At 46.0% G+C, this 140,832-nt stretch overlaps 7 protein-coding genes across 8 annotated transcripts; 5 read left to right on the top strand and 2 right to left on the bottom strand.

Annotated features, from left to right (window-relative positions):
* The first annotated feature begins 1,919 nt into the window (after positions 1 to 1,919).
* On the top strand, positions 1,920 to 7,602 carry LOC142029340 (lymphocyte antigen 6E-like). The gene is made up of 3 exons (XM_075024069.1): positions 1,920 to 2,020; positions 4,584 to 4,703; positions 5,286 to 7,602. Exons 1-3 carry the CDS (start codon positions 1,969 to 1,971, stop codon positions 5,492 to 5,494), a joined length of 381 nt encoding a protein of 126 aa, XP_074880170.1. The 5' UTR covers positions 1,920 to 1,968; the 3' UTR covers positions 5,495 to 7,602.
* A 1,576-nt stretch (positions 7,603 to 9,178) lies between these two features.
* LOC142029341 (lymphocyte antigen 6E-like) lies at positions 9,179 to 16,925 on the top strand. Its single transcript, XM_075024070.1, has 3 exons — positions 9,179 to 9,391; positions 13,177 to 13,296; positions 15,974 to 16,925. Exons 1-3 carry the CDS (start codon positions 9,340 to 9,342, stop codon positions 16,180 to 16,182), a joined length of 381 nt encoding a protein of 126 aa, XP_074880171.1. The 5' UTR covers positions 9,179 to 9,339; the 3' UTR covers positions 16,183 to 16,925.
* Positions 16,926 to 21,434: 4,509 nt separating this feature from the next.
* On the top strand, positions 21,435 to 27,203 carry LOC142029555 (lymphocyte antigen 6E-like). 2 transcript variants are annotated; one of them, XR_012649957.1, is made up of 4 exons: positions 21,435 to 21,506; positions 25,191 to 25,310; positions 26,102 to 26,659; positions 27,122 to 27,203. XR_012649957.1 is itself a non-coding variant. In XM_075024412.1 (3 exons), the coding sequence occupies exons 1-3, from the start codon at positions 21,455 to 21,457 to the stop codon at positions 26,311 to 26,313; spliced, it is 384 nt and encodes a 127-aa protein (XP_074880513.1). In that variant the 5' UTR covers positions 21,435 to 21,454; the 3' UTR covers positions 26,314 to 27,146. The 2 variants fall into 2 exon arrangements, 1 of the variants encoding a protein (XP_074880513.1); XM_075024412.1 differs by having other exon boundaries at positions 26,102 to 27,146.
* A 9,489-nt stretch (positions 27,204 to 36,692) lies between these two features.
* LOC142029339 (lymphocyte antigen 6E) lies at positions 36,693 to 43,039 on the top strand. Its single transcript, XM_075024068.1, has 3 exons — positions 36,693 to 36,852; positions 40,958 to 41,077; positions 42,216 to 43,039. Exons 1-3 carry the CDS (start codon positions 36,801 to 36,803, stop codon positions 42,422 to 42,424), a joined length of 381 nt encoding a protein of 126 aa, XP_074880169.1. The 5' UTR covers positions 36,693 to 36,800; the 3' UTR covers positions 42,425 to 43,039.
* A 14,947-nt stretch (positions 43,040 to 57,986) lies between these two features.
* On the top strand, positions 57,987 to 63,925 carry LOC142029554 (ly6/PLAUR domain-containing protein 2-like). The gene is made up of 3 exons (XM_075024411.1): positions 57,987 to 58,038; positions 62,711 to 62,830; positions 63,711 to 63,925. Exons 1-3 carry the CDS (start codon positions 57,987 to 57,989, stop codon positions 63,923 to 63,925), a joined length of 387 nt encoding a protein of 128 aa, XP_074880512.1.
* Positions 63,926 to 80,823: 16,898 nt separating this feature from the next.
* On the bottom strand, positions 80,824 to 103,777 carry LOC142029344 (secreted Ly-6/uPAR-related protein 1-like). Its single transcript, XM_075024075.1, has 4 exons — positions 103,558 to 103,777; positions 87,537 to 87,832; positions 84,269 to 84,388; positions 80,824 to 82,983 (listed from the first exon to the last, which is right to left on the bottom strand). The coding sequence occupies exons 2-4, from the start codon at positions 87,586 to 87,588 to the stop codon at positions 82,772 to 82,774; spliced, it is 384 nt and encodes a 127-aa protein (XP_074880176.1). The 5' UTR covers positions 87,589 to 87,832; positions 103,558 to 103,777; the 3' UTR covers positions 80,824 to 82,771.
* A 7,311-nt stretch (positions 103,778 to 111,088) lies between these two features.
* PSCA (prostate stem cell antigen) lies at positions 111,089 to 115,369 on the bottom strand. The gene is made up of 3 exons (XM_075024410.1): positions 115,108 to 115,369; positions 113,107 to 113,211; positions 111,089 to 111,533 (listed from the first exon to the last, which is right to left on the bottom strand). Exons 1-3 carry the CDS (start codon positions 115,157 to 115,159, stop codon positions 111,322 to 111,324), a joined length of 369 nt encoding a protein of 122 aa, XP_074880511.1. The 5' UTR covers positions 115,160 to 115,369; the 3' UTR covers positions 111,089 to 111,321.
* Between the last annotated feature and the right edge of the window lie 25,463 nt (positions 115,370 to 140,832).

Genomic DNA, 140,832 nt, shown 5'->3' with positions numbered 1-140,832 from the left:
CCTTCTCTCTTTCCAGTTCTGGGTGAAATATTAATCCTGTTTATTACTATTAACCTTCCCTCTCTTTAATCTATTTAAATGCTTTCTCACATTTCCACTTCCTACAGCCCATTTCTCACTTGCAGATTTTCTATTCAGCTGCACTTTGCTTTAACAGTGTCATTTATTTACTGTTTATTTATTTTTTTTAATTTTAAAGCCTTTCTTCTTTCTTGTTGTGGCCTGTGTTCATGCATTGCTCCCTTCTTCCTGCTGAGGAGCTGCATTTTTCTGCTCTGTTGGCTCCAAGACGAGCTGAATTCAGTGCAGTAATTCAGTTTCATTTCTGGACTTCTGATGTGGATGGGAGGGAAGGAAGTTTTGTTTCCCATTTCTCCAGCTGGATGAGAGAATCCTGGCTATTATACGTAAAACAAACATGTAGACTAATACCTACTAGACTATTACCTACTATTTCCCCCCCCATGCTCTAGCAGATCATGTTTCCTGCCTGATGTCGTTCATGCATGAATTTATACGAAGTCTTGTTTGGAGAGTGTGGCTTTTTCACAGATTACTTCCAAAGTATAATTGCTACATTAGGTGTCACGTGGGTCTTTCACATCTTTGCTAGAAGCGGAGACAATTAAGGATTCATGGTCAAGGTCAGGGCAAATCCAGAGAACAGAGTGGAAGACTTTGAAAACTGGGTGCTCATCCCCTCCACCCTGCTCTGGGCACAGGCAGAGACAGAAATCGTTGGGGGCTGAAGCTGCTGTAGAAAAGGAAGAACTGGGCAAAGGAAGAATGATTGGAAGCAAAAGACTCATTACAGGGGTTGGGCATGGGGCCATCTGCCCAGGATATTGCAGACAGGTGATCAGAGGAAGAGCCTATGAACCAACTCCTTGGGGAGTAATTTGGGGAAAACAAAGAGCAACTGGATGTTCTGTATTCTGTTTCCACATCATTTGTGACCTTACAAACCTTGACCCTGAGCTCCCCTTGATCATGTCCCTCTCTAAAGATGAAGGGTCCTGGTCTGCTGAGATGTCTTCTTGACCAGGACTTGCTTTATTTCTCAGTTATTTTTGCTCCCATTTGTAGTTTAACTCCTGCAGCTGTTTCCATGCACTTTGTGCCTCTGCTGCGTCCTGAGTCACTTGGCAAGAGGTGATGAAGTGGTTGTGGGAGCAGAAGGAGGGAGCCCAGATAGACTGGCAAGGTCACGAGGGACTGGAAAAACCTGACAGAGTCCAGAGTTGGTCTATAGGTAGCAACAAACATCATCGCTTGGAAACCCTGGATGCTTCTGGAGGACAGAGAAGCAGAGCAAAACAAAAGCATCGGACCCCATCCCTGCCCGGACCATGGGAGCCTCTGAATTACAGTCTTCAGGCACAAATAGTGTCATTGCAGGAATGATACCAGCTGGGTTTCTGCTTAAAGCACTTTCCTTAGTACAAGTGAGGTAATGCTGAATGACCGGGGACAATCCAGCGAAAATCTTTTTTGCCTCCTCTCCCACTTCCCACAGATGTGAAGCTCTCATATCCATGGCAGAGAGAAAGGATGGAGGATGCCAGGTGACACCTACTATCTTGCAAGCGATGAGCCACCCCAGCCTGGCGCGGCTGCCTCTGCTTTGCTCCAGGTTTCGCGGTTCAGCCCAACGGAGTAAGAAGGGACTCCCATGTTTGAATCAGATAAATTGTTCCCCAAATTAGCAATGCAGACATGGTCAGCAGGAGTAGGCCTTGGAAAAAAAGATTGGATCTGAATGATATGTAAAAAAAAAATTGCTACCTGGAGCCTTGTAATAGGTTCCTACGCACAAACACACCCATCACTGATCGCATCTTATGTGCTGTCACTCCCCAAACCTCAAATTACTGTAATCAAAGGAAGTCAAAGTAAACGCGGTCCCAGTATAAAACCCTACCGTAGTGCACCATCCCACATTGTTCAGGCTCTGAGGGTACAACAACCATGAAGGCTTTTCTGATTGCCCTGCTGGCGGTAGTCCTGTGTGCCGAGCAAGGTAAGGAGCTTTGGAGGCTGAAAGCGCCAGATGGAGAGGATGAAAATACCAGCAGGGAAATTAGAGATAACTCAGGGACAAGACAGTTTGGCAGATTTTGTTGCAATTGGTGAGGTCTTGGTAGTGCAGTTTTTCTTTGGCATCAGCTGCGTCAAGCAATATTTAGTGTGGTTGAGTCTTAGCTTCTGGGTGAGTTCTGCTGAGGTACCCATAACCCAAAGAAAACGAGCTCACCGCTCTGGTTTCTCACACCCTCAAGTATCAAGCTCCGACCACTCACATCTGAAGATAGGCATGTGAACTGAAAAATGCTAACAAGAACCAAGCTGGGCTCAAAATTTTGTTTTTGATTTTATTTTTGTTCCTGAATGAAAATTGAAGAGTTGTTGATAAAGGTAATATAGCTGGTATTGGCACCGCATCCTCTGCCAGCGTTTCACTTTATTTCCCACAATAACATTACAATTAAGAAACTAGGTTGCTGGCAGATATTTGAAAGCCTAAGAGCTCTTTGCTTATAGGTTTGAAGAGCTTTTTTAAGTAAGTGTCTGGGAGTGAGGGTGTTTGTAATGGGATCCACAATGCTCTGTGCTCATCCTCTTTCAAAAGGAAGTGCAGCTCTAACTAGATAATTGTGCAGAAATACCTCCTTGAGAAACATTGGCTCTGTGCATGTATTTGCCATCCCGAGGAGCACTGCAAGGCTTTTTGCACCGTTAAGGCGATTTCTGGCTGCATTCACAAAACTAGAGCTAATGGAGGGTGGAGGCCAGACGCAGGCAAGGCTTTATAACAGCTATAATGGTTTAAGCTGTTATTGTTTCCTGACTGAGAGGGATTTTCCTTGCAACAGTCAGTGAATACGAGTGCATTTCAGTTGCTTTCACTCACACGCTGGGGTCTCGGCTCCATCTGCAGCAGGAAGTGGTTTGAACAACTTTGTGAGATTTGGCAGAAAAGCAGATCAGAGAGTGCTACGGGGTCTGTAAAATGCAGTAACGCTTGCTGGGATTGCTCTGGCATGGTCTGCAAAGGGACGTTAGCCCACAGCTCGAGTTGGGGGACCTCTAGAGGAGAGGTGAGAGGCTTGATTTACCCAAGTGATGGAGAACCGGCGAGTGCTGAATAGTGACTTAAAGAGAAGTTAAAACCAGGATGCAGGAAGGATGATTTTATCTGTTGTTGTGGAGAACCCCTGCGCTCACAACACCTGGCACTAAAAAAGAACATCTGGGTAGGTTTCAGAGCAGGACCGTCAGTCATGCTGAGGCAACCAGAGCTGGCTCCAGAGCCTTACCCAAGGCATCTGAGCTCCCCACATCACAGAAGGGAGCCTTTTCTTCTCCTATCTGGGGTAGTTAGGCCCTGAAATGGCTTTTAATTCTCTTTTTAAACTGCTTCTGGAATTGTCTAACCAAGCCTCATGGGCCAGGTTCAGCTTCAGAGATGAATTTGAAACAACAGCAGCTGGGCTTTGGAGAGGCCCTGGGAGGAGTTTCCTTGTTAAAACCAGGTTCAAATTCAATTGAAGGGGGCTATTCTGTGCAGAAAAACGAGCCTTCCAGGGCTGAGAAAGCCAGGAGGAACTGAAACAGGGAAATTTCAGCCTAACGGAGGACCCTCCCTGGTTTGCAACATGGTCACCTTCACCCAAGAGCTCTTCACCACTGGTGACAATGGAACAGGCTGTCCCGAGAGCAGCTTAACTGCCCCGACACCCCTGCTCAGACATGAGGAGCATTTAATGGGACTCTGAACAGGAGGGAAACAGTTTCCACCAGTTGTGAATCGACCTCCAGGGAACGAGACGACACGTGCTGGTGTTTCTAGTATGGCCAGCTGGCCAGCCTGGAATTTTACTCAATTTACTTCAGTTTTGTCAGAAATACCAGTTTTGTCAGAAATACATATCCTACCTCATTCAGGCTTTGTAACAGACCTGGCTCAGCCCTGCTAATAATATCACTGAGAACATGTTGTTCCAGGCACTGGTAGAAATAATCTTTCTATTGTCCAGAGCAACCTCTCCCAGGGAACTCCCTTTAATGGGGCTCTGTGCTCAGTAATTTAGCTCACAGGGGTGTCATAGGCTTTAATTAATTCAGGTCTGTACAGTGTTTTGCAGATGCAATCTGAAAATACTAAAACTAAGCTCTTACCTGAGAACAGTGCCAGTTCATCCTCTGCTTGTCAGAGCTATACCAGACCCCGCTGGGCAGGGCGCGAGCACTTTTTTTGCAGGTTGGCTGTCAACCGGACCAATGCGGACCTTGGGGAGAAAGAAAGGTCACCTGAGAGTGCTGCTCAGGTTGAAAAAAAAATGTGTTTTCAGGTTTAATCACCAAAAAATCTCAAGTAAAGAAAGAAAACTTGGTTTGTTCTGTTTGTTTGCTTTTGCAGCTTCATTAATCAAAATGAAATCCTTATTTCACTTGTCATGAAAACTTGTTTGTAACATACTTGTCACCTTGTATTTTCCAAGAGAGGACATGGCTTTTGACACTTTCTTCCCAGGAGGGCATTGCTGGAAACTACTAATATGTGTCATGTGCACTCTTTTCAGCTTCCTCGCTGTTTTGCTACACATGCGACAATGAACACTCCAACTGGAACTGTCTTAAAACCTATAAGTGTGAAGACCATGAGAAATACTGTCTAACCACATACAGCTCTGCTGGGTTTGGTGAGTACCAGCAACATGTCAAGGCTTTTTTTTTTTTTTTCCTCCAGAGACACTGATGAGCAAGAGTTTTTTTAGGGCAGTAGTTGGTCTTGTCGGAAGGAACTGATCTCTGAGGTTTAAGGATCACAACACATAACGTGTGTGAATCCCTCAGCGGTGCTCTGTGATCCACCACCTGGGGTATGTTCCTCACCACTTTGTGGGAGGGCTGGCTGGAGCACACAGATTTTCATGAGCAGACCCTGTTGCTTGATCTGAGAGCTCACACACACTTCGTGATGGAAGGTGGAAAGGGGTTGGATGTAAGTAATGTGGTTTTAGAAACTGAAAATGCATTGGCAGTGATTTTTAGCTGTCCTACATGAAACACCGTGTGGGTTTCTACCAAGGACTTTCTAGTGTCATGCATTTGATACAGATCGTGTGGACCCTCACCCAGCACTCATCAAATCCACTGATGGCTGTTATCGCTGCATTGCAAATTAAGCATAGTGCTATATACCTCCTCCTACTGTCCTCTGGTCAGCTCTTGCAGAAGAATCTTAAATCACAGCTCTCCTTTCTTGTCTATTCTCCACCCAGGCAAGGACATAGGACACCGCATCACCAAGAAATGTTCCGTAGACTGTCCTGAGACGAACGTGGACTTCGGTATGGCGGCTTATTCCACCAAATGCTGTAGCACCTCCCTGTGCAATTTCAGTGGTGCCAACAGCATAAAAATCAGCTACGCTGTGATGTTCCTGGGAATTGTGGCCAGTTTGATCTGTGTCATCAGGGCAGGAGTGTGATGAGGGGTGGGAGAAGATGTGACAACCCAAGAACCTACAAGGTATTCCCCAGCTGAGAAACCAACACCCTCTGTCAAGTGTCTCCAACAGTGTCTATGCTACCCCGATTTTTTCCAAGACACTGTTTCAGACCCCATCCACAAAATGGCATGGCAGCGTAGCTCCTATCTTTTCCCCTGTATCATTTGTTGTTTTGTACTAATTTTCCCTGGGAAAGCTCTTTTGATAGCATGTGTGTGACAATTGTCAGACAAAATAAAGATTTATGTTATTCTAGAGTGTGTTCGCTATATCCACACTAAGATCAGCCTGAGAAAACAGCTCTGCCAGAAAGGGCTGTAGTCTGAATCTCTACTTCACATTGAATTCCTCTTTTTAGCACCTGAGAATCTTCTCCTGGCCGCCTTTCCCAGTTGACTCAGTTGCATCCCGCAGCTCAAGACAGACACTCCACAGAGCCAGATGTTCTGCCTGATCACTCAGTGCTAACGAATGAAGGTGTCAATCTGGAAAGGTCAAAGATGTTTGTGTTGTTCTCATTGCAAGCAACAACGAGAATTGTCTTGTAACTGCTAACGCACAGGACTGGGGGTTTGCCAGGTATTCGTCATGCCCCTGGCTGTGCTGCAAAATTCTCATGTGATCTCTGCAGGGTGGATGGTTTCAGCTTCTAAAATAGGTAAAGGGCCCACACCAAGATGCTGGAGATGTCCAAGATGAGGATGGTACTGCTGGAATCTGTCCTGATGGAAAGGGGACCTCCATGCCTGCTTGGAGAAGGTGCTGCTGTCTGAGCGATGGCTCATGACAAAATGGGCAGAAAGAGCCCGGCAAAGGCAACGGGTGTCTGATCTGGTGGGGAGGTCTCTGCTCCTTCCCTTTCCTCTGTCGCTGCTCCATTTCCACGTTTGAGGATGGAGGAGATGGAGTGGAGATCTCCTTCAGCTCTCGGAGGAGCAGAACTATAGCTAAGATGGGCAAAAATACATGCACTTTTGGAGGTGGAGGGTGCGTAAGTCCCAGCTGAGCAATTTATAAGTGCAGTGCTGCATTTCAGGAGGGCTTGTATAAAAGTGGTACCTAGAAAAAAGCCCTGACATTTGCAGCCCAGATGAATTTGAGGGGAGTGCTACTCCACCAGGGCTCAAGAAAGGCTGCAAAGTGCATGTGTTTCTGTACAATGGGGAGAAACTGCAGCGCTGGCCGAAGGCTGTGAAGATGGGATTAGGTTTAGTCATCCTATAAAAATGTAATTTCTGAGCAAGGAGGGTGTTCTGGCATTTATTTAGATATGAGATGGGCTAACTGAAGAATGGTAGTGTTGTAGCATTTCTGTGCTGAGGGACTAACTGAAACTTGTTTTTTTGCACTTCTTTTTAACCACTTTTCCCATCGCTTTTCCTATAAGTTAATCACAATAATTTCTGAATTGATTCTCCAAGCTTTTGGCCAACTTGAAAATCCCAATTAGTGAAAACATCTGAGTTTCACAGTTCCTTTTAAATTTTGGCTTTTGTTTCATGACAACTACGCATTTTCACCAAGATAAAGGAATCGTTTGCCCTTCTCACATGACAATTTCAACCAGGTTTAGAACAAGATGAGCAAAACACTCTCCCTTCTCCACTCAGCAACTGTGTCAAGGGAAATAAGTCTTTCCACCCCATCCTCCACCCCCAGTTAAATCCCCTGTTACTCTTTCCAAAATCTTCTTGAAGTTTATAGCTTCCAAATACTTGTAAACTGTGATATTACCTTCTCCATTGCCTTGGTCCCCCTGGTGTCCTAATCATCTGTGTCTTTTCTATCCCCATGGGTTCTTTTCAATCTATCTCACCTGGCACTGGTGAAGGATGAAGATAACATTAATATCAGGGGGACATATGGGACCAGTTGGAAGAGTGCAGGGCCATCTAATGGAAAATCTCGACTGTCAGAAATCCTGCAATAACTCCTTTAAGAAATACAGCCTTGCCATCTCAAAATCTCAGCAGCTTGCAGGAGACAAGAGATATTTTAGTTTTTGCTTGGATGAGACTACAAGGGAGGGGGGGAAAAAAAAAGTGCCTGGCTGAGCTGCTATTTCTGTACCTGTTAATGGATGCTGTTGGCTGAAATAAATCTGAATGTGGGCTGCCTCTGCAGCACAACGTACAGGCTGTAGAATGACATCGCCTTGTGACTAGAGCCCCCCTTTCTGCCATTACCTCAAATAGTCAGCCATAAAAGTTGTTTTACCAATAAAGACTCATGAAATATCTTCTGAACTGGGGAAAATAAAATATTTCACAAGGAATAGAGGGTTGCACTGCCTGGCATGGAGGGTGCCAGCTTCTGTTTTCCTCCTGCCTGGTGTCTTACAAAGGCATTGGTCTTACGAAGCCAAACAACACCCCTCCTTTGAGCTTTCTTGGTTAATTGCCACCTCTGTTCCCACTGAGTTTCATGCTCTGCCTATTGAGAAAGCAGAAATTTCCTCACCTTAGTCATGCAGGTCTCCATACGAACAATATTTATATGTCCAATTTAGAGGTGTTGGAAAGACTTACATCACCTCAAGAACTAGGCATACCTTTTTGGTGAGATAATGACTGTAGGTGGGTCATATTGGAAGCCCAAATATTTAATGGGAGATGGAAATCTGAGCAACTTTGAGGCGAAGAAAAAAGGGAAATAAAACAGATGGAGAGCAGCAAGGGGCAGAGTCGCTGGCAGAAGCTTGGGGCATGCAGGTTGCTCCTGCAGCTCTGAGTGTCATGTGAAAGGGATCCAGCTGGACCATTTCTGGGACTGTGCCTCCATCCCCACGACTAGATGGCAAAAAGACAACGGTGGGAGGAAAAAGCAACAGCACTCAGAAGAAGGTGGGAAAGATTCTCATTTTATACAGGGAGATAGGATGAAACATGATAAAAAAGGAGGAATAAAGAGCACCGTATGGAAATCCAGTGGAGTACTCCGATTTGGCATTTCACATAACTTTTGGCTACAATTTTTTTTTTCCCAAGACTTAATGAGTTGAGGTCCTTGATCAGGCAATCCCTCATTCTCCATGCTTTAACTGTTTTTTTTTTTTTTCTCCCTGACATTTATTTTTTGTGATTTGTGAAAAAAAGTCACAGCTTGTTCAATGTGATGGGAGTGGGTGTTATTTCTATTTTTTAATTTAAGTGGTCATTTTCATTGCCCATTGGAATTTATTTTCTAATAAGATAACATTTTCCCTCATATAAAATATCCAATGTTTTAACAGAAACATTTATGATTTTGAACTGCTGTCTTAAAAAGGCCCACAGAAAATTATGTCTGGTCCCCTATGTAATGCAGTGGAAGGATACTGCTCTTCTGATCTAGCTGTATTGACAATCCTGGGAGACATTTCATAGAAGTTTCAATCCCAATTTCAATTTTAAATTCAATCAATTTCCATATGCACTAAAACAGTGCGCGAGGAGAGGATCTTTAAGGATGCAGCCTGCTCTGAGACCCAAGCTGGCCTGGAAAGGAAAACGTTCCTCTTCTCATGTGGACACTGGTTTGTTTTTGTGATTTGCTTTTCCTCCACTTATCCAGAATTAGAAACTGTTGCATACTTAACACTAGATGAGCAAGCTGCATTGTGAAACAACTAGAAAAAGAAGAAGTGGGGGGAGAATATATGCTTATTGAGATTTCCAGCAAAGCATACTTCCACATACAAGCACTGACACGTTACTCTCAATCATCCATCATCTGACACAGCAACCCTATAGTTATTATCCTAGCATCAAAGCAAACACTGCAGAGGTATAAAACCTGCCCTGGGTGAGTCCCGCTTGTTTTGGAGGCTGTGAGACCTATAAAGGATGAAGACTTCTCTTCTTGTCGTGCTCGTCATAGCCCTGTGCACGGAGAGTGGTGAGTCTCCAAGAATTGCTTTGCGCTACTGAGACCCCCAGAGCTGGGGCATGCCTTTCATATTGCAGGATGACAAGAGGATTTTGCAGCATGAATGGTAAAGCTGAAGGGTCATTAGGCTCTAGACAGTATCCCAGTCCTCAGGATAAGAAGCCAGAGGATGTGTATCCCCATCAGAAGTTGGAACGATGCTGAGGAGCTGAAGTGGGGGATGAGATACCCACCTCACCTGACTCGTGCAGTCCCAGCCCAACCCTTGGAGTGGCTCAGTGCAGGCAGCTGAGAGCCCTTGGTCCAGCTCTGTGAGAGGGGGGTTAGTTGAGGAATATACAGAGCTGGAGAGGGAGAGGGCAATATGTGCAATAAAGCTGAAAATTTTTGACATGTAACTAACTACAGCCTCATTTTTTAATTTTATTTTTTTTCACTTACTTGTTTACTGGTTCAATTACAAACCAGCATTACCTAAATTGGGAGAGATGGTCGTGCCACAAGAAGATGCAATTCTGGCTCCCATCTCTTTCTGGCAGCTTGTTGCTCTGAGGTGCAACTTTTGCCGATGTTGATCCCAGGTCTGGGATGGAGATGCAGAGTCCCGTTCTCATTCTGATAACTGGATTTTTTTGGGAAGGATGCACTGGGAAACTGCACTTTAACTTTGCCTGGTTGGGGTCTGCCAAGGACCGCTGCCTGTGCTTCTGGAGATGCCCTGTTTGCACAGAGGTGGGCTTTGGGTCAGGCAAGGAACAGAGGGTGCAGCCCTGAATATCCTTCTCTGACTATTCCAAGGGAATAGTTGATTCCTTCAGCTCGAGGAGGCTTTTGCTTTATTGCAAACTGAAATTTTCTCAGGCTCTGCCGTAGGGTTTTACTTGCAAATTACTGGCCGTTCTGGTACAGGTCTAGCAGAGCACTTAGGCTCACACTTAATTTGAGGCTGTAAATGTTCTTACTGCAGGACTTCACAGGCTTCAGACTTGGCGTGTGCTAAATCATTGTGCTCAACAGGGTTGAGAAAGTTGAGGGTAATAAAAGGATTCTTTCCTGCAGCTTATCAACTGTAATCGCATTTTTTAAAAAGATCACGTAATGAGACAGCAAACTTACCAAAGGAGTCAGTGAAAATTAACACATACGCAGCACCACTTCGCTGTGCAATCCAGCCAGAAGGCTGGTTGCTGTTCCAATTAATCCTGAACCTGACTGATTTTAACAGTGTAAATCCTGCATCTGCCGGCATTTGCACTTGCTAATGCTTTACACGTGTAAGTTGTTTATCTGGGTGGGTCGAATTATTCCCCTGAAAATCTTCCTTCAGGAATGTTCTTTTTCCGTTAGAGAAGAAGTCTTGCGGGGTGCAGACAGCAGACCTCCAAAGGCAGCCTGGTTTAACCCCAGCTTTGCATCCCAAGTAGGGCATAGTTCAAAAGAAATACCGTTCCCTTCCCCACTCAGCCCTCGTTGCAACAGATTTCTCAACAGATGCAATAAAATAGACGTCTTTTTCCGTAGCACGAGTAAAATTGTCTTACCTGATTTCAGGGTCTTAACTGAGTTACCAGGTTAGGAGCCCATACGGCTCCAGAGTCCTTTACAGTACATGGTGAGTGAGAAAGAAATCTCTTGAGCACAGAGGTTGGCAAAATCATCCCTGCAGGGTACTTGCCCCCTCTCCTGGCTAGGAGGGTTCCAGGGCAACTGGGATCTGAAATTGGCAGCTTTGGGAGGTTGGGATGAAACAGGACTTGGGCATGCAATAAGCTCCACTGTTTCCTCCATAGATTCAGGAAGTTTTTCTTGGAATGGGCTTGATTAGAGAAGCTGCATTAATTAAGGAATAAAATGAGCTACATGTCTGGAAATCCCAGTTTGGGGACTCGGCTCTAGTCTACACTTATTCTGGGAGGAAAGGGTGGTTCCCAGTGGGGTGGAGCAGAAACGTGCCTGTATGGGGTTTGCACAATAAAGAATGAAGCCACACCACTTCGCAGGCAGATGGTCTAAAGGAGGGTCCTAGAATTAGAAAGAAAAAAAAAAAAAATTATCCTGCAGTGTCAGGACAATACTGACTGCAAGAGCCACACAGGACAGCTGAGAGGTTCTGCAGTTGGAAATGACCAAGGTAGGAAGCAAATTGCAATAGTCTCGGTATCAAGTCAGAGCGAGCCGGGTGCCAGGTCTAAGGCTTTTGAAATAAGGGTGTTGAACATGGGAACAGAGGGAGATGGGATCTGAGCCGCCACGAGCCCAGTCGCCTGGCGTCTGTGTCCTCTGCTAGCTGCTCTTCAGCGAGAGACAACAGAGGGAGAGCAGGAACTGTGAGGACTATGGACCACAAGAAGGTCAGTGCTGGGTGGCCATGGAAAGGGAAAAGGGGCTGCTAGCTGGTGTGGGGAGAGAATACAGTTTCCACAGAGACAGAGAAGGATGAATAGTGCCCTAAAAGGCATTTTTGTGGCTTCCTGTGAAATATAGTGATGGTGGTCACCTGGGGTCACGGTCTGAGCTGGGACCAGGTCTGGGCTAGTACGACGCTAAGGAGCACAGACCCTGTTTGGGCCAGATGAGCTTGTCTAAGGTTGGACAAGGGCAGCAATGAGGTTGGGGCATTGCTGGCAAAGGCAGTAACAATGGCAAAGAAGCTCGGGCAAGGGAGAAGAGCAAGGGAGACAAAGAGGAAGGAAGGCAAAGCTAAAGGACAGTGCTGATACAAGAATAAGAGGGGTATTAACTGGCCATGGATAGGAATACCCTGGAAATGAGAAGAATGAGTCTAATCCCTGGTGGGTGACATTACTGCAGGAGTGTTTGCTCCAGATAAACAGATGAGTAGGAAATTCCCCTTATCATGCAGAGAAACCTTCCCCAAGGATCTCTTTGCTATGAATGACTGCTTTAGCTTACTTGAGTGCAAGCTGTTTTCATTCATTCATACTAGCGCAGCGCTTTGCAGATGCACAGTGTTACAGATGTACACATTTTGTAGTGTTAAGCAATCATCACCCACAGACGGCTGTAAAAAGGAATCTGCTGCAGCCAAGGGGGTGGTTTGCTGAGTCCTGTCTTCTACAGGTCCAAGATTGCCTCCCCACACAGGAGAGCTCTGAAAATGAACCATCCATCTTCCCAGCAAATGCTGAGAAGCAGATCTAGGTCACTTTTCCCTCATTTGAGATACATTGTGGGGGCATGCAGTAAAATATTCATGCCTAGTATGGCCAGAGGGGGTTACTCTTAGGTCTGTGTCTCCCTTTTCTGTATTCAAAAAAGGTTTTTAAAGTAATTCACTGTTGGTCTGTGTGCTCTGAGAGAGGATGTTTAGGCCAGGACTCTTCAGATGACTTGAAAAGGATGCGAAAGAGTGTGGACAGGAATCCACTGTTCTCTTCCTATACAGGAAATAGTGGCCACCAACCAAGGCTTGGAGGAGCCAGGTTGGAAGGAATCCACAAGAGCTTCATGGTGCAAGTGGTAATAGACTGGGGTACTCTTCCCAAAAGCACACTGGGGATGCCAGATGTTGAAATGGGAGACCCAAGTAAGTATCCAGAAGGAAGATCCTTTGAGGGTTACTAAATGAGCAAACCACATCAGTGTCAGGAATCTGAGCTTAGAGTAATTTGCATCCAGGAGAGTCGCTGGGGCCAAGTTTCACGGACCCAGGAGGTTGTCTGCCTGTGGCCACTGGGATTGACAGATCCTCCATCTGGACCAGCACCACCAGTTTTGTGCTCCTACGGGTATTTCTAGGGGGGATTGATGGGTGTTGTGTGCTTCTTTTGCAGCTTTCTCCTTGACATGTTTCACATGCAAAGATGCAACTTCCAATTTACATTGTCTCAGTACAACCACATGCTCCGACCATGAGAAGTACTGTCTCACAACCTATTCTACCACAGGACTCGGTAAGTGTGAAGCTTTTCTAAGGCTCTGATGACAAAATGGGGTTCAGGTTAGGCTGACTGCAAAGCCTCCTCCCACCATGAGTTGTGATGGAACAAATAATTACGATCGTAGCACACAGAGAGCAAACCTTGCAGCAGGTGGGAGCTCACCATAGCCTGTCTCTGTTGCAATATATCGTAACAATACTGCACTGCTTATTAAACACACTCAGGAAAGGGAGTGTCATGGTTTAATCCCAGCCGGCAACTAAGCCCCGCACAGCCATTCGCTCACTCCCTCCCTGGTGGGATGGGGGAGACAATCAGAAGGGTAAAAGTGAGAAAACTCATGGGTTGAGATAAAGACGGTTTAACAAGTAAAGCAAAAGCTGCACGTTCAAGGAAAATAAGGAATTCATTCACTACTTCCAGGTGTTCAGGCAGGTGTTCAGGTGTTCAGCCGTCTCCAGGAAAGCAGGGCTCCACCATGCATAATGGTTACTTGGGAAGACAGACACCATCACTCCGAATATCCCCCGCTTCCTTCTTCTTCCCCCAGCTTTATATGCTGAGTATGACGTCATATGGTCTGGAATATCCCTTTGGCCAGTTTGGGTCAGCTGTCCCGGCTGTGTCCCCTCCCAACTTCTTGTGCCCCCCCAGACTCCTCGCTAGTGGGGTGGGGTGAGAAGCAGAAAAGCCCTTGGCTCTGTGTAAGCACTGCTCAGCAGTAACTAAAACATCCCTGTGTTATCAACACTGTTTTCAGCACAGATCCAAAATGTAGCCCCATACTAGCTACTATGAAGAAAATTAACCCTATCCCAGCCAAAACCAGCATATTCTCCACCCCTTATTCCATACCATTTACATCACGCTCAGGTCCCATGCTATCCAATGCATCCTCATTTCCCACCACTCCCCTTACCATCCTTTGATGTAATACACAGATATCATTCCCGTCGTCCATAGACCACCCTCGTAAAATGTCCACAAAAAGTCCAGAAATGTCCACAAAATGTCCATTGAGTTAATTTAGTCCATGACTTTGGCCTCCATCTCTTATGGTGGTCACTCAGGACAGGAGAGGTGGTGTGTTGTGTGGAGTTATTGGGCACCAAAGCCAGCTCAGGTTGGGCCACTGCTGCATTTGCACTGCTTCTTGTAGGGCTTGTCCTCTATTGGTTCAGGTGGTTCCTGCTATAGTAATTCCTAAAACATGCAACACAAATCATGGGTTACAACAATTTAAAAGTATTTCCACTACAATCTCCACCCCTGGTCCCTTTGGACCAGACCGTGGGGTTTAAAATTGCAATGAACTCCTCCCCTTTCCCCTGCTCTGGCTTGGACTTATGTATAGACTGCAGTCCCTTAGGGGAGTACCTGCTCCACCTTTCTATGAGCCATAGTCTCTCCAGGGGTATACATGCTGCAGCATAGACTTATCCACAGCCACAGTTGCTTTCAGGTGTACCTGTTCCAGCGTGGACTTATCCACAGATACTACAAGGTGTACCTTCTCCAGCATGGATTTATCCTTGGGCCACAATCCCTTCAGAGGTATACCTGCTGTGGCACAGACATAACCACAGACACAGACACTTTTGAGATGTACCTGGTCTGGCACGGGCTTACCCACGGCCACAGACACTTCAGGGTGTCCTGCTCCTGCGTGGACTGCTCCATAGGTCACAGTCCCTTCAACTTGAGTTCACACTGGTGTTCCAGCCTGACCGGTACAGCAGCACAGAAACAGCAGCGATGCCCTGGCCATCTGCCAGCCCAGGCGCGTTGCCATTGCTGTTATCAAAATGTTCCCAGGCACGGCAGAGTAAGATGATAAGCAGTATAGCAAGCAGTGAAAGCAAAAAGCAGCCACTAACGAGCTCTAGACTCTAATATACAGTAAGGCAAGTAAGCCCCACGGCAAGCACAGGAGCCTGCCAATTAAAAGCTAAACAGCAATAACAGCTACAAATTCGATCTAGCACATTCCAAGCAAACCCGTCATTATCTCAAACCCTTTGAGCCCTATGTTGGGCATCAGAAAGGACTGTCATGGTTTAACCCCAGCCGGCAGCTCAGCCCCACGCAGCCACTCGCTCACTGCCCCCGGTGGGATGGGGGAAAGAATCGGAAGGGTAAAAGTGAGAAAATTTGTCAGTTGAGATAAAGATGTTTTCAGCACAAATTCATAACATAGCCCCATAGTAACTACTGTGAAGAATATTAATTCCATGCCAGCCAAAACTAGCACAGAGAGATACTGGAAGAGAGAGTATTTCTCTGCACAAACCCCGTGTCTCATCTCCAAGCTCAAATATATGCTCATGAGGTGGTGGGATTGGAAAGGGCCAGGTCCTGTGGAAGGAGCAATCCCAAGGCATGGTGAGGATGATGTCTTGCAATCTTGCACCGTACAAATGCATTAGATCTCCGAATTCTTGCCCTAGGTTGCACTCAGCTGGCCCTGAAAACAGCAGAGTCGTAAGGCCTGGAGATCGTCTCCATAGGTCGCACACACACAAATAATGATGCAGTGCAATGAAACCCAAGGGAAAACCAACAGGATTGAGTACAGAACAATGTATTCCCCACTGCATAGTGCACAGCCAGTCTATCATTGAAGTCTGTAAAAAATATACAAGACAAAAAACTTGACTTTTCTCCCTGTTTTCTCTCTTTCCCACTTCAGGCAATGACCGTAACCAGCGTATTAGCAAGAAATGTTCTGCATTTTGCCCAACAATTGACCTGAATATTGGCATAGCTGGGGTCGCTACCAGCTGCTGTGAGACCTCCCTGTGCAACATCAGCGGTGCCAGCAGTGTGAAAACCAGCTACACTATGATAGCTCTGGGTGTCTTGGCCAGTCTCGCCTGCATCCTCCGCCTGGGTTTTTAAAGGGGCTGGGAAGGGGGAAAGGAGCTGCCTGGCCTTGCATTGCAAGGGATCAAACCCTCACCTGTACAGTGCGAATGCTGCCCTGTTTCTCCTACCTGGCAGGTCACATCCCATCAGCAAATATTTTTGCTCTTTCTGTGCTCTGATGGCAATGCGCAAGAGCACAGCCCTACCTCAGAATGGTGTTTGGGAGAGAAAGGCGTGATGTGGAGCCCTGCACATGCAGAAGGGCACCATATAGTCACCATCTCTCCTACTATTGGCCTTTATAACTCCATGCGTTTTTCCCCCTCATTTTGTCCCTGCCATTCTCTCGTGCCATTTTTCCCTTTATACCATTTTCTGCCCTGTATCATTTTGCTCTGAGGAAGCCTTTAATATTATAGTTGTTAAACAGAAGCTGGGCACAATAAAGTGTTATTTTATTCTATTGTGTGACTGTGTGGTATGGTACATCGGGCGTAGCAGCTGGATGCATCCACGTTAGCAGCAATAAAAGCGGAGGCGTTAGTCTGCAAGTCGAATTGAAATAATGCTGAAATATATTGCAATTCCTTTGCATTCACTTCAGGAAGCCTCTCCCCAGATTTTTTCTTTTTTTTCTGCATCGGCAAAAGTGTCATTTTGTGACTCCATTTCAAAGTAAACTGTATTCTATTTAACTTGCTTTCAGTTTCTCTTCTGGGTCAGCCAGCTGAAAGGAAATGGCTGTTGAGCTCTCCAGCAGGCAAACAGAGGGGACAAGGCGGGACCCAGCAAGAAGGGATCTTGAGCATTAAGTTTTCTTTAAACTGATTTAAGATCTTCCAGTGGAAATTGCTTTATAAGCATTACGGATTATTTTGAAAGGGGAGAAGAGTATCTTGCATGGTGCTTAAAGGAAAATCATCGGAAAAGACAGACCGTTTCTACCGTGTGTCTGCTGAGTCTGGAAATTTCAGCTTCATCTATAACAAATTATTAACTTTGAAAATAAATCTTTTATGTTTGCTGGTCAAGTTTCCTATCGGGGTTAAAGTTGAAGGAACTCATTCCTCTGCACTGACCTTCCTTATGGATAATCTTAGCTAGCAATGAGAGATTTGCTCACTCAAACCCTTCTGAAGTGAGTCACAGGAGGCTGAAATGCTTTCTCCTGAGCTGAAGAAGCTCTCTACGAGGATTACCCCAACAAGATCTCCCAGGATAATTAGTTGGGTGCAGCTCACCCAGCTGGTTTTCTCTCTGTGGACTCATTGCACAGGGAGAGCAGCTACACACTTTGCTCGGTCTGCTGGGTATTTTACTGATAGCAGAGGAACAACAACACTCAGAAACAGCTGGATATTTATAAGAGGTTTGCAAAGGAAATGTGGTCTCATGGCTCCAGCTCATCCCAACCTGCTCCCATCCCTTCTTGTCCACCCTCCCTCCTATTCACATCTGACCCCCAGCTGTCCACTCCCTGGCTGTTTTCTCTCTCAGCCTTTCCTGTTGGATTCTTCATCCAGTCTTAGTCTGGGCTTTACCTCCAACCTCTATTTTCTTGCTAGAGCCTCAGCTCATTTTTTTCTCCTTGGTGCAAATGCAAGATTGGCCAAGGATACTCCAGCTTTAGCCATGAGACTCTCCGTTGTCCTCATGGTTTCTATTGCACTGCCATCCCCCAGCTGAGCTGGCTCCAGTCTTTTGTCCAATCTACTCTCTTCACTTTTCTTCCCCTCCTGCCAGATTTAGAGATATTCAAGCGGCACACACATTTGAACGCCTCAAATGAGCCGAGAACTGTTCTGTGGCCTTGGATGGCCGTCCTCTGCCCCACACCCAGATCATAAGGTGGTAACAACCGAACTATTTGAAGTAGTCTTCAGCCTTTGCTATCCACAGGTTTAGGATTTCTTAGGGACAACGCTGGTTGGCACAGGCAAAGGCCAAGCTGGGGCTAGTACTGCCCCAGGTCTTGTTCTGCTGTCCTTATGAATACAGACCTGCTCTTGGCATCCAGGTTTAAAATAAAGTCATGTCTTATGCTGCCTGAACTTGGTAGGTGCCTCTGTTTTGGGCTGGGAGGGAACCTGGCACGTGAAGGAAGGTGTAAAAATGTGTGGGCAAAGGGGGCAAAGGCACGTGGTTGAGTCTGCTTCTGCCATGGAGGCTTTCATGGTCTGGTTATGGCTGTTGCATGGAGAAGTTATGATCAGGATTAGGAAACCAGGAGTCCCATTCCTAAGGGAGCAGCTCCATCCACGGGCCCCAGCCTGCCTCCCTCTTGTCTGGTTTCTCCCATAGGTTTTGCATTCCCTGCTGCCCAGCAACACAACTCATGCACATGGGCCAAAAAATTGACCCACATCTCAGGTTACGTAAAAGGGTCCTTATCTGGAGGTGGGAGCAGCAATTGCCCTGCGGTACAGGAGGTCCTAAAACCATGAAAGCTCCCTTTAGTGAACCCTCCCTTGGCAACGGGTGTTGTGTAAAAGGAGACTCCTCTCTGCCAGCCTCCCTGAGAAATCCCGATGTGACATCACCCACGCAGATGCTGCTGCCTAATTCCACATCCCTCCGCCCGGCGTTTCTTATTTGCTGGCTCCCATGGTTGCATACTCCTTGCGTGAGAGTGGCGAGCTGCCCTGCAGAGACATCTGGGATGCCTGGAGGGCTCTCAGGAAGAAGATGGGCATCTCATCCAAATCGTTGGGATTGTTCCTGGGAGGTAGCTGTCTCTCTCTGCCCGGATTATGGAAGAGCTCAGTTTTCGGTTCACAAGTCACTGTGCCAGGACCTGAATCAGCCAAGGGGGCCTTGCCCTGGCTGAATTAGGCACCTGGAGGAGGTGGTTTAACTTTGGTCCTTCTTTTCCCTCACTCAGGGCTCTATCCCCACTGATTCTGAAGGACCTGTGCTGCCTTCTGCTCTCCTTAAATAATTTGGCTGTCTTTTCCCTCACAACATGAAATTTCTTCCCTTTCGCTCCGTTTATTTGCCCAGATCCGATTAACACCCAATGAATCAATGGCAAAGTGGAAGACAAGATGGATGCAAAAGATCAAAGCAAGGTCTCCGCTGGGTTTAAAAAGCTTCTGGAAGCCATGGAAAGAGACAAAGGCATCCCTTTTTCAAAATCAGCTGCTGCTCTCTTGTCATATAGCCAACTCATGGCTCCATTTTGAGGTCCATTTTAGTTTTCCTGAATGGTTAGTGATGAGATATTACTCTACAGAGGTGATTCAGCTTCCTTGAGTTTTTTGCGGTCTTCCTCAATCTTACTTCTCACTTGATGTCCCTGGCTTGCCAGCTCCAGGCCCTCCTCCAGGCTGAAGGCTGTGATGCTGGGCAGCAGGAGACATCCTCCCCACGCTGGCTGCTTAAGTGTTGCCTCTAACCTCGTTGAGTTTCGTAATCTGTCCTCTTGAGCAAGAAGGAATCATCACGACCCAGTCACTGTGCTGCAAAATTACTGCTCTCCAGACCCTGAGAAGAGGGCACGCTCCAGCATAGCAGTATGCCTAGGTGCTAACGAAGATGTTAATGTCCTGGGGACAGGTCCCAGATAACCGTTTGACATAGAAGACCTTGTTTCCTACTCAAATTTCTCTCCTTAGTACATGTTTTCTGGCAGTGCTGGGGATGTTTTAGCCTCACCACTCTCTTTCAAAGCTGACTTGCACTGAGCCAACGCGCGCATGAGCATGAAGGTTCACGCAGAAAAAAATGGATGTTGGCAAAGTCAACATGAGGGGGCATATGGCAGCAATTAGAGCACCGTTTCATTCACGGAGGAAGGGAAAAGGCATATATGTAACAGAAGTCTGTGGGATAATTAATAGGACCGAAAAAAGGAAAAAAAATGGTTGCTTCCTTTTACCCTCACTGCAAAATACCAGCAGGAAGACACACCCACTAATTATGAAGAACAACCTGTTTATAATGCACTTAAGCAGTAAACTGAGTTCCCCTCTGCAAAGCAGAAGGCTGGATTTGATCATGTCCCTACCAGCATGTCCCCTGCTGACCTCCCAAACCTCCCAAACCAGGAATGGGGATGTCTATTTTGACATCGGGCTTGAACAACTCTGGAATTCACCACCTGATGATGTCATTCTAGGAGCAATTTAGGAGGGCCGGAAAAAGTATCAGAAACTCACATGGATAAGGTAATCATCCAGTGTTGGAATGATTCATATTAGAAACAGACAAAAATACCCTACTGATGGCTACTTCTAGGTAACTGCCTCTTAAGTCATTCTGTAATTGCCAGCAAATTGGCAATTTTATTTTTTTTGCACATTCTGCTACCTGCTGTCCAGGACTAATCTCAATTTGGAAGAAGCTCCATAGAGGTGGCAGCTTGAGCTCTTACAAGATGCATCTTGTATTAGGGTCTATTTCCCAGAATATCAGAAACAGATTTTAAGAAATTCAGAGGAGAGCAACACAGAGGAATAGAACAAAGGGAATGATTTAAGAGAAGAGATTGAAAAAGAGACAATTTGAGAGATGGCTTTTTTCAAAGTAGAGCAGAAATTCCAGGATGCCAATTTGTGGTATCGTAAATGATTTCCAGAAACTGTTGGGCGTGGAGAAAAGCGGACCCCCTAAAGGATCCCTGAGACAGGAGCAAAACTTCATTAAATAAAAAGTGTATAAGGTATTTGAGAATTACAACCAAGACAGGACCAAGCAGAGGGATTAATTACAGGTAATGGAGAATCGATAAAAGAAATGAAGACTGACATGAAAATTTGAGGAAGGTCTTCTGTTTAACTAACAATTAGCTAATTTCATTTTGTGTAAAATACACTGATTTTATTGGAGGTAAACCAGCATAAGCCAGCTGAGAGTCTGAACTTCTGGTACTGTGGAATAATTAAAGAAAATGAATGGTATGAACCTTTGTACATCATGTGCTGACTATGCAAAGGGATTAGAAAAATGCACTGTTAGGACTATCTCCCCGTGCCTCCAGGCTCCGCTATTTCATCAGTGCAGCTGCTGCTTCTGCTGGGAGGAAGAAAAGGAAGAAACTCAGAGGAGAAGAGAGCAGATCCTCATTTCCCATGGCTCATACGACCAGAAGAGCAAGACATGTGTTGCTAACAGGACTTTTCCCCAAGGTGCCAGCCTATTCCATGGGCTCCAGCATGGAGAACTCCCACATGCACATTACACACCCTTGGGTTGATTTCATGTCCACCCGTGAGCTATTCGGAACCTGTAAAACTGCTGCCGTTCAAAAGGTATATAACCTGTCCTCCAAACATCTTCCCAGTCCAGTGGAGAGGACCTGGTGGAGATGAAGACTAGTCTTGTCACCTTGTTGGCTGCTGTCCTGTGTGTGGAGCAAGGTAAGCCTCTAATGCTGCTACTAGTTAAGGCTTATAGAGAAGACGGTGGAAACTTTTCACGTGGCAAAACTTTAGAGGGCTGTCACCAACTTAGCAGTATTCCATTGCTGCAACCATGCTGCCACCAACTTCCTTTTGCACCTTGATTAACAATTTGCTGCAGAAATAAGATCCTGATAAACTAATTCTTTCCAGTGGCGGTACTGAGTGATAGTGTTCTAATTGTATGGTGCTGGATGCCAGGTTATATCCATGCAGTGATCTATGGGATCGTCCCAAATGATGCAAGTTGGAAGTGCCAGAAAGCAGAACAAAACATTTTTTTTAATCCATATCGTTTTTTGAGTATTTTCCAGACTTTTCTGTACTACTGCCTCCTCCATTGTAGCGAGCCACGTGGTGTGCCATGTGTCTCGCTCCCTAGGAAATGCACCAGGGAGAATTATATAGATTAAATCAGAGGCAGAGGTAAAAGAGCTTTTCTGTGCATGTCATGTTAAAGGCAGCCTTATCCCAGAGGGAAGTCTGAGGTACGCTGAGTGCGTTTCCCTCTTCTGGGACAGATACACGTGTGTTGCTACATCGCTACTTGCACGTAGGAATAATGACCATATTGCCAATATTTCCCCCACGCCTGATGGTTTCCCAGAAACCATGATACATATCTAGCAGGAGTTGAGAAAGAAGTATCTAATTAATTCTTGCTTTTTGATGTATCAACCCCCTACTCCTAAATTTTTTTGGACAGACAGCTCTGCAGCATGCCTGGAAGATCAAAAGCTTCGGCTGGTTTTGGAATGGGAAAAGGAGTATTAAATTCTGCAAGAAGAAAGGATTTTGTGCCCATAATTCCTGAATGCAGTGACACAGTATGGACAGAGGAGAGTAATTATCAAAGGCAATATCCTCAGTGTTACCACGATGGAGTGGAAAGCTAATAGAGATCCAAGTCTCTGGTAGCACACATTCATGTGGGATACCTTATGTGTATAAGGTGGGATACCTTATAGCTATAGTAGGCTGACGACATTTTATATTGGCATTAGCTTCCAAATGGGCTTAGGGACAGTCCTTTATACAGCACCTTTCTGTAGCCAGTTCAAGATTGGAGAAAGCTAGTAATTCTAATATCAAGGCTTTCACATTCAAGAGTAAGATATAACAACTTTCTGGCCTAATACAGGGACAAAGGAAATCTTCAAGACAACTGTTATTTGATCCTTCTCATGTATCTGGGGTCCCATTACAGACCTTAATAAGCAACTTTTGATCAAAACTGTTGATCTCAAAGCCCACCAAAGAGGTTCTGTTGCCATTTGCTTCCATGAACTCACTGTTATATTATGTCCAGAAGAAATCTTAAAAGGTCAAATCTTAAAAGGTCAAATCCTTTGCCCTACTCTAATGCTGGACCAAACCAGGCAGATGTTTGTCTAATGTGTCCTTGAAAGTTTTCAACAAAGAAGATTCTAGAGCCTGGAATTGCTCAGACCCTCAACCCTTTAGAAAGTTAGTCTTAATATCGCTTAACATCTCTTTCTGTACAGTTTTCCTGTGTTTTCACCATAGGATGTGTAGAACAGTTTATTACTTTCTTCTTTGCAGCTTCTTTTTGCTTGCATGAAGGTTACTGTGTCTTTCCTCAGCATTTTCTTATTTTTATTAAACAAACTAAATGCTTCTAACCTTTTCTAAGTGGTCATATTTTCAAGATATCTGACCATTTCTCCTCTCTCTCCTCTGGTATCTCTCCAAATGCTTTGCATATTTTTTGAAGTGCCGCATACAGATTTGGTCATAGGTGTTCCAGCTGAGGCCTTGCCAGAGTGGAAAGGCCACTTTGCATATCTTGCACATGACATTCCCGCCTGTGTTCCCTTGGATGACGTTTGTTTTCATCACTGTAGTGTGACACTGTTGACTCCTGCTGTTTGCATTGCAGTCCTTAATTGTAACTCAACCAGTTGTTCCTCATCCTACATTTAAGTGGCTGATTTTTATCTTTGTGTAATATATTTCTCTTTATTGAACTGCATCCATTCTTTTTTCATTCTTTTATTATATCCATCTGTCAAAATCACTTAGAACTCTACTTACAGTATGTTTTCAGCTATTCTGTCCTTTGCATCATCTGAAAATGTGATGTGCATCCTCTATCCCATTCCTGAGCCCACAGCAGAGCTCTAGAGAACCAAAAGAGTTTCATTGCTCCAATTGGTTTGACCAATTACCATTGCGAACTACCCTGTAAGTGTGTTTTTGTGTTTGGCTTTACACCCATTCTGTTGCATTTTCACTAGCTTGTGTTTCCCGGGGTTGCTCATAACAATGTCATTCAAGATTGTGCCAAAAATTTTGGTAAAACCTTATTGCATCGCCTCTACCCTGTTCATGAAGATTCAACTTTTTTAGTAATGAACAAAGCAAAAAAGCTACACAGTGTTATAGCCCTCTCAGCGTCAACTGTGGATAACTTCTTCCTTCCCTTCCATCGGGAACTTCTCATTTAATGGTTTCTCTGACCTACACTGCCCTTCCACCTTCTTACTGCCAACTTCTTATCAGGCAAAACTGCACTCACAGGAACGTGTCCTCTAGTTGCTTTCTGCCCTTTCCATACTGACAGACTGTCCCCAGACTTACCAGGAACTTAGCAAGCATTCTGCACTGTGTTTGCTTCCCTTCCCCAAAATGTCTGTGTTTTTAAAGTAACTCATCCCCTCTCCTACACACAAAGCCATGTACTTTGCCCTGGGTGATTTTGCAAGCTCAGAACCCAACCACCACCATAAAACCTATAAACCAATTAATCTGCCTAGCTGGGGAGCGTTCTGCAGAACACTTTGGTGTGGTTTCTCATCCAGACTGGTTTTGCTCTTCTTCCTTTTTATCATTACTTTACAGAGGCTTTCCAGAGGTCTGTTCTACCACCTTCTGGATTTAAGGTCAAGTGTGTACATTCTTGACAGATACACCTCATCGCTGCCTGCCCTCCCTGCCAGTCACCTTCTCTATCTGTATTGCAGATGTATGAATTATCCTACCAAATTTGCACTTACTAGTTAAACCATACTTTTGGTTAAGACGTCCCATTTGTTCTCTATCTTACAGTAGTATGCAGAAGTCCGACAGAGCATCTGACTACTCTGGCCAGACTTCCTAGGACTGAGGTTAGGCCAGTTCAGTTAGTGACATTTGACCACAAGAAAGGGTATGTGACAGTAGTCTCCGAGCCAGATGAAAGAGAAATAGGACACTGGGCATTGTCCACCTCCTCAAAATGCTCCAGGCATCCTCAAGTTCTCCCTGGCAAGCCCTGCCTAGGCTGGCCCAGGAGAAGCGACTGAGCAGTAATTGGCAATTCACGTGGCAGAGCTCTCAGGACAGAGAAGCTATTGCTCAGCAATAATCTCCATCATAAAAGACCCCAAATCCTTGAATTCCACTCACATCTACTGCTGCCAGAGATTGCAAACAGATCAATAGCACTTCACAGTCTGAGACATATGAGACAGAGAGGGATTTAGCATTGCTGCCATGGGTCAAAGGATAAAGAAAGTCACTGGTCATTCGCACACAAGCATTCATCAGGGTATAACTAGCAAAATGGAGATATCTGGATTGTAGGTATTGTGGTTCCTAAATCATGTAATGTGCTTTTTCTTTTTTTTTTCTTCCCCCTAGCTTACCCATTTATCTGCTATGTGTGCCAAGAACAGGAGTCCAACAAGAACTGTTTGACCATTTCCATGTGTGCAAAGGAAGACAAATACTGCGTGACTGTCCGTAACAACGTTGGAACAAGTATGTTTCTGAACAACACCTTGTTTGTGCTATAGAAAAGCAGTCCCAGGAATGGGCTTTCATCCCAGTCACGGCCACATATGGAAACAATAGCCCCTGACCACTAACTGTTAGGAAACACCGACCTTGTTGCTTGCTATTGCAGTCACTGCAGTGTCGATACATACTTGATATTGTTGGGGAAATGCTGAAGACACATATAGCAGCACCAGAGAGTGAACTCAAGCCTGGGGCTGTGTGCACGGCTTCACAGTTAGCTCCTACCAGCTTTCTGCTGACCGCGCCAGCCAGCTCTTATTATGGCGATATTCACTCCCAGGGTTGTTTTCAAAAATGTTTCGGCAAAACTGCACCACAGCTGATTCTCTCTGCCATGCACAACCCTTCAGGTCTGTCCTTGGGGGTCGGCACCCTCAAACACCTCCATGTCCTCTCAGACCAAGTGTCAGATGATATAATACATTCCCCCTGGTTTTATGTTGTAGGAAACCTGTCCTGGTGGGCAGTGACCCAGCCTGAGCATCGCTTCAGGAAGCTTGAACTGAAAGCCACCCATACATCCCCATAATTCCAGTTTAGGGACAGATGAAACATGGAGCCCAGAGAAGACCAGCCTCATGTTGCAGCAGTGTGGACATGGCCAGACTGTTGCTAGTCCTGAGCAGAGGACATATTTGCCTTGGGGACTAGTGCCTGGCCTTTTCTTCACCAATGCAGATTTAGCCGTGGAAACATTTTAACAATGATTCTTACATTCTACTCTTTTTTTTTTTTTCCTCCTTCTGCCTTAGAGCCCAACAAGCCTAAATATGTCATCTCTAAGATGTGTTCTCCAACGTGTCCAGCAACAAGTCAGCAACAAAACCAAACCTATCAGACGGTTTCTTGCTGTGAGAAACCATTATGCAATGTGAATGGAGTCAGCAGCAAGGAAAGCAGCTATGGAGCGATGTCCCTGGGTGTCCTAGCCAGTATCACTTACATCTTTGCATGTGGACTGTGATGGGTTAGGAAAAGCTCCCCGTGATGGCATTGTTGGCCGAAATAAAATTGTGTTGCTCTGGGATAATTACTGCTCTCAAAGAGTCATGCTTTGCAGCTGAGCTTCCCCTGGGATTTTCAAGAGAGTCTAATTAGGTGGTGAACTACCATTGATTTGCTAAGCCTACTTGAATCCTAAGCGTCCCCAGCCATTCAAGTCACCTAAGAAAACACATAAAAGGCAGCCCTTTTGACATGTTCAGGCTTCAAATTGTTACAGCTCTGAAGAGATCCTTGAAGACATATTTTTGTCTCTTTGAGTTTCAAAGCGCTGTGAGGAATAACAACCCACCCTGCCTGAAACACAGGTAATAGCTCAATAGTTATGTCAGCACAGAGGGGATGTTCAGTATCTTCTGTTCACACCAAGTTGGTTATCACACATCAGTCAAGCAGTTCATAAACAAGTAAGGAGAGGTAAAGCTTCTTTCTGGCAGGATTTTGGACATTCCTCCAGCCTCAGTGGGGAATAATTTCTGGCTCCTCTGGCTCTTTGCTCTCGTAGGGTTATCACATTTTGAAACGAGCATCCTTTATCCCCCAGCTCTGATGTGTTGGCTGAGCTTGGGGAAAAGGCAGAGAGGAGCAAACGTGGCTGAGAGAGGACAAGCAGCAGCAGGGCACCAGCGGGGAGATGGGAGGGAGAAGGGAAGGGGGGGCCAGCATGGTAAGAACTGTGCTAGGAATTGCCTGCACACTGCCTCCTCATGGACCTGGTCCAGCTGGAAAAGATGATGTCCCCATATCTATTTCCCTCTTTTTTTCTGCAGGGCCAAACCAACCTGACAGCTGTTGCCAACCCCAGTCATTTAGAGATTGTGAGATGTTTTCTACAAAACCATGTTCCTGGCCTAGAAACGATTGATTGTGCTGTGCTTTGTTTAGTTTTGCACTCCAGGATCTCTGCTCCCTCCTCTCCCTCCAAGAGCTGCAGCTGAGGGGAGACAGAAAAGCTTTGTAGGAGCCCTGGGGGTGTCTACAGAGCAGAAGAAGGGCAGGCAGCCAGAGGCTAACACAAACAGCCCAGAGCTTCTTGGTCATACCCCTGCTGCAAGCTCACTTTTCTGGAAAACAAAAAAAAAAAACAAAAAGGAAGAGTTGGCAGCATCACTAGCTCAGCTGTGTTCTGGGGAAAACTAGAGATCATCCAAACAATTCAAGGGTGGTTTTCTTTTTTGGACGACATGTTGTATTTAATGGCTAAATGAGATCTTTGGTTTGTCTGAAGCATTGCCTTTGAAATCTGCTGTGCTTTTGTTGCACATGTGGAAGGATGCGCATTTTTGAGATGTTTCACACTGCCTGGATTACAAAGCAACCGATTTCTCAAGAGGACGATCAGCCAAAGATGCCCCATCAATTTCATGTTTTGTACTGTGAACTCTGAAGCCCGGTGCCTGGTTTTAAACATTTTGATTAATGGACAGGAGGGAAACAAAGCAAATGAAGGAGGTGACACCACAGTGCTGGGCAGGGACAAGACGCTGATGCCCATTGATCTGAGCATACTGGTGAGCCGTGCCTGGGGATGACAGATATCAAGAAGGCCAAATGTGAACTTGCCAGCAGAACATGCTATTAATTTTCTCTCACCAAAGGCAACCACAAAAGGGAAGGAAAGCTATGATGGAGAAGAGGAAGGGAAAGACTTTTTAAAGCAAAAGGAAGGAAGAGATGTCCAGCTGCTAAGTGCACAGGCTGGCAGCACTGGTAGGGGCTGTGGTGGCCGTGCTGCATCCCGATTCCATGACCACACGCTCCACAAATACCCCACACAGACAGAAGACACTTCTTCCTCCCAATACATCGAGTGCTTTCAAAAAACTCCAGGAAAAGTTGGGCGCCGGGCCAAAGCCATTACTGTCTTTACCGCCAGGCAAGTTGGCACAGGAAAGGGGAAGCAGAAGGAGCAATTTATATCTCAACCAGTTTCACTGGACGTGAGAAGGCAAAGACCTGGTGGGTGAGACCAGCTGGCGGGGAGGAAACGAGTCAAGGGTTGAGACAAGTCCACTGAGGCTGGTGGCATGTGGCGGACCAGGATGGGCAGAGTGAAGGATGGAGAGCAAACCTCATCCAGATCGTTTTTTAGAGCCGTAGAGTGGGACTTGCTGCAGGGTCTGGAGGGAGAGATGGTCTGCTCAGAGCCCAGCTGAGCCCAGCAATCACTGCTGAGGACTCCCTTTTGTGGCCTTCCACTTCTGCACTGGGTTCCCTGGTGATCGGACACTCTTTAAAAAAGCTGCTTGGTTCTGCTTATGGGGACTTTCTCCTGCTGGCAGAATTCTGTATGTGCCCCCTTGAAGGCCTTTATTGCCTTCCTAGCTCTTCCTCTTCTCTTCACCGTGCCAGTTTAAGTGCTGCCTGCTGATAGCACTCAAATGGATGTTGCCTCCAACAAGATAAAATGGACAGAGGGCTTCCTAGGTCACCTTGTCTACAAATTTAGAGGAACCCCTTCTTTTCTTGAAATTTCTGGATGCCAGAGCACCTGACCATACCAGGATTACGCTGATTGATCCCTTGCAGGTGAAGTGCCTTAAGGTTTTCACTGTGTTTAAATGGATTTACTGGTTACGTTGCCAGTCATACCAGCACCCACCTGGTTCCTGGACTGAAAGCCCACAGTCATGAATGAGGAGCTGAAGGTCTCTGCAAAGTGAGTATGGGGGTAGGATTTATGAATGGACTTTGTCAGAGCTGATGCTGTGAGTGGGAAATGACTGAAACTCTTTCAAATAAACAAGGAAGAGAGACACTTAAAAGCTGTCCTTCTTGGTTGGGGGTGAGAAATGGGGTACATGTTGGTCTGGCTAAACACGATCACAGCTCCCTTTCCACACTGGTACCTGCCTTTCCTGGGCTGGAGGAAGGTGCAGGTAGAAGATCGGGGCTCCTGTGGCCCAGGAGTTTAGGCACAGACAGCCTAGTCTCCTCTTTCTCCATGGGAAGAATCAGTCACATTTGCCTTTTCAAATATGTGTGGTTAGTTGGTGGTGCTCTCCAGGCTTAGCTGTGCTTGCTGGGAGAAGACATCCAGGTGATGCTTGGAGGTGCCTCTTCAGTGTAGAATTTGTTTCGCAATCTCACAACAACTTTGAGTTGCACACCCAGAGCCAGGAGATGTGTTTTTACTTCCAGCCTGCAGTACATGTAGAGTAAAAGGGAAGACAGGTGTGGAGACAATAACCACATCTAACACGAGAGTAACAGAGACATATTGCTGCCACAGATGTTTGTGAGATTAACATGGATTAGCCAAATAACACATCAAAAGCAAGAATATTAAAACGAAGCAGGGCACAGGTCTAAGCAAATAAAAGGTGGTGGTTTCAATATGAATATGCATATCAGTGAGGGACATCAGCCAAACTAAGTGGTGTTCAGGCACAGAGGTACTGGGAAAAGAAATCTCTGACATCCATCACAGCTACCAAACCCAGCCTGTTTCACCTGCTCCTGTTTCTTCACAATAGGGAAATCTTGGTATTTCAGAAGACTGGATACCACCAAATCCAGCATCCATCATTATAAAGGGGATGGGGGACACTCTGGGGACATACAAAGCGTTCATCCCAGACCCCAGTCTTGGAAAAAAACTCTGAAATAAATCATCAAACAATTTGCAATGGTGTAGGGGCTATCAAGGAGATGGGGATGAACAGCAAGAGCTTTGTGACAGATGGGTGTTATTCCCACCTGTGACAAGATGGCAAAATCTGTAGTTAGGGTAAAAGTGGTACCTGTCACATAGCTCAGTATTAATAAAGCTTTTGGCACCGTATCACATGACAGTCTCATAAGCAAAACTAAGAAAACACAGTCTAGCTAAAATCATGAGCAAATAACTGTCAACAGTTTGCTGTCAAACTGGAATGATCTATTAAACAGGGTCCTCTGTGGCTTGTCTTGGCTCTGGTATGATGCAATGTTTTAATTACCAGTTTGAATGATGGATTAGAGAATAAATTCATTGAGCTTGCAGGTGACAAACTGAGAGAATCTGCAAATAGGAGAATTCTGTGTGACTCTGCTAAATCTAAGCGATAGTCTGAGAAAGAGGATGTAATTTAGGAAGGACAAGCACAAAGCTCTACAGTTAGTGTGGACCTGTCATCTGCACAAATACAGGATGATTCCTCGCAGCAATCTGGCAGAAAAAGAAGTTGTGGTGGGTGTTATAACACATCACAAGTTTAACATGTGTCAAACTTAGGGAAAAAATTATGAAAAAGAAGGCGGCCTTGTTGGAACTCTGCAATCCATTGAAAAGTCTTACACTGGGAAGAGTAAAATGGTGTGTGATGGGATAAGGTCCTTCCAGTCTTTTCTCCAAAGGAAATGCCTGGGCTGCTTCATTCTCCCCACTTTTTGCTTTAGGGTTCACACAGCAGCAAAGGAGCTTTTAGATAGGATCAGAAAGGTTTCCTAGCATCTAATGTATAGTGAAGAGCTGGAGAACTGCCTCCAGCATCAGCAGCTTGAGCATCATTATCGAGATACATCAAAGCATGACAGAAAAATACCGTCCTCAGCATCTCGTTGGTGTCTCCACTGGGGCTGGAGAATGAACTCAGCTGTCTGTGCTGATTCTCTCCATCTCCTTTCTGTCATTCCCATGTACCCTTTGTGGGTGCTGGTTCCCTTCACTAGAGCAGAATTGTGGCGTTCACTTGACTTTGCTTTATCATAGAATCAAAGAATGGTTTGAGTTGGAAGGGTCCTTAAAGACCATCTAGTTCCCCCCCCACCATGGGCAGAGACACCTTCCACTAGACCAGATTGCTCAAAGCCAAACATACAGCAATGTCTAGCAGCAAAGGTGACCCAAAGTTGCTCTTCCACTGCCACCATGTAGGAACTTTACTCCAAAGGATATTTAACCCCCAGAACACCTTCAGGGTTCCCAGGATCTCAGTCAACAGTAAAAGCAATAGATGTGCTGAGCCAGTGAGTGGAGAGACAGCTCTGCATAATATGAATGACATATGGTTTTCTCCTCTTTCACCTGATTTCTCATCTAGGCAAATCCCTAAGCACCACACAAAGCATTGTCATCATGCAGGGGGGTGACAGGGCCTCAATTTTCCTTGGTCCAGAAGGGCCGGGAAACAGTCACTGGCTCCATGCCTTCTTCTCACAGAAGCTCATCTGGGACTTGCCTCCAGCTCCAGGGCCTGCTCCAGCATTAGATGTTAATCAGCAATTAGATAACGTGCAGACACTGCTCCTGGGAACAAGAAACTCCCTTCTGCAGTCTACGGGAAATTAGTGTAATAAAACTCACTGCAAGATCTTCCAGGAGAAGAAAGCAAATTTATCATACAAAATCTCTAAGCAAGTTGGTTTTGCCCTCTCACACTTGTCCTTACAGATTTAATTTGATCACTGTCTCACAAGCACCAACATGTGCGTGTGCCCTGGTGATCTGGGCAGTGTCACTTCTATTGCCAGAGGTAGCCAGGAGATGACAGCTATGCAGTTCTCATCATGCCTCTGAGGTTCTTGGCAGAGCACAACAAACTGCTTTTGGACTTCCCCTTTACAGCCTTTAGAGAGAGGATGATGTTTTGGCTCCTTTTTCCTTTTATTTTGCTCCTTTTAGATGAAATTCCCAAATCAGTTCTTTTGTTTTCTCTATCTGGGTGTTTTATGGCTCCCACCCTCTGGAGATTCTTATCTAAGGTCAGTTTATTCCTCCTCTACATTTGAATGAAGTCAGACACAGGGTGCTCTAGAGCAATCAACACATGCCTTTCCTTTTAACCCTTGCTCTACTGTTTCTTCCAGGTGCTTTCACACACTTGCACATTCCCACTCCTATGTCTTTCATACCAAACTTAACATTTCTACTACAAATCTCTGCAACCCGAGCACCTTGCCTACAGCTTCAGCACGGTTTGTGCAGCCTCCCTGGAGCCTGGTGAATTCCTTGTTTACAGAGAGGCACATTTTTGGTGGAAGGGATGTGGAAGAGCCTGAAAAGCCTCTTCCCTCCCCAAAACAATCAGTCAGTGAGGTCCCTGCTGTGGGAGAGGAGATGCGCCCAGGCACAGGAACCTTTGGAGGTTGCTGCAGAACCTCATTGATGGTTCAAAAGAGGCCAGGACTGGAAATAAGGCTACAACATGGGTCCAAAGTTCACCCAGGAGATGGAGATAGGACTGGAGGCAGGTATATCTACTACGTAGGTCAAGAGCCATCCGGCAGACAGGGTTGGAGACAAGGTCACAACCTGAGTCCAGCAGCCATCACGAGGCCAGAAACAGAGCCGGAGACAAACTACCTACAGCAAGGGTCCAAGGTCCATCCAGGAGATGGCTGGAGATAGGCACACTTACAGCATAGTCCTGGCAAGGGCAAAAGGCTCAGGCTTGAGCTTAAATAGGGCTTCTGGACCCATGGCCGCAGCCTGAAGAGAGGTCCCTGGTGAGGCTGTTCAGGGCAATTAAGGCTTATGCATGCACTCGGGGCATGACAACAGGAGCCCATTTGTAGAGGAGTCAGTTTATAATGCTGGAGCACTCTCGAACAACCTTTCTTACAGGTAGCCTGGTTGCTCCAGACATGGACATATGTTCCAGCACACTTTCAGCAGCCTGGAGAGATCACAGCAGCAATCAGAGTTTAACTTTTTGCCTGAGTAATGACCCCTGCTTAAAGCTTCACAATTGTTTTCCTGTCAAAAGCCTAGAATAAACAAGCAAGACAGAGGGTGAGTCATGCAGACTCTGGAAGGAGGACATGTGAAAATACCGATTTCTCTCATACCAACCGAGCATGCACCAACCAGTGAACCACTTTCACCTTAACAGCTCTGGGAGAAAAGGAAAATGGAAACGTTGACATCAACCAGAAACAAAAGTACATACATTTGACAGCCCGATCGTGACTGCGGGTTGTGGTTTAAGTGCGCAGAGGAAGGTCCTACTCCAGTAAACAGCACAGCCCAAAGATATACCTGGTTACACACCCACATTTTCAGGAACCTCAGTAGCTAACTGAGAGCTATCTCAGGTCTGTCCCCACGGGCTGCAGCAGAGAGTGGCCTGTCAGGGTGACAGAGGACAGTGAGCTGTTTGGCACCGTAGACAGCAAGAAGGCTCAAAGAAGCACCCGTGCCTTGATTTGCCTATGAAAAACCTGTGCCTGGAGCATCCTTGGATGATCCAAGAATGTTCCTGAAGGTCTTCTGGGCAACTCTGATCCACAGCAACCAGAAGGAGCTTCAGGAGGAGAAACATCCAGGGGTGGGATGATGGGGAAGGGCTGGTAGATGAAGTCAGCCCTCTCATTCCGCCAGGTGGAGCAGGACGGTGTAAGCAGGAGTCTCAGGGATGGTAAATCAGGGCTCCAGCATTCTTTGTAGTGTAGGAAGCTATGCCAGCCCCTGGGGCAGTGAGGGCCTTTATGTCATGACTATGTCGTAGCAGACTGCTCTGGGCAAAGAGACTTGTCGGTTTGAAACACACCTTGCAGCAAGGATGGAGATCCTGGGCTCCTGCTCTTCCAGCTAGAGAACAGATTATGTCCTCCTAGTCCTCTGCTCTGCCAGACTGATACTCCACATTTTACGGTGAGATAGCTTTGGCAGGTGGGACAGGACTCTTCCACAGAGCAGTCCTTATCCTCTCCGGCAGAAGAGATGCCTGAACACTTCTCATCTCCAGAGAATGATGTAACTATTGAAAAGAAAGGACTTTGTACCCTTCTTTGGCATCTGTGTAAGGTGATTTTAGCAGGTTTGCTCCACAAATTCTCTCTGTTCCACTAACTGGGGAAACACCTAATTTGCAAATTCGACTGGGGTTTAGGTGCCTCACAGCCAGCCACGTGCACAGCCCTGGCCAGGCTCAGGAAGTCTTACCTAAGCCCTGAAACAGAAACGTGTTGGTAAAGGAAACTCTCTGCATGCCACCTGGCTCCACAGAAGCTGAGCAAGCTTTTAGCAGGCCCACGTTTCAAGCTCAAAGTCTTGAAGTGCCAGTTCAGCACTGAAGCCTTGCAGACCTAGTAATTCTAGTTTTAATTGCTGCACCTATCTCTGCTACCCTTCTCCCTTGACCCATGAAGGCAGCTGCCATACTCTTCATTTCCCGATTTTAAAACTAGCCATTCCTCCCCATCATGCAAGCAAACCTTGAAATATTTACTCTAGCACCAGTTTGCTTTATGATCCAGCTGCTTCCTTATCTCCTTTTCTCTTAAGCATGTTTTTGTACCCATGTCTACCTTTCCCCAGCACAGAACACATTCCTGTTGCTGGACTCTACCTCTGCTGCCTTCCTTTTCACCTCCCTCTTCTTGTGAAGAGACATTTTTTTGCTTTGCAGTCACAGTATGAAGCCAATGGTTCAACAAAGCCCTCCAACAAACCCCAAACTTGCAAGAAGAGTCTGGAGCATTCGGTGTGGTGTTTTGCTGCGTGTTGGTCTAGAACAGAAAGCCCTGACGTCAGAGTTGCTGTGTTGAGCTTTGAAGTCTGCTGTCCCACACTGGGTCAGCCTCGGTGAGGAGGTGGGAGACATGGGCTTAGACCAGCAAGCTTTCAGAAGGACTTCCTTACCTGGCGCATCTTCCACCATAGCAAACTGGTCCCCAGTCACTCTGCCCACCTCTTCTGTTTGCAGCATCCCATAATTAATACTGTCCCCACCCAGCCATTTCAGTAGTATTGGGATGACTCCAGATCCTGTGGTGAGTTGTGTCCTGTGTGACTCTTAGGTCCTCTCTCTTCCTTCCTAGCAGCAGACAGGTCCTCTCCAGGAAATAGTGGAACTGATAATGTTAAATCTGGGGTGGGGGGAGAAAACCAGAAAGCTGTAGACCCTTTTATACTTCTCATGGGGATGGAGTCTACAAGACATGGAAGGAACAGGAGAGCTGAAGCTATGCCTTCCTGATACCCAGAAATTAAATCTCAGGTGCTGCACCTCGAAGTTGAGATAAATGCTGTGAAATTGCTCACATCTAGGCTACAAAAAGCCAGACCGACTCCTACGGGCACAACCTGAACTCAGTCTGTATGAGACAGGGGTCTTGTGAGTGTATCTGAATTACAGTTGCTCAGGCTACCGCAAAGCTGAAACTTCCCAGTTTTTTAGCGTTTGATTTGTAAACCAGAGAATGAAACAGTGCCAGCAGCCCGTTCCAGTGGAAGATATTAGACCACAGAAACACATTGCTCGCAGTCAGTTCCTGCTAGAATAACTGGCAATGACAAATAAAAATGAGCCATAGGAGAGAAAAGGGAAGTGGGGATTTGCAGGCAAGGTTTTGTTTTCCAAGTAGAGAACTCAGAATGCATTCTGACAAGACAGGAGCTGGAATTTCTTCTGACAGATGCATTTGCCAGGAAATGCTGATTCTGCGGAATTAAACCCATCTGTGGCATATAGAGTTTGTCAAACCTGCTTGCTTCTTGCTACCTCACCAGCCATCTCCTCCATTCCCAGGCTTCCTTGACAGTCAGCTTCACAGGGTCCCTCCCCCAGTGCCCTCCCTGCAGCTCATTTCTTAGACGACTTAGCTATTTCTGTGGGACATACTGAACCTGGGCCACTCCAAGAAACCTTTCTGGGGGACTGTCCTACGCTCTGAAGGCCCACCCTGGCAAGCAGCCCAGGCTGTCCTGTGCCACCCCAGCTGCTGGGCCCTTGTACCTTCAAGCTTCCCAACCCTATATGTCTAATCCTATTAGGCTCTGGTAAACGGCTAGGGAAGTTGGTTGCCTATCTGCTTGGGTCTTGCACGGGGCTGTGCATGCGGAGGGGTTATGCATGAAGAGGGGGTGTCATGCATACAGGGGTCTTGTGCATTCAGGGGTTCTCGTACGCAGGAGATCCATGCACGAAGGGAGTCCTGCACACAGGCGTTTGCACATGCAGGGCATGGGTACGTATAGGGTGGTTGTGAATGTATGGGGGTGGGGTGCGTTCTCAGGGGATCTGTGAATGAAGATGCATGGAGGAAGGGAGGGAGGCAGGAACGCAGCAGGTCCTCTGGATGAAGGGAGCCGTGGATGCAGGGGGTTGCACTTGGAAAAGGCTGTGCAGGAGCGGCGTCCGGCATGCAGGCAGCCCTCCTACTCCCGTCTCTTCCCTCAGGGAAATTAGAGAGGACCCGAAAGGGGGATGGAAAAAGCACTTGAGGCAGGGCCGGGGGGGGGGGGAGAGCTGGCTCTGCTCCCGGGTGGCTCTAAGCCCCCCTCAGCGGGCCAAGCGCTAGCAAGCACAAGGCGCCACAGAGACTACCCCCTTCCCCGGCCCCGGCTCTCCGGAGCGGGGAAACGAAACCAGGCGGGGCCGGGGTAGGCGGTGGGGGAAGGCGGTGCGGGGCAGGGGCCGGCCCGCGGGGCGGGGCCGCTGGCCTTTCCCCACCCCCGGCGCTCGGCCCTGCCGCCAACCTTGTGCGCAGCCAGCCGCCCTGCGCATCTCCGCTGGCCCCACCATGAAGGCTCTCCTGTTCGCTGTGCTGGCTGCGGTGCTGTGCGTGGAAAGAGGTAAGGGGTGGGTGGGGGAATGCCCCCCCCCCCCATCTCTCCCCAGTCCTTCCCCAGCCCTGGGTTTGGGAGCAAATTGGGGGGGGGGGGGGGGGAGGGGTGTGCTGCGTCTTGCAGGGTGGGCTCTGGAAGTTGGAGGTTTGCGGGGGGGGTGAGGGTTGGAAAGGGGCTGGGGGGGGACACACACAGAGCTGAGCCGTGCTGGGATTTTGCGCGGGGTGTGTGTGTGTGGGGGGGTGTCTTTCCAAGACCTGCCTCGCAGCAGTGTCCCTCTTGAAGCAGGAACTTCAGGGCTTCCGTGCCTGTATGTATAGGTATGCATCTCCAGCTGTGCATGTAGATATTTTGGAGCTTTTCCCAGCTGCAGCTCGAACAAAGGCCAGGGCCGGCTCCGCTCCCCCTTTTCGGTGCAGCGAGCCGGGATAACGGCGCCGAAATGGGCTGAGATGCAACCGAGGGGGGAAGGAGGGTGGAGGGGAGATGGAGCCCAGCCCCGGCAATGGCTGATGGAGCAAAGTCTGGGCAGAGCCACTCGTGATCCTGGCTCCTGCACCCCCCCCCTTCCCACCCCCCCCAGCATCCTTCGGGGCAGGCTGCGGTGGCCAACGTGTGGGGAGGTGACCCCCAGGGGACCATGCCCTGTAGAGCGCATCTTGGGGCTGCCACCGAAGCTGGGGAGAACGTGCTTCCTCTCGCTGGGCATTAAACTGCAAGTTGTCCAAGTCGCAGGGGCTGCAATCCCCGCCTTCCCAATGACTCCATTCCTCACTATCCAAACTCCATGGGGCCGTGCAAAACCCCATATTGTTTCCATATGTCGATGCTTGGAGAAGCCAAACAAAGAGCAAACAGGAGAGTTCTGGGCCCTCTGAGCCCCTGCTCAGGAAACATGGGCCCTTCGTGTTTCCTGAGGAGACTGGTAAGAAGAAACTAGTTGTTTGCTGCCCTTCCCGTGCCCCCCTCCTCATGGAGTCCGGGAAGCAACTGGAAATTCAAGCGTTGGGTCTCCGTCAGAACCCAACTGTCATGTGCTCGGTTCCAGGTGGGAGCATGGGCTGCCCAGGCCAAGGCAGTAAGGGGTTTCACTTCCACCCCCCCAAAAAAAAACCCCTTTCAGCTTTAAAGTAAGTTCTTAGCCAGGCAAAAGGGCAGCTTTATCCCCAAAGGCTTCCAGCAAAACCAGGGAGTCTTTTGCAGAAAAGCTTTACCCCCCTGCTCAAAGTGCCCTGAAGATCTTGCATATGGTGTGTAAGGTTCTTGTCTAAGAGCAATGGAAAAGGAAAGAGCGTTCGGCATAGGGACCAAATGGAAGAGCTGCCGAAGCAACAGCATTTTTCAACGGTGCTGCTGAGCTTCAGAGCGGGTTTTCAAAGGCTTTTTTTTTTTTTTTTCTTTCCCCTGCATTGCTCTTTACAAGAATGGCTTCAGCCTCTTATCTGAGGAATTCCCCCAAATGATCGGCTCTCTTTTGGGAGCTCTTTGTTCCTCCGAGGAGCCGAGCAGCAAACAAATAAACACATAAATTCTTCCTGTGGAAGAACACTGCATTTTCTGGTGAAAACGAGGCTTCCCTTTTGCATTGTTCAGTCTTGGGCTTTTTTTTTTTTTTTCTTTCTTCTTTTTTTGTAGCCTTGAGCTCCAACTCTTTGCTCTGTCTCCAGCTGCATCAAATAATTCTGCCACCCCTCTTGTGCCTTTTGTCTAAAACACTCCGCCTGCTTGCTCTCTTAACTCTGCAGTGGGTTATTTAGTTTTCTGTTTTGCTGGGGCAGAAAGTGGCACTAGCTATTACTGCGCATTTCCTCTCTTAAACTACGTTGAGAGACTTGCCTATCCTGGAAAGATTTTGTCTATATTAAAACAAGGGGTAATAGGTAGGTGTGACACAGAAAAACATGGGGACAGGTAGGAGATGCTGTGGTAGGAGCACAGATTTAGTCACGTGGCAGAGAATTTCATACCTAAAGGCACTTTTATGTGCATGTACAAATATTTCTCTGGTGTTTGTATCTGGAACTTCTAAGCCTGAATGAATAGGACTGCACCACTCGACTCCTGCGTTCAGCATAGTGAGCAAATACATAGGGGGACATACGTCCTGCCATAATGCACACAAGAAACCTGTAATCCACTTCATTCCTGGTTGCAGAAGGTTCCTGTGAAATGGGATGAGTCAGTTTGCCTCCTCACTTTGCCCTCAGGGTGGTTGCAAGGAGAAGGGTTTGTGCCAGGTCACCTGAGAGTTGAGAGCAGAAACGTGCTGGGAAAAAGGGAGCAGGAGAGACCTGGGCTTCACTCAGAGGTTCCAGACTGAGTTTTGGCCAAGCCATGGAAATGCTCTGAGGCTTCAGCAAGGGACAATAGCAGGCTGTAGACTCAATGGCTGGCTCTGTCCTCCTCCCCTTCTCCTAGATCCCAAGGCAGGGTCCACTGATGAATCTCTCCTGGGGCTGTAAACTCAACTGGTGGCCCTGTAATCCTGGGTGCTGCACGTAGGTTGTGGCTGCTGGGTTGGCATGCTCGGATAACTCGGTTTTGTTGCAAGGATCATGGGGAGACTGAATGAGACAGTCCAGGAAATTCTTGCTTAGAGGGTTGTGGGGTTGGCTTTGTCTCCAAAGCAGAGTCGTTTGGCCGCCCCGATGTGACAGTCAGGATCGCCCACTAACCTGCTTTAGTCTGTTTCCCTGAGATTAGGTTTTTGTTTTCTTTCCCTGCTTTGGCCATGGCTACTCAAAAGTCATGCCTCTGGAAACAATTGTTATTTTTTTCCCCAATTTTCTTGTAAAAAGCTTTTTTTTTTTTTTTTCCTGAGAGAAACAGGATTGAGAAGAACCTCAAGAGGTCATGCAGTCCCATGGCAGAGTGGGACAGCTGCTGACCAATATTTGTTCAATTTATTCTTCAAAATACTCCATAACAGGGACTGCTGAGCCTCAGCAAGCTCTCCCAGGGCTTCACCGACTTCACCTCCTTAGGATAATCTGTTTGTGGTGGGGCTGAAAGATGTAGGAGCAGGAATGATGCTGCCTTGCACTTCCTACCCTGCATCAGCCCCCACTCTGGTTTGTATTCTGTAAACACAGAAAAGAAAGGCAGTACCTCATGGAAAGGCTTGCTTTCTTGAGTGCTCAAAAGTCAGAGGCCGTGAAACATCGGGAACAGACCTCATCTGTCTGCATATGTAGGTCAACAGTTGCAGTGTGGATGTGATGTTCTCGTATGTAAAATACAGAGAAGATCATCCGTCCACTGCAAAGTGCCTATGTCCCTGCTGAGTCACTGGTCCAGGCTGTTCCTGCAACCATTTCCCACCACTGAATGCTATTTTCCAATCTTTCCTCTTTCTTGGGCAGATCTGAAGGATGAGGGAGGGGACCCAGTTGGTGCAGTCCATCCTGCTGGGGTAGGATAAACCATTTTAGGGGACCTGCCGTGGAGGAAGGCATGCTTTTTTTTGCTCTCCCCCTGCTCCAGATTAAAAACGTTGGTTGCATATGCTGCCCTCATAGTGCTGTGACTCCCTGGGTAGTGGGACAGTGCAAATCCTTGCTGGTCTTGCTGCAGCGCTGGTCTTGCTCTAGCTGAGAAATCGTTTTCCACCACACGCGCTAGCTCAAGTGTAGCCTGAGCTTTGTGCCCTGCTGCCAAAGGCAGGTCACAGAAGGCTCGAACCCATGGTCACGCCTGGACCATTTCCCATCAGTGTCCACGGTAGCTGAGCTGAATAAGCCCAAATCTCAGGCTCGAGGTTGCGAGCCTGAACTTGCCTCCATTGTTTAGTTTCAAGTTGGCAGCTGTAACTTGAACCCGCTTTTGGGGCAAACGGGAGGATGCCATAAAGTACGAGGTTGACCTGTGGTTGTATTGAGGCTTTAGCTGACAGCTGATCCCTCCAAGAGCTTGAAATGTATTCCTTATGCTTGAACCCATCACTTGTTCAATTTTTTTGGGGAAAAAAAAAATCTTATCGCAGATCGATACAGCCGAAATAGCAAGCGTGGCTGTGGCCAGGAGCGGTGCGTGCCATGTGTCAGAGGTGGGGATGGCCAAGCGAAGAGCTCTTCCCACCAGCTCCTAACCGAGGTGTGCCTTTCCCTTGCAGCCCACACGCTCGTCTGCTTTTCGTGCTCGGATGCATCCTCCAACTGGGCCTGCCTGACGCCTGTCAAGTGCGGGGAGAACGAAAACCACTGCGTGACGACGTATGTCGGAGTGGGAATCGGTGAGTGGTGACAGGACCTTCCTCTGCCCCTCTTGGCTGCTCTCCTGGGTCACCTGCCGAGCGGCAGGAAGGCTTTCCTTCCTTCGGCTGGAAAAAGGGGAAAGTTCTGCTTCGCAGCTGAGAGCCGGACCATCGCGAGGGAATTTTTACGAGGGACGTGCTGCCAGATGGAGTCACGTTAAAGCCCACGTGCCTGCACCGATGCCGGGAGTCCGAGGGGAATTTGGGGGTGGGGGCGGGGAGGTTTGCTGATGAATAAGTGAAAGTGTGGAGGATGCTGCAGGCTTCCTCTGTAGGAAGCCCCGGGGTTGCCTTTCCTGCTTTTGCCCTGTGGTCAGGCTGTTCATCCCCGAGTCCCACCTTTGCTTCTTCGCTCTCCGTGGACGAGGTGGGGTTGCCAGGAAGGGAGATTTGCGGGTTTCCTCCCTAAGTGCCAGGAAAGGTCGGGGATGGGGGGGGGTTCTGTGCTTCCCAGCTGCTGTTTTTAGGGAAGCAGGCTGCTCTGGCAGGTCTCCTGGTGTCATTGCAGAGCCCAGCCTGGCTTGCCTTGCTCTCCCTTGCAGGAGGGAGGGCTGTTGCACGCCCGGAGTTGCAGGGTCCACGATGTGGGCGGGTCGTGCGTGCACAAACGGAGGCTGGGAGCTTTTATAAACCTGCTAATGGTTTCCTATTTCCTGCTGCTAAATGTGCGCTGTGCCTCTCTCGCGGCCGATGCTTGAAACGCAGACTTTGCTCACAAGCGCTTCCCGTGGTGCTCCCTGTGCCCCACGCTCTCTGTCTCGCTTGAGGAGCCCCAGGGTCATGCTCGAGTGGGATTTTTGAGATTCTTCACGGGAGCCGTTGCGGCCAGACTTTGGCCGACAGCGTGGAAGGGGTGTCCCTGGGGTGTTGCTTGGTCTGTAGGGTCTGTGTGGGAGGTTATCACGGGTGTTCCTTGAAACGTGTGGGCTGGCTGAGATTGCTGCTGCAGCCTGATGCCGAGAAGCACTTCATCCTCTCCGTGCCACCTGTGACTCTTCGGCTATTTCAGTGCTGTTATTTCCTTTGCAGAACAGGTGATCAGAAAGCTGAGAAACATTCTAAACCTGTCTCTTTTTGCTTTTCTTCCTTTCCCCCCCCTGCCCCAACCTAAATTCAGGCAGCAAGTCTGGCCAGTCCATCTCCAAAGGATGCTCTCCCATTTGCCCCAGCGCTGGGATTAACCTCGGCATAGCGGCTGCCTCCGTTTACTGCTGCGACACCTTCCTCTGCAACATCAGCGGTTCCAGCAGCGTGAAAGCCAGCTACGCGGTCCTGGCCTTGGGGGTCCTTGTTAGCTTCATCTATGTCCTCAGGGCTCGCGAGTGATGGGGCTGGCCGAGGAAGAGCCGTCTTCCACGGGCCGTCGCGGGTCTCATTAGCCAATATCTTCTCTGTCGCTGTCTGCAAGGAGATCCTCTACTTCTCAGCAGGCTTCCAAGATGGTTATTTCCCAGACTTTATGCTCTTCCAGCATCGGAGACCTGGGCAGTTTGGCCAAGCTGTTCTCCTCCTTCTGTGGACATACCCCATTGCACTCTCACACCTCCTTGGCAAAGGTGGATCGTTTTGGAAGGGTTTCTGCTTTTATACCTAATACCCCCCCCCTCGTTTCTAAGGTTGGTTAAAACAAGGCTGGGACTCGCCGAGAACCGATTAATCCCAGACACCACCCGGTCAAGCGTTCAGACGTTCCTGCCTCTCACCTCCGTGGAGGTGCCTGGCACCGGCGTGCTCCAGCACATGGGTGGCCCGGGCATCGGGAATGCATGACCCGAAGGGAGACACATTCCCAGCCCCTTGCAGCTGCAGTCTCTTTTTATAAACCCGTTTCGTTTCTTCTGATCCTGGGCTGACTTTTCTGGAAAACAAATGACATGTACCTTGTCCTTCCGAGCTCTGTAAGTGCCAGACCTGAATAAACATGCTCCTGTTGTTACCTGAGATGGGACGTGTGCTGTGTGTGTTTCCTTGCTCCAGACAGAGAGATTAGAAACGGCTGTTATGGAAAACCCAAATACTATGCCTGGCACGAGGGCCTCTTACCCTCTCAAGCGGCTTTTGAGTCCTTCATCTCAGCATTCCTTCCAGCTCACCTCTGAGCGGCAAGTCCATCTCCTCCCTGTTGCTGTCCTTTCTAATAAACACCCCTGGGCCACCTTGTTTCACCTCTCTCGGAAATCGCCTTTTCCAGGTGCATTTTAGTGAAAAATGCCAGTTATTGGGGTCTTGAGTCAACCCCATTACTCCTAATGGAGCAAGCGCACTGGGAACAGGACCTCTAAAAATTAGCCTGCATGTTACAAAGACTCGGTGCCTCGATTTCCCTACTTTGGACTTGTGATGGTGATACACCATAACATCGATACCTAAATAATCCAGGGCAACAGGTCCGTTTGCAAAATTTAGTGAAGTCAGAGGCAAAGATATCAGTACTCAGATCTGTAGGTTCAACCTGCAATCCCTGGCTCGTGGTGCACGTGGACTGCAGAAAGGTGACTTCACCACCAAACCTGCCACTCCTGCTCTCCCACAGATCCCAGGATCTTCCCAGGTCTTTCGGCAGTGTTGCTTCTGGAAGTTCTCAGCCATCCCATGGGAGTTGTTGGGTCCTCCTGCCATCTCTGCGTTTGTGCTGGTTTCCTACCTGCTTTGCCAACCTGTGGACCTGCTAGACAGAACAAGCCAAAATTGAGCCTTAAACTGTCAGGTGAAATCTTGCTGTCGCTTCCACTGATTGATCAGAGGTGCAGTGGGCTTTTCTTCTCTTTTAGCAGCAAAAATCAGGTGTAGTATTGGCACTCTTTAACCATGCCCTCCTTGTATGTGGTTCTCCTGTTTTGTGTCAAAAAACCAACCAAAAGCCTCTCAAGCTGCACACACTGTTCATTTATACCTCTGTCCCACTTAAATAAGCGTGAAACGGCTTCTTTTGAAAGATGGTGTGCAGATGTATAGAAATATTTGCAACAAAAGTGGTTACATGTTTTTTCCTCCGCCTTCTCCCTGTCTTTTAATTAAAATGACACATGCTAATGACAACCTTTGCAACAGGAGGGACTGGTCATCGTGACGTGACCTGCAATTAGGTGATGAGTTTGGTAAGAACGCGTTGCTTGTCTCCTTGGTCCTCAGATGTGCCTTCCTCTGGTTAATGCATCCTCCCTCACCTGCTGGGACCTGCTGGGACCACAGGGCTCGAGGTGCGCCACACCTCTGCTATGCATAGATAGCACAGGGAAAACTGGGGAAAAAATTGCTAGAAATGGGGTAAATATTCCCCAGCTTCCCTGTGCCTGAGCCTTCCTCCCAAGAGGTTTAGAAACCTCGTTTGTAGGGTTAATTTGTTCCTCGCCACTTGCTGTGAGTAGATGCTGTAGTGAGATGGAGGCAGCACCCAGAGTACTCTACCTTGCAAGTAATGGGGCTGTAACTCTTTTCTAGCCACCTGGTAAAAGGTATCTCGGTTTTGGACTCAAATTACCCTCACACCACCTCTGCTGTGAGCAAAGAGCTAAACTTAAAAGCCATCAGCACAGCTGTGTCCTAATGCCTGTTCATGCCTTTCCGAGGCTCTTGAGGATGCCACGCTGGACAACCCCATGGGCTGAAGCTACGAGCAGGGTTACGAGACCGGGTTGCCTCCTGCAGTGGCCACCTCCTTCCTATCGCGGCATTTCGGAGTTTGCTCATGCCAAGGGCTCGGTTATGCAAGGGAGCGAGGGCTGGCAGGGAGAGCATTCGGCAGGCTACTTACCCTATACAAATAGCAAGTTATATTAACGGTACTGCCAGGGGACAGATCTGAAGGTCACTTCACACGTGTTCTTGAGCCTATAGATAATGAATAGATTGCATATGGAGATTTTTTTTTTTCGCTTCACTCTCTTTTTGCCTTTCTGTCCTCCTCATGTGCTATATTCCTGTACACTTAGTATATGGAAGAAGAGATATTTGCAGTTTTTCCTTTTGAACACGTGGCAAAGATCTCTTTGATAGATATATGTATATTTGCGAGAGAGAGGGGGTGTGACAACTTGTCAAATGCAAGAGATGTTATTCAACAGTTTAATCCCAAGCATCATATGATCAGTTCTGCCAACTCTCACAATTTCTGGTCCTACTATAGATTATTTTTTTTTTGCCCCCAAATCCCCAGCACCAGAAATCATGTGAACCTCAGCTGTCATAAAGCCCAGGAGTGAAAGGCCTGAAAATGTGCAGCTGTAGTAATTAAAAACATTAATAATAAGAAGAAAATAAATAGCAAGAACCCAGCATTTACAAAGTATTAAAACTAGTGGCTTGTGAAACCACACGCCTGCTTTGGAACTTGAGGACCATGGTGGGACAGCCTTTAACTGCTTTGAACGTGTTTACCTGGACTGTGGAATTAGAGATCGAAATCTCAGCAGAAAACTCAGATCTTCACCTTTTCTGACAAGGCGAGAGGTTACGAGGGGAGGCAGCTTTGCTCCGCATAAAATATCCCGGAACAGTTTTCACTGGAAAATAAGAAAAGCTTAAGTCAAATACCTGCCCTTTTTGGAGCGTGCTAATGAGAAAATGGTTTCTGTGCTTCCACCCTGGAAATGGCTGTATTTCAACGGCAGCTGCTGCTGTCTACCACTATGCCAGTGTCGCAAGGGCTCTCATTTTTGTGTATTGTCTGTACGTACGTGCTCAAAGCTTACTGCGGCACCAGCCCTTTCCACCCAGGTTCACTTGGTTTGCTGTTTGCTGAAAAGGAGGACTTAAAAATGAACAAAGTTCTTCCAACCGGTTTTGAGATTTTTTTTTTCTTTTTTTGCAAAAGGGCAAAATTTCTTCTTTTGGAAAACACAAACCTGATGTGACTTCCTTGTACAAACAGCCAGAATAAATAAGGCCGGTTACTTAATCATTACTCCAAGGATCCACATTGTCACTCAAAGAATGTCCTTGCTTGCTGTTAATTTACTCAAGTTAGGGCTTATTTGAAATGCCTTGCCTCCCAGGGACCCTATTTGCCATGAGGGAGGCTGTGGTCCCACCGCCCATGTGGGAAGCCTGGTAACTCTGGTCGGGGTGGCTGTGCCTCCATGCTGGAATGAGGCATAGGCATCCATGCTCTCCTGTCTCTGGGAAAGGCAGATGTGGTGCACATCTGGATGCTTGGAGGTTTAGGGCCCTATCACAAGCCTCTTGCTCCTATGATCCCAATGCTTTTGCACCCTGAAGCTGGGCTGTGCTTTCGCTGTCATCCTCAGCGGTGAAGCGCTGTGGGTCTCAGCGGTTTGGGATGAAGATGGCTCTGAATCCATCCTTGATCCTGGAGGAGTTATTTTGCCCCTGGAAAGCTGCTGTCTCAGGCTATCAAACTGGAATCGGGATAGACACACCCAATTTTGCATTTTGGGAGTGTCCATGGTGCCCAGGGAAGCGAAGCCCTGGGTCGGTCCTGCCATCTACTGGCTTTTGCTAGACTTGGTAGAGATGCTTTGAAGCCCAGATCTCGCAAGTCAAGGAATGAACCTTTAATCTGAAATCGGTGTAGGGAGGCAAGAGCGAGCTACCTTTAACCAGATAATTGCATGCAAAGCATAGAATCAGAAACATCGGAGACCGATTGAACGTTTTAATTTGTCCAGCTTTGCTCTGACAGCGTAAATTGAGAAATGAAAGGCTTAACAGGCTTCCCAGGTCCAATGTTTTCCAAGAGAACACTTTTCCCAGCCTAAACCCTATCGTTTCATCAAAACTGAAACACTTCATGAAAATACAATAAGGCCAATAAAGTGTTGCGGAAAAAATACTGACACATTTTATTTCAGCTTTGTTGGATGATCTCATTTCACTGAGGTAGTTACACTGAAATGTTGATTTTACTAATACATATATGTGAGATTTGTAATTGTGTATTACCTTTATTGTAACAGAATAAGCAGAATAAAGAAACATTGATTCCTTTAAATATATTAGCATAAGTATAAGTGTAGTGTACGTTACCTATTGTTTCTTATACTCGAATAAAAATATATGGAATTAATAAAAAAGGTACACTTGGAACAAAATTTTTGGATGGTTCTGCAGATATTATGGATATTATCTCTTGCTTTATGTGAAAAGAAAGTGCTTGGGTTGGATTCAAAGCCCAGGGCTGGGGGTTGCAGGCTGGTCAAAAGGAGGACGGACATGAGGCTGAGCCTATAGACTATAGGGAGGGATAAATCCATACATGCCATCTCAAGGCCATTGGAATCTCTTCCTGGTGATGGGTAAAGAACAGGGATTGTCTTGGCCTTCAATAGCCATGCTCATAAATATCATTGACTTGCCCGTGACCCTACTGGGAATGGAGATGGGATTTGTCCTTTGAGCCTGCGTTCTTTCTTGTTGGAAAGGGCGGCTATTTTGGGCGCATAATGGTCCCTGTGTGGGTGTCTGTGGGCAGCTGCTCCTCTTCCCGAGCTCCCTGGGGCTCCAGTTCTGCAGGGGCTGCTTCTGGCCCTGCTCCTGCCTGCGGACAGACGCACACACGGACACACAGACATGGGGCTGGTTGCTCTGGAGACTCCCTCCCGCTCTCCTGAGCTGGGGAGCATTCACGCCGCTTTGCAAAGATGTGTCATTCTAATTTTTGTTTAAAGCTTTGTTATTTTGGGGAGCCCAGTTGGATCCCGTGGGAGAAGATTATGTTCCCTGGGGAATGTAAGACAAATGCAAAATAACAGTGATGGGCTCTCAGGAGTTTCTTAGGAACAGCCACAGGCTGTGTGAAACAAAGACATAAAAAATCTTTCCTTTTCTCTGGATAACCTCAGTCTGGACTGTCTCCTTCCTGGGAAAGGGTCTTCACTGCTCTCCCTCCTTGCAATGCCTATTTTTCAGTGTCACTTATAAGTGTTTTTGGGGATGGGAGGGCACTAGTGGTGACAGGGAGTATTTTGGGGAGTGGAGGGCATTGCACAGCAGAAGAAACCCACCCCCAAGAGGCTGCACCTCGCTCCTGCCTGGTGTTCCCGTCCTTTCTTCTCACATTGCTGCCCATGTCCCCGGCTCCTGCTGCTCCATGGGGACCTGCCTGTCTTTAGACAAGCCCAGGATGTGCTTTCCCACATTTCAGGTGTTCAGAAAATTCAGGGAAATGGTGCCATTGCCCCAAATTTAAAAGGGTACATCACTAATGTTTTGACACAGAGCTAGTAGAACTGCTTCCTTCATTAAGGTCCGTATTTCCAGGTGAGCCTTGCTAAGAGATGTCGCAATACCAAATACCTGAAAGTATTTCTGGAAACTAAACAACACAGTCTGTTGCCAGTGTTTCTGTTTCAGTTGGCTCTGCAGATGTTTTTTCACTGGCATCCCAAGGCTGTGCTGATCATCTCAGGGTATGAGTCACCATGTCCTAGCAAATGGGTCTGAACTGGGAGAATTCCTGCCTCCCCATGCCTGCTCTTTACTGTCCCTCTGGACAGGCCTCCACTCTAGCTGTGGCAAACACAGGTTTTGGAGGAAGAAATAGTTCTGGGGCTGGAGGGGAGTCTCCAGAAAATGGATTCATTTTCTAGTTTTGACGTGGAGGAGTCAAGAAAAGTGTGTAGGCAGATAGTTTGCAAGTGAAAATTTGAATGGAGCTACAGGAAGAAAAAAAAAAAGACTGAATCAAGAGCTCCATCTTCCTGCTGGTGCTAACCCTCTCCACTTTCTTTCCTACTGGTTCCTTTCCTCCCCAGTCCATGGGTGTTGAGGTCTACATGAGAGGCCATGGGGAGCAAGGGGGAAGATGGCACCTCCGGTCTGCAATGCTGACCTGGGCAGCAGCCGAGATGGGAGGAGGCTGGAAAGATGGGAGGTGCTTTGCGTGGCTGTGGAAACATGTTCCAATCTTCATGCTTATCATCTTCCAAGGAAAAGAGATTTAAAACGATGCACAATGTACCTTGGTCTCCTTGGGTTTGGCATGACACAGGGACGCTTGGCCATGCGAGCTGCCATTAAGTTAATAACTCTCGTCCTCTGTGTAGAAGGAGTTAAGCTAGCACGACTAAAATGTAACACATCCAGCATCAAACCCATGGGGGAAGAGGTGTGAGTAGCATGCCTGGCTCTCCTTCTCCGTGCCAATTAACGCAAACAACTGGGTGTACTGTATTTCACACAGATTCTTGTCATGCCCGCATCAACGAGAGCAATGTCACGTTGTTGTCCCTGAGTGCCAGGTGCTCTTGGCTCCGATTCTGTCTTCTCATTCCTAAAATTGCGGGGATGCAGTCGCCCATTCTCGCACCAGAATCTGAGTTTTGCACCAGGACCCCTTCCTGAGCTCAGACCCCTTAAACCTGCTGGTTCCAGGAACAGCACCCATTTAGTATCACGATCCAAACTATTAGAGGAAAAATGACAAAAAGCAAATACAAACACTGAATAGATATGGGATGGTGGCACCTTGTATGTGACTGCTTTGCAGTGCTCAGGTCCTTTGTAAGGGCAAGGTGTAGCTACTCAAGTTGGAATTCATCTCATGATTTGTTCAAGGCAACTTAGATAGACAGAATTTTTCTCCCTTTTTTTATCTTCACATGGAGATATCTCATCCTAAAGCTGGTTGGAACCAAATGATTATGAAACCCGAATTTTGGAAACAGTGAAAATTAAAACCTACCAAAATAATCCTAAAAATTCCTCCTTTCCTTCCTTGGCAAATGGGCTGGGACCAGCTGTTTGCATTTTCTTCTCTTGTCGGAAGGTGGCAGTGGCAGGCCCCAGATCTGCCCGCACAATCTCAGTAGTATGTCCCGGGATGGGTGTTGACATATCGGGACCACAAGCCCCTTCTACTAAGGGACATGATGCTGAAGGAAGTTCATCTGGAGCCTGGAGATGAGGAAGAAGTGTATTAGCTTCTCGTCACTATATCCCAAGCATGGAGACACCACAGCCTTTCTGGTCTCCCGTTCCAGTTTTTGAACACTCACACAGAGAAATATTTTTTGTTATATCTGACCAGAATTCCTCTTCCTGCAACTTTTGGTCAATGGGCATCCTCAAGGAGAGTCCAGCTCAGCTTTCTCTTTGACCCTTTTTTATGTCAGATGCTGTTAGACCCCCTGAGCCCTCTCTTCTTGGCCTGTTTTCCAGACTGAACAAACCCAACTTTCTCGTAATTCCTCTTATTGCCTGTGGTCGAGTCCCTGGCCAAACCACACGAGAGCTTGGGCTCCCAGAGACATGGTGGGCTAGCTCACATAATTGAGTGCTGCCACGGCTGGATACAGACTGTTTAGGAAAGGCAGGCCAGAAAGGTGAGGAAGAGGAGTTGCTTTGTACGTGAAGAGCAGCTGAAGCACGTGGAGCTCTGCCTAGAGATGGGTGATGAGTCAGCTGCGAGCTTATGGGTCAGGATGAGCAGGCAGATCAGCATAGGTGATGTTGTAGCGGGTGTCTGATACGGACCACCTGAGCAGGAAGAAGTACATGAGGCCTTCTTCAGACAACTGGAACAAGCCTCACGTTCACAAGTCCTGGCCTCTTGGAGGGCTTTCACCACCCCAATATCTGCTGGAGGAGCGACACAGCAGGGCAGTAGCAATCCAGAAGGTTTCTGGACTGCACTGGTCACAACTTCCCGACCCAGGTGACCGAGGAACCAACATAGAGAGGTACTCTTATGGACCTCATACTTGCAAACAAGGAAGAACTTGTTGGGGATGTGAAAGTTGGGGGCAGCCTTGGCTGCGGTGACCATGAGGTGGTGGAGTTCAAGATCCTGAGAGTGGGGAAAAAGACAAAAAGCAGCATCATAACCCTGGAGTCAGGATGGATTCACAAAGGGGAAACTATGCCTCAGCAGCCTGATGGCCTTCAACGCTGAAGTGACTGGCTTGGTGGATGATGTGAGAGAAGTGGATGCTGTTTATCTCTACCCTATTAAGACTTTCAACACTGTCTCCCACAACATCCTCCTTGATGAGCTGACAAGTATGGGTTAGATAAGCGGACAGTGAGGTGGACTGAAAACTGGTGGACCAACTGGGTCCAGAGGCTTGTGATCAGTGACACAAAGTCCAGTTGGAGGCAAGTCACTAGTGGGGTACCACAGGATTCAATGTTGGGGTCAATACTGTTCATCATCTTCAAGAATGACCTTGATGATGTGGCAGAGCTCTCTTTCAGCAAGTTTGCAGGTGATACAAAACTAGGAGGAGTGGCTGGTGCACCAAATGGATGTGCTGCCATTCAGAGGGACTTGAACAGGTTGGAAAAATGAACAGTGGGAACCCCAGGAAATTCAGCAAATGGAAACACAAAGTCTTGCATCTGGGGAGGAATAACCCCTGGCACCAGGACAGACTGTGAGCTGATTAGGATAGAAAGTGATACCAAAAAGCTGATCGAAGAAACTCTCTAAGACTCATTTTGGAGTTTTAGAAAGCAGGCATTCTTTATTGCAGTGCTGGATGCACAGGGGATAATTCCATCTCATGTGCATGCCACAGCTTCAGCACAAACAGGTTGTATAGGGTAACTAATTACATATTAATCAGATAAGTATACATATACATAAAATTATTATAACTGATTATCATAGTACTGCCTACATCCGATCATGCGCAATGAAGAATTCATTTGAGCTGAAGGGCTGCTTTTACAACCACCGACCCATTTGAGATTATTGGCTGTCCTTGAAGTCTTTGTTTTTGTCCTTGTTCTTTGATCTTGAAGCTTAACGCGGTTTCAATCATATGTGGTCAGTTTTAACATTGTTCCCATCTAGCATACAGGGACATCTAGTCATAAGAGCAAAGAACTGCAAAACTTATGAGTAATTACTAGTTAATCACTTGACTACACTTTTGTAATTACCTCTACTAGCTAATCCCCTGGCTACACTTTTGTCTATTGTTTCAATCATAATGTTTGTATATGATTTCTTATAATCATTTATCAAATCCCACTTTTAAAGTTATCCAGCAGCAAACCAGTTTTCATAGCAGGTGCAAAATATTAAAAGCATAAAAAATATTTAAGCAAACCATACAGAATGTATGGACATATGCTATCAAAAGCAGCTTTGCAGAGAAGGAACTGAGGGTCACAGTGGACACCAAGTTGCACATGAATCAGCAATTTTCCTTGGAGGTAAAGGTGGCCACCAGCCTTCTGGGCTGAGTTAGGTAGAGCATTGCCAGCAGGTCAAGGGAGATGATCTTTCCCCCCTTTTCAGATCTTGTGAGACCACACCTGGAGTCCTGTGTCCAGTTCTGGGCTCCCTAGCACAGGAGATACATGGACATACTGGAGAGAGTCCAACGAAGGGCCACGAAGATGATGAAGGGGCTGGAGCATTTCTCCTATTAGGAGAGGCTGAGAGATCTGGGACTTTTCAGTCTGGAAAACAGAAGGTTTGGGGGGGATCTTATCAAAGTCTGTGAAGATCTGAAGGGAGGGTGCAAAGAGGATGGAGCCAGGCTCTTTTCAGTGGTGCTCAGTGCCAGGACAAGAGGCAATGGGCACAAACTGAAAGGCAGAAAATTCCATTTAAACATGAGAAAAATCCTTCTTTACTGTAAGTATGGTTGAATGCTGGGAAAGTCTGTCCAGAGAGATCATGGACTTTCCATCTTTGGTGATATTCAAACCCAACTGGACACAGCCCTGGGAAACCTGCTGTAGTGACTCTACTTTGAGCAGAGGGGTTGGGCTAGACAACCTCCAGAGGTTGTGCCAGGCTCAGCCGTTTTGTGATTTGTGTGAATTCTGCTGCTGCTGCTGCGGCTGAGGGTGTTTGTGCTCCTCTGCTTTGTGACAGATCTTGTCTCCCATGGACCTTCCTTTGCCCATTTGCCAGGACCGTCAGACAAGCTGAACTGCTCACCTGGCTGGGAAACATCACCACAGGGCTGCTTCCCTCACTTCTACCAGGAAGAAATGCTCTGGGAGCCAGAAGCTTTTGGGTCAGAAGCATCTTCCTGAAATCTTCAAGCATCTGGAGGTCAACCCCAGGATGTTTCTTGCAGCTGGTAGGAGATAGGCTGAGCCTATCACCTTGGCGGTGGAGATATCTTCAAGACACTCAGGTTTTCTACTGGTGTGGGCGGACTGAACCTGAGAAGACACTCCTACCAGTCCTCAGCTAAACACATGTGGATATTTCCAGCTTCAATGCCAAACACTGCAGTATTAGAGGGAGATGAAAAGGGCCTGGAGGCAAAGCTGCTTCCTTTCAGTCAGGTCATTTACTGTTTTACATGCGTTGTCCTTGTTCTTCCCTTCTGGGTCAATGAGAAGTGACTCAGATGGGAAAGTATCTCTTGTTCATTGGATTAAATCTTGAAGGAACATAGGAGATAATTAAAGCAGGTGACAGCTAAGCTGAGCAAGTGATTTACATTATTGCATTGTTAATGATGCCTTGGAAAGCTGGATGGAGCAAATAATCTCAAAACAAGTGATTACTGCCTCAGTCAGGGTTGATGGGAAGGGAAAAGTTACCGGCTTGAAAGCAAAAAGAAAAAAGGAAACTAGAAAAATTTGATAAGGAAGGAAGACAAATTCCCACTAGTTATAAATATATGATCAATCCTTTCTATGCACGTTATGAACAGAAAGGGAGAACGTACCTTAGTAGTTATTAACTCCCATAGGATTCCCCCATAGGACTGCTGTATCCATGTGCTGGCCACTGGGCAGGCAAGTGATAAATATGAAGGTCCCACCCAGAAAGAGTTAAGTGCTACACAGAGGTTAGTTGAAATAATAGCCTAGAGATAAGAGGTGCCTGCACTGATTTTAAAGGGAAAAAAAAAAAAAGGCAGGTGAATCATTACATACAGGGAACAAGACTCCTTATAAAAATAAATCATCTTGTTCCCTACATTCTTGTTTGTTCCCTACGTTTCTGTCGTGGTGAATATACAAAGCATCACTAATTCTCAGGCACAGCATACAACACATGCCTGGGGCAGAGGGGATAGCTGTAGTGAGGTGTACTTGCGGTCTGGTCTGATCTGTTTGTCCCAGGTCCTGCAGTAATCAGTATCCCTCATGTCCCAGCCCAGTACAAAGGTGGAAACCAGCATGGAGAGAGCTACCAAGCTTTCTATACCCATCTTCAGCTCCAATCTATAGCAGACTGACATGCTACCAGGTGTGAAAGTCACAACTCTGCTCAGCAGGGTGCTTTGAGCCTACAACTTGTCGGATTGATTCCCCAAGGCGACCTTCAAACAACTTGGTTCCCGGAATCACCCAACATTTACGTGCTCAATAGGCTTGAGAGAGGGCTGAAGCGTCTTCCAAACCTGTGCCAATATAATGATTTTAAAGCCAGGCAGAGACATGCTGGATCTTGGCCATACATTGTAGGGAATTGTAGTAAAATCAATTAGTAAGAATAAGGCTGCTGTGACTAATGAGCTAATGAGTGATGCCTGAGTGAAAATGGCTCTAAGAGAGCTGCAGGGTTGGATTCCTGATGCATTATTCATACGGATAGGCCAGATTCAGGCTTGGCACTGTTTATGTTTTACTTTGCTTTTCCAGGTTTCTCTTTAACTTTTAAAGATGCTCCTCATCAATACAAGAAATGGAGGAGATATCTGTTTAATGCCTCTCTTAGGTGCGAAGTAGCTCTCATCTCTGGACAATTATGGTTTCTACGAGAGATAGGTGGGGGACATGATGTGTCAGAGCTGAAGTTCATGGTAATTTAATCCCTGGCACTCTGCACAGGAGCAGGTTTAATGATTAGACGAACGCTGGCTTCCTTAAGTGGCTTTCATCATTGACACTATTTTGAAGCTACTAGGAGAAAACTGAATTGTTTGAACAAATCTCCTCTTTAGCTTTTCTAATGCAGAGCTTATATTGTAGTTATGATCAACCCTACAACAGGCACTAACTTAAAATCTACAATGGGGAAACTGAGGTTAATTTTCCAAGGTCAGCTAGCCAATCATTAGAATAAACCTCTTAAGTATGTGGCTTTCAGGCCAGCGCTCACTCCTGTTGCTTCTAGTAACTTGTGCACCTCCTGTCAGGGTTGCACAAAAATAACAGGAGAGCACTGATGAAAAAGGAGCATTAACTAGTGGTTAAACCATGTGGAATACAGTGCTGGCTCTATTTCTGGAGTTGCTACTACCTTGCTTCATGAGCCTAATTAACCTTTCTGCATCTCAGCTTCCTTATACCTGATTCTGAGATAACAATATTTACTCATCTTACAGGAGTGCTTTTGGGTTTAACCTACTTGTAGGTGTGCAGCAAAAGATTAGCCCTAGTGTACGATGTCGTCATGTCAGCACCCTTCCACATCTACCTTTCGATCCAATCATAGCTTTTGCTCATACATCGGTCTGCTCTGGAAAGCTGTGGGATTCCTAGGAGAAATATAAAGAGCTGATTAGAATCAAGAAAATGGAGAGTTTAAAATGGTCAAGTCAAGAAGGCTCTCAATGGAAACCAGTGCCTGCACTTCTCTAAACACATACACAGCCTACGGTCCCTGAAACTGCACTGGAGGTGCATGGGCATATCTTAGGGCTTCCCAGTGGCACCTCCTCAGCCTGGTAATTAGGCACATGAGCCAGTCTACTGGGAGGTTATGGGATTTGGAGACTATTTCCAGCATGGATGCAACTGTTGCAGGACTCTCGCATCAGATGAAGATGCCTCCACCCAGAGACTCTCAGCTGGCTGGCTAGGACAGGAAAGGGGTTTGACACAGGTTTCTCTGGCTGGAAATAAACATTTGACTCTGAACTTTTATCTATGATAACAAATTCCTCCAAAATGCAGGGAGTTCTTGTACTAGTTTGCCTTTGAAGACGTACACTAAAAAATGTCTTTTTTTTTTTTTTTTTCAAATCCATCTTGTGGGTTGTTGAGACTGACTTATACAGCTTGTATCTTTTGTTTGTTTTGGTTTTGTTTTTTTTTTTTTTCTCTGTAGTTAATGGAAAGCCCCCAATACAATAGGCTGTGATTACCCACGGAAGAATAAAAGTAGTTCAACAAAACACTGTTTGGATGTTCTTATTAATTCTTGTTATTTCTTTGGTGACTTGCCAACACTGCAAGGCAATAGCATAGGGTGTGCATAAAAAAGGAAACATTTCAGGCGATGCTTAAAGACTCAGATAAGATCAACTGAAACTATAAACAAGCAAGGCATGTTGTCACCCCCCCAAAAAACAACCCTCCAAACTGAAGGAGGGCACAGGATTTAAGCAGGGTGTTGTCATATATTCTTCTATCCAAAATCTTATAATGTGATGAAGATCACATTTCAGATGTGCATGTGAAACCAATCATCTAACACACATTGTTTGAGGCCACTTAATACCAGAAACCAAAAACCACACCCCTTTCCATGTTTACTTTTTTTTTTTCCTAAGAACAAAGCAAACATGATCAGCATATTTTCCCTCTCTTAATAGGATTATAAAATCCTTTGCTGAACATGAGGAATGCCAAACCAAGAATATACCAAAATGCCTTCCCCTAGATAATTTTGGGCTGGAAATAACTGCTAAACTTTCATAATCAACATAATGACTGTATTATGGAGGCAACTGTGAAAACAATGGGTCTGAATTCCTGAGGGTGTGGATCACCCAGAAGTGTTGTTTGTGTATGAGGCAGGGCTGGCTAAAATGATGAGACCACTGAAGCTCTAGATTTGGAGAGGCGATGACTGGGTTGTTTATCTGGGAATAGCAGGAGACCTTTTAACATTTCAAGAATTTGAGTGATGCTAACCCTGAATAAAGTTCCCTTAATAAAGATTGTGCTATAGATAACAAAGGTGGTGGGAATATCTCCAAGATCATCTTTGTTTCAGCTTTCCCTCCTTTCTTTCCTCATTAAAAGTGGGTGTTGGGAGGCATCTGGCATAACCACAGAAAGGCTCCTTACCGTTTTTTGCAATTCCACAATCAAACTTGCTCATCACACATTGTAGGAGGATTTAGTAACATGGGACTGGCCTGAGGCAGAGGAAAAGCAGGCAGATCCCTGGGGCAGCAGAGTTTGGGGGTGGAAAAGCCAAAGGTGTTCGGCAAGAAAAGAAGTCGTGGGCTTGCCGCCACACTTGGAGAGGGTTAGCTCAGAGCAGAAAGGCTTCTCTATGCACCATCCTTCCTGAACAGCTCAGGATAGCGAGCCTCAGAGACTCCCTTGGCCCAAACTTTCATGGCCTGGTCCTGTGTCTTCCCAGTGCTCTGACCACTTCTGTCCAAAGAGGACAGAGAAAGGAGAGAGGGAGACAGCGTGCTCTCGCCCACAACCCCCTGAAATCCTGCTCACAGCTTGGGGAGAGGTATTACAATACCAAAACCCCAACCATGCTGATTCCAGTGAGTAAGGGATTGCAAGTCAGCTTTCCACTTCTCCTCCTGGTCATAAACTCTGGCCCCTACTGAGGGTAAAATCACAGAGGAGAAAAGTACATGAGGTTCAATGCCTTGCTGTTCACAGCAACAGATGCTTTTTTCCAGGTTTCGTGGAAACCACCCAGGTCTCTCTAACCACTACAAAAAAGAAGAAATATCACCAAGCTGCAAGGCAAGGCATAGACACTGGGATTATTTAATACCCGTGGGCTTACACATCATGCCTAGAAAAAAAAGCACCTGCCTTAAACAATCATCTCAGCTATTGTCCACCATGCAAACCCTCATTTTCTTCTCCAAGGAACATGAAAAGAGATGACATGACGGTATGGCAGGAGGTGGGACCTGCTTTGTAGCTCACTCAATTCATTTATAGCTCAATCAGACTTGTTTTTCCAGTAGAATTAGATCTGGGGTCAGAACTGGTACATGGCAAGCCACCAGAAGGTGTGCCATTAAAACCAGTGGTGAAGAGCCGTGGCAGCCCAGTGACCAGGCGACGAGATCCGTGCAAGATGAAGATGTTTCTGTCTCTTCTGTTGGTTGCCATCGCTTGCATGGAGTTCGGTAAGTTCCTGCTTTGATTTATCCAAACTTCTGCAGGAGATGCAGCATGATGGGATGGAGTGCATCCTTTTCCCTCTGAAGTCCATGCCTCCCACTTTGAGCAGTTTTCAGCAAAAAATCTGTCTTTGGAATATTTCCAGCCTGTCAGATGTTCAGGACCATCATAGTCTCATTGGGATTGTTAGTTCAGGCTCTTTAGGAAGTGTTACAAGACAAAGTGTGATTATACCATGTCATTTCTTTAATGCAAATTCCAGCTCTCACTTTTTACATGTTCTTGCTCAATCTCATTCGCATCTTTTTTTTTAAACTTTCTGTTCCTCTTTTGATACTTAACCCTGAAGCCAGCTAGCCAGTTTAACACAGCGTGTGTAGCGGATCTCTCTAATTATATGTTGCATGTGTGGTTTGTTAAACTTCAGCCATTTAAAGTGGGAAAGATGGGCTGGGACACAAAGCTGGTGGCCCAGATACTGCAGGGCTGATTTTTCAAGCTCTATTTAGTAACACACTGTGGTTTGCATGAAGTCAAAGACAATTTTGGCAGACTACCTTGGAAAACGAACAAGTGTGAAGTGCCCTGTTCATTTTGGGGATTTGTGTGTGCTTGGTAATGGAGAGAAGACAGTTCAGAGAGGAACATCATTAATTAATAGAGGATGACTTGGAGAGAAGAGGACTCTATGGTCAGATCTCCTTAAGTGACGGACAAGAATCTGAAAAGCAGAATGCAGCAGGAAAGCAATGGGGTGGGATATACATTTGGTCTAGGATTGACTCACCAACCTGATTTTGCCATCCTGTTTCATGAGATTTTGTCAAGAATTGGGCAGCTGGGGAGCAGAAGCTCCTGCTGTGACTCAGTGCTGCCACATTTCTCCCTTCTCATCCTTCCCCAATTCCCTGTCCCATTCAGGTGGTCAGAGTCAGGATGGATGTTTGATTTGGCAGGCAAACATTGGCAAATTTCTTCTGCACACTCTCTCCTCTGCAAAACTGGGATAAACCCATGACATATCTGCAGTTCCTCCAGGCTTTCTTCTGGGCATGAGTGGAATCTGTGTAATTTTGGCTTTTCCTGGAAAGACAGTCAGAGTTGAAGCATGCAAGATCTACCAATATCCAAGTGAAGCTAGTAAAAACCTCTTCTATGAAATTCCAAGATTTTTTGCTTTTTTATCTCCTCCTTTGCTTTCAGCACTCTAAAAAGAATGTGCTATAACTACATTGAAATATCTTAGCATTTTCTAATTGCTTCTTCTTTTAAATAAGACTTCTAATACATCTCTGTTGTTTTTATATTGTAATTTCATTTTTAAGCTACTGCATGTCTGCTTGCCTATGTTAAAGATTGTAGGCTCTTGAAACAAAAAGGCATGACTACAGTTTTGTTATCTTCACAAATATCTACCCTTCACAAATAGGCCAGGTGGATATTCCAAAGCTTGCTTTAAACAGAGCTTTTAGACCACAGGTCTTCAAGTCTCCAAGTCGTGGTGTTTCCTCCCTGCTCTGTGTGATGCCAGCTGTCTATTGCTGCTCAAAAGCTGCCTCATTTGCAAAAGTAAATTTGTTTCATTCCAGCTTTTTGTTATTTTACTGTGTTAAACACTTCCTGATCTGCTATCTTTTCCACCTCAAAAAAAAAAAAACCCAAAACAACCCAAACCCACAAACCTCATATCTGTAGCTACTATTTAACATATTTAGCTGTGTTTGAGGCTGTTAGTCTGAGTGAAATTAATGAAAATACTGGATTTGCACACATTGGGGACAATGCTCTCTTAATTGAATGTCCCTTTGTGCTTATCTTTTGTTTGGTTTTTGGTGTTATTCTTTTTTTTTTTTTTTCAAAGAGGAACACAAATGCAGTGGCTTTGTCTTGTCCAGCGACGAGTATCATGAAATCTGAGAATAATGATGAAGCTTCCTCCCTAAAGATGTATTTGACAGCTGTCAGACAGAATTAATGCAAATAAAACATCAGTCCACAATGGGTAAAAAAGAATAGCAAAGTTTGCTTTGAATAAAAGCAAGATAATTGCTGTGTCTGTTTATAAAAAGGCTCTTTCTGTTTATAAAAAGGCTCTTTCTGGCTTACTAGTTAGGGTGAAGTCTCATTGTCTGTTTTCCTAAGGTGGCTTCCTTGCCTGAGGCTGCTGTTACGACACCCCATTTCAGGGGTGCTGAGATGAGCTGAATTGTTTTTCTTTTTCAATGGGGTTTAAAGGGATTTCTGCAGGGCTGTCACACAGACAGGGTGAGAACTTCTTTCCAGACCAAGGAGGGGCTGCTGGTCTGTAATGGTACCAAAAAGCATTGCTATGCCTGCAAGGCACACATATTCAGGTGTCTGCTAGGGGGTGGAAGAGAGGACCTAGACCAAGAGTTAGATTCCTCAGAAAGACTTTCAGAGAGCAAAGTGCCCTGAAAAGCTTGTCCAGAAATGGTTTTCTTGGTGATAGGAAATACCAGACACTATGTTGTCTTGATACCTTCAGCTTGGAGTGCTCTGGCAATACTGCTTCACAACCATCTGGGCTCTTCAGTGTCTCTCTCTAAAATCTCTCCATCTCAAAAGACTTTAGGCACTTAAAGACTTGGGCTGTGGTTATTCTGGATGTTGAGGAGCCAACTGGCACCTGCAGCCTTGCAAGGGCCTTTGCATCTCAACAGGGAGGTGACGAAGAGTATCTATGAACTGGTGAGAGATGAGGCAGGGTGAGCTACCTTGGACTGGTTTTGGAGACTTGGGTACCAAAGTCTTGTTTCCATCGTCTCTGGCTGGAGCAGGACATGTCCCCATGCATTCTATTATTGTAGCCACTGTCATCTTTTTAAAGTAACTTCTTACACATTCTTCTCATGAAACTAGAATCTCAGCAGACGGGAAAGATTGTGCTTAATTTGTTCTCCTGGCTCAGTAAATTTGGTGGAGACAGTTCCTTCTTTCTGGGACACTCTCCTGTCTGAGAGGTCCCAGTCTTTGGAAAGAGCCGACAGAGTGGACAGCACCAGATGCAATTCTCCGTGCTGCAACTCACATTCAAGTCTGACTTTTCTGTGTATCCAGATCCTTCACCTAGGGGAAGTTATGCTTGACCAACTTGATAAACTTCTGTGATGAAGTGACTGGACTGGTAGACGAGGGGAGAGGAGTGGATAATGTTTGCCTGGACTCCGGGAAGGCTTTTGACACTGTCTCCCATAAGATCCTCATAAACAAGCTGTTGAGGTACGGGCTGGATGAGCAGACAGTGAAGTGGATTGAAAACTGGCTGGTAATTGAAAACTGGTGGGTGGTGATCAGTGGCACAATGTCTACTTGAAGGCCAATAACTTGAGGTGTACCCCAGAGGTCAATACTGGGTCCAGTCCTCTTTAACATCTTCATTAATGATCTGGATGATGGGGCAGAGCTCACCCTCAGCAAGTTTGCGGGTGACACAAAACTGGGAGGAGTGGGTGATGCACCAGAGGGTCATGCTGCCATCCAGAGGGACCTTCACAGGTTGGAGAAATGGGTTGACAGGAACCTCATGACTTTCAACAAGGGGAAGTGCAAAGTCCTAACCCTAGGGAAGAACAAACCCATGCATCAATATATGCTGAGGGCCATCCAGCTGGAAAGCAGCTTGTCCGAAAAAGATCTGGGGGTTCTGGTGGACACCAAGTTGAACATGAGCCAGCAATGTGCCCTTGCGGCAAAGAAGGCTAATGCTATCCTGGGTTGCATTAGATGAAGTATTGCCTGCAGGTCGATTTAGGTGAACCTTCCCCTCTACTCAACACTGGTGAGGCCACACATGGAGTCCTGTGTCCAGTTTTGGGCTCCCCAGTGCAAGAAAGACATGGACATACTGGAGGGAGTCCAATGAAGGGCCACAAGGATGAGTTTCTCTCCTCTGAGGAAAAGCTAAGAGAGCTGTGACTGGTCAGCCTGGAGTAGAGAAGGCTCAAGGGGGGTTCTTATTAACATCTATAAATACTTGAAGGGACGTTGCAAAAAGGACGGAGCCAGGCTCTTTTCACTGTTGCCCAGTGACAGGACCAGAGGCAATGGGCACAAACTGGAACGCAGGAGGTTCCCTCTGAACATCAGGAAACATTTTATTACTGTGAGGGTGACTGAGCACTGGCACAGGTTGCCCTGGGAGGTTGGGGAGTCTCCATCCTTAGAGATATGAAAACCCCATCTGGACACAGTCCTGGGCAGCTGGCTCTAGGTAGTCCAGCTTGAGCAGGGGGATTGGACCAGATGACCTCCAGAGGTCTCTTCCAACCTCCACCTTTCTGTGATTCTGTGAGTTTGTGAGTCTGTGATCTCTTTCTGATGCTCTACTAATGCAAAGACAAAGAGAAAAGCAGATGCAAAGTAAGAACAGAGTTGAGGTAAACCAGCTACAAGGTCTTTCCTATATCATGGGGGCTTCTGTGTGTGGCTCTCTTGCTTGACTTGTTACAAGGGGTCTGAACCCACATCTGAAGCTGTGCTTTGACCACCAGACTACCGTATTTCTCATTCCCATTGGTACGAATGAATTTTATTATTCCATTCCTGTTCTCAGTATGAATATTTTGGAAAGTTACACTCCCCAGAGGTACCTGGAGGGGCACAGACAAAATCTGGTGGTCCACACTAAGGTCAGCCTCATGTTTTATCTCCTTGCAGCGCAAACCTTGCGATGTTACACTTGCCATGAACCTACCGCTGTTGAAAAGTGCATGACGATCCAGAAATGTATGAAGAATGAAACCATGTGCAAGACAACCATGTATTCCCTGGAGGAAGGTAAGGGCAATGATTTTTTTATATTTTCAACATGAGTCAGTGTTTCTACAATGAAGACTGCTGCTGTGGGGAGCAGTACCTTTACTCGCTTAAATATGGAAGCCTGGAAGAGAGCTCTTGTGGGCCAGAGAGCAGTCTTCTGCTGTTGCAGAAAGCAGTCTCCATTGTAAGTGAATACTTAGTGAATGCAAGCTCATAGTTAATGCTCAGTGTTGAGAATGGTTAGAAAAAACATGTTGACTTGAGCTTGAGACATGTAGCTGAAGAGTTCTGGCTCTCCAGACCCTTTCCATGACTTGCAAAATGGGTGTGGGTTAACAGTGCTCTCCTGACCCAAGAACTGTTTATGAAAGCTGGTTTGAGTACAGAGGCGAGTAGAGATGAGCGAAGCTCAGTAATGTGAGGGCACCAACTTCTGGTCATCTGGAGGCAAAAAAGAAATGCCCTTGAATTCTCTGGAGCTCTCAGGAAGGCATCATCAGTCTGACTGATGACCCTACAGTTTATAACCTGTCCAGATAAAGGAATGCACCGGGAAGTGCTCTCTCTTTCCCATGGTCCTGCTGATAAGGCTCTGATCACACATGGGAGAGGCAGGAGATAGTGAGTAAAGCCAAAGCAGAGGAAGAAAAAGTGCCTAACTGACCTTTTGCAAGGTAAAGCTGATCCAGGCAGGACACAGAGGATGCAAGGTGCTGTTCAGCTTGCAGCTGCTCCGTGGGAACTGCTTCCTATATTCCTGGTAGGAAGAAGACCAGTTGTGTTTGAACTGGAGCTAAGACTTCGGTGGTGAAGGCAGCTAATGTTTCACTAGGGACGAGGAGAGTTCTTCTCCATTCCTCCCATTCCTAACTGTTCCTTCTTTCTTGCTTTGTTGTAGTTTATCCCTTCACAGGAGTCTTGACTGTCACCAAGATGTGCTCTTCCGTCTGCATCCCATCCGATGTGGACGGGATTGGCATGACGCGCCCCGTCTCCTGCTGTTACTCTGACTTGTGCAACTTTGATGATGGTGCAGCTAGTTTGAGGATCAGCTTTGTGCCAGTTGGGATGCTAGCAAGTTCCCTTTGTGTCCTCTTCTGGACTAGACTGTGAGGAGCTGTTGGGGGGGTCTTTCATGCTGAAGAAACCAACAAAGAAGAGAATAAACCTCTGTCAGCCCAGCTTTCTGTTTGGGTGCCCCGTGGAGAACCCTTGAAAACTCCCAGAAATTGCTTTTTTAGTACTTTCCCTTTTCCCACAACCAAGAGAGAAGAAAACTCAGGAGGTCCCAACAAAAATTTTTGAATTGACTCAACAACTCCCGCAAAACTAACTATGGAATTTCTTTGCTGTGCTGGTCTGGTTGGTTTTGAACCAGAAAATTCTGCTGTATGAAATATATTTAAAGCAAGAAACCTTGTGCTAAGAGCCTTCTGTACCTCCTTAGAGCATTTTCCCCCCCAGTGTTAGCCAGCAGAGTAGTTGAATTGACCAGTCTTCTCAGATGAAATTCAGTTATGTGGCAGATCCTCTCCACCCCACAGTTTTGTGCTGGCTTTTTGTGCTGTCTGATCTCCTTCTTTGTACATAAGAAATTAAGGAGACTAAACTTCCCGTGCCAGTGACCTGATCCAAGGAGGCTAAAATCTTATTTTCTGTACCTTTTGAGCAGAATAAAAAGTATGTTGTGTTAAAACTGTAGTGATCACTAAAGTTATTTATAGTGCAACTCTGATAAATATTTTATTTTATTTTATTTTATTTATTTTATTTTTTTATTTTATTTCATTTCATGTCATGTCATTTCATTATTTCATTTCATTTCATTTCATTTCATTTCATATTATTTACTTTCCAAACTCCAGTTCCACCTTTCAGTATTGTTTATACAGTGAGACGACTTAAGTTTTGGGGTCAGTCTTGCAGCAGATGTGTAAGACATTTCCTGTTATCCTCCACTGGCAGTGGCCTTCCATGAACATTTCTTCTACCAACTCCACTGGTATGAAGCTATCTTTACTGGGAAGATTGGGTGATTTTGTAATGGTTCTGGCCTGAATTTGGAATTCAGTGGAATGACTTTGCCTCTTGCTTCAATCCTCCAGAGCATCATCTGCAATTCCTTCTGTGTTGCTAAGGGCTCCTGCATTTTGATGTTATCCATCCTGGTCTGGTTGTACATTTTCCTATAATCCTCTTTTCAAGATTTGGCAAAAATGTCCTCCTCCAATTATCACTCTGCTTGTGATATTTGGAATAATCAATAAACATGTGATTTAAAATCTTACATGTAGCATACACATTAGAGCAGGTTTCCAAGAGAGGTGGTACAATTACCATCCTTGGAATTTTTCATGACTCAGCTGGATGAAGTCCTGAGGAACCTGGGCTGACCTCACAGCTAAGAGCTTTGACTGGGGACTTGGATTAGAAACCTCCTGAGGTCTTGCTTCCAACCGGACTTTCCTGTAATCCTATGATGCACCCACTAAGACCACCAGAGCACAAACACCACTATCTCCAGGCATTCTGCAAAGTCTGGCAGATACTTCTGCAATGATTTTCACCTGTCCTGCATTGCTTCCCATTGCCAAAATGAGAACAAATTTGCAATGAACCGAAATTCTGGATTCACACGCAGCTCCCAGGTTGCCTAAATATAATTTCTTTGCTGGAACAACATTGAGTAAGTGGTCAGGATTTCGTGCTGGCATGGAGGTGGCTGGATGAATCACATCCCTGGCTACGGAAGGACTCTGGAAAGATGCTGCAGGCTTGCATTAGCTGGCAGTGTGTGTTTTGCAGTGTCCTTTACCCATAAGCCATGCCCAGAGCTCAGTCGCCAGAGATGTTTGATATGTTTTTGGCTTTCTGTTGCACAAGGATGGTACATGAAGGTTCTCCCTTTTTACCTGTCAGTTCTGGCAGTCAGCAGTCTCAGGTTTTGCTGGCCCAGGGGCTGCATCAGGACCACTGTGTATGGAAACCAACAGTGAAACACCACCAATATGCCTTATTGTATGTTGATTTTATTCACACTCCCAGTCTTCACAGCATACTTTTAGGCTTAATGCCACCATTTCATTAAGGGTTGTTTGTTTCTTTTTCAAACCCTTTGCCTCATAGTTTCATTCAGACCCCTTGTTCTCATGGATGAGCAGTAGTGAGACTGCTCCCTGTCTACCTTTTCTACACCATTTATGTTACATAGCCCAATGTCCACCCTGGTTGCTCTTTTCCAAGCCAAAGATCCTTTGTCTAAATCCAGATATTGCTCATGAACCCATGAGTACCTGAACCCATCTGTACTCCAGGTACCGAGTGCAATAGAAAGAGGATGGGGAAAGAAGGGTGTCAAACTTTCTCACCAGTCCGAGGACGTGCACGAGTGCCAAGATGTGAAGTGGGCACCCCATGTTCTTGCTACTGCTAAGACCTACCACAAGTGATTTGTTGTGCACTGGTAAAATGCAATGGTGACAGGCCACCTTGTAGCCCCTGGGTTCCGTCATGGCCACCTCTCTGTTTTTCATTGCATCACTGAGTTATTTTTTTTACATCCAGAAGCCCAGGGAACTTTACCGTAGCTGATAATTTTCTTCTATAATCCGAAGAAATTGAAGTTTCCCTGAAAGCAAAGCTGGAGCCCAGATATGTGTGTACTTCCTCAACTCTGTCCATAGACACTTGTGACAAACCCCATTTTACTTTCTTTCTCCAAGCAAAGCCAGAAAGAACACCATTTATTTTGCATTGTTGTAAATGGAGGATTTATTAGGACATGGTCAAAATTCCTGGCTACTCACTCACTTGTTAGGGATAGAAAAAATATTAGACATTTCCTATTCACTGTCCAGAAGTTTACCTATGTCAGCACTTCTGCACATGAAACCAACATTAATTACATACTTGCAAAACTCAGAAAGGAATACAACCTTCACAGATTTTTACTGTACAGCACTGCTCTTTCTCAGACGTGAATTACTGGGCTCAGACTACCCTGTCCTTACCCTGCGTTGGTTGATAAGCAGTGCAGTCGTGGCCCAGAACATCACAAAATTATCATGTCAAAGAGCATTTGAAAACAAATACATCAGGAGCCAGATGATTGTGTTATATCATCATCTTAGAGAACAACACTAAAAATACCACTGCAGTCATGGACACTGAGAGTATAAATCATGGGCAGAGACACTGAAAATGCTTGAAGCCCAGCCATTGCTGGGCTTGGGAATGTAAGCAGAGCATATCTCGCTGGTGGAGCTAAAGTCATGTCACCAGAAAGGTGCACAGAAGAAAAACCATTGGCTCCCAATTGCAAGAGATGACGATATAGCTCTGTAGCCCAGTAAACACAATATTGGCATTGCTCGTAATAGGCCACACTCTTTTTATTGAGTTTGCAAGTTCTCAGGGCTGAGGCTTGTTGGGCTTGCTTTGTCTGAACTTGTCTTGACTTGCCTTCAGCTTTGTTTTTATTTTGCTCAGCTGTAACAGCAGTTTTCCTAATTGGCCAGGCGGCTATGCCTAATTTGCTTTACTTCTGTTTATTTTTGTACGGCGCAACTGTAAGTTTACATAGAGAGACGTAACAAGAAGTTGTGGTATGTAGGTGAGCTATTTATGACTCTGACGTAAAGAAATACAGACCTGGTACGGCAGCAGAGGCCTCAAGAGATGGAGGTGCAAGATGTGCCACAGGGAGGTGCTGGCACGGCATGATACGAGGTGGGGCACCGGCTTGGCATTAGAGACCCCTCAGCTATAAACAATTCACCAACAGTAAAAAAAACCACAACAAAAAGAAATGCAGTCCTAAAGGTGGACAAAATCATCTTTGGGAATAGCAAAGAGAACCATGAGAAAATATCAAACCAAGGCAAAATGCACCATACGTGGTAAAATCCTACGTGAGGTGGACCTGCACCTTCTGACCAAGGAAGAAAGAACAAGGTATGAAAGTGTTTTAGCAAACATAATAAAGATGACTTCCAGTAGATCCTTGGTTGAGGAAGAAGAATCCTTTTCCACCATAATACTCCTCCCAGTGGAGGACTCAGAATGCAGATGATTCACTGTACCTCCCTGTAAGGTGGGAGGCAGCAATATTGGTGGAAGAGTGAGCATAAAACCCAGGAAAATGGGTAGAAACTAGTAAGTATGTGTATAACAATTTTAACTGTATTGTTATTGAAACTTTTTCTGTATTATTAATAATTTCTTCTTTATGACTGTAATAATTTGATCTTCACTAATCAATTCTTTGATTAAACTGTTGAGATTTCATACACAGTAATAATAAATTCTTGGCTTTACATATAAGATGTGTTTCCTTTTTGCCCATAACAAGACTTTGAGTGTAACAAAATTATGGAGATTCCCAGCTGGGTATGGAGAGATGGCTAGGTATACAGATGCTTAAGTAGGCCTTATTTTAAGGGCTGTGTATTTGACTGGAGTACACACCAGTATCTCCATGGGAGGCTGTTAGTCTAGCTCCTGACACTGAAGGCATCTTTGTGGAATCTGAGAAACTCACAGTCAAGGGACATGTTATTCTGGGGAGCAGTGATTTTGAAAATGAAGAAGAGCTCCTAGAGAGACACCAAAACCCTTTGGATTATTGCAGTAAATGTTTTCAATGGGACGTAACACGACAAGGCTGAGAAGGTTGTCACCTCTCTGCTCTGGACCGGTGGGGCTCTTCATGGCAGGACATGGGGGAGAAAAGCAGTGAGCAGCACTTTTGTCCTTCTTTTGTGCCATACCACTGCTTGAAAATGATCATACTACGAGTTTGAGGACGAGCAGTGCAAATACTTCCACGAGGAAAGGAAATCTAGTAACACAGGACTCTTCGCTCCAGCAAGCAATGGCATAACAAGATGCTATAAGCTGAAGGCAGGCAAATTCAGGCTGGAAATAAGGTGCACATTTTTAACATCAGAGGTCACTCACAAGGAACAGTTTACTAAGTGCTTGGATGGATTCTTTCTAAGGGGAAATATTTTTTTGTAGAGTGGTGTAACTGAGAATGGGGCAGGATTATGGTGTAAACATCTACACTTGAGCCATTCCTCATGGGTCCCTTGAGACTCAGTGGAAAGACAGAGAATCATGATTAAATTTGACCAGGGCACAATTAATCTGACATGCCGTTAACATCTCCTCTTGGATGGAGTAGGCTGGGAATGGCCATTTCTTAGTGGTGGCTGTTCAAGGAGCTTGACTGAATAGTTCTGGTGGAACCTTCCACATTAAAAATGTCCAAGGTTTGGTGAGATGGGCTCTATCTTCAGTGTCTTTTCATGTTTGTACCAAGCCTGGCATCACAAGCCAGAACAAGGAGCGTGCACTGGGAAAGAAAGTAAACCCTGACTGCGCAGCAGTCCTTGGTGGGGATTTCTCCAGCTGTGCCAAAGCCACAGAGGCATACATAGAGCAAATCGGGCTGAGCACAAAAGGTGACAACTGGGAGAAAGTCCCAACATCCCGACTGTCTGCTGACTTCGTTAGAGGAAAGCAGCGAGAATTCTTCACAGAGCTGCGTGCTTCAGCCCTCCCTTTTACGATGCACTTGAGCCAAGGAGATTTTTTTGAGATCGTCACCAGCTAAAAAGCATTAGACATAGCTGATTGCAGCCACTTCTCAGTGCTCATGCTCCGTGACTTTAACTTGTGCGTCTGCGTAGCTGTGATTGCTTTGACAAACCGCATGCAGGGCAGGCTAATCTTCCCCTCCCTTCATTGGCCATGGATGCTTCACCTCTTTGATCTCCGGCCAGTTTGTCAGCATGTTCCCCGCATTTTAGATATTATGGCAGGGATCACAGCTCCTGGATGAGATCTAGTCTGAAAAGCATGAAATCTGTGTGGGCGAGGCGCTGTGCTTTGTAGTTGCACCCCCAGACCAAACCAGAGCTCTCAAACCACAGGGCAATGCTAGCTGGTTAAACATAAACCTGAACCTCTCTTGCAAGGAGCAGGTAGCATGGCAAGCAAAATTTATAGCTCTGTTTCCACTGACCTGGTGTAGAAGCTGTCTGTACCTAGGCTGCGTTTGAAAATTATGTCTCTGCATATTTATTTCCCCCCAACAATCACAGAAGGTCGTTTTTTGTTCATTTTTGCTCAAGTGTAATTTGCTTCTCATACCTTCTGGGCTCCAGCCCCCTGAAAATGTCTGCTGGAGTTGCTCTGGTTTCTCTTTCTAGTACTGGTGTCCCAAAGTAGTATTTGTTATGATTTTTTGTAGTATTTCAGCTCCTCAACCAGAAAGCTAAATGACATTTTTCCTTCTCGTTTGCTTTTCTCTCCTTTACTAGGAGAGTACATGGGTATGCATCACGTTGTCCCATCTCAGCACCATCCCTTCCATCCAGCAATACCTACTTTGTGTAACACACGACCATGGGAAAAGCAGCATTTCTGGAGTTGCCATGGAACCTGGTGACAACGACGTGACCCAGGTGGGCTAAGAGTGCAGTCAACCTGCTTTTTGATCTGCCAAAGCACTTGGTGCTTGAACTGGGACAGAAACGTTGTCAGCGCGGGAATGTAGTAGCAGGTACTTTGCAATGATGAGGTATTGTCACCCAAAATGAGACAAAAGCAACCGCAGCCTGTCTGCTTGCACATTGCTGCTTCATGAGCCCATAGATATCTTCCTGCAAAACAGCTTGTAGCTTGAGATAAGTAGGAAGAAGAGTTTTGTTTAATGTAATTTCCAGTTAGATTGTTTTTTTTTTCCCATTCCCCAAAAGATTCTGAACCTACCAATATTCTGGGTAATACTTTCCCTAATAATTCCTGGAATTATGTTTGGTCTTTGATTGATATTTTTGAATAAAAGAGTTTGGTCTTTGATTGATATTTTTAAATAGAAGAGTGGAAGTTTTCCAACCTTACCCAGCCTAGTGAAAAATCAAAATGATTAATTTTGTTTAGACAAGTTTTGATAGTAAAAAACCCGGGAACTTTTGATTCTGGAAACAACAAGGAACAGCTTAGCATACTTCATATCTGAGCTCTATGTAAGTGCTTCACAGATCTTCTTTGCCAGCCCCTTGCAACAACGGCAGAAGTGGAAAGTGGGCTGTTTATTTAAAAAATGAAAAAAACCCACCCCTATGTAAAATATCCCAGCAAGTGTTTTGAAATGCTGAGAGAGGGCAATGGTTCATGTTACAGATGCAAGACGAGGAGAACTTCGGGGAGAGATGGAAAACTTGTCGTGTCCAAAAGCTTTCTGAGGAAATCAAGCAGGACTTTTCTTGGTCAGTAGAGAGAGACACTGGCTTTGCCGTAGACATCCATCCCCCCTCTTCCCGACATTGCATGGGGCTGGGATGAGTTGCTGCCTAATTTTTTGTTACTGTGAGTATCTCCCAAAGTGATCTGCATTCTCTTCCTAGCTCAGCTCGGTGATGAATTTTTATAGACCAGTCTGGCTGTAGCTTGTTGCTTCAGCCACCAGCCTGAGAACCCTTCCCCTGGGTCTTGGAGCCATCTAAGACAGGTTTCCCCAGGAAGCAGCAGGTATCAGCCAGGACCCTAGATAAATACAACATCGCTGTATGCAGAGCTAAGCTACCTCTAACATATTTCTCTGAATATATTGTGTTTTCTCCCTTTCCCCAGTGGCACAGCAAAGGGAGGGTGTTTGCTGGGCAGGCGAACGCTCTGCTTGGAAATCCTCCAGGTAAAATCCAGCTGCGTGATCTAGCACAGGCAAGGAAAGTGGGAGGTAGCAAACACCCCCGCCAGAATGCTGGAGGTTTGAGACCTGGCACGGCTGCCTCTGAAAGGCACGAGAAGCACGGACCTGTGTGGTGCTTCCAATCCTTACAGAGTAGTACGAATCTCTTGTGTTTGCTAATTCTTCTTTAGAGGAAGCATTTCAGGAGGCCAAGGCATTTGTGACCTCCTGCTGAGATTGCAGAGCCATTCAGTAATATCCGTAGGAGGAGGCATGGAGGTTTCCTTTCATGTCCCTGCATAAACATGCACTTTGCTGCTGCTGACAACGTGAGCCGCAGTCAGAAGTTCAAAGCCTGCTTGTGCTGTCCCCTCTGGAAAAGCATCACTTTAATTCCCCGCTGTCCACAGAATTGCACAGCAGGACCTCATCTCATTTACTGCTTATTTATTATTCACGGCTGTTCTCGTTTGCTGTGTTTCTCCACGCACCTTTCTGATGGAGCCTGGAGAGAGACCCACCGCCAGCAATGCAGCCCTACGTTACCCACCTGGAAAAAACCAAACCTGGATAGCTGTACCCAGAGTGAGCGTCGCGGTTTGAAAGCGGAGTTGCATGTGTGCGTAGGCAGGGAAGCAGTTATGTACACTTGTAAAATCTAGGGAGCTCTTTTGAAAACTTATTTTTAAAACAAATCTAGGTGACTTATTTCAATCAGAGAAGAATACCCGTGGTTATATAACAAGAAGATTATCTTTCACTTAGTGGCTATGTAAATATGATTCATGCCCTTAAGGGTAAGGCTGTGTCGCCAGTCAAGGCTTATGCGCCTGCAAATTTGTGCTCCCTGTGGCAGCTTTACCCTCCCCTTTGCAAACAAACTGTGAAGGACTTGGGTACAGCACAGCCGCTGCTCTCTAGTCCTCTGAAGAGGGAGAAGGGAGGCTGTTGCTGATATTTGAAAAGACACCCAGCTGTAAGGGACAGCAACTGGTGTATAGCGAAAGGCATTCTGAGGGTAAAGCAGAAAACAAGGAGCTGCTCTCTGGTATGGATCGAGATCTGGATTTATAATACAGATGAGGTTGGAAGGGAGCTCTGGGGTCTGTGATCCATCCCCCTGGGCAGAGCAGGGCTGCTTTGGGAGCCAATCCAGCTGCTTTTCACTGGCTGCTCTTATTTCACACATGAGCAGACCCTCTGTGAGCCCAGATCTGTCTTCCCCAGCCCCAAGGCAGCAGCATGAACAGTAATATTGTTTTGCACAAACAGCTGGGAAACATGTAGATAAAATTCCTGATCCAAAGCCGACAGTAAATTACATAGGTTGAGAGACTTTCCCCAGGCTACGGTAGGATGAGGGTGGGATGGGAACTGAGCCATCCTTCATAGTTGCCCTGATCCGTCAGCTCTCCCTTATTCATGGGTGAACAATATTTCTTGCAAAGAAGAACTGTTTCTGTTTGTCGGGACATGTTTGCAACCTGCTTCTGATTTTCTTTGGAATAATTAGTTATTTAAAAGTGTTCACAAACCACGCAGAACATTTGGGTTTTATTTTTGCAAAGGGCTTTGGTTCAGTGTCACATACAAGGATGCACAGGCTTACAGCATGGCTTCCTTGAGTATAAAATGGGAAGAATATTTATCACCCAGCTTTGATGCTGAAGTCCTTGTGTCTAAATTCAGATTCCGGGCTCCTCAGAGGGAAGGCTGCTATAGAGCTTCAAAGCCTTGTTTCTATGATTTGTCAGCTTGGCAATGAGTTCTTACCAGTGCTCCCATTTGACTTATATCCAGGGAGTGCAGGACACTTTCCAGATGCAAAGGTACTAGTTTTCCTGAGAGAAGGATCTCACAGAAAGCCTGAAGCTTGGCTGCAAGTGTTGCAGTCTTCCTCCCCCAAAATCAAGGTCTGGATGCCCAGCGCATCCTTGTCCTAGTTATCAGACTGAATTAGAATATGCAGCTATTTATAATGGAAACCTACATCTCAGTACCAAAAATAGAGTAGAATAAAACCTCGTGAGGAATTAAAAAAACATTAGAAATAACAGCGCTGCATTTCAAGAGCTGCAGGTATGCCATGGACCTGGTTTGCTCTAAAAGCTGTTTACTTCAGTAGTGGCTAACTCTGCTGCATCTTTCCAGACCTATACTCAAGGCAGGATTTGGCCCAGGACTTGGGCAGATACTGAGTTTCAAGGAGAGAAGCAATGCTATGAAATGAGGAACAGGAAAAGTCTGGGCTCTATGCCTCCTCCTGCGATCAGGAAAAAGATGGTCCCACCCTGTACTGGACCTGCGTGGGCTGCAGAGCTGGTTAGTGGCAACCTGCCACCACCGATCCCTGTGGCATGGTCAATCCCTTGGGACTGGGTGCACCCAGGACATGGCAGAGACATTTCCCGGGACTTTTTCTACCTCAGTGCTGGGGCCAGGAGGAGGTCACTATGTGACTCTTTCTCCCCCAAAAGAAAGCAGGAGGATCTTGTAGACAATCAGCTGCAAACTTCTGGGGGGGTGCAGGTAGTGCTTAACAGCTAGCTGGCGCCCAATTACAAACAAAGCATCTCCTAAAAGCCTCATTAATCTTAGATGCGCCTACTTCTTACTAAAACAACCATGTTGTCACACGTTATTTCAAGGTTTGCATGATTACAGGATACCATAAAACCCATTAACTCTCCCTTGGCCTCCAGGGCTGTCAAGATCATGCCAAAGTAAACAAGTGAGGTTATTGAGCAACTAGGGAGAAACAATAACATCCATGCCCAGCATCCATGGGCACATCCATCCACCCACGTGCAAAGTCTCGCATGCACGTGCTCCTGCTGCCCTGGCCTTTTCAAAACACACAACCACTCCCCACAGCTCCTAGCCCAAACACCGCCGGCACCACGGTTCAGAGGTTGGGAGACGACTGTGCCTTCTGTGGGATGGATCCCACCACCCTGGCTCAGGTCTCTGTGACTTCTCAGCTTGACGAGAGCATTCTTGTCCTCCCCCAAGCACTGCAGGGTGTGGGATCCAGCTTCTTGCTGGTGGGGTGGAGGGTGTTTGAGCTCTACAGGTTGGTGGGCTGCATGGAAACATCCATGGGTCCAGGGCAAGTGGAGAAGAGAGAGTCTGAATGAAAGACCTGGATAAAATAAATAAAAGGAGCTGAACACCTCAGCATAGACTAGACATTAGGAAACATTTTTTTACTGAGAGGGTGGCCAAACACTGGAATAGGCTTCCTAGAGAGGAGGTTGATGCCCCAAGCCTGTCAGTGTTTATGAGGCATTTGGACAATGCCCTTAATAACATGCTTTAACTTTTGGTCAGCCCTGAATTGGTCAGGCAGTCGGACTAGATGATCATTGTAGGTCCCTTCCAACTGAAAAATTCCATTCTATTCTATTCTATTCTATTCTATTCTATTCTATTCTACCCTACCCTACCCTATTCTATTCTACCCTATTCTATTCTATTCTATTCTATTCTATTCTATTCTATTCTATTCTATTCTACCTGAGTCTGCTACCCCTGAGATGTTTCCAGAAAAAAAATAAATAAAACTCAATGCATGAAGGTCCATTTATACTTTGCTGCTATTTATTGTGTGACACAGCATTTTCTATAGGGGTTAGATGCACTTGTGTGACCAAATACATGTCTCCTGATCAGAAAGTTAGTGCTTGACTGCACACACTTGATGTTTATTCCTCACAGACCTCATGGCTTATTGAAGCAGCAGCCTGTCAGCAATTGCATTTTATTAGTTGTGGAAAAAAAAAAAAAAAAAAAAAAAAGTTGCATGTCTGCCAACCTTTTTCTAAGGAGTTTGAGAGGAATTTCACAAGGTGCCTTAAAAGCTGAAGCTCAGCCCTGTGCATGCATCCTTGCACCGCCAGTGGAAGGCAGGTTCTCACATGTGTGCTCTGGTTAGGTGACAGAAATGCCTACTCATTCCCATTTCCCATTTGATGAAAACCACTTGCTTTCCCTGCCTTGTTCAGGAAAACTGACACAACAAGAGGTCTCCCATGAGACTCTCATCTATGTTTTTCCATTGGACAAGGATTCATGAACTGCCTTCATAAAGGGGTAATATTGTAGCTCAGAGACTGCCTGAATAAAACAACTCTCAGCTCCTTTATCTAACCCAACCATTCCCCAGGCGACCGCTGAAACAACAGATCCTGTAAGGATCCTTTTTGTGGTGACCTTCTAGCTCATGAAATCTTGCACATAGCTTGGATCACCCAAGGTAACCATGGCTTGAAGATGACCCAGTGCTTGTTCTCCACGTAAACAGTCCATGCCGCTGAATTCTTGGTGTCCTTGGAGAGCTGATCTTCCAAGAGCAGATCAGAACAGGCTGGCTTGTTTAGCCTAACAAAACATCTGAGACAGGACCAACTGCCCATAGAAATGCCGTCTCAGAGCAGGGAGAAGCAAGAGCAATATTTTATTATAAATATGGTTTCTGACCATCAGAGCTGTGAGGCTCTTGAACAGCCTCCTCCCAGCAGAGCCACAAAGCTGCATATACTTCAGTCAAATTTTTTTCTTTGAAGAAGTGATAAGAAGAAGTAAGGATGAAAGTTGAGTCTTGAAAGCTGAGAAGACCCTTTGCATATGCTCATCAAGTTTAGCAGTAAAAACCCCTTGAGGCACCTAAACTGGCTTCCTATGCATGAAGAACCCCAACTGGCCCATGACGTCTTTGCGCAGAGCTGGCACAGCAAAAATAAGCTTGCAGAAAACACTACCATGATCTGAGGACACCAGCAGGTAAAAAAAAATAAAATCTCCTAGTTGCATTCCCCAAAGACAAAGATAAACTAGACCCCTTTCCCAAGGTGGCCGTAGCTGGTGGTTGACAGCAATTTGTGTAAAACCCCTTATTTTCTGGGGCAGAAGTCAGATGTCTTGCTATTAACTCTCCCCTCCTCACCAGGATGGCTTTTGTCCTCTGCTGTAAGTGCATCAGAATCTGTCACTACCTCCTGGGTTTTTGTTTCTTTTTCAGATTTGGATGTCATCCCCAAACACTGCGACAGCTGTCTGTACACTAAAATCACCTCTTCCCCTGTGTTGTCTCTCCCCAGAGCCAGGAGATCGGCAGCAGCCAGGAAAGATTAAAAACAAATTCTGGCTTGTTTTTAGCCCAGCCTTAAAATGACACGGCTCATCTGATTGTGGATTTGTGCGTGCACAGCTAACAACATACAGCTGCTGGTTTGCATTCGTTGCACGGCCAGAGTTTATGAAGTCCCTGTGGGTGTCAGGAAAACAGATATTCAGGTGGAAGAGACTCTACTGCGCTGGGACTGAAGACAGCTCAGCCCTTTTTAAAGCTTCAGAGCATCCATCCATGATGAAGAGCTGCATCAAAGCACATTTTTTAATGAGGCTTTGCTGTTCTGCCACTCACACCAGCTCATGGTGAGCACGTCCTGGTGCCACCGGGAACCCGGATACCACTGCCCGCTGTAGGTTGGTGTTCCTCACTGGGAGTGGTGGCACATCCCTCTACAAGCATCTCCCATCACTGCTGCCTCACAGCCACCCTCTGAAATCCTGCCGCTGCCTGCGGGAGAGTTTCGACTGGCAAAGTGCCACCCGCCCCCGGGATTTCACGCAGGCAAGTGGAAAAGCGTTGCGCCTGTGTTTGTGCTTTGTCTGGGGAACTAGCCAAGCAGTAAAGGTGTGTGCAGGGCTCAAAGAAGGTGCAAAACTTCTCCCAACCATCGGGGTGCTCCTCGCCCTGCTCCTCGCAAGTCCAGATGTACTGCAGGATCAAATGCACCAACAAGAGCACCTTGACATCACTCGATCTCCTTTTCCAGGCAGTCTTTTGTATCTCATTCCCAGATTATTGGGCAAAAGCAATTTGTTTTGCAAGGAGATGAAGGGATGTTCATGCCAGTCCCAACTACAGCCGTCAACAAGACCGGAGTGAGCTCTACTGCTCCAAATACTGGTGAGTCCAGGGCAAGGCTGTGTGTTAAAAGAAGAGTCAGACAAGGGTTCAGTACTGGTGTGCCATCGCTGATGCGACTGAGGACTCACATCAAATTGACCTTGCAATGGGGAGGAATGGCCTGAAGGCATGAAAAACGTATTGACCCCTTGAATTCAAGAGACCTGCAGGACAAAGGGAGCCTGAAGTGGTTTTGTTCCAATGACTGGGTTAGATTTTTGGGAATCTGACCCATGGATTTTATATGCTATGGCTTTTGGTTGCCTTTAAGGTTGTGGATTTGCATGGATTTCAGCAATACAGCCACAAGGGACTAGTGCAAAATTGGTTCACCCCAAGGCACAATGTCCTTACCCACATTTACTAAGTGTGTTCAGAAATTTAAAGCTCAGTTGGCGCTAAAGATGTGTTGCAGGACCATGTCTGGAGCTACCAATGTGTGACAATTCCCATCTGTTTAATAGGGTCTGACCAGGGAAAGGGAATCAGGATCCAGACCAGCCTCAGATAATGCAAAAATGATTAACTGACACACTTAGTGTTTTTTAAAACCTCATGGCAAACTGTAGACTGGAGCCCCAGGGAATGGGGCTGAAGGCATGCAGCGAAGGCAGTTAATGCAGACACGGGCCATCTGCCCCATCCTTTTACAATACTCTGAGCATCCCTCTCGTGACCCAAAATGACTTTGCTAAATTGAGATACCAACCAGGATGCTGTGCTTACCTCCCTGCCGCCTCTACCTACCCGCTTCAGACACCCTATAGTTTCCTTTCACCTCATTTTTAGGGGATTTGTCCTGTTCTCAGACCTGGGGCCATACTGAGTAAAGAGGCTTCGGATTTGTATTTCTCTGGAATTAGGGATGTGAGAGTTGTGCAGGAGAGCAATGAAGATATCTGAGAGAGGATGTGCCGGTGTGTCAGAGACAGCCATTCCAAGTCATCCAAGTCCTAATATGGAAAAATAGATCTCTTTTAAGAAAAAAAAAAAAGTGCACATGATAGGTTTTAGATGAGAAATAATTTGGGAGTGATATTGAAAATGATATCACTCCTGCTGCACTTCAGTCCTGCCAAGCGCATTCTATAATTAATAGCTACTTCAGATGAAGTGACTTTCTTTTGAATGTGCAGTATTAAACATTTAAATCCCTATCTGTAAATATAAGACTGTGGCAGATATCTCCATAAGCCTTGCAGCTACATGCTAATGTATATTTATATTCTAGATAGGTATTTTTAGCAAGAACTACGAGTTCTTTCTGTATTTGATTACATCAGAGCTCTGTTTTACATTAAATGTCTGGACTGCAAAAATATCCCCTTCTTTTTTCTTCTCTTGGCGTTTTGCAATAATTTCTGCCCTTGTCTTGTCCCTTTTTCTTTCATGCCCACCTGCATTAATGCACCTACCAAAAGAGCTGTATGGTTTCCCCACCTCCCCCCTCCATCCCAAAGAAGACAAAATATATAAAATTAAAAGAAATCAAGCAGCAAAACAGCTTCTGGTGTTTTCCACCTTGCAGCTTGAACCAGCCTGCAATCAGAGCATGCCAGGATAACTACCACCACTCATGGCTACACATGATGTGACCAGTGTCCTGCTGTGGAAAGCAACCGCAAATGATCCCTGCTGGAAACCCTGGTTCTCTAAGTATTAATCATGCTGTTTGTGTAGTTTTTCTCGCCCACAGCACCAGCGATACCTTTGTGGGAATCTTGCCCAAGTTAAAGCAGCATGATTGAACCTGGGTCTTGATCCAGCCCAAGCCAAGCCTGGCTGTGCACTGTGTTTCCAGAGGAGGAACTATCCACTGAAATATCCACTCCACCTTCGAGACTCATGGAACCCACGAGGAAAGGCCACGCAAGGCAGACATATCGCCCTGATGGCTGGCTGGAGGTGGGACTCCACATGGTAGACCAGTTTGAATACCCTCACCAATGTGGGTCTGCAAACGCCTCCCTGAAAGTTTAGTCTCTGCCATGCTTTAATTTCTAGATGGATGAAAGCATTTGCAGATTTGCAACTGAAAGCCGGTGATGCAGATCAGGACTGCACATCTGTAGGGCAGCTGCACATCTGTAGGTCTGCCCCACATTTGCAGAAGGGTTGGAAGGTGATGGAAAAGACAACTTCTTGGCCAGATAGAGCATAAGGAGATAAAGTCTCTGGACGTGCACAGAATGACTTCTGGGAAGAACAAGCCCCCAGGGGGGCAGGTAAAATCCTCCAACACAGCAACAGCAGCGCTGGATGCCGCCTGCTGTGAAGCCTCATCTTCCAGGGCCGAGAGGCTGCAAGTCTTTTTATGGCCCTTTGGAGACACATCTTTCTCTGTTCTGTTTTATTCAGCCTATATTTAAACATCTCCCTCCGTATGTCCACTCGACCCGGTGACGCAAAAGTCTGCCAACTCCTTTGAATCCCCTGGCAGTGTCCTGCATTTGCTGGGGCAGTAGTACTTGTTGGGTTTAACTCCTAGGGACCAAATAGCAAGAAGAAATAAAAGCAATAGCCTAAGCAGCAGCAAATCAAACTTTGCAAGGGCTGCCGGTGATGACAGTTCAGCCTGTGGCTTACAGCTAACGCTGTGTGAACAGATGAATATTAACGCAAAAGGACATTTTGTACACCTGACACTCTGGGTGAAGGGCTTTTCACCTCTCCTAATGTAGGAACATATTACAAGTGCTTTGAAGCTAAACCCTGCCCTTGGCTCTGTTTTGGCTAAGGTAGAAGCTCTCTGCTCTGCTGATGGAGCCACGTTAACCGGCGAGTCCCAGGTGCAGCGCGGTGTGATGCAGGATGCTCGCAGCCAGAACCAGTGACACAAGGAGGGCAGTGGGTCCCACCTGCAGCATCCCTGCAGCGCAGAGGGGACCCTGAAGAATTGCTCCCGGCAGCCTGCTTGCCTTGCTGTGCTGAGATCAGCCCCTTTCTCTTTGCCTGCTGCAAGAGAAGCTGTACCAAGAACCCCTCCCTGGTCTCTCTGCATGCCCCAGATGAGCCTCCCGCAATGTTGGACAGTACGTTATCCTTCTCCCCCTCCTCTTCTAATGGGGATAGCCTTAAATCTAGCTCTTCAAAGCAGTATTTTTGCATTCCCTTCCTTGTCCCCTTCTGTAGCTTTTCCCCTCTCTGTCACAGGGCAGCTGGGGAGCTGCAGAAAACCAGCCAGAGACATGTCCTCCCTGCAACCTGTGCTGCCCCACGCTCCTTTCCTGGGTGAAGGCTGAGTGCACAAGAAAGATGCTGCAGGCTGAAAACTGGAAGATCCAACTTTATTTGCTAGATTCTCACCCAGAAGGGAACCCTTACCCTCCCAGTCCCTCTGTATCCAGACCCTGCCCCATCTGCGTGTGCAATAGATGGAGGAAAGTTCATCCCATGTTAGCACAGCACAGGACCCTGCAGCCAGCACGGAAAAGCCACTGGGGACAATGGGTTACTCCAGAGCTTGAATCCAGAATAGAAAAGTGGATCTGATCTAAGGATGGCTGTGATGGTGGTTTGCTTCTGGCCTGACACATCAGACTGTTTTTGAAGCAGGGAAACAGAGAACAGACGAGTAGGAAGCAGAAGCTGGTGCTCTGTGTCTGCAAGGGTGGGTGTAATATCAGTATTTGAGTAACTCCCAATCATTATACTCTCAATGGCATTTTCCCTCCACAGACCTCAGCATTGCAAGGGTGTTGCAGGGAAACTGTAAGTGTTCTAGTGAAGCATAGAGCATTTCACCTCCAGAACAAAAAGGCTCATCATCCTCCTGGGCCCCAGGCTTGCACAGGGCCCTCTGCCAAGGAACACAATGCCTTGTCAAAGTTTTCTTGCAAATGGTACCGAGACAGACCTTGAGAAACAATTTCCTCTGTGCAATGAAAAAAACAGGCCCTCTGCTTATTCCTTTGGTTTCCTGGCTGATGCCTTATGGAAACAGAGTGGAAAATGGGAAAAAAAAATGGAGAAGAAATAGACTTTGCACAGGGGAGGTTGCAGGGATGGCATGAAGACACAAGGATGGTGCATGGGATATACCCGTGCTCCACTCTGCCCTTGCTCCTGCAGGTTGCCTCCTGCTCCCCTGGACGAGCCCTGGCAATAGGAACAGAGCAAATGGCAAATTCCCCAGCTCTTCCCGACCAGAGAGGTCTGTGAGCTGGGCACGCCTGGCTCATTTGTATCTGCTTCCTCTCCATCTGGTTTTACAGCAGACAGGGCATCAAAATCAATCTTACAGCTGCTGCAAGGGAGAATGGAGCAAATCCCCAGCTGGGACACAGTAGTGCTGTTAACCGGTGTGAGTAAAGCCGTTGGCATTTCCCGGAGTTGAGGATCTGGGATAATCATTACTTTTCCTTTCCTGCAGTCCCTGCTGTGAAGGGATGGAGGAGGGCAGAGTAACAGAAGAAGTTGCTTGAAATGCTCTGTAAATCATCTGGGAAGGGAAATTCAGGAGCTCTGACTGCAACCCGAGCTCAGGCAAAGGGCTGCTGAGGGTTTTGGCTAGCCAAGCTCCCAAATTTGCTTTTGCAGGTCTGACTTGCCCTGGCCTGTTAGTCCAGGGCATGTTTCGAGCTTTACAGAAATACATCCCAGCTCAACACATGAAGGCTGAGCCCTTCTGAACTCATTCCATAGCTTATTCTAGACAGAATTAAGTGCCAGCTCTCTGCAGTTGCAAGCCACACTCTGCTGAGCAGGTAGTAAGTGGGAACAAATTTCCACCTGCTGCTCTGACTCAGGAGATGGCACCAAAAGTGGAAAGAAATTAAGCCAAGCTCCTGTTGGAGTGTTGCAGGATTTTTTGAGGGGTTGTGCATAGGGATTTATTGGAGGCACACAGGCACAGGTTGTGTGGGAGCTTGGGGAAACCTGGGAAAAAAAGCACTGTCCATGTCCAGTGTGTGTACAGCCCCTGCTCTTGCTGAGGATGATGCCAGAACGCCGGCCTTCACGGCACTACCCGGTCCCTCCTGCTGTGCAGAGCCGCAGTGCTTCATCCACTACTGCTCCCCACAGAGGAAAAGGGAAGATGTGGGTCCTGAGGACCAGAAGCAGCTGAAGGTGAGGAACATCTGCTTAGCAGCTGGAAACTGGAAATTTGAGGGGTTTAGGTCCAGCTGCCCAAACTCTTGGCTTGAATCGGCTTGAATTCACAGCATTGAAGATGGGTGAAGCCACACATCAGCGAAGGTTATTCCCAAGGCATCTAAATGTTCATGAGACAGCTTGGCAGAGAGGAGGGGGGGGTGTTTTGGCTGGAGCACGGGCAATTGCGACGTTACAGAGCGCACTGGAGGAGCGTGCCAAAAACCATGGCCATCAGACCCAGCGCTGCAGACCTGCTTCCCACCCCATTGCTGCTCTTGGTGTCATCGGTGCAGAGGTCGGTGTAGCAGCATGACTTGGGTCTGGTTGCCCCTATCCCGTTATAGGCGAGGCATTCCTCCTCACAGCTTCTGGTGACGGTGATGTTGCCGAAAAAGGGGTAACCTGAAACAGGCAGATTGGAGAGGGGGAGGAGGATGAGAGAGAGAAAGGAATCGCAAAGGAAGGTGCGGACAGCTGGCATTGAGAAACACTGACTTTGTGTACTGGAGGGGAATTAAAAGTAAAGTGTTCATAGGTAAATAAAGGCAAATAAGGTGTTGAGCACCTCTAATCCATGCGTGCCTGTAATCCAGACTGCTCTTTGTAGGAACAGGTCTGCCAGTTCTCCCTGCTGAGTCCCTCTCTCCCTCCTCCTCCTTCCAAATTTATTGTAGCATCATCGAGGAACACAAGTCCCTGTCTATTTTGTTCAGGTGAGTTGCTCCTGCAACGGCTCTGCACAGAAGTTGGCAGGGCCAAGAAGCACTGGTGTAACACTGGCATGGTCATTGGTGAGACAGTTGGTGTTAGGTGAAAACATCTACAAACAAGGAGACAGCCCCTGGGTTTCTGCGGTATGTTTGCAGACATCTGCAGGTTCAGGGTCCATAAGGGCATAGGGGTAGGAAAGGCAAAACAGAGTAAGCAGAGTCCTGTATAATTCACTACGAGGCTCTGAATCTGATGATTTCTCTCCTTCCCTCTCTAAGGTTGGATAACTCCACCTGGATTCTTACAGAGAAGTTAAAGGATAATCCAAGCTGGGACTGGGAGGGGGAGAGGGAAACATGGCCAGCAGGTCAAGGGAGGTAATTCTGCCTCTCTGCTCCGCTCTCGTGAGACCCCACCGGGGGTACTGCGTCCAGCTCTGGGGTTCTCAGCAGAAGAAAGACATGAACCTGTTGGAACAGGTCCAGAGGAGGCCCACAAAAATGATCAGAGGGCTGGAACACCTTTCCTAGGAGAACAGGCTGAGAGAGCTGAGGTTGTTCAGCCTGGAGAAGAGAAGGCTCCATGGAGACCTTCTAGCAGCCTGCCAGTACCTAAAGGGGGCCTAGGGGAAAGATGGGGAGGGACTCTTGATTGGGGAGTGTAGTGATAGGATGAGGGGTAATGGTTTTAAACCAAAAAAGGGTAGATTTAGATTAGGGATTAGGAAGAAATTCTTTACTGTGAGGGTGGTGAGACACTGGACCAAGCTGCTGAGAGAGGTTGTGGATGCCCCATCCCTGGAAGCGTTCAAGGCCAGGTTGGATGGGGCTTTGAGCAACCTGGTCTAGTGGAAGGTGTCCTTGCCTATGGCAGGGGGGGTGGAACTAGATGATTTTTATGGTCCCTTCCAACCTAAACCATTCTGTAATTCTATGATATCTCCTTGCGAGCACTCCAATCAAGAAATGAAACTTACCCGAGTCTACGGAGTGCAGCGTTGTGGTGCACACGGTGGCTTTCGGGGGGCACAGGGTGGCTGTTCTGCACCGGTCAATGTCCGTTGGTTCCTTGCACGTGTAACATCGTAAGGATTGGGCTGCAGAGGGGAACAGAATGGGTTTGAGGTGGTCGCAGCAGTGAAGACAGACAGCAAGTCTGCAGGTCCTCTGATCTGGGCTGGGGACTACGTGATGGTCAGTGCTTCACCCCCCCCCCAGACCAAGATGCAGTGATCCCAGAAACTAAGCACATCTGGAGGCAAAGGCAAAGCTTAGATAGGGCAGGGGGGAAAGACCAAATCCCAGCACCAAAGGACAAGGCTGGTGTTGCGGGAGTTGAGCGTGATCACTACCTTGGGGGCTCAGCAGCCCAAAAAGAGCAGGAATCTAGAAGGATCTATTGCTTGAGCAGCTGTGATAGGCTCTTTGCATCCTCTCTAAGAAATGCTGTAACACAGAGCAAAATATCTTCTTCCGTTGAGAGCAGCATTCACCAGCACTGAACGACTGGCAGTTCCCCCATCCCTCCACCCACAGTGACAGCTTCTTTGGGCTTGTTTAGAGGGATTTCTGCAGAACTTTGTAACTGAGAGCAGAATTTAAATTTCAGAGCCGTATCAGAGATCCTAAGGGCTCGATGTGGCCTAAAAAATACTTTCATCAGGGGCTACTGCTGCTTTTTAAAGGAGATGATGCTACAGAGCTCTTGCTGGCTGCCTGCCAAAAGAGGGACATCTTTATATATGCAAGCATTGATCACAGCAGTTGCTCAAAATTCTCGGTATGAGACCTGTCCGTCCGCAGTCGGCAGATACCCAGTGTGCATATTTTTTGGAGTCGTGCTGCTGTGGCTGGATGACAGACACCAGCCTGGTTTGATATTTTCTATCCTACCTGCCTTCTAGCAACGCGGCAGCTGAAGAACCACCCAAATGTGTCCACTGCCATCTATTGGCAAAATTGCAGAGAGGCGATGTTTTCTTGTTCTAGTTCTGCAGCATCTGTTGTTAAGAGAGAAACCTCTGGGACTTTGCGATAAGGATAAACATTTTTGAAGGCGGCTGTTTGAACACCTGACTCTAGAAAGAATTTTCAGGGCATCTACTTCTTCAGCACCTCCTTTGGAAAATTCGGCTGTTCAATAGAATCTACACGATGCAAAAACCTTCTTTGTCCTCTTTGCAGAGGTAGGAAGGACTTTTTAATGTTTGCAGTGCTGGTGTTCTCATGGCTATATCCTTTGTAAATAGGTGTGCTGGAGCCGTCCCTGTTTACCGGAGCTGAGGACCTTGGTAGAACCTTTCCAAATGACCCATGAGAGGCTGTTTTAGATTTTAACATGTAGTGCCCACTGAGAGAGAACGCACAACATTGTCAACCTGACAAGCATAGGGATGTTTGTGAGTGTGTGGGACTGGCTAATGGATGGCTGGATGGAGCAGTGCTAGCTTAAAGCATCCGAGAAACTGATCTGCAACCTTTGGGTTGAGCTGGTTTCCAAACCTTACCATTTTCGTGGGTGAGCAGGGCAGTGCCATGGGCTCTGAGGGAGTTACTTCCAGTTAAAAGCATGTTTAAGGAAGAAAATCCTCAGCCTCCTTATCTTTCACTGACTCTGGGTGGGCCACTCAGAGGACATTGATTTTTTAGGAAGGTTCCAGTGGAAGAGGAAAGCCCAAAACCATAAGGACCAGAACACAAGAGAAGAACTGAACGTAGAGGAGAGTGCTGTGTCCTGATCTGAGGCCAATAATTCACCATTCATCACTGTCCAACAGCACCTTCTACCCCTTGCTATCAAATGCCTGGAAGACAAATGGTCACAGACATATTCCTCAGCTGCAAAAGCTGTGCCTAAGACCAGTTGCCTCCCGCTGGATCATCCCAGAAATTCCATTTCTGCCTCCTTCTCAGTTATAAAGCAAACAGTGGTGATGTGTCTCTGTTTCCATAAAGCACTCTGAGACCTTTGGGTAGAAATCTGCTCTGTCAGTTCCTCAGCAAACCCATTAAATCCAGGACAGGCCTAGACCCAGAAGGAGGAAAAGAAACTCCTGTGAAACTTCTTGAAAGAAAGAAGGAAAAAAAAAAGAAAAACAACAGGTACTGAAATGTAAAAAATTGCAGTAGCTGTATAAAAGTAACTGCCCCTGTCCTGGTTCAGTCCTGTGGTGGGTTTGACCCAGACCATGTCCTTCAGCCAGTAGTTGGGTTTGCTTTAGAGACACGTGGAAAGAGTAATGAGGGCAGGGGGATTAAAAAAAGCAAAGCAGCCTGAAGAAGAGACCCAAAACACTTCCTTGCGTAAAGAATTGCAAGGTGTATGCCTTTCAACCTTCTTGCATTTGCAACCTTTTGAATGATCTCCACGTAGCCATGCCTCCAGATAGAGGTGTTCAACTTCTGCCCAGGCTGCCTTTCCTCTGAGATCTTTCAGAGTCCCATGAAAGCAGTGTGAGGATCTCTGGGGCCCATGGGCTGTAGGTTAAAACCCACTGGGTTGGTGTCACCCCAAGGATGACTCTGTTCCAGGCCAAGGATGTATTTGCAGTGGGTCGCAAATAGATGGAGTAAGAACACAGCAATGACCAGACCCTGCTACCAGCTTGCCCAAGACCCATCCCCATCAGACACCAAACCTAAACAAACCCAGAAGAATTGCCTATCTCCACCTATACCCTAATCTCTAGAAATTAGTGAAAACCCTAGAGCTGGCGGTTTAATGAACCTTTCCAAAATCCTTGGAATTATTTCTCATATCCTTGCCCATATCTGTACTGAAGCCTCACCCTCTGGTTTTCAGAGCTTCCAGCAGCCAGCTGGAAGGTTTTAAGGATGGCAGGAGCTCAGGATGAACATACCCTATCCTATCCCTGATGGGACAAGTTGGCAGCTTAAGAGCTTGTACTGCCCTGTGCCATGGGACTGTCATTCACACCTTAGTCTTATAAAGCAACGTGTTGGTCCCCTCCATCCCAGGGTACGGTATGAGCAGGGTTGGGTGACAGTCAACCACCTATGCATCCGAATGATGTGCATTGCTCTCTGTCAAGCGTCACATCTCTCCCTGCCAGGCATGCATATCCCCTTTCCCCATTCACCCTCTCCACTGACCTTCTTAAATAGATAAGGGTGTTATTTCCCCTACCTGGAGAAGACCAGATCTTTCTCTATTGATGCCTTTCCCCTCCCCTCCCAGGCATTTCCCAGGGGGTCCCTGGGGTGTCAGGAATGCAGCGGTCTTACCCAACTCCACGAATGCCAGGCCAAGCAGGAGTCCAACCAGAAGTGTCTTCATGCTGAGAGCAGATCCGTACAGCCAGGGCAGTAAAGGAGAGCTGCTCCCAGGGACCTTTATATGTTTTCCCACTCTCCACCTCTTGTTGATCCTGTGGGCGGATTCCCTCGGCGTGATCAGGGGAGAACTCAGCTCCAGTCTGGATTGGGATTTGTAGAGAAACAAGTTCCCCAAGGAGGTGACGTCACCGCAACGAGCAGACTCCTCTCATACGTCGTCTCTTCTTCAGGTTTATGTCCTGGAGCTGGTGCCATGGAAAAGGAAAAACACATCTTGCACTGCAAGGGGTGGCCCCACGCCAGTGCTTGGATGGGGAATGTGACAAGATATGTTTGTTCCTTCAAGTCTGGCTCCGCGAGCCAAGAACTGGGTTGTGTCATGTGTGTTGCATTGGGCAACAACAGTCAAGATGCAAGCGGCAGCGGGCTGGGCTTCCACACACACTGGCTCAGCCTCACCAAAACCTGTGCCATGTTCTCATGCCTACTGCTCCCTGGGCTGGCAAGCGGGAAGCTGGCGTGGCTGGGTTTACCCAAAACATGTCTATTTTCCCAAATCCAGTGCAAAAGCAAGCCTGGCTTCTGGCTCCCAGGGGCTTAGTTATTAACCGAGCCCTGGTGCTGAGCTGCTGGGCATGGGAGTCATTGAAAGGCCAGTGGAGGTGAACATGGAAGATGGTGTTTGCACGTCTGGAATTTGGATATGTCATTTTATTTCAAGTCCTGGGTCATGCTGGCAGAGCAAGGCACTGTGCCTTCTTTTGTAAAACTGTCAACTATTTACCTAATTTTATTCTGAAGCTGGGAAATAAACCCAATGTGGAGGAATGATTCAATTTTCCCACTGCAGTACCTTCCTGATAGAAAATTTCACTTTATGCATTTCAAGGCAACCCTTTCAAACATAATAATTTTTTTTTTGAATTTATACAGTATTTGTGGAAACAGCTTAAAAAGCCTGCAGTTAGGGAGAAATGCTTTGCTCCTCCCTTTTGACTGAGCCAATGGCATTTTATATTTCAGAGGAAAAATTGATAGACTTTCTGTTGTTGTTGTGATCCAGGGTGGAAAAACCCAGCATTATGCAATTTCCCTTAAAACAGCTGAATAAGCCAATGAAGGAAAGTTCGTGAGTCACTGTGAAGCACTCAGAGACTTCAGGGATGGAGACAAAGTGAGTGCACAAGCTGATTTAATGACTGGGGGTCATTAATGTCACAGGCTAGTTGTGGCGATGCGCATGGACATTGCTACCATTCCCAGCAGCCTATCCTTTTTCTCCCAGTTTGAGAATGAGGATTTTTGGGAAGCGCTGCTCCCTAAACGGTTCTCAGTAACTCGAGAAGCATTGCTAATGAAAATTTCCACAGTCATGGATGACACAAAGCTGATCGAGCTGGGGTGGTGGAATCAGTACTGTGCTGTGGGAAAGGGAGGGAAAGATGTGCACCCTAATGCTCTCTCAGCTGTGAGAGTGAAAACTATAATTTATCTTTATATTATCTTGCTGTACTGTCAGAGCAACAGATATACCTCTCTGGGTATATAGGAAAAGCTCAGCTCTGTGAAAGCCACCAGACCTGATTACATCCAGATCCTTTCTTGTAACTGGGCAGTTCAAGGCACATTTGAGCAATATCTTAATTAACACCCATGAAACTGGAAAAGATCCAGTGCTTTAAGCATCCAAGGTGGTTATGCCTCAATAGCTAAGCATGGCAGGGTTGGCACTCCAGCGTTCACAACACTAAAACATCGCTTGACAGATTCTGTATAGCTTGCTGAAATGGAGATGTCCACACAGGCATGTTTTAATGGTCTGCCTGCACTTGAAAGGCATCGCATACTGAGAAATCCTTGGAATATATCAGTGTGGTTGAAGGACTAGTGATATAAATAGGAAACTAAATGAGTCTGTCCAGCTTGGTGGAGGCTGTCCATCACCGGTCGTGGGATGCAGCAGCATGGTAGGATTGTTTGCCTCTGGCCAGTGCAAAGCCACTTAACTCTGTCTAATGGCTTGAAAAGGTTTGAGATCTGGCCGTTGAGGCAAGGCATCGGGAAACCACGGGAGCTGGGGTTGTTAAAGCTCCTGCAGACTGGCTGAGTGTGCGAGAGTGCCAGACTTCAGGGAGAGAGAAGTTGGGAGCCTGCCAGTAAAATTGTGGAGGAAAGGGAAAGCCTACAGGTATTAGTTGATCTAACGATAACCAGGAGCCTCAGGATGGAGCCCTGAAAACAAAGACAAACACAAACAAACACAGGTGATGTCAAATGGTGTGTTGGGATCTAAGGGAGGCTGTTAGCAGGGTGATTATGGAAGTGTTAGCACCCTGGCATGAAGCCCTGGAGGCTTCTCACCTGGAATTTCATTGCCCCTATCAAGAAAAAATGGGGTCCTGATGGGGGGAAAAAAAAAAAAAAAAGCAGATGGAAACTAATGGGAAGTCTGGAAAACACTGGCCCCTTTTAGCTTAGCAGAGCAGAGGTTGAGTGGAGATACGATTTTTCCCCCAGAAATACATTGCAGGCATTGAAAACAGAGCTACAGAAAGAAAAGCTCTGTAAGCTAAACCATCATACTGCACTAGAGCTAAGACTAGTGTGACTTAAATGGGACTGGCAATCAGAGGCAGGGTCTTAAACACTAGGAAAAGTTGTGTTCTCTCTAAAAACAAAGGCAGGGTAGAAATCCCACCTGCTTTGAGATGGAGCTTGATAAATATGTGAAAGAAGTGGTTTGATATAGCAGTTAGGGCAGCTTTAGACAGCTTGTAGGACTCAGGAGGACCTAAATTCCCATCTGTCTTTGTCGGTGGTGGAATAAACCCTGAGCAAGGTTTTGAGCACTGACTGACAGGAGCCATAAGGGACTTCAGTTGAAATGTCACTTCAGGTCTGAAGATCTGAGAATATAAATGAGGCGTGGTGTGTAGGGAGGAAGACTTGTGTGCCAAAAGTCTCTCTGAATTTTCAGTGGTATCAATCCAAAACCACTACCAGCCTGTCCCTGTGAGACTGTCCTTATTTATAAGGTAATCTGGGTAGACATAATCCTTCTCTGCTTATCACATATGCAAGGAAAGGCAGATGATGTAAATTCAGTGTTCAGAGGCAAGGCGGCGATGTGCTTTATAACTATCTGATCTAACTTCTGTTATAGTTAATTCCTGTTTAAATTAAAAAGAAACTGAATTTTGTAGAGAAGTCCTGTGACAAAAGTGTACGCCAAGTTTTGATAAGCTGTTCCAGTGGTCGGTTATCAGCCATGTGTAAAATTACCCTTGTGTAAAATATTTCTACTCTGATTTATGCAGCTTCTACAGCCAGTGGCTCTCATTACACCCCTCTACTAAACTTAATTGCTCACTGTTGCGATTCTGCTTTCCCCATGAAGATGCATTTTGTCTAGGATATCCCTTTGACAGACTTTGGTGGGCTCTTTGACTCCTTCTCCAGAAGGTCTGTCCTCCAGGGCTTTAACCCTTCCAGTGGTCCTTCTCTGAACCACCTCTGATTTACCACCTTCTCCCCTGCATCGCCCAACCCAGAACTATTTGTTGTCTTACAGCAACAGCCACTCCAGTCCCAGGTGTAAGTAGAATGGATGCTTCTGTCATGAGATGATCATCAACCGACCATATTTGTCACTGTAGCCATGACATCCATCTACCTGATGTCAACGTCTTTCTTGGGAGCTGCTTTGCAGGATGGAGTCTGCTATCAGGTTTGCAGATACCATGGTGATAGCTGGGGTATAGGAAAATAGAGAGACTACTGATCAGTGTATTAAGCCAACTTGAGTTCAGCTCCTGTGATTCAGGGAGGGTAGTTTTTTGCTCGGGACCATTTGGATGACTGTGCCTGTGGGCTCTACCATCTTCATCTGTGACTCACTAGCGGGAAATCATGCTGTCTGTACCCATGGCTGCAGTGATGCTTGATGATGTGTTCAGCTAACCGAAGCTTCCACCTCTCTCGGGTGTGCGCTAATAACAAGACTGTAGGCTTGTTCGGGTGGAGTTGCTCTCCACCCTCCTGATGAAACTGCCACTGGGCAGAAAGGAATGCAGGTTTCATCTGGAGAAGGGTGAAAGTGTAAGCATGGCTCGGTGAGCAGCCTTCCCCTAGGAGTTCTTTAGGTCTTTCTTCCAGGGGCTGTTTGATACAAAACTCACATGTCTCCACAAGGAGGGTATCGGAGAGAAATCCAGAGACCCAGGGCTGACTCAGTTAACCTGTAAAGAGCTCTTACCCCTTTCTTCCCATGCCTGTGCTTCACTTTGGTGGTTTGCACACCCTGTCTGAGGTGGGAAATTGAACCTCTCCAAGCAGAGAAAGAAATTGTATTCACATCTCAAATTCTGGCTTAAGCACATTAACCTCTAGGCTAAAAAGCAGGTGTACTTCTGCAGATGGGAGGAAAACCCCCTCACCGGCTGTATTTTTAGAAAAATAAGTGAGTTCTGCTCAGTGCTCTGAGAGAAAAAAGGGGAGTCCGAGGACATGGACTCTACAACTGCAGGTTCCTCTTCTTTCAGCTGCACGCAGGGTTGAAGACAATCCCTTCAGGCATCATCTCGCCCGCTGTGTTTGGTCAGCCCTGGGAATGTAGGTTCCCCCAAGCATTTACCAAAGACATTCAAAATGTCCAACACGTGGTTCTGGACTGCACCCCAGAGGGATGGATATCCACAAGTCAGGCAATTCAGGGATCCTTTAACCTGTATTAGTCCTACCATGGACTTGAGGACTGCCTAGGACACGTAGCATTTGGCATGGTCCCTGGCCCTGTTATGGCCTGAATTCCCTGGATCTGTCCCAGGCAATGCCCAGGCACGCTCTGAAGCATAGTGTGGGCTAAGGATGTTTCCAATGAGGACATTCTGGTTGGAGGGATAAGAAAATTCAGTTTTGCAGGCATGAGCTGTGGCAGTTGTCCACAGGACAAGAGAATGGATCCTGGCCCCTTTTAAAGACCAGTGTAGATGTAGCCTGGATGTGGCTGCAGATGAAAACCTCTTGCATTTATTGTTGTGTTGTGATTCCCCTTTTTGTCCTGGTCATAGCTGCTGCAAATTCTATGTGAAAGCCTTTGTGTTATGATCCCTAAGTGCATGCTTTAGCATGTGAGAGAATCTTGTGACTATGTGATTTTCCATCTGAAAGTTGGACGATTTACAACCAAGGCTGAAGGGTGCTGGGAATATTCATGGGGGCTGCTGTTGGTTGAGGGTCTCCAGTGTCTTGGTCCACACTTTGATCAGCTGATGGCACCGTCAATCTCTGAGCAACCTTCTGCAGTAGTGCAGGAGTGGACAATATGCAAAGACTGGCCAGTTACAGGGCCTGGTACCTCCCTCCCCCTAGTAGGGAGAATTTCTCTCTTTATCAGCTAGGCTTTGGTTATGCAGAGGACAGAAGAAAGGAAATGGAGTTCTCCCCTTTAACTTAAGATAACACTTACCATTGTCAAAACCAGGGACTGTAACTGAGTCTGCGACCGAGCATTGAAGTGATTGACATCGCTTTGTCACCCCTTCAATATCATCAGCAGTGCCATTGAGTGGTGGGACTGAGAGCTCTATCAGGAAGCCTGTGCCTTGCCCTACTGCTTCATGTCCCATGTTGGCAGCAATGTCTATCGACAGATATAGACCTAGATGCCTTACCATGAACTAATCTAAATAGTAAGCCTTGCAAAATAATAAAAATACCTTATGATGCATGTTGCCACGGGTGTCCAGCACAATAAAAAGAATAGTAACACAAAGAAGCCAGTCCCTGTCATTGGGATCTATGTAGCCAGGGCCAAAAGTTGTGGCAACACCAATTAATAGAAAATGCGGAAGACAATAACCTTCAAAAATTTGCACAGTCACAAACAGATTGAAGCAGGACACAAAATCCCGAGTGGGAGTCATCTGACTTAAGTACAGCCTTTCTTCTATAACATAGATGTCTCCTGGGTGAATCACCATACATCTTTCTTTTTGCAGTCAGGCAGACACATGCACAATTCATCAGAACTGCTTTAGACAAAAGCCTCATCATAAAATTAATGGCGCTGTGGATTACGCGTTTCCCTTCACTGACTTTGAAAGGCACCTTTCAAAGGTAAGGACTAGGTCACCTGGAGGCCTTTCCATAATAAATGTGTGTATTTTGCCATAGAATCATAGAATGGTTTGGGTTGGAAGGGACCTTAAAGATCATCTAGTTCCAACCCCCCTGCCATGGGCAAGGACAGCTTCCACTAGACCAAGTTGCTCAAAGCCCCATCTGACCTGGCCTTGAACGCTTCCAGCAATGGGGCATCCACAACCTCTCTGGGAAACCTGGTCCACTGCCTCACCATGCTCATAGTGAAGAATTTCTTCCTTATATCTAATCTAAATCTACTCTCCTTCAGTTTAAAGCCATTACCCCTTGCCCTATTGCTACCTGCCACTGTAAAAAGTCCCTCTCCGGCTTTCTTGTAGGCCCCCTTTAGGTAGTGGAAGGCTGCTGTAAGGTCTCCCTGGAGCCTTCTCTTCTCCAGGCTGAACAACCTCAACTGTCTCAGTCGGTCTTCATAGGAAAGGTACTCCAACCCACTAATCATCTTGGTGGCCCTCCACTGGGCTCGCTCCAACAGGTCCATTTCCTTCTTATGTCGGGGCCCTCAGGGGTGAATGCAGTACTGCAGGTGGGGTCTCGTAAGAGCAGAGTAGAGGGGGAGAATCGCCTCCCTTGACCTGCATCTTTTGATGCAGCCCAGGATATGGTTGGCTTTCTGGTCTTCAAGTGCACATTGCCAGGTCATGTTGAGCTTCTCGTCAACCACCACGCCCAAGTCCTTGTCCTCAGGGCTGCTTTCAATCCATTCTCCACCCAGCCTGTATTTGTGCTTGGGATTTCCCTGACCCATGTGCAGGACCTTACACTTGGCCTTGTTGAACTTCATAAAGTTCACACGGGCCCACCTCTCAGGCCTGTCAAGGTCCCTCTGGATGACATCCCTTCCCTCCAGTGTGTCAGCTGCACCACACAGCTTGATGTTGTTGGCAAACTTGCTGAAGGTGCACTCAATCCTACTGCCCATGTCGCCGACAAAGATGTTAAACAGTGCCGGTCCCAATACTGACCCCTGAGGAATGCCACTCGTCACTGGTCTCCACTTGGACATCAAGCTGTTGACCGCAACTCTTTGAGTTGCAAATTCCTTATCCACCGAGTGGTCCATCTGTCAAATCCATGTGTCTCCAATTTAGAGACAAGGATGTCGTGTGGGACGGTGTCAAACACTTTGCACAAGTCCAGGCAGATGATGTTCGTTGCTCTTCCTTTATCCACCAACACTGTAACCCCGTTGTAGAAGGCCACCAAATTTGTCGGGCATGATTTGCCCTTAGTGAAGCCATGTTGGCTGTCATCAATCACCTCCTTATTTTCCAGGTGCCCTAGCATAGTTTCCAGGAGGATCAACTCTATGATCTTGCTGGGCACAGTGGTGAGACTGACTGGCCTGCAGTTCCCTTCATCTTCCTGTTTTCCCTTTTTAAAAATGAGGGTTATGTTTCCCCTTTTCCAGTCAGTGGGAACTTCTCTGAACTGCCATGACTTCTCAGATATGATGGATAGTGGCTTAGCCACTTCATCCGCCAGTTCCCTCAGGACCTAAGTATGCATCTCATGAGGTCCCATGGACTTGCGCACTTTCAGGTTCCTTAGTTGGTCTTCAACCCGATCTTCTCCTACAGTGGGCGGTTCTTCATTCTCCCAGTCCCTGCTTTTGCCTTTTGCATGTTGGGCAGTGTGACTGGGGCACTTGCTGGTGAAGACTGAGGCAAAAAAGTTGTTAAGTACCTCAGTCTTCTCCATGTCCCAGGTAACTAGATCTCCTCTTTCCTTCTGGAGAGGGCCTACATTTTCCCTAGTCTTCCTTTGTCACCGACGTACCTACAAAAGCTTTTCATGTTGCCCTTGATGTCCCTGGCCAGATTTAATTCAATCAGGGCTTTGGCTTTCCTACCCTGATACCTGGCTGCTCAGACAATTTCTCTGTATTCTTCCCAGGCTACCTGTCCTTGCTTCCACCCTCTCTAGGCTTCCTTTTTGAGTTTGAGTTTGTCCAGGAGCTCCTTGTTCATCCATGCAGGCCTCCTGGCATTTTTGCTTGACTTCCTCTTTGTTGGGATGCATCGTTCCTGAGCTTCGAGGAGGTGATCCTTGAATATTAACCAGCTTCCTTGGGCACCTCTTCCCTCCAGGGCTTTATCCCATGGTACTCTACTAAGCAGATCCCTGAAGAGGCCAAAGTCTGATCTCCTGAAGCCCAGGGTAGTGAGCTTGCTGTGCACCCTGCTTGCTGCCCTAAGGATCTTGAACTCCACCATTTCATGGTCAGTGCAGGTGCATCCCACTCCAGTGTTTTTTGGCTTGGAAGGTACAAGATCGAATGTCCCTACAAAACATAACTATTTCTGACAAGAAGCTCAGTGGCCAGTGGAAGAGGAAAACATATCCATTTCTGGGACTCACCTTAGGAATGGGTTTTGAAAGGACATGGAGAAGAAGGTCTCAGAAGAGCAGCTCATTCCAGATGTCTTTGAGATTATGCTCAGGATGTTGACATGACACTGCAATGGCTCAGACACTTCTGTTGGACTGCAGTTTTTTTGGAGGCTGCTGCCCTCAAAGTTTCTTCAGATGTTGAGAACAGATCAACCTCTGAGGACGTGGCTGGGTATGAATATTGTTAGATCATCAACAAGGACTCTAGTTTGTGGGACTGTGAGATTATTTTGCAGGTAAAGCAGTAATAATAGCTCATGTCATGGTGATGGAAAAATTCCAGTGGCATCTTTCTATCTACATTCTCAGCATTGCTGATGGGGTGGAGCTGCACTAGGTAAATGACCAAGGGAAGAAGCTTGCTCTGAACTCTGGTGGGGAAGCTTCTGTGTAGGCTCAGGCTACAGGTGTGGAAATGGTGCTTTGCTTTCCCAAGCACTAGAAAGATTTGCTTGTTAGCAAACACGTTTTCTTTCATGTCACATTATGTTAAGGACTTCTGGCTATGGTCCCCGCATATGTCTTCCTTTTGCCTAACATCAGGACACTGCTCAGTTGAACTGAATGCATGGTTGTCTATAATCCTGTTGGATACCTGTTGGATATTTTTCTGAGGAGGCTACTTCCATGGCTAGTTGGGAAGAAAAAGGAGTTGCTAAAGACAAAAGTACAGGGACATTTTGAAGCTACTACTGCATGAATAACTGTGACTGAATGTGGTTACAGAATAAGTTGGATGGGACATCAACAAGACTTCTTTGCCAAGGAGAACAGCAAGCAATTAAAAACTACTCATGGGCTACCCGCAGTTCACACCCTGGAATGTAGTAAACTTGCAGCATAATAAATCTGTTGTGATTTTAATAATAAAGGATCGACCATTAAAAATCTGCCCACTTGGATATGAGTAAGGCTGGAGATGTTCCTGGAGATGTAGGATGAGAATGGCTCTGATCCATGGTTTCCAGTCTTCTCAGTAATTAATATTCTCCACCCTCCCCTCATGCCGCATGAAGAGTGCTTACCTTTGGTACGTGCCTGCAAATGGCAGCTGAAAAGGACAATGTTTCCCAAATGGGTCTTTGTCATGAATCTCTTTTTTTTGCCAACCTGCTTTTGAGTCAGTGTCTCAAATGAGAGGACATTCTTGCTCAAATTGAAGAAAGAAATGCCATCCCCATACAGAACTGTGCCAATCCTTCCCAGCTGGACCAAGCTCCTTCTTCATTCCTTCATGTGTCCAACTGAAATAACCACAGCCAATGCTCTCTGCATTTGCCATCCCTAGGTGTATTTCTTCTGGATATCTTATATGTTTCTAGAGCTCAGCTGCCTGCCCAGAGTTTAGCTGTTTGGATTCATTTTGATCTAATCTGGCTTCAGCTCCATTTAGCCGCCTACAGCACAGACTAATTGACTCTACCCTTCCTCCCCCATATCTCCCCTCCTTACAGAGACGTTTTTTTGAGATGGCATACTCTGATGGCTGGGCTCAGGACTGTAACACACTTGGAACAATATTCTCCCCTGATTCAGCTGAGTTTTGGATTGATTCAGTTTAAGATAAACAGATACCAAAGATAAATGTTGATATATGGTGGCTAGAGAAAGGGTAAGTGAACTGGGAGTTCAAGTATGTGCATGCAAGGCATGAAGCTTGTGGTTCCCTGAAAGCAAAGATTTGGGAACCTGTTTGGAATTTGTTTCCCTAACAAAGAGGAAAAGTGGAGAAAAAAACATCTACAGAAAAATAACTGTGGCCTAAAATGGGTGAATAACCATTTCAAAGATTATACTAGCAATGAGAGGGAAGCCTGAAAGAATGGAAGCAGAAACCGAGCAGCAGACAAAATTACATGACGGCGATTAAGAACTATATAAAATGAAATTTTGCAATAGTAAAAATGACTTAAATCTCTGGAAAGACATTAAACGTTATAATTATTCAGCCCTTATATTGAGAGACAAAAGAAAGTAGTGAATATGTGGTAGATGAAAACTGAATATTAAATTTAACCACTTACTTATTCAAAATAGAAAGTGCTTTTGTCTTTGGGGCTGAAGACAGCATGGAGACAGGTGCCCAGATGTAGAAATAACCACATCTGAGGAGGAATAAAAAATTTTAATGTATTAAAATTGGGACAAAACCGGACAGGTTATTTTCCATCCTGGAACTCTTAGAGAACTGGCATACAGAACAACAGGTCCAGGTTCACTCCCAAGTATTGTTCATAAATTGATCAAGATCAAGACAGCATCATGTGGTCAGAATTTACCACCTAAATTAAAGAGAGGAGGGGTAAAAGTCATTTGTCTGATCTTGATAGCATGCCAGGATTAAAAACAATTTTTGATGGAGAGGATAATGAAAAACATGAAAAGGCTTAAAAAACAAGATGATGGTCTTCCTTGATTTGACATTAATAAAGTCTGATTTTCAAGAGTTCAGCAAAGTAATAAAACAATATAATAATTGGAAGTGGAAGGGTTGAAAGTTTTTTAAAATGTTGGGAGAGGGATATGAGCCTGGGGGAGGTCAGTAGTGCAGTTCCTCAGGAACTGGTCTTGCAGTACTCTTTAATACTTTCTGTAAAGACCTTGAAAAATGCTAAATAGGATGGTGTTAATGAAATTTACTGAGGATACAAACTCGGGAAGCATCAGCAGTGCCGAGAAGGATCAGGATGTCGTAAACAACCAGGTGGCTTGGATGCAAGTCATATACTAATAAGATCATATACTGTAATAAGTAACTTTTACGGTAAACTAAGAGATCACCTGTAAATGACTGGAGAGATGAAAGCCATGAGAGTATTGGTTGATCACAGGCTGAATATATGTCAGACATCTGATGAAGCGTGAAGAAAGCTGTCATGATTGGGGGCTGTCAGTGAGGACAGTGCAGGGGTAAGGTCATCGTGCAAGGCACCAATAAGACCACACTTGCAACACTGCGTGCATTTCTCACCACCTGTGCCCAAGGGAGATGAAGTCCCATACAAAGGCTGATATGAAGATGAGAATGGACAGTATATCAGGCTAAAAGAGCTGGGATTTCTCAGCAGAAGGAGAAAAGATTCCCACATATGGATATACTCAACAGCAGGCAACTTGGAAGGGAAGATCTGTCTGAGATAAGAAAGATAGTGGCACTGGACACATAGATGGGATCTGGCCATGAAACAAATCAAGACTAGAAATTAGAAATGTATGCCCAAGCAATGAATTAGTTTTCTACTAACAGTTGGGGAAAAGAACAAAGAGCTGGATTTTAAGATGGAGTTTGATCAGAGTATGATCTATTGATCAATGTATTGTCAAGATGATGTGTTTGGTATGGCACAGAAATAACTTTAGTAATCCAGGACTATCTCTTTCATTTCTTAAGTTGCTTTTAGAGTTGTGTTGCTTTGTGCTGTCAGAGGATGTGGTCACTGCTTCTTTTATGCTCAGGGGAGAGATGGGCAGTCCACTCAACACAAACTGGCTCCAGATCACAGAAAAGCTGAACTAGGCAGGTCCTTCACTTCTCTTTTTTCTGTGATAGTGCCCTGGCAATCTGTGTTTGGGTAACTCCAAGGGTCTGCGGTATGTGGAGTGGTAGAAGTGGATGATGAAGGAAGAAGTGACCAGGCAGCATCTCTGGTGGTCTGGAGGAGAGCTAGGTAGTTTTTAAAGTTATTCTACATGTGAGCAAGATGAGAGTAATTCGTACTTCATTTCTTCTGAAAGCACTGATAAGTCTAATGTCAAATCCGGCTAGGTACTGTTGAAAAGATGTGACTAGGATAATAAGGATGACATAAGTGAAACATTCATTTGGTTGTGATGTGTGGGGTCTCTTTTGGGACAGCAGAGTTATTCCTGAATTCTCTGTTTGCCTTAGTATCCTGTTAAAGGTACTGATGGAGTAGATGAGACCCTTCTCCTCTTAGGCTCTTCTTGGATGGACAGTCTCATTATGTGAGGTAGACCAGCACACCCCCTTCACCAACCATCTTCAGAGAGCGTTCACATGGTCACATTGCCTCCTACATCCTTGATTGTCTTTGGGATGGTGTCTGCTTCTTATCACACCATTCAATAGGAAAGAGGTAGCTGTACGTTGTACTTTAGCCTGAGGACTTTGGACTTGTTTATGTCAACACCTTAATCCTGAAACCAGAAACATGGACGCAAATGTTTCAATGTAATTTCTGTGATGCAAAGGTGTCCAGTGTTTTTTATTTTGTGGTGAATCACCAGGGTGGTGATGGCAGGGAATTTACCTTGAGGTATCCACACAGTGTTGTAGATATGCTTCCTGCGTATTTCTGCTCCACCCTTTGCATTTTGGGATTCTTTACGGAAAGCATGGTGAAATATGTGCAGGGAAATAACCAGCTGTTCTAGAGAGGAGAGGATAGGATAGGATAGGATAGGATAGGATAGAATAGAATAGAATAGAATAGAATAGAATAGAATAATTTCAGTTGGAAAGGATCTACAGCAATCATCTAGTCCAACTGCCTGACCAATTCACGGCTGACCAAAATTTAAAGCATGGTCTTAAGGGCATTGTCTGAACATTGAAACGCATGGGACATTGACCACCTCTCTAGGAAGCCTGTTCCAGTGTTTGACCACCCTCTCGGTAAAGAAATGCTTCCTGATGTCCAGTCTAAAACTCCCCTGGTGCAGCTTTGAACCATTCCCATACATCCTACTGCTGGATCCCAGGGAGAAGAGCTCAGCACCTCCCTCTCCCCTTTCCCTCCTCAGGAAGCTGTAGAGAGCAATGAGGTCGCTCGCCCCTCAGCCTCCTTTTCTCCCAACTAGACAAACCCCAAAGTCCTCAGCTGCTCCTCATAGGACATTCCATCCAGCCCTGTCACCAGCTTTGTTGCTCTCTTCTGGATGCATTCGAGGACCTTAACGTCCTTCTTAAATTGTGGGGCCCAGAGCTGCACACAATATTCAAGGTGAGGCCGCACCTACACTGAATACAGGAGGATAATCCCCTCTTTTGACTGGCTGGATCTACTGTGTTTGATACACTCCAGCATGCGGTTTGCCGTCTGGGGTGCCAGGTCACACTGCTGACTCCTATTGAGCTGTGAGCCAGCACCCCTAGACCCCTTTCTGCAGGGCTGTTCTCCAGTCACTCCTCTCCCAGTTTCATACTTGTGCCCAGCGTTACTCCATTCTAGGCGCAGAACGAGACATTTGGACTTGTTAATTTTCATCCCATTAATCATTAATTCCTTTCTGTTCCACATCTGGGGAATAAACATTCATCCCAGAATCCAGGTTCTCTATTTCTGTTCTTTGCATCTTTTTTGCTCTCTACAAAAAGGTCTCTAGGGAGGAGAGATTTATCCAGAACATGGTTATTGGAAAAGAAGGGGATACAGTGTCACCAGTGGTTGCCCCCAGCCTCCCTCGTCACAGGAGTCATACAACTTTGGAAGACTACTTTTACAGGTAAGAAAGCTGCTCCAGCCTGACTGTTAACTATGCCTGCTGAGCAAGGAGAATACAAATGTGCAGCTCTGGATCTGAGGACCTTGCATGGACAAGCAACAGCGATGACCATTTTGTAGACCTTGACTGGGGTTAAGGTAGTGACTGGCTGAAGGCACTTCACCAAGAGTTTCAACAGATCTAGGCTGGGAGGGAACAGTTCAGCCTGAGAACTCCTGGGTCCATTTGGAAGAGGGGTTTCCTTCATCAGAATACTGATCACCTAGCAGCTGCTATTAATTAATGACAAACCAGTTGTCTTATGCAGATTGGTGCTGTAGTAGTAGAGATTTACACCAACTGTTGGGTCAGACTAACCATCCTCCCTCCATGGCTGTTTCTATCTCCTGCCCCAGAAATCCCACAGTTTAATGATAACATCATGCCACCTTTCACACACACCTCTTCAGTCTCTGCAAACATCCTCTTCTTCAGTCTTTTGCTGCAGATTTCAACAGCAAGAGACGTTGCTTATTGATTAAGACTGCTATTGCAGACTAGCTAAAAAATTAAAGATGCTGAGGACTAATCTCTGGCACTGAAGCTGACTAAGAAGGCATGGTCTTTCCTGCCAAAACAGACTGGTTGCATCCAACCTGCCTCCTGGGAATGGTCATTGTCTTATGTCAACTCCTCTGCCATCCCCAAGAATTGTTTGGAAGATCCTTGGGCCTAACCCATGCTGGTGACTGTAGGGATGACTAACCTCCCATGCTCGGAAGTGTCCACTGGCCTGGCTTGATTTACAAACATAACTGTAACCTCTGGGCCTAGAACTTGCTCGTTCCATCCCTGGGAGGTTAGAAAAGTAATAAGTTGTATTTTGGGTTCCATGATTTTGAAGAAAATACTTTTCTCATCCTTTTCTCACCCTACATTTCTGAGGGATATGTGGGTATATCCAACCTCTAGTGCTTGTTAAGCAGGATCATAGCAGGTAGTATAACAGGTTGCATGGTGACTTGCTGTTGGGCTTGATTTACCCCTAAATGGGCCTCTGAATACATACAATAATGTTAAAAGAGCATCACAGGGGGACGATATTTTGGTGGAGGCCCAGGTAATAACTACATTTGAATTTCTGCTGGCAATCCAAGCATCAGTGAATTTTGACTCTTATGGATACAGATGTCAGTGATAAAAACCCTGCAAGAACTTATGTTTTTTCTTAGCATAGACTTAACATCTTATTAAGCACTATGCAGTAATGAGACTGCAGAGGTTTCTATGGTAGCGAGACAAGATTTCCTGGGGTAGCTGTTCTGCCCGGTGATTAACGTTCCCTCAGAAGCTACTTGTGTGCTTTCCAGTAAAGTCTCAGTCCTCAGTAAATGTGTACCTATGTGAATGAAACCTTCTTTTCATTCTCAACCTCTTTTCCTTCAACCGTCACACTGTATAAACAAACACATGTGCCCTTTCTGCCCACCTGAATGTTGCCAAGAACTTTTGAACCATTGAGCCATCCTGTCTGTACAAGAGGCCACACAGCGACCTCAGCTCTCATACATGTTAAGGGAAGTGACAGATGAGACTGGCCTCCAGAAACAAATCTGTACAGAACCAGGTCATGGAAGCAGTTGTTGAAATGGTGTCGTTGGAACGAGGATGAAATAAGAGGGAAGTAGGAGCAGGGCACAGTCTAGCTGAGGGAAGAGAGTTGGTTTGGTTGCAGCGCCCCAGTGCTTGTGATGGATGAGGGCATTGCGTGGACCAGGAAGGAGGAGGAGATAAGAGGGATAAGGAATACTTTTGTTGTTGTCCTCAGATGCCATTTTGAGTGTAGGAAGGGAATGACAGTAAGACGCAGAAAAATGTCTCTGTTTTTTGTTGCCTTTAATGCCAATACCTGGTGCCAGCCAGCAAAACAAATGTTGTACCTCTCATGCCCACACATGCTCACCCTTACCTGCAGGTGTGCTGCTTGCAGCCTCCGTATTCACAGATGCCAAGGATGGCAATGAGGTTTCTCTGCTGGCTTCTTTGGGCTCCTGTCAGGCTCTCGACTTGGGCCTTCACAACTTCCCCAGACTTAGGGACAGCAGCTCTTTCTACATTAGCAAGATGAGTAAGGGTTGTCCTCAAACTTCCAGAGTGGGGAATTTGGGACAATTTTCCATTCACCCTGTGAGTGCCCCTGCTCTCTGAGATGAATAGCCTTTGTTTGCTGGGTATTTCTTCATGCCAGGATTGTTCTCTCTCATTGTCTTCGTGTCAAATGCCAGCTCTTCAGATCATCACTTCTTGAATAGATTCAAGGTTGAGGAGCAGCTCATGTACCACTTCTGACATGGACATGCTTGTAACTGGCTTCAGACTCCTTGTTCCCATGGACATTGGAAGACATCACATCGACAGATCTCCATGGCAAAGGCAAATGCTTCTTTTCTCCATCCTTCTGGGGCAAGGATGGGGAGAAGAGGGTAGAGCTGCTGCATTTGAAGAGTACCTGGTAGCAGAGCATTTGCTTCAAAAGCAGCAAAGAAGAGAAATGAATTGCATGGGATTATGAAGGGCAGGGAAACATCTGCTTTTGATAGTACATGGGTGTGAGAACTGTTGTGAAACGCTCTGCCGTTTTACCACAAAGCAATTGGAGCCAGTCCAGAAGCAGTGACTGCACATGAGCACTACACTCTTGGCAAAGGATTGCCATTGTCTGCCTCTATGGGATGCAAGAGAAAGAGCAGAGAGGGTTGTTTTCTTAATTGTTTTCTTTTGAATGTTCCCATTTAAACTTTGAATAGTCAAATTCTTATGTCAAGTCTAACCTTCCTTTATTTTTCTAAAGCTCATTTCACATGTTGAGGAACAGAATAGGTCAGATGTATTCAAATTATCACATCTCAACTATTTGAAACTTTAGCCACACCTTCCTCTCTTTTTAATTACTACAGTTGAATAGGTGTCAAAAAAAATAGACTCTGCCCAAACATCAGTATTTTAAGCTGGATGAATGTCTTTTTCCTCACTACAGAAACAGTGGATGTTACAGACAGAGATTACATCATTTTCTCTTTAATTTGTCTGTGAGAGCAAACAGACATGTTACCCTTGCTATATTGCAGAAAGCAAGTTTAAAGGATGCAGCTGAATGCAAATCCACAGCAGAAGACACAACTAGTTCGGACCGAAGGCACCCACGTGTGTGGTACCACACAGCCACCCAGGCGGACAGGTGGGTCCCTGCAAATAATTCAACGTGTAGTGACCCCTGATGAAAACAAGTCCCCTCCCTGCCCACCACTCCACCTTAACTCACCTGCCCTGGGTGAAGTCCTCATTCCACAAATTCCCTTGAGGACAGATGGAATCTTTAATTAAAATAACAAGAGACAAAGGAGCAAAACACTTTTCTTTCTTGACTCAGCCCCATTCCTCTCATCTCTGTTGCAGGGGAGGTGTATGGAGGCAATCAAACTACCCCAGCCATGGAGGACCACCAGCAGAGCTGTGAAAGGGTCCAGGGCTGGGTCACAGCGTCTCTAAGTGATTCAGGTGGGGAAACACTGGCAGAGGTGAACATGTGCCAATGAAGGGCATAGAGGCTATTTCAGTGTGGGTGGTGAACATAGCTGGGGAATACAAATTCTGGTAGAGGCACATAGCAAGAGGTGTTTTAATGAGCTGGTGACTTTATAAGGTGATGTCTCCATAATATGGGCTCATGGATGAGAAATCAGAGAAGCATATAGGGAGGAGATAAGGGCTGCAAGAGGAGCTGTGGGTTGAGAGCATCAAGGGGGTAGGCATGGGTGCAGCATCTGGTTTGCAGGGAGTCCTGGGATTTAGCTTAGAAAGGGATTACTAGAGCCCAAGGTAAGGTCAGAAATGAGGTAGCAAGGGATCTCTCTGCCACACAGAGCTGTCAGGTGGCAGGATGGGAGTGGGATTAGTCAAGATGGCATGGGATGAAGTTGGCTTCACTGGCCTTGTCCAGCCAGCCTTGCTGCGGGTGAGTGGCAGGTACAGTTACTTTAGGGATGTTCTGCAATCAAAAGGCAGGTCTTTTGATTGCTTTTAGTGACTGTCCAGTGGCTGAATAGCTGGCAGAGTGGAGCTAACTGCAGGCTTTCTTTCTGGTCTATTTGGGCCACAGAAAACCTCATTGCACAATGGTGTGTGCATAATTCAGAGCAGGAATGTGGCTGTGCAGGGTGGGTTGGTAGCGGGTAATCCTTCCCTGGCTCTGTTATGCTAGCTGACTCTATTTGAGCTTATTTTTAGCCTAAGTCTCTCCCCTGGCCCCATTAAAGTCACTATCTGAGCATCTTTCGATGTATTGGACTTGATAACATCTGTACAAGGCAGAGGTATGGAGACACTGTGTAACTTGCCCCAGGCCATAAAGCAAATGTGGAGCACAGCAAGGAACTGCTGGTCCTTAAATGCCAGCTCATCTGGCCTCTCTGCCCAAGAGACTTTCTCCAGCGGGATCAAATATTTTTAACCAGCTGCCACAGATTGGGTTGAATTCAGGGGACCTTGGTGACATTTTTCAGGCCAGGTACAGGCACTGGGTGTAACTTCTACCAGGCCATGGGAAATACTGTACACCCTAATCCCTGTCCACAGAGATAATGAATACTAGCTAATACTAGCAGTAGCAAATACAGCATCATAACAATAATATAATATAAGCAGCACTTTTCTTTTACTCTGTGACGTTTCCTACCACAAAAATCATACCAAAGCAGTTACTCTAGATCAGAGTTGCTTTTCTCTTTCCATCTGCAAGAGGTAACCTCAACAGAGAATTGTATGTTTAGATTCGGTTCATAACGCAACTGCAGCTTTTAGAGAAGTGCAGCTGCTGCCCTTGAAAAAAAAAGCCCATCCATTTTATTGTCCAGCTATTCATTATTTAAATAAATGAACTGCAGTTTGATCCTGGAGGAATAGAAATCTCTTGCATACATGATGGATTGAGTTGCTTAAAGAGCCTGTCCTCAATTTTAGGCCTTTTGATAAGTGTGGAAAAGATAGGAGAAGAACTGATAAAACTGCTCAGCCAGCAATGTCAAGAAGCAACTTGCTTGGGCCAAAAAAATCGCCTTGTTTTTCAAATCAACGTTGTGCTTGTCTGTCACCCAGCAAACAGCTCTTGGGCCTTTTTCTCAGCACCCTGAGAGTAAATCCACCTTCGGCCAGGGCTCGCACAGTTGCGTGATGCCAGATCGTCTGTACCAAGAGAGCACGCTGCAGATCAGAGCAGGAGGGACTGAGCCCTGTTTATGTTTGTTAGGGGTTTACAAGGCAGGAGGGGAGGCCAGCCTTTCTGTCAACGTGCAGTCACAGCACTTGGAAAAACAGTCTTCTTCCTGGTCCTGCCCTGACCCAGCCCAGGTTCTGACCTGTGGCTGAGTCATTTATCTGCCCCAGTTCGCCACCTCCTAATCCTTCCCAGAATTTAAAGGGTTGTTTTTGAGGCTGGCTGTCGGTGACCTGAATGGAGAGTGTGGTTTTGTGCTATTGCAAGTGCCATGCCAGGCACCCATCAAGCAGCAGTGAGTTCTACCTATTAGAGCCACGTTGCGTCTGCGGGGGCTTCCTACCCTGCTCTTTACAGTGCCTATCCCAGTCATAGTTTCTCCCTGTTGCACCTTCTCTAACTATCTAATCCCCCCCACCTCCAGCACTGTATGCCAAAACTCCAGATATATCCACAGAAAGGATATCTCCAGATAAATCCAAAGGAGAATCACTCAGTGGTCAATCACGGACTCCTTCCAGAATATGTACAGACAAGAAACTGGGAGAAGAAATCATACCTTCAGCCTGTAAAGGTCTAGACATCACGTCTCAACCACCAGAGCATGGGAAAGTCCCCTTTTGGCTCCAGCAAGAAATTCTTAAACTCTGTGCTCCAGCAAGTAGACGTCGTTGCCACATGGGACCAGTATGCTGTAAGACAGGTGAACAGCCCCCATTCATTCTAAAGACTTTTGACACCTCTTTTATTTTCAGGGCTGAATGTTTTTGACCTCTCCAGAAGCTGGAAGAGGCTGTGTCTCACTCAATGTCCCTGGGGACTCCAATGGCTCTGGTGCTGGCTAACACGTTTTGGCCATTTCTGTACAGCCGAACTCCCAGTCTCCAGAAAGGGCCATTGTGACCAAATTTCTTGTTGAGAAAGGCCACTGGATGTGGGCATGCCTGACTGCCTGGGAATTGTTTCAGAAAATGGGAAAAGGACAGTAATGTGTCAGGGACCTTCCTCCAGTGCAAGAAGATGAGCCCCTGGACTGGAGAGGTCATGGAGCTGATCACCCATGCAGAAAACAGCCTGGATGGGAGAGGTACAGAGCCCCCTCTTCAGTGACTAAGACTCAGGAGGTTTGCAAAAACCAGAATAAATCACCCCACACGTCCCATATCCTTCCTCTGCCAATAACTAGACTCGACTCATATGAGGAAGGTGGTTCATTCTGGATTTTCCTTCTGGGAAAACCCCTTCCCTGCTTCCTACAACTAGCAGCTTGTTAATGTCTTGCGTCCCAAGGATTTATGTACTTTTCTCTTTCACAATAGCAGACAGTGTCATTATCTTCTGACATCCCATTTACTTCATCCAAAATTTGATGCTGGCCCTTGTCCCATGGCTATGGGTCCCCCAGGTGACTCATCTCCACCAGGTAAATGCTTCTTTGTTATTTCAGCCCGTGGCTCTGCACACCCTTTGCAGCTCCAATAGTTCTTAGGGTATGAGAGAGGAAAATGGGGCTCTTGGCCAATCTCCCTCCCCTTTTAGTCCTCCACCCACTGCTCTCCTGGCTTCAGAGCTCCTTGACTTCATGGGTCCAGCCTGTCTTATTGTTCCCACCCAGGGCTCTTCCAGGCTGTCGTGGTTTAAGCCCAGCTGGTAACAAAGCACCGCGAAGCCGCTCGCTCACTCCTCCTCCCCTGGCCTCTGTGGGATGAGGAGGAGAAAATACAAAGAAAAGCTCATGGGCTGGGACAAGGACAGGGAGGGATCACTCCCCACTTATGGTCACAGGCAAAAGACAGGCTCAACTTGGGGAAGAAACAAAATCAATTTCATTTACTACCAGTCAAATCAAAACAAGGATAATGGGAAGTAACCCCCAAAATCTTAAAACACCTTACCCCCACCCCTCGTTTCTTCCCAGGCTCAAGTCCAGTCCTGGTTCTCTCCACCTCCTCCCTCCAGCAGTGCAGGGAGCTGGGGAACGGGGGTTGGGGTCGGTTCCTCACGCGTTTTCTCTGCCGCTCCTTCCTCCTCAGGGGGAGGACTCCTCACTTGTCCCCTGCTCCACCATGGGCTCCCTCCCACAGGAGACAGTTCTGCATGAACTTCTCCAGCGTGGGTCCTTTCCACGGGCTGCAGTCCTTCAGGCACAGCCTGCTCCAGCACAGGCTTTCCCATGGAGTCCTGGCCATCCTGGGGGGCCTCCACCCCCCTGCTCCGGCGTGGGCTCCTCTCTCCCCGGGCTGCAGGTGGGCATCTGCTCCCCCGCTCCCCTCCGTGGGCTGGGGGGGGACAGCCTGCCCTCTGGTCTCACCACGGGCTGCGGGGGCATCCCCTCCTCCTCCCCGCCTTCCTCACTGACCTCAGGATCTTCAGAGGGGTTCCTCTCACATTCCAGTCTCCTCACTCACTGCAGGTTTCCCCTCTTAAATCTGTTCTCCCACAGGTGTTACCACCATTGCTGATTGGGTCAGCCTGGGCCAGAGGCGGGTCCGACTTGGAGCTGGGGAACCTTCTAGCAGCTTCTCACAGGAGCCACCTCTGCTACCAAAACCCTGCCACACAAATCCAAACCACAGGCGCATCTGTGTACACTCCGCTGACACCAGCCTTGTCTTCCGTCTTTTGTTGTCTATTGGGAGGAAGCCCATGTGACGCAGTGGCCTTCTCCAGAATGTTTTCTACTTTGTTTTTCAGATTTCTTCACATGTGTATTTCTTGGAGGTCTTATTTGAGGATTTCTTTCAGGCAGCTTTGTATAGTACTTTGTATAGTACTCTGCTGCCTTTGCCAAACACTACACAGGATCTCCCAATGCAAGGTGGGAACACCCAAGTTTATATCCATAAAATAAGCTATCTGGAGAAGGCAAACTATAATTCAGAATCTGTGACTATATAGAGGGGCTATAACTGTGTAGAAGAGGTGTTAAAACTATAAAGTCTGCTTTGCACGCAGATACCTCACTGTATCAGCAGCAGAGAGGGCTTGAAATGGTTTTCCAGATATTTGAAGCTCGCACGGCTGCCACATTTATTACACCAGTAAAAGTGGGCAAAGCATGGTTGTAGCAGTGCCAGAGGCTGCACTAAGCCGCTCCTTCATCAGACGTAAGCCAAATCTTCTATATGTGATGAGTGGAGAAAGCCACTCTGGCTTCAGCAGGGAGTCCCAGGAAAGGGGAAAGATCAGTGGGTGAAGAAGGGAAATTTCTATTATGAAGAAGGGAATAAAGGACTCGGTGGGTATCCTCATGACCTCAACAAATCTTCAGGAAAGACCAGTCTCACCCTATTCTTCAGCACTCCTAGCCCTGTCCTGAGAACACCTCAGGAGAAGTCAGCCCCATGCCTTTCCCTAGCTCCCTTGCTCTTGTTTTCCTTCGTCTTTTCCCCACACTTGCCTCCTCCCCATCTCTCACTTGCTGTATCTCACCTGGGAATGGAAGTGGGTGCGTGCTCACCTCCACGATCAAGGTACCCAGAGGGGAAAGTGAGAGCTCTGATGGTTACTTTCTCCACTCTCCCTGGTCTGCTGGGCAACCCCATGGGAACTTTAAGATAAACCCCTCTTCAACCTTGTGACAGGACCTGTGGCCCAAGCTGTGGCATGGGGAATGGATCAAGGAGGAACTTGGTGAAGAAAGCTTGAGAACCTGCCTCTGGGAGATGGGGACCTTCACGGGATGCCACTATGGCCAGCATGGAGACTGGCAATCCCAGTTGGATTGGTTGACCAGGACACCACAGGGACGCCCTGTCCACTTCACTCCAATGGTTATTGCCCACCATGGTTGCCCAGGTACCTGAATGTGCAGTCCTGCTCATCATCCCAAGGATGCTACAGCGATGGGTAGGCATATAAATGGCTGTATGCACATGCAGCAGGGAAGGTGAGCACTGTTTTTGTCTTGTATGGTAGCTAACAAGGTGCAGGGTCCCAGGGTCTCTAGGTCACAAGCAAGTTCCCCTTTGGGTGTGATTGCTCTTCACAGGTTTTCTTGGGGTATATGCCCTCCAGCGTTTGTCGTAAGCCAGAGCCCCTCAAGCTTTGGAGGTGCAGTTCCCACCTCTGTTCTGCTCTGCCATGGCACCTCTCAGCACATATCATCGTTACACAGCAATGGCCAAGACTGGACATCGGCCAGACATGCAGCACACCCCCTTGCAGTTGCTGCTGGGTGCAGAAATACATGACTAAGTGATACAGAGGTAACACATCCACACTGGATTCAGAAATAAGCATGTTTTAGGTGTTATGCAGATAGCATGTACACATGTTTTCTTATCTGGTAGCACTACAGGAATACAATAACAGGAATGAAGAAGCTATCATATGGCAAAGATCTGCCATCAGCTCCAAGGATGCTGTGTGCCCAACGCACCACACTGCTCCCGGTTACAATTCTTGTCATAAGAGGGGTGCACGAAGACTTTCTGTGGTCGCGGGAGTCCTCTTTGCTCCTCACAGTTTGTTGTTCAGGAAGGTCCCGAGCACGCCGGCGGCTATCCCTGCTGCCATCCCATAGCTGCACCTCACACTGCCTGCTGCGTTGACATTGCAGAGGTTGCTGCTGCAGCAGGAGATATTCCTGTTGCCCACCCTGAAGTCCTGATGGAACGGTTCACATGACGGGTCGCAGCCCTTGCTGATGATGTTGAAGAGCCCTATGACTCCTGGAAGGAAAGCAGGACCATTGCTACAAGGATTCAATGCAAGTCAAGCCTCATGGAGCTGAATAATGAGATGTTATTCTTATCTGAACTTACTTCTTGGAAAAAAAATGAGTGTTTTGAAACAGCTGCAAGTTTCACTGTAGCAGGTTCTATTTTTGGGGTGTCAGTTTGTCAGCAGGGGGAGAAGGATTTCAACGCCCGAGTGTTTGCTTAAGGCAGTGTATCCCACAGTACAATTCTCAGGGGTTTCTAAAAATACACCAGCTACAGAAATTCTAATAAATTAATTAATAATGCAAGTAGCTATTAACACCTCTGTTGGGGAGTCTGAGTTACTAATGGATGAAGAGCAAACATGTGGGGTAATCTTTGCTCATATGCCATACATCTTTGTTGCACAGAGCCTTTCAACACGCAGGGAAGTTACGGAAACATGGCTCTCCACATTTCACAGATGACAGAGTTACGGTTTCATTTGTTTCTGAGAGGCACAACCTATTTTTCTGTGGCCAGGTGGTACTGAGTAACTGCTGGTTACCAGCACATTATGGTCTGCGTGATTGCTCCTGATCTTGCACAATCTATTCTGGGCACCAAGTCTTTGACATATGCAAATTCAGTGTATAGGGCTAAGGTTAAGGTGTTGCCTCTCCTGCATGTGAGTGCATGGCCATGGGTTTGCACATTTCCAACAAGGACAAAGCCTACTGGAGGTATTGCATTTACTGCCTGACAGAGATCAGTTTGAATATGCCACTGATGGTTTTGTGCCCCAGGTCTAAGAGCAACTGAGCTGTCACCACAGGTCTGGACAGGGCAAACATTTTTGTTGCCAGATCTAGAATGGGAAAATTAAATCATAATCTGTTAAAGGAGTTTACCCAGAGATGGACAGATGGCTGCATTCAGAGCTGGCTGTAGGTCAGCCTAGGTGAAATTCTATTCTTTTCATTGAATTCACCTAAAGTCAGCTCAATCTGTCGTTGAATGCTCCTCCTAACTTCTTGACTAGGTTTCACCAGACTCAGCCCCTCACATTTTAATTAATGTTCCAAGTTTTTCAAAGCCACAAACGGAACTATTGCCCTTGTAAGCAAAAAATTTTTGGTGTTATGAAGGAGAAATAAACCTAATTTTGTACAGGTGAGAGACACTGGTAGGTATTTGCAAGGTCAAGCACACCCTCCTGAGATTCATTCCAGGCACTGGCACTGTACTGGCCATGCTGTTCAGTTTTTAGCATAATCTATTGGCAAACACTGAGGAATTTATGGGGTACAGCATGCACGTACCAGTATGACTTTATAATCTCACTCTTGTGGCCAGTGTGGGGAGAAGAGTTGGTGATGGCCAGCACCACTACCAAGGGACCAGCTATCACCAAGGGATAAATATTTTTCTTCTATCATTTCTCCCCAGGTGGCTTTTCTCTTTCTGCTGCACACTGAGATTTGTTGGCCCACACCAGCTGGTGTATCTAGAGTAGGTGAGGCTGGCTTGGACATCTGAGGCTGGGACCATGCTTGGCTCCAACATCACAACTAAGATATTGCCCGCTCCCACTTTGACTTACTGATCACATCTGTCTTGCATGTTTCATGCTCCTTACAGTCCACTTTCTTCTGGCAGTTGGCATTGCTGAGCTGTGATGTGCAGCTGTAACACTGCAAAGAAGAACCTGCAAGAGACCAAGAGGGGTTATAAGACAAATCTATCTGAAGCTTTCCAGGAAACCCAACTTCGTGCTTCCATTGGGAAACAGGACCATTCCTGTGGGTCCTCAAAGGAAGATGGCACCTGTGTTATTGGGAAAACAAGGGGTTTTCCATTTTTGGTGGAGAATAGTACACTCGCTTGAGGTGAGAGTCAAGTTTTGCACGTGCTGAAGATGTTTCAGATGTAGTCAGTGACGTGAGGGAGCAAAAAGAAACCAGCTGGGTAGCTGGTCTCATTGACGGATCTCATCAGTCAGTGGGAAGTGCTTCCCAAATGCTTCTTCCTCTGCACTTGGGATGCCTAACTCAGCTCCTGTCTGGAACAGGCTTTTTGTGATATTCCCACCTCCTGAGCTGGGATGAAGGGATGAAGTCCCCAGAATGACAGGATGATATTATTTGTCTGCCTGTATAAACATTAATGTTTTACCAGGCGGGCTTGTGAGCTTTAGCTGAGGCATTGCCAGGGTTGGATGAAAGAGGGAAAGCCCAGAGGGAGGGATGGAGCAGGCAGTTTGTAGGGTCTCTTCCAGCCCATTGTCTCAGTTTGACCAACTTGTGACACGTACTCTCCATCACCCCCTCTTAGAAAGCAAAGTGCAAACACAGCTTTCGCTTCCCTCTGAAAACCAGGTCACCACGTGTTTCCACCCCCTCACGGACATGCCACTCTATGGGGGATGCAAGTCAGCGTTGTTAATGTCTGCTGTGCCGTTATACACATCAGGCAAAGGCAGAATAAGCATTGCAGCTTACAAGTGTCTAGCCCTGATGAAAAATAGTCCTCAGAGGAGTGAGAGCATGGTGCAATTACCTGTTCCTATTACCTACCTGTGCCCCAGGGCATCACTGGAGCCGTGCAAGTGTGAGAGTTGATGTTTATGTATGTACTTTAACCCCATGACCACCAGGTTTGTATCATGAATCCCTCAGGTCAATACCCTAATGCCTAAAATACTTTTAGGACACAGAAAAGCCCTATTTAGAAATTAGTGTTATTCAGAGCAGGAACAAGAAGTGATATGAGGCACTTGGTCTCCCTCTGTCCAAGCTGTTCTGCTATAAATGACTGATGCAGTCACAGAGGCAAGGAGCCAAACCCCAGTTTGTCTGTGGTGCTGCACTCTGCTCTCACATTTATCTGACTTTTAATGCAATGTAAGTCAAATTTCAGAGCACTCTGATGGAAGCTGGCAGAAGAGAAGATGTGGCTAGGACTGTACAAAATTCTTCCCAGCCTTTTCCTTAAACATTCTCAGCTGATTGAGAAACGTTTCTGCTCAGACCTGCTTCTTCTCCGGTAAAGGAAAAGCTGGTTTAAACTCTTTTTTTCTCAGTGAGGCTAGAAAAATCTGAAAGTGTTTGGATCCCACCCATCCAGTTTATAAAATAACATGCCACGGCATTCTCCCTTTTTCTGTCCCATTAACATCCTGACAATCCGTGCCACTTTTGAAATGAAGAATCAGAAAACAAGTTGGAACAAAACTTACCTTTGCAGAAACATTGCAATTTTGATAGCCTGGGAAGAAGAAAAATAATGGTCCCGCCCCACTTCACCACCTCCCACCCCACACCCCCATAGCTGTATGGTCTGGCTTAAATAATTTTGATTTCAGTTAAATTCAGTTTTGTATAGGATTTATCCTTCCTGGAAGCTGTTTGACCCAGCACTAGGATCACACCCTCAGCAGGGTGGGACTATGCATTTTTTCCATGCAACATCCCGTCAAAAAGCGAATGTCTTCATACGCCAACTGTGTCAGCATTTCTTCCCTCACTGCCAAACTCCATCACAAGTCTTTTTTTTTGAAGATCTGCTGGAGGGGACGTGGTTCAGGGACTCCGTGCTGTCTTACCTGAGTCCAAGCACAGGACTGCTCCCAGCAGGAGGACAAGGAAAGCCTTCATTTTGGGATAGCCTCTCTCGTGCTGAATACGGATTGTTTCCTCCCGGGACAGTTTATATACTGTGGGAGGCAGCGATCAGGCATGCCCAGAAGGTTACCCTGTGAAGGCACCTGAGCGATGCTGCTCACTGGACCAATGGAGGGGTTGGTTTCTGGTGGTGGTATTTGTGTTAGGTGCCTCTCCTATCTGACTGCGACTTTTGGAGCTACCAGCAGCTCCTCTCCACCACTACGCCCCTGCCTTTCCTCCTACCCTTGGGCAAAGTGTTCACATGAGTGGAAAAAACCCAAATTCTTTAGAACAAGGCTGGCCTTGTGCATTTCTCCAGAGCCAGCGAGGCTGTGGTTGCACCCTGTGAACAAGGCTCTCCACCCCCATTGCTATCCTGAGTGGAGCTATTGTGTTTAAACCCAGGACAGAATGTTCTTCTAATAAACACCGCCGGCTATTTATCTGCATGTGTGAGTGTCTCTGTGACACTCGTGGCATGTGGTAGCAAGGTATGTGGGCAAATTACAGTGCATTAGCCTCTTCCAGGTGTCCAGGTGCTCGTTTGCCTTTATTCATATGTATTGTCTGTAGTCTAGTAAAAGACAAAGGCCAATTCAAATTTTTTTTTAATGTGTGTTGAAACCAAAGGGACTTTGCGATGGCTTTGTTTGGTATTATTTTCTTCTGCCACATCTGTGCTGTGGCACGCTTCTCTTTGTCTGTCTGTCCAGGATAGGTTGAGTACCATTTTGACACCTGAACTCACATCAGCGTGTATTGTAAACAATTCAGGCTTGTCAAAGAAATGCCACTTCTCATCACAGATGAGGGTCAGTTCAGCCACATTCCAAACTGAAGTGTGAATGTTTGCTTTTGAAGGTTGATTAGAGACCTCTCCCATCCCTCATGTCCTTTGACCACTTCTCAGTACATACCGGCGTAAAAGAAAACAGGCCTTTCTGCTAAATTCAATTTGCCATGGTTTCTCGCTTTATTTAGGGTTTTTCCGAAAACTCAGGAACGTAGTGCTTTGCAGTAATAACCTTCAGGGATTTGCTCTCACGCAGTTTAGCTCTTAGGACACCAGGCACTTTTTCAAATTGAAAGTAAGGTGTGCTGGCGTGTTGGTGGATCATTGCTCTTGATCAGGGACTTTGGGATGAGTGATAGAAGGTGAGCTAGACTAAGTCTGCTGAAGTTAATGACACTGCCTTGATTTACATCAGTGGAGAATCTGGTGCAGGGGATGATTTTGCAAATCCTATTTCGTCTGTGGGGATCTTAAGTGCTTCCCCTTGGACTCTTGAACTTCTGTTTAAAAGGAAAAAAACCCCAATCGACCAACACTTTCTTTCTGTCTCTATTGACTTCTGCTTCACAGTATTTTTGCAGACCATCTCATTTATAGCCAACTTCTATGGAAGAGCTAGATAAAAAAAGTGGCGGTATGTTCTCAGACTCTGGTGTTCCTTATTCACAGATACTTAAGGCTATTTTTCTTTTTTAATCCCTTATGATTGTCCCTGTAGGGTTTGGTTCCTTGTGTTAGGGAAGGATAGAGCCAAGGGGAAAGAGTAACCTAGTGACCCCATGAAATCCACCCAGGCCTTGAATTAAATATTTCTTCCTTCAAGCCACTCATCGATAAGCAAGAGGGAGTGCTCTTTTCATCCTCAGTGGCCTGACTTGCTGCCAGTCAAACTCTCCCAGTACTATTATTTCTTTCTATTTTTTTTCCTAACAGCATCAGGGCCGCCAGTGAAGCCCAGGACTTACAGTGCTGTAAAAGAGATGCACACAGCTAAGAGCCTGTCCATGCCCCAGTCCTGCTTGGCTGCAGCCCAAGGCTGTGTGAGAACCCAGGAATTCCTACAACCTTACATCGAGTGTTGCTTCTCACTGGTTTTTTTCAACATTTGCATGCAGTTCCTGCTTGACTCCTGAAGATGGCAGACGTGCCCTGTTATAATTATTATACATACACTAATATGCAGTTGTCCATAGGATTGTGTGTGCATGGTATTTTTTATTTTCCTGATGTTATAAAATCCCAAGTTCATCTAACTGCATGAACAAGACCATCTCTTTTCCCTGGGAATCTAAGATCTAAGGATGTCTACAATTCACTTTTTTAAAAAAAAAATAATAATACTGATTTATGTTGTCAAAGCAGATCCTGACAGACACAGGTCTGGAGCTTTCTGTTGAGGAGGGAGGGAAAGAGGGCTTGATTATTTGCTGTATCCTGGTTCACCTGCCTGGTGTCAGGCTGGGAAAGTGGGTGGTGGTGGATCGTGGTACAGAGCATGATGTCGTGGATCACACTGAGGAGCTGGATAACCGTGGTAGGCATGAGCTGGAAATTTGAGGACAAGAAGGGCAATAGGTAAAAAGATGCCTGGGAAATCTAGACAGAGATACCAAGTGTCTCTGAAGGCAAAATAAAGTTCCTTCGATTTCCTGAGCTGTGTCAACTGTTTGGCTAGGTGGTCTGAAGAGGCTGTAGGGAAGTTTGCCAGATGATAGAGATAATGTATTAAGACTGACTTTTTTTTCGTGGGCATGTCTTTTATAAGCAGCAGAGAAAAATACAAAAAACAGAACCCAGTAAAGAGGAAACTAAGATGAAGTTCCACGCACTCATCCAAGCTCCTGAATGAACTGTAGTCCTTGAAAGAGCCAGATCATCAGGGGATCCTGCAGAACCTCCAGCCTCTGAGCTCAGAGGTGTAACACCTTCTCAGATGCCTTAATTCAAGCCAGAATTAAGTGCAAGAACACGAGGAGCTTCTGTCCAAGGCTGCCTGGCCCTGAAGAGAGGTCACTACATTGCTTGCTCAGCATGAACGTGGCTTGCATCTCCTTTTCAGGATGTTCTGTAATACACGTGTGGAGGTTGCAATGGACTGCAGAGGAAACCTTATTGACTTTTCCACTCCTGGAAGGTGTTTGGTATATGTGCAGTGAATGAGCTGGTGCTGTCTGCAGTGATGTCTGCAAATCTACTCAGGCTATGGGGATGTGAGATGTATGATAAGGGATGTTAGTGGCCAATTTTAGGCATCGAAGTGGGAATATCTAACACCTGCACAGCTGTTTTCCCTGGAATGTAAGCAGCCTCAGGAGCAGCGAACTGTCCCAAGACAGAACAGGTGGGGAATAAATGACACTGATTCGCTAGATGACAGTAAGGCAAATCACATTACAGGCTTATCTGTAAGGAGGGAAGCATGGATCCTAAATGAGATGTGATTGGATAGACAGGAAGACAGATAGATAAGGGGAGAGAAAGATTTAAAAACGAGTAGATATACAGATGTCCACAGAGATGGATGGATAGCTAGCAGTCAGGAGGAGCTGTAGTAGCTAGTCCTGTGTACCCTTTTCTACGTGTGGGATTACAGGCATGCTTCGCTCTGCTCTATGTCCCCTGTCTCAGCCTAAAGGATTTCTTATCAACCTCTCAGCTCTTTTCCACTCTCCTGTGCACATGTCTGGGGATGGACAGGCACGATGCTGGCCCAGCAGCAGGAAACATGATTCCTGCTGCTCCAGGGCTGCCCTTGACTGCCAGCAGAGATAGGCTCCAGCTGCTACATCTGTAGATGCTTAACGCTGTTTCATGTTATGGTCTAGCTCACACTACAAGGATTTATTTCTAGGTTTGCTGTTCAAGTAAGCTTCAGAGCACAGGGAGGCAAGGCTAGGCTGCCTGAGACATCTTCCAGAGTCCAGCAACGGAGATCGGAGCTGTCATTAAGAGCAGAACATTGAGCAAAGACAGAAAGGTCTTGGGGTCTCTGTCACTGGGCTGCTGAGGGACCTTTGGCGTGTGCCTTCCCTTCTTTATGCCTCTTCCGCTAACAGGCGTCATGACTACTGCACCACAAGGGAATTGTTTCAAGATCTGTGGGTGCAAACAAGTACAACCAGTGAGCATTGTAAAGGCTTAAAAAGCAAGCAACCTGTTTGACCTTGAGTATTTCTACAAGGGTCCAGGCACAGACCCAAACATCCAGCTATTCCCATTTGGGATTTCAGATTTCAGAGGCTAGCCTGACGAACCTTGGAGAAAAATTTCACCTTCACGTCACACACGTTCTTGCTGACAACCATGAAATCAATGCATTGCTGCAGATTAATCCCACCACGGTGCTAATATTGTCTGCGGAGCAAACTGTAGGTGGACAAAATTCTGAGGGCTGTAGAGGTTAGAAATGCCCATACGGTGGTGCTGTTGCTACGTTGCTGGTGCACAGACCTCTCGGTGTGTGGGAGCAGCCCAGACTGTTGAAAATCTCGGCAACTTCAGAGCATCAAAAATGCATTTGACATTTTTTTGTTATTTTGCTAATTGCTAAGCTCTTTTGGTTGTAAAAGGCTCGGAGTGTGGGATCCCTGCCAGATTCTGCTGGCGATGCCTTGCGCATCTCCGAGTTTGCAGGAAAAAGGGAGTGCATTTTCCTATGCCTATGCTTTGGAGTTGGGGTAAAATGTGGGGACAGTAGCCTGTGTTACAATCACAAAGCAGTTCTGTGCTTGCTTTGCCACCGCAAAACACTTTCTTATCCCTTCACGTACCAGGCATTGCAGTTTCCTATGGCCAGATGTAGCAAGAGGTAGTTTGAAACACAGGCAGAAAACGTGACTTTGCTGAGATCACCCAGCGGGGCAACATCAGACCTCAGACCAGGACCCTAGCATGCTTGCTGCTTCCCAGTCTGTGTCCTTTTCCTTCCATCAGGAAAATTATTTAATTACTCTGGCCCCTATAGGAAACCACATAATATCAGTGGGGAAGAACTTGCGATTTCCAGTCCAGCTGCTGCAGGTAGAAAAGGGTAGACCTGATGGCTGGACACGTCAAGCCCATTACAAGGTCATCACGGACAATTGCTCCCCATGTGGAAGTGGTGCATTCAATGCATGGTGACTTATGGTCCCTCCTTTGTCCTTCTTGTCCTTATTTTGAGGCCAGTACTCATGGGTGGTACTGCTTACCCCACTTCAACACAGCTTAGGGATGAAACTTCAGCACGGGAGCTCAGCTCATGGTGTTACTTATGGGAAAAGTATTTTCTTGATGGAACAGATTTGTCGGGCTGTTTTGTGACTTGATTGTGAATTTATTGACAAAATATCATTTTGTTGACAAAGAAATGTTCTGCAGAAATAATAAAGCTATTTTAAGTCCAGGATGGATTTTGCAATCGACCCCAGGTAGAGAACGCAAGATCAGTCTACAATAGCCAAACTCCTTTGGTTAGGACATGCAATTAAGATGCAGGAGATACAGGAGCAGTCCTTTTAAGTCATATTTCCTTTTGCTTGAGAAGATGCTGTATCCACAGATACTAGAATTCAGATTGTACTTGACTTTGTCCCTCCTCTTAGAACTGTTCCACTTTGTGTTAACTAATTATAAACTAATTGGGCTGGAGAGATGCAATGTCGTGAAGCAATTTGATTTTGATGAATTGGCAAATTCTTACAAAAACTGTTTCATTAAAAAAGTTTTTTTCCTGGCTGCTTTATCAAATGCTCCAATGCTTAGGACAGCAGAAGATGAGTGGTACAACCCAGGAGACATAATGGGAATTCTGATTAATATCTGTCATTTCCTCCTGTTTTAACTGTTTAGCTGGAAAATCAATTTGAAAAATCAACCCACAGTTTCTTGGAGTCATTGCAAAAAGAAAGGGGTTTTAGCTAAATAAGGTGTATATGAATAGCTCTAAAGAGAGGGCTTTATTCTGACTTTATATCCTATTTTAAGTACTGGCTAGGAGGCTCTTTGGCAAGCAGCACCTGGGGAATGAAGTTGTTTCTAACTCCAAGCATTGCCCTCTCATCCTGACAGTATCTAAGTAGCCAAAGTAATCAATACAGATTAGAAAAAAATCATCATTACTTCATCGTTTCCTTGCTGTATCCTCAAAGTTTTCTTTGGTGTATCCTCAGATTAACAGTTTTTAACTGCCCGTATCACACTGATTCAGTGATTCTCTGAGTTTCTTCCTATGTCACCCACTAACAATGAGCTCATGCGATGCGATTGGGTTGTGGTATCTGGTCATACCACCCTGGCCACTCTCTACCCTCAGGGAAGACCTGGTCAGGGGACCATGGGGTATTGTCTAATTTATCCTAAAGTCAGACAAATTGTCCCCCCAGCTCCATTTGTTGGCTACATCTCTACTGACTACAGTGGGAGCTTGGATACTCAGCCCTAAATAGGCCATTACCTTGCAGATGGTCATGTTTTGTCTGATGCCCAACAACAAATGCACACATAAAAGGGAAAAAAAAAAAAAAAAAGTGTTCATATGGTGTGACTCAAAGCTGTTCTCAGCAGTTACATTTTTGGTTTTGTCACTGGAATGAAATCATCCTTCACACATCCCCAGGCAGGAGTCAGAGATCCCTTCCCCTACTTGACCTTTACAAATTGCACATCCTGCTTTGCCGTAACCTTTTCAGAGGTGCCACAGACCCCAAGCATAGATTTTTTGTAATCGATACCACAGCCCTGCATTGAGCACATGACTTAACAACTGCCTTCTCGGTCTCTTCAGCAAAAACTGTGATGCTAAAGGATAGAGACAGGAATGTGCCTGGGATTAAAACAGACATCCAACAGCGCCCGAATAGAGGAGATGGATTTTCAGACTCGGCAGCCTGGGCACAGCCAAAAGGGTCCAGTTTTCATGAAGGAAGTTTTCTGATGAGCAGCAAAGCTAGTGAAGCTTAGTTTTCCATGCACATGTATCCTCTGTCCTCTAAGCTCCCAGTTCCCTGTTTATGCACCTTTCGGTTCCCTCCCATGACTCCTTCCTCTTTGGGTGGGTAAAAGGCATCATGTTCAGGGTATGGATTTTCTGACTGGCCAGCTGGCTGCTGCTTCTAAGAGTGGTTGAGGAGCTGAGGGACCACTCATTTTGTTTTTTCTCCTCTATTTGACCAATTTTCACAAAACCGAGAATATGTCTAGACCTCTGAGAACTTTCTCCTCGTTGAGTTTGCTTGAACCTAGGCAGGCTGAGAGCCAGTCAGATGCGTGGGCAGGCAGGTGGACAGATAGAGGGGTGAACAATCAATACAACTGCCTAAGCCATATTTCCATAGACGAGGTTAAGAACTTATGGATCTGTAAGCACGACATGAACACACACACACAAAAAAAAAGAGAAAAAAGAAAAAAGGATAAAACCACCAAAGAAAATGTCAGGGATTTCAATAGCAAGGATGATACAAAATAACTGCTGGTGAGGGAATAGATAAAGAGGTAGCAGGAAAGGTAACAGGTGCCGTTCCTCCCTTGTGGTCCACAAACCCTGCATGGAACCAAAAAAAGAGTCAGGAGTTCAGGGAACAGTCTGTTTCTCCCATTTTGATGGTTCACATTGGATGGACCTTGGCTAATTCTTCTTCACTTCACAAAGCAAGGTCGTATGCTCTCAGGGGCATAGCAGCCTGGTTTGAATTAATTTTCTATTAATTACTGGAATGATTTTAGCATGAATAAGCAATGGCTATTTTTAGCAGTAGGACTGATTAGGCATCGGAGAGAAGTAACCGGGGAAGTTGTGGGGCTCCTGCTGCTTAGGAAAGGGAGAACGACCATCCCTGGTGGGACCAAAAGGTCCATCTGGCTCATGTGCTGCCTCTGCCATTGGCCCTTAGCGGTTGCACAGGGAAAGATTATAAGAGGAAAAAGTCAGAAAAGACTGCTTTCTCCCACAATATCCCCCTAGTTTTGGCTACCTGTGGCTTTGTGGCTTCATGAGCAGGAGGTGGTATCCAGACCATTCTGGTTTTTTATGAAAGACTTGTCTTCATGGATTTCTCCCACCCATTTCTCAGCCTTTTGTGGGTTTTGGTGCTAAGAGATCCTCTGCAAAACCTTTGCTTGTCTACAGCCTTACACCTGCTCTTTCCAAGGTGAAATAACCTCAGTACTTTCTTCTTTCCTCCCTGGCCACATTTTCTAGGCCACGGCTGATGATTGTTTTTACTTCTCTCTGGATCAGCTCCAATAGGTACATCTTCTGGCTGAGGTCTTCAGCTCAAGGTTGGAAGCCTTTTTGGCAGATAGATTTTTGCCAAAGGTGAGGTATTGCTCGCACTGCAGTTCTAGTGGGGTTAACGTAAATTCTGCAGGAACTGAGGCAATGTGGTCTGCTGTTTTCTTCTGGCCATTCATTTCTGAAGCTATGGCAACCTTTTTAAAAATTCCAAGGACAAAGTGACAAGCATGTGCTTTGAAAAGCAATGCCTTTATCTCCCTTAGTAAATTAAATATCCTTGTAAGGGTGTTCTGTTTTTTTTTTTGGTTGGTTGGTTTTGGGTTTGTTTTTTAATTGTTATTTTTGCCACTGAGACCAATGGGCAAGAAATGGTTGTGTAAATGCTACAAATTCTCTTACCGTCCCAAGTGGGAAGACTGCATCGAAGCTATTGGAAATAGTCCCTGGCCCATACTAACTTCTAACTGTACAGAAATTTTTTGGGACAATGGTAGACATTTAGCTGCATTTATTAGACTCAGTGCTGCATGAGTGTTAAGTGAAAAGACTGCTCTTAAATATAAAGAATAGCGAGTTACTGGCAAATGATGCTGATGGGAATGTAGCAGGACAGATAAAGTTTTGCAGAGCTATCTAATTTAAGGTTTTTAGCTTAAGATAATCCAAAAGAGACATCAAGGGAAGAGGGATCAAAAGAAACGGGCACAGGTGAGGGGGCAGAAAGAATGAATTTTCCATCTGAACAGCCAGCATCAGCCACAGTATGAAATCAGGCTGGTTTAGATAACCACTGAATATAAAAATGAGATTAAATTTTTGATAGAGTTTGCCTGGAAATAAGGTTATAAATTAAGCATATGCAGTTACTGTATTTGTAATAATGCAACTTTACGTTAGGGATTGCAGAAGAGAAGGGAGGCTGTGCCCTGGAGATGCTGCGATTCCCACGTGTGCATGTGTGCACAGAGCGCAGACTCACACTTCCCTCTACTTTAACACCAGCAGCTTTAACATGACTTAACCTAAAACTTCTGACCCCTATTAGTGTTTCTTAAGATTGTAAAACCCACAAGAGTTTCAGCAGGAATAGGTTACTCTTTTTGCTATATTTAAAAAACTGTACTACTTGTAAGTTTGGACTATTTTCCACACAGCATTGTGTAGCCTTGTTTTCATTTATTTGCAATTATTGTTTTCTGTAAGAAACTTTAAAAATCAGTTATCCGTAATGTCCCATTTGTTTTTTTTCAAACCAGCAAAGTGTTAGTTGACCGGGACCAAAACTTCTCCAGGGTCGAGACAGACAATGGTGTTCCAATACAGGAAACATCCCCAGGCACTGTTTAATTTACAGTGAACTGAGGATTTTTGGCCATGAAAGCATCAATTACAATCCACTAATTGGGGTGACTCCTGCTTTGATGTTGAACCTGGCTGCAGTAGCGGTAGCTAGGCTGTTTGAGCAGCTTTGCTTTGTGGCTTATCTGGGAGGACGGTGTTTCATTTGTGTCTGAGGGCTTTTAAAGCACCTTGCAAATATTAATGCCTTCACACCAGTGTGCTCCGAGTGAGGTAAATATTGGGTCCATTTGCAAACAAAGAATGGCAAGAGCAAATGATTTGCTCAACATCCACTAAATAATGCAGCTTTTTAAAAAAAAAATTGACCTTCAAAAGACACCCGTTGGGAAGGGAGTAAGAGCCAGATAGTCTCTGAATCAAATGAGTCTGCACAGGTGGACTTCAGTTTTAAAGATAAATCCCTGGAAACACGATGTAAAGACATAATTTGTCTAGTAGAACTCCACTGGCTGAATGATTGAGCATATCAGGAATATGATCACTGGTGTTAGCTGCAAACTCTGCCTTGCAGCCAGGGTTCACAAGGTGCAGAACACACAGTGATTACTTTCCCCCCGTGCTGAAATGCAACCTCCTCAAGGGGTAAAACGGGTTGAAGGAGGTGTTCGTCTGGCCTGGAGCTTGGCCAAGTCTCATGGTTGACTTTCTGCAATTACTGCTCGTGGGGAGCCCCGCTGTGGTTAACTCTCGCCTGCAGCTGGCACCGCTGATGAAGCGTCTCCCAGCACTGCTCTGAGATGGTGTCTCAAAAGTGCCCTTTTAATTACCTGGGGATTGCAATTGGCAAAACACTTAAGGGTGTACTTAACCTTAAATGTGTACATAAGTTCTATTTGGCTTGGCTGAGGATGCGACTCCTGTCTTACTCAATAAACATGCCCTCAAACAACGGGTAGGGACATCCTCCACACCCCCTGACCTTTTATTGCTGTCATTCATTCCCACTAATACAGGTATTTCTTACTTTCCTTGGTCATACTGTCCTGTCATAATATACTTGTTGCTCTGTGTAAAGAGAGCTGAGACACTAGTTTGGACTGAAAACCACTTGCTTCTACATATGCCCCTTTGAATTTTTCTTTTAGTTCCTTCTCTGGCTTTTTTCCCCATCTTTTTTTAAGAACTCTGTTTTCAGGCACCCAAACTGTCTGGTAATTACACTGTCTTTGATAAACATTTCTATTAATCACAACTTGTAAAATACCTTGCCTGTTCTAACTACGTGCAATTTATCATAAAGGCTTCTGAAGCCTTTGCTTTCCCTCTTCTGTGTAGAAGAAAAGGAAACAAGAAGTAAACTCACAGTGTTATTTTAAGCAAGCTATTAAGAATGGGACTTAGTTTATAGATTACCCCCCCTGCCTTTTTTTTTTAATGAATATGACTGCTTAGACTTCCTTTAGCAGGGTTATATATCTCACCTCCTGGTTTTATATTGTTTTATATATTGTCTCCTTGCAATATATTTTGTCCTTAGATTTTTTTTTTAATATATTTCTTTGATCCCTCTTCCATATAACCACATCAGGTTTATTAAACACCACAGTGGCATGGAGAAGTGCAGACCCCTGCAAAGGAGTGGCAGACCTGTTTGGCTTCTCTTGGGATCATAAGTCCTCACCCAAACTCCATTCAGGTGAGTCCTAGGTCAGTCTCCATCTCCAGGAGATGTCCCCCAGTGCAAAAAGGCAGGAAACATGTTGAGGGAAATTGAGGAAAGTCCTTGTCAAAAAGGGGAAAGAGAAGCATTGTTTGTCACCTTTAGCATTTAGGTGATGAACGCATTATGGTGCCTTAGCCTAGTGAACAGGTACCAATGACCACTCTCTTGTCCCTGCTGTGATCACCTGCTCATTTGCATTTATTGACCTCTTCTACCATGCTCCTGCGATGCAAATGTGTGCTGACATAACCTTTCCAGGCAGAAAATTACTCCCATGAGGCATGTGGAAGTGTGGGAAATCTTTTTTAAGCGTCTGAGGTATGAACAGTCATCCAAAGTCTTTGCCTTAGCTGTGGTGGACAGGAGTTGTTTTCCTTCTGAAAACACCTCATCACAGGAGATGTTAAGGAGCTGCCTAATATCGTGAGCCAAACATTTATTTATCTACCTTCCATTGGTGGAAAGGTCTGAAGGTCTGGTCTGGGGTTTCCCTGTGTAAGGTGGACAAATTAAGCCAAAATTTTAGACAGGTCAAAGTTCATAAAACCAGTAATACCTAACTCTGAGGCTGTAATCATCAAAATCACTGCTCATCATAAGATTGCTTAAAACTCTTTAAATCTAACCTCTGAGATGGAGTGCAATGAAAAAAGAAATCACTTATTCCCATCTAAGCCCTGTCAGATCCAGAGATCCACCCAAATCTCCCACAGGATCCAGCAAGGCTACACAGAGCTTGGGACACCAGCTATGCCTTGAGCATCTTCTTGGTGATCCTCACAATCCTTTTGAGCGGTACATTGCCCAAAGACAAATTTCAGTCCCCTGTCCGTTGAGGCTGGTAAGAAACTTTTGCTCACGACAAGGCTGCAGTTCAGCTGTAGACATTCCTGTTCCAGGTGCTCCTTTATAAAATGTGACTGTGGAGTTCCTAAGGATCGCAGCTGAGAAAGTCTGTACTACACAGCTTTCCCCTGAGTCAACACATGCTTCTTCGCTCCTTCTGCTCACCTGGGAAGGAGGCTTTTCTCCTTTTTTATCAACTTCTGCTTTTTCTTCAATTTATTTCTGTGTGTTTTTATTGATGCCGTTACTGCTGCTTTCTCCTGAAGTGCTAGGGAATGGCCTGAGCAGGAGACAAGCTCTGGGGCAGGAGATGTTCTATTCCCACTGCTTTAAAACGTGTGACTTCAAGAAAGAATTCTCCTCGGGTGAGATTGGAAGAATTAGAGCCCAGGCTCAAACAGGAGGAATTGGTTGGATTTCTCCCACCTTCTCCTGAAGTGTAGGGTATTATTTGCTTCACCAGGATCCTTTGGGGATTTTACTTAAGGGAATGGCTGCTGTTAAAAGGATATAAAGCAGCAGCGGTGTTCAGCCTCTCTGTAGAGAATTTGGCACATAGCATGTGCCAGGTGATTTGTGTTGACAGTGCTGTTGCTTTTCTTCAGCCCCCATGTGGCTTTTAAGGCTGCAGCTGGGAGTACGTGTCCCCCCATAAATCACAGCTAAGCTATAAACCTATTCACAGCACTGTAGGCTCTTCAGAGGGGGTAGCCAGCGCTGTACTTTTCATGCAACAGGTATTAACTAAAGGGGGGAGTGATGAGTGTGCTCCCTGCCAGGCTGCTTTCGTAGAGGAAGGAGTGAGCAGGATTGTCTGCATGTCTGTTTGGGTATGAAGAACGGGTATGGAGAGCAGTGAAGACAGTGGCATTCACAGGGCTGAAGAAAGTAAGACTGGTGGGATTTCTTTTCCAAGCCACTGTACCTTGAGCTGTGCCAGAAAGCTAGCTAGGGGCAGTGGAGCTGTGACATTGGGAAAATCTTGATGGATTGCACCCAGGTTATCCATCCAAGACCCAGAGACACTGGGAAGACAGTTAACTCTATCCCAGCTGAAACCAGGACAGGGTGATGGTGTAATTTTGCCCCATATATATACATATATATATATATATATAAAAATGAGCATGCGCTTACTTTCCCTCTCATCTCCAGTTTTAGGGTTCAATGAATGAAAAGACAGAAAAAGGCAGCACACACACCCCCTGTGCCTAGCCCAACAGATGTAAGGGTCACTACCTTTTCGACAAATACGTGTCTTTTCAGATGAAAAAGGAGCCACTGTGCTATTTCTCACCCCTGGTGCTTGCAGAGTTGCTGATGAGTTTGGAAAATCAACTTGCTTTTGGACCTGGTTGGCCAGAGACAACGGAGACAAGGGATGTGGAGCATGTGGATGAGGGTGGTCGGGAAAAGCGAGAGGGTCCTGCAGAGCAGTGCCCACCCCGTGTGTGCGGTGCTGAGACAGTCAGATGTGCAGGGGCAGGACAGCCTAAAGGAGCGTCTTTCTCCCAAAGGGGATGAGTGCTGTGACCATCAGGAGGACAAGCTCTGTCTGCAATGGTTGGCACTGCCGGGAAATCCTGTCTCCCTAACCACTCTCAGAGTTTTCCCCAGCACCGTTTTCACACAAGCTGATGCTTGAGGAACTGATAGGCCTGAGTCTTGCAGGAAAGGCGTTTTACAGCGGTTGATTGCACTCCCACAAACAGGTTTTTGTTTTCTCTTGAAGCCTCCTTGGGGACTGCTGTGCTCATCATATGCTATTCTGTGGACTAAAAGTGGTTGCTTCCACAAGGTGGGAGCTCTCTTACCCTCCAAAAGGGCAGACAAACATTTGAAAAGCACATTTTGGATTGCACTGCCTTTGATTTTTCTTTCATCCTGGCCCCTGAAGTCAGCAGGGGCAAGTGGGATCTCACCAGGCAAGAGGTCCAAGGAAACACAAGTGGTAGAAGCTGGGAAGCAGTCCCCCACCAGCTCCTGAGCAGGGACTCAGAGACCTCACTAGCATATGTCAGAGGTTCATAACAGAGATAGAAACATTTTTAACTTATGGTAGAACTTGCTTTTGGCCTAGTGACAAGAGCAGAAAGCAGTCAACAGCTTTGCACTAAACGTAACTCGGTTTCCACCCACTCCCTTTCCTTTTGTACTGGTGTAACCTCTGCTCTCTCCATTTCCATTGCAATTATTACCAATCTGGGGCAATACATGTGATGCACTTAGAGACGTCAGGCAGGAATCAGATGGTGTCGAAAAGGGGAGGAGAGCTAGCATGCAAATTAACACAAACACTGTAGAATTAATGCATTTTCCCCTGATGGCATCAGCATGAAAAAAAAGCGGAGGCATCCAGGAGAGAAGAGGGACTGGGCACGGAATGGAGCAGGAAAACACATCTACAAACAAATCACAGTTTCTGCTCTGTCTCTTCATCTGAACTGATTCACAGAGTGCCTGTCGCACTGGTAGCTCACAAATTGTTGGTGGAGGGTAATGCTGCAAGTGGGCAGCCTGCACTGCCGTGAGTGCGCGGCTCAGTTGTGTGGAGTGGATCCTGGGGCTGGTTGGAGAATCACCCCTCTTGCTTCAGCAGCATGCTGTTTCTTGTAGGTTAGGTAAGCATAACTCATCTTAGAGAGTCTCCAGGGTAAATCCAGGCAATTAACTTGTTTGAAAGTGTTCCCCTATGAATATTTTAGCATAGCTGCTCCTGCCAAAGCTCCTGAAAATGAACACACTCAAAAGAAGTGTTCAAAAAGTGCAGAAACATGACAACAGGCAGATCTTAAAATAGGAATATTTGCAAATCATTCAGGTGGATTATTCACCATTATGTTTCTTTGGCTTTTGCTTTCTTTTGTTCATTGTTTAACCTCTAAGAACTGACAAGCGGAAAGAAAACACAGGGTCCAGCCTGCTCAATACCTGCTTCACTGCTGAGCAAAACCTACCAGATATGTATCATCTTGGGATGTTTCTGGAGTTCGTAAATATGCAAAATGAATGGACTAGCTTGAGTTGTACAGTGAGATCAGACTTGATATGCTACTTTAAAGTGCAATTCTCCTTGAATTCTTCTCCTAAAAGCTGAATTAAATACACAATAGGGACCATCCTAGACTCACCTGAACCTACCAGAGAAAGATTGGGAGAAGAAATAAAAAGTGGGAAAAAGAGCCAGTGGGGATGTATATACAGGAACCATTCTGGAATACCTTTAGCAGAGCCAGGATATACAGAGCAGAAGAAGAAGGATTGAAAAAGGACAATTATTGGATGTGGTCTGGGACCCTCTCTTGTTCTTTGTGACCTCAGCTACCCAAATGATCTGTCTGAAAAACGTGCCGATTGGCATATTAATTATAGGTCAGCTGCACAGGGCCATGTAATCATGGCTGGTCTTATTTAGCATTCCTCAATAGCTTATCCCAAAACATTTTACTGAGGAGGAAAGCTCACAAGGGGATGGAATTTTGTTTATGAGACCAACAGATGCAGCTGGAGAACACTGTTGAGCACAGAAGCCCCTCATCAGGTCTGAAACTGTAGCAGCAGACTTGAACATAAGTACAGCTGAGAGTAAAATTGCTCTAAGTTATCTTCATGGTGTTAATTGCTGAGATAATTTGAGAGGAAAGGCATCTTGCACTTGCGAAGCAAGCAGGTGTGTTGGTAGGGCTGGTGAGTGGTAAGGTCATTACCCTGCAGGATAGAGGGACAGAAGAGAAGCAAATCTAGTGTTATTATTCTCCATTATATACACTGGGAAACTGAGGAACAAAACAGTAAAAAATTTGTCTAAGGTCACCCCACTGGCAGTAGCAAAACTGAGAATAAAAAATGAGAGTCCTGAAGCTCAGTCCGTGGATCCTGGGATTTCCCTGCAATAGTTGTAGCACAGTCACCGTCGTGTAAGGGAAGAGAGAAGGAGCTCTTGGCAGGGGACATTGGGTCATACAGGAGAGGACTCTTAGGAGCTGCAGCAGGCAATGTCGTTCTCTAGTACAGCTCCTTTGGTCTTCTGGAGTGGGGCCAATTTCCTAACACGCACGGACATTTCCTGAGCTGGGGATGAGGATCTGAACCTCAGGCTCGTTTTTATGTTTGTTATTCAATGCAAAGTTCTCTCTTTCACATTCAGAATTCTGCCCAGTGCCCTCATCTAGCATGATCAACATCCCCTGCACAGCAGATCCTGCTGTACCTTCCTTACTGGGTGTATGATAACATGATACTGGAGAGCCTGAAACAAAGACTGGAGGGCAGCTCCAACCATGCTGATAGGTCTATGAGCCTGAAAACATTAACCACCACGATATGGTGTCATACTGGAGATAATAATTTCTCCCTCTAACATCTATGGAGGAGATAAGTGGTAGGACCAAACTGGTTCCAGTTCTAGGGTCACCTTGACTGGCATTAGCTCAGGTATCTGAGCTTCACTGCATGGTACAAATGTGCCTTTTCACCCTTTCCAAACTTTTATCCACATGACTGTTTCATGAAGAAATTGTCCTTGTTAGCCTAGCACACTGTCTACCTTCCTCATCTTCGATGTACTTCAGGCATGAAGTCCACCGGAATTGAATCAGGGAGCATCTCCATGCTGGCCCAGTGGGAGTAAGCACCGTTACTCTGAGATGAGAACCCAAGGAGCTAATAGTGAGGGAGGAGGAACTTCCTTCTTGTCCTCTACTCAGGGAGGTTAGGGTGGAGATGTGGGTTTGCTCACTGGGGACTTTCTTTTGCAACTGTCCTCTCCTACCACTCTTCATAAACTTTCATCACTAGTCAGTCCTGATTTAGCCTTTACAGAGAAATCTGCTGCCGGTCAAAAACTTAATTGCACTAGAGGCTTTCAACAACCTGTGCATTAATGAGCCAGAATTCAGATATTCGTGACTTAATGAAAAACCCAGTAGAAGGGCTGGTCATGGGCTTCAGGCAATTCTGCATTGAACGGAGGAAACATTTGCTCTTGGTTAGGACATTAATACAGGGAGGAGAGAGGAGAGTGGCTTGTCACCATCTGTCAGTTCTACCTGGAGCATAGCCAGGAGAGCCAGGCAGTTAATTAGAAATAAGAGCTGCTTCCTTTCACAGACATATATATATGTTTATATATAGGCATGTGTGTATATTGCCATTAGTGGAAGTATTTCTTTCCTTTCTAATTAAATGAGCCAGCCAAAATTTTGTTAGATTATATTAGCTCTGGAGAACTTGCTCAGTCACATCAATCTGCTTTTGCTCTTCACAAGCTCCGGGACAAGTTTAGGGAAACACAGCCCTACAGCAAGGGATGATACAACACTCAGGTATCTTGCTCTTTTTGAATGGGCTTCAAAAGAATGACATCAGTCCGAGAGAGGAAAGCCATCATCTGTGTTACAGGATTCATTCTTCTTGCTGGCATCAACAGCAGATAGTCTTCTCCTGACGTGTTTAATAAGCAGTGATTGCAAATGCTCCTTGCTAGCAGATATCATCTCCTTCTCCCAAATCTCCATACTGTGTCCAATCAGCCACCTGGGGGAGCCACTCCTGGAAGGAAAGGAACTCCTTCTCAGGCCATCAGGATCCAGATGATGAATACAGAAATGCTGTGAAACTTCAAATAACCAGATGTCTAGAAGGGCTAGCCATGCTCTGCAGACCTAGGGCAAACTTCCAGTTGTCCTATGAACAAAACTTCTTGTCCATAAACAGTGGGTCCTGACAGAAGTCCTCTTTGTGGATTTTGTATGAAAGGTTTACAGAGTTGCGATTTCTACCTCTCCATATAGCTTTGGGTTGCAAAACACAACACGTATCTGCCCAGAAATCACTTCATTTTGTGGCCTGACATCGCTAGTTAAAAGCAGAGATGAAGGTAGATTTCCTTTTAAGCTGTGAGGAGGTCCACATGCTCTTAAAACTCGTCTCCAGCTGAGATGGAGACACCTGCACACCCATGTGTAGGACCAGCAGAGACGTGAATGTGTGTCCCACCAGCACTACAGCATCTTCTGTACGTGGGCACAGGTTTCCCCTGGACCCTGCACCGAATCAGCCAGTGTCCTGCAGAAATCTTGGCTGCCTTTGGTAACCTCAGGTTGCACAAGATGCCAGAAAAACATCTTTTTCAGCAAAAAAATTTTTCATTCCTTCAACCAGACTCCGTTCTGCTTAGTCATAGGAGAATCTCTGAGAGGAGAGAAGGCAGCAGTGGGTCTCAGAAGATTTATTCTTGTTCCTGCTGAATGACCTCATCTTTTCTTTCTCACTGACCTCAACCAAACATTGGAGACTTTAAATCTTTTCTGTCTCACCCTGCACTTGACCATATCCCTGTGTCCCTAGGTTTGTGATCCTCCTCCCAACTCCTCGTTGTTGCTTTGCTCTTTCTCCTCTTTACAAAAACTTCCTTTCTGCACGGAGAACCTTCCAGTGCACCTCTCCCAGCAGGTTTCCAGGTGCATCCTTGTCAGAAAAACTCCTTTTTTTTTTGGTAAATGACTCCCAGAAGAAATGAGACATGAAGAAGCGATTATACTGAGAAGGAGGACGGAGTTTACCTGGAACTGGTTTGCAGGGACAGCTTGAGAGGCCTCTTTGTGGGCTGTGAAGTCTAGAGCCTGTTTTTTCTAACAAGCCCATGAAGCCCCAGACAGATGTTTAACATTCAAATGAAGCAAGTCTCCATCCCTCCGCTTCTAGCAGACATCAGCGTGTGCACATAGATAAGAGATGAGCTAAGGTTCACAGCTCACTTGTGGAATGACTCATCCTTTTAATTACATCCCTTTAATTACAAATTAGCCTCCTTGACCTTTTCTTCTTGCTTTCTCCTGAGTGCCACAGCACAGTCTGATCTCTGTGCTGCCAAGAGCAGAAGTAAGTGACGTCTCTTGGTGGAAACACTGTTTGAGCTGTGGCCACACAGTCACCCCCCCTTAATCCCATGAGTTGTGCCAAAGAAGTCCCTTTTTCTTGAAAAGGTCTTTGTGACTTAGAGAGGGCTGAAAAATGCAAGAAATCACCACCTAAACCTGCAGAAGAAAGAAAAAAAGTCTAGCAAATGAAGATACCTAGATTTGAGCATAAAAACTCTAAAGACTGGGAAGACTGAAGACCTAGTGTTGGCATTCCTGGACTGATTTGCTGTTATGTTATCTCTCTTTTGAGGTCCTTGAAACTCTCTTGAAAGCAGTGATGTTACTCTGACACAGAGCTGGAATAATGTAAGGCTTATTCAGCATGAACATTGCAGCAGAAATGCTTCTTGGCAAGAGCAGACATGGAATCCAACCAGGAGACCTCCAGAAGAGGATGGGTAAACCATTTCTAAAAATGGCAGCTCCTTAGCACAAATGAATACAAGAAGTAGAGGTTACCTGTGAATTTCCTTTACTTTAGAACGCCAAAGTCTTCAGGAGCAGAAGTTCCTAAAAAGGAGAAAACACCATTTGAAGCTATTCGCCTTTATTCGTCAGTGAATTTTTGAAATTTTCTACCCTGCTGGAGTGTTTGGAATAACACCAGATTCACCCACTCTGTGCTGGCATTTAACTCATCCCATTATATGTATTACGCCACCACTCCAGCTTTATCCAGGATATAATGTAAGGAACATATACACAGATTTAGAAAAATAGATTCGTATACGCCTATTTATAACAGTACATATATTTATAATTATCTTCATTGTGAAGAAAGTTAAGCACACAGCGGAACAACAATGGCCTCTTCAGCTACATAAAAATGCCATGAAAAGCTCTTTCCTCCTCAGTGAAAAATTTCCCTAAGTGCTCAGGGAAAGTTACATTCTTTAAAAAAAAAAAAAAAAAAGTTGAAAACCAGGAATTTTTTTATATAATGATTTATTCCAGTTTAAAGTTACTTTTTCTTTCATTTTAAAAAGTATACTTGGGAAGAAGGTGTAAGGTTTTTCTATAATGTCGCATCATACACACTGGCCAGGATAAGAATTGATTTTAATCAGGCTTTTTGGTTCAGCCCCCAGATTTGAAAACTGAATTATTTTTCTAAATTCCCTCGGAAAACCAAAAGCATCACTTGTTTTCAAAGCTCAGATGGCTCATCTGTATCACTTGCTTGAAAGCAGGACTTAGCATCCCAGGCAACACAAAGCCCCAGTTTTGTGGTCACTCCTAACGAAAGGAGAGCAGGTCCCTTCTTCAACCAGCCTACGCTTTGATGTGAGAAGCAGGACATGGGGCTGGGAAGGGTCCCAAGGCTCATGTAGAGACAAGGTGATGTATTTTATTTGCTCCTCAGATGCTCGTTCAGGGTGCAAGCTCTGGCATCTAAGCCCACAGCTGCAATGCGCAGGGAGGTGAGACTTGTGGGCCGACTTGATTAATTAGACCCAGTCATCTCTGAGGTCATCGTGGTGATGGGCTGGCATCGGCCTCACAGGGTGCGAGCTGTGTGGAGTAACACCTGAGAACAGCCAGAGTGGGGAGGGATCGTAAGGAGATGACAAGATGAAAGGCTATTTGGGAGGAAAAATGAAGGGTGGAAGAGGTTGAGAAGTTGGGGTGAGAGACAAAGATCCCACCTGGGGAACGTGATCACAGGGATAAGTGGGAGAAGGTTTTAGAGGTTCACGCCACATGGCCATGTGCTGCAGGTTGTCCTGTGATGAGAGCTGAGTGAGGTGAACAAATTCCCGCGGGGTTTCTTTAGCTTCTGCAAATCACCCTGTTCTGCTGCTTGCAAATGTCCTCCCCATCAGGGTGAAGCAGAGACTGAGGTGTGGTTGGCTCTACAACAGAAACCGTCCCACACTAAGTGCCAACCAGATGGGAAATAACTCAGTGTTTACCAGGACGCAAGTGGGAAATTCCACCTTACATAAGAGGCCTTTTGCCATCCTCCAGAGAGCTCCTCATGACCTACTTTCCTTGGGTTTTTCACTGGAACTATTCAAAGAACTTCATACACATGTCTTGATTTGCAAGTTGAAAAGAAAAGAACAGGAACCTTGCTTTCTTTCTTACTGCACATTGCATAAAGCTTTAATAGCGAGTAATAGCTTACATGGGTTTGATTTTATTACACTTAAATGGGTAATTCTCATGTCTCCAACTGTGCCCAAGAGGACTGAACAGAACAGAAGTGACTGTGCCACAGTACAAATGGGTCTTTGAATTCCTCTTAGATTCCCATGGCCTGGATTGTATTTAATAAGTCATGCACAGTAAATACAACCAAGAGACGTGAGGAGATTCATTAACACTTGCAAGGCACTCAGGTGCCACCTTTGTGAATACCAAAGGAGAACATTGCAGACAGAGTATGGGAAAAAATGCCCTGCTTATGTCTCTGCCCCTCCCCTTGCTCGTTAGTGAAGAATGTTTCCTACCACTAGAGATCCCCAGACATAGCTAATGAACCAAAGCAAGCCATTTCTAATTTTATCCCTGCTTGCTTATGACAGGGAGACATAAGGTTACATCTGAAAGTCAACGTCCCTAGCCCTGTCTTTGATGATGGTTTGTACCATTGCAGTGCCTGTTGGCTGCAGAGCAGAGATTTCTTACGGCATGCCTCAAACCTTGCCATGATGGACAAGCCAAAGAGCAGTGCGGTGCAAACACTTTGGGTGGGCAACATGGGGACTGTTCAGCTGGCCATTTGGCAGAGAGACACGACTGTGCCTGTCTGGTGGCACAAACAGCCTGGAATTCTTGTGTACCATAGCTATCCTGGAGCTATTTTTACTCTACTCCTCCCTTTCTGGGTGATGAGGAGTACGGACACCTCTGAAGGGAATATCTCCTACGCTGTCCCCATCTTGCTGCATCACATTTCAATGTCTTGTTAATATTCTCATACTTTGTCCAAATTCCACCTCTGCTTCTTAATCTGTCCTCACTGAATTCGAGGTCTTGCACAATCTCTTCTGCCAGTGAAGGCAGGCTTCTCCTCCCTTTCACCAAGGTCTCTCCAAAATCCGGCTCCATACACCTTGATGGAGTGAAGAGCTACCTGAAGCTCCCCTACAGCCTGTGAAAAATACCCAAATAACCTACCTCAGATGACCCCAGTTTCTTATGGTGCCTTAGACAAAGCTATGGAAGTTTTCTAGGTAGCATCAACTGGCCTGAGCTGCAGATCTGGCTTGATGGGACAGGGACTTGACCTTCCCACCGATGATTTGCGCAACTCCACTCCAATGAAGCTGCTACAGTTACTTAAGATCAGATACTGGAGCCTTTGCAGTCTGTTTAAAAACGTCTCCTTTAACACTTTTGAATGGTTAATATGTCACTGCTGACAGCTGAATAAATTGTTAACTAATATGCAAATCAGCAGGTCTCCTAGAACTGTCTGAAAAACCTCGTCTGAAGGTGTTTGTAATGCATGATGTGCACTTTAATGTTTGCAACACATTTCACACCAGTAATCATCTGCTCGCCCTTTATAAACAGAACTGCTGTTAAACCATGACCTGTTTCACGCTGGCTTCGTCTACAGCAGTAAATTAAAATGTGTCAGGGAATGTTGCTAGATGCTGAAAATTGGGGGGGGGGTGTGTTTTTTTTGTTTGTTTGTTTGGTTTGGTTTGGGTTTTTTTATCCCATTGGATTGCTAGCATCCTCTTGGGCCAACTAGCACACTCCTCAACAACTCCTGAGCAGGAGCAGGGACTCACCCAGGGTCAGGGACGGAATGCAGTTGCAGCTTGGAAGTGGCTACTTTGTTCTGGAGGGTAAAAGAGTAATAGTATAGATGTGGCTTGTTCCATGCTTGGCAGCCTCAAGTGCCAGAAAATATCCCTTAATTGAAAAATACAGGGGTAGTCACTGACAGCTGAGCAACAGCTAGGTGGATGGAGCTGGGGGTAATAAGTAAAAGACCTGGATCAGCTTCAGAATTGTGGCCAAGATGTCAAATGTCCTGTTGTTTCAATAGTGACTCCTGCTCGACCATCAATCGGGCATTTTTCAAGGGCTGTATCATTTCCCATCCTTTCTCTCTTTCGTGTTGAGTTCCCCCAAAGGAGATGTCAGCTGCCCAGAGCACTGTTACTGACTACATGCAACATCTCCTGATCTTATTACTTCTATTCTTCTCACAAAGATTCCTGGAGCTTTGAGCTTTTATACAGGAAATATCTCCAGCTGAGAATCCATGTAGCTCCTGGGGCAAAGGATGGAGTGCCTTGTTTACTATTATTGATATTTTCGAGCATTAGGCTGACAAGGAGAGACAGGCAACTTTCAAAAAAACAAAAAAGAAAAAATCACGAGTCCAGTATAAAGCCCTGTCAACAAAAATCCAGCTATAATATGTGTTCTTTCCTCCCTTGTCCTTCTGCATTTCCCTTTGTCCCATGTAGCAAACTTTCCCACGTGTCCTGCACCTGTGTTGGATGGTGCTTCAGGAAGATGAAGTTGCTTCATTAATGTCACTAATACCCTAGTTTGCAAAACAACAAGAGATTTGTACTTACTGAGATTGCAAAGCTACCGCTGGGGTTTTAATTTCCTATTTTTCTCCTGGTTAATGGAAATTCGGACATTTCAATCCCTCAAAGACTTCTGAGGTTCTTCCTTCAGTACTTTGTACGTCTCAGCAGTGTGTGTGGGGCCTCCAAAATATGTAGTAAATCAGCACCATCCCTGAAGCACTTGCAAGAGCTGAAAGAGATGCAGCAAGGCTGCAATGTATTTATTGTTCTGATTGAAATCTCACCAGACTGTATCAGTTTTATCCCTTATACACCATCAGCTTCCTACCAGTCTTCCCCTCCTTACACGATCCTTTGCAGCATCTCCAGGACTACACCATTGGAGATGTGCTAAGGGTTCAACATACCACCCCATGTCCATCAGACAGCCCATCTTTGGTATTTGGATTCATCGCTGCTACTTTTCCCTTGATACCTTGCGTCTCCTACAAGGCTCTGGTCCAAGACTCTCTAAAGTACCACTTGCCAGAGCCATATTTCTGTAGATGCTGCAAGATGCACAGGGAACTGAGTCACAGTTCTATGACAAGAGATGGCCCGCTTAGCCTAAAATTATTTTTATAGACAGGGAATATGTACGAATGAAGGATGACGTCAGTTTTCACATTTGCCAGCAGTTTGTGTCGCCTGCGATCATTTTAGCACTTGCATCCTTGGTATTTTCTGTGGGGTTTCTATTTTAGTCTGTGAGGTAGCAGCTTTATTTATTTTATCAGATGAAGTTATTCAAAAGCTTGGAAACTGCAGATCACAGCGTGTACATAAAACCGGGCATTCCTGGAAGGTTGCCGATCTCGATTCATAGCACTTGCAGTGCGCCATTGAAAGGAGTGTCTCTCCCTGTATTTCTCACCTGTTAGAATTGTGAGATATAAATTGATTATAACCCGGTGTGTTGGCCAGAGCTAGGAAATCTCTCTGTCAGACCCTGGTCTCATTTGGAGCCATTGAATACTATGAAATTACAAATAATGCATCATGCTCCATCCAAGAGGGACATATTACATTGTTGGATGATGTGATCTCATCCTATTTTTTGACCAAACTTCTATCTAGCTTTACTCAGGTTCTCACGGAAGTAGTTCTGTCAAAAATTGAGGTTATTAGTGGTTAATCATTTTTAATTTCAGTCTTATTTTGATTAAAGAAAGAAAAGACAGGTTGGAACTGTGTAAATGTCACCTAGTTCAGAAATTTAAGTTTTAGTAGTTGGGGAATATGATCTGGTGCTTGCGAGTCTATCTAGAGACTCATGTGGCTCACTACGAGCGTGCCTGAAGTCCCCATGGCCATTATTGGGTTTTTAGCTCAGTCTGGGTCCCTACATATAACATGTAACCAGTCTCAGCATTAGAAGTTTTTTCCTGCTTTACCTGCATTGATTTTTTCCTTTCAACTGTTCTGGCTTTTGCAGCACTTAAACCAGCCCTGGCAGCAATAGACAGAGTCATGTATTAAAATAGTTTTGCCTGCTTGTTTTGTCCCTCAAGAGCTGTTGAGATTTGAGAGCTTAATTTGAGCTCTGGGTCAAGCACAGACATAACCCAAGAGAATGGGGAGAAGATGTTAGGGATGTGGAGAGCAGGACAGCTCTTAATGACTGAAAAGCAGTCATTAAGTTTGCAAAAACATTTTTGCCTAAAGGATGCACTTTTTCCCACTGAAAAGAAGGTGTTGGACGACAATGATGGACTCTACCCAAAGGTAATTAATCTGCAGATGGAAACATCTATTCACATGTGCTCTCTTTAGCCATCTATCCATTCATTATTTTTACAAAGCCCATTCAAGCCAACAAAGAAATTCTGCTGCTTTCCAGGCACCGACAAAGTCCTCTGTGCCACCCCTGTGGTGTTTGGCAAATTCTCCTTGCACCATGGTGCTAAGCTCAACACTGACGTCACTAACGAGCAATAGCCAGCGCCTCTTAATGCTGGGAAGATATTTGCTGCATTCCTATCTATTTGGGGAAGGAAACAAAAGGCTGGTTGGATTTTTTTTCTTCTAGCTCCCCATGGTGCAGAGTTTCCCTGTGTTGCCACAGCAATAAATTTGTTACCTGCTTCTCTAATGACGTTGGCTAAATATTTTAATGCCGTTATGTTTAATCACTATTTTGTACTTACAATAAAACCTCTGCAATTACCCTTAGGGACAATAACTGTTTGGTGAACCATGCTGTGGGTTAAACTCCCTTCTCTGAATAAAGAAAATCTGTCTCTCAAGAAGAAAAGTGCTTCACACAGGACACTGCAAGGTTTCTGCCCATTGATGCTGTTTTGCTCTGCATAGAAAC

This window comes from Buteo buteo, chromosome 3 (genome assembly GCF_964188355.1).
Source record: "Buteo buteo chromosome 3, bButBut1.hap1.1, whole genome shotgun sequence".
NCBI classification, from domain to species: Eukaryota; Metazoa; Chordata; class Aves; order Accipitriformes; family Accipitridae; genus Buteo; species Buteo buteo.
This window is presented reverse-complemented; position numbering and strand designations above follow the sequence as displayed.

Bases quoted from the DNA above. Each gene is read 5' to 3' on its own strand.
- LOC142029340 (XM_075024069.1), top strand. From the start codon at position 1,969: ATGAAGGCTTTTCTGATTGCCCTGCTGGCGGTAGTCCTGTGTGCCGAG. The intron at 2,021-4,583 runs GTAAGGAGCTTT...CACTCTTTTCAG, and splicing joins AGTCCTGTGTGCCGAGCAAG to CTTCCTCGCTGTTTTGCTAC. The intron at 4,704-5,285 runs GTGAGTACCAGC...TTCTCCACCCAG, and splicing joins ATACAGCTCTGCTGGGTTTG to GCAAGGACATAGGACACCGC.
- LOC142029341 (XM_075024070.1), top strand. From the start codon at position 9,340: ATGAAGACTTCTCTTCTTGTCGTGCTCGTCATAGCCCTGTGCACGGAG. The intron at 9,392-13,176 runs GTGAGTCTCCAA...CTTCTTTTGCAG, and splicing joins AGCCCTGTGCACGGAGAGTG to CTTTCTCCTTGACATGTTTC. The intron at 13,297-15,973 runs GTAAGTGTGAAG...TTCCCACTTCAG, and splicing joins CTATTCTACCACAGGACTCG to GCAATGACCGTAACCAGCGT.
- LOC142029555 (XM_075024412.1), top strand. From the start codon at position 21,455: ATGAAGACTAGTCTTGTCACCTTGTTGGCTGCTGTCCTGTGTGTGGAG. The intron at 21,507-25,190 runs GTAAGCCTCTAA...TCTTCCCCCTAG, and splicing joins TGTCCTGTGTGTGGAGCAAG to CTTACCCATTTATCTGCTAT. The intron at 25,311-26,101 runs GTATGTTTCTGA...CTTCTGCCTTAG, and splicing joins CCGTAACAACGTTGGAACAA to AGCCCAACAAGCCTAAATAT.
- LOC142029339 (XM_075024068.1), top strand. From the start codon at position 36,801: ATGAAGGCTCTCCTGTTCGCTGTGCTGGCTGCGGTGCTGTGCGTGGAA. The intron at 36,853-40,957 runs GTAAGGGGTGGG...TTTCCCTTGCAG, and splicing joins GGTGCTGTGCGTGGAAAGAG to CCCACACGCTCGTCTGCTTT. The intron at 41,078-42,215 runs GTGAGTGGTGAC...ACCTAAATTCAG, and splicing joins GTATGTCGGAGTGGGAATCG to GCAGCAAGTCTGGCCAGTCC.
- LOC142029554 (XM_075024411.1), top strand. From the start codon at position 57,987: ATGAAGATGTTTCTGTCTCTTCTGTTGGTTGCCATCGCTTGCATGGAG. The intron at 58,039-62,710 runs GTAAGTTCCTGC...ATCTCCTTGCAG, and splicing joins CATCGCTTGCATGGAGTTCG to CGCAAACCTTGCGATGTTAC. The intron at 62,831-63,710 runs GTAAGGGCAATG...GCTTTGTTGTAG, and splicing joins CATGTATTCCCTGGAGGAAG to TTTATCCCTTCACAGGAGTC.
- LOC142029344 (XM_075024075.1), bottom strand. From the start codon at position 87,588: ATGAAGACACTTCTGGTTGGACTCCTGCTTGGCCTGGCATTCGTGGAG. The intron at 84,389-87,536 runs GTAAGACCGCTG...TCCCCTCTGCAG, and splicing joins CCTGGCATTCGTGGAGTTGG to CCCAATCCTTACGATGTTAC. The intron at 82,984-84,268 runs GTAAGTTTCATT...TGCCTGTTTCAG, and splicing joins GCTGCACTCCGTAGACTCGG to GTTACCCCTTTTTCGGCAAC.
- PSCA (XM_075024410.1), bottom strand. From the start codon at position 115,159: ATGAAGGCTTTCCTTGTCCTCCTGCTGGGAGCAGTCCTGTGCTTGGAC. The intron at 113,212-115,107 runs GTAAGACAGCAC...GGTCTCTTGCAG, and splicing joins AGTCCTGTGCTTGGACTCAG to GTTCTTCTTTGCAGTGTTAC. The intron at 111,534-113,106 runs GTAAGTCAAAGT...CTTTCCTTCCAG, and splicing joins ATGCAAGACAGATGTGATCA to GAGTCATAGGGCTCTTCAAC.